The sequence below is a fragment of the Leuresthes tenuis genome, unplaced genomic scaffold, assembly GCF_036924035.1.
Source record: "Leuresthes tenuis unplaced genomic scaffold, fLeuTen1.0.hap1 SCAF_4, whole genome shotgun sequence".
NCBI lineage: Eukaryota > Metazoa > Chordata > Actinopteri > Atheriniformes > Atherinopsidae > Leuresthes > Leuresthes tenuis.
In genome coordinates, this window is record NW_027325358.1 from 7,241,207 (window position 1) to 7,362,710 (window position 121,504).

At 40.2% G+C, this 121,504-nt stretch overlaps 7 protein-coding genes and 1 long non-coding RNA gene across 10 annotated transcripts; 5 read left to right on the forward strand and 3 right to left on the reverse strand.

The window, feature by feature from the left end:
• The first annotated feature begins 1,549 nt into the window (after nt 1-1,549).
• LOC140304970 (A-type potassium channel modulatory protein KCNIP2-like) lies at nt 1,550-18,219 on the forward strand. The gene is made up of 9 exons (XM_072383759.1): nt 1,550-1,897; nt 14,685-14,783; nt 14,894-15,018; nt 15,159-15,228; nt 15,839-15,909; nt 16,152-16,259; nt 16,348-16,452; nt 17,313-17,375; nt 17,477-18,219. Exons 1-9 carry the CDS (start codon nt 1,825-1,827, stop codon nt 17,522-17,524), a joined length of 762 nt encoding a protein of 253 aa, XP_072239860.1. The 5' UTR covers nt 1,550-1,824; the 3' UTR covers nt 17,525-18,219.
• A 1,566-nt stretch (nt 18,220-19,785) lies between these two features.
• jupa (junction plakoglobin a) lies at nt 19,786-40,688 on the reverse strand. The gene is made up of 16 exons (XM_072384344.1): nt 40,546-40,688; nt 30,925-30,977; nt 29,605-29,772; nt 29,261-29,514; nt 28,000-28,238; nt 27,334-27,535; nt 26,857-27,001; nt 26,577-26,680; nt 26,142-26,480; nt 25,684-25,836; nt 25,473-25,592; nt 25,223-25,373; nt 22,704-22,825; nt 22,395-22,434; nt 21,561-21,684; nt 19,786-20,665 (listed from the first exon to the last, which is right to left on the reverse strand). Exons 2-15 carry the CDS (start codon nt 30,935-30,937, stop codon nt 21,563-21,565), a joined length of 2,172 nt encoding a protein of 723 aa, XP_072240445.1. The 5' UTR covers nt 30,938-30,977; nt 40,546-40,688; the 3' UTR covers nt 19,786-20,665; nt 21,561-21,562.
• A 5,283-nt stretch (nt 40,689-45,971) lies between these two features.
• On the forward strand, nt 45,972-56,119 carry LOC140305458 (uncharacterized). Its single transcript, XR_011915354.1, has 3 exons — nt 45,972-46,099; nt 48,687-48,827; nt 56,013-56,119. It is a non-coding gene; the product is annotated as an uncharacterized lncRNA (long non-coding RNA).
• A 4,009-nt stretch (nt 56,120-60,128) lies between these two features.
• Nucleotides 60,129-75,132, forward strand: hap1 (huntingtin associated protein 1). Of its 2 annotated transcripts, XM_072384345.1 has the most exons (14): nt 60,132-60,562; nt 64,706-64,782; nt 64,954-65,070; nt 65,145-65,239; nt 65,843-65,951; nt 66,071-66,149; nt 66,238-66,368; nt 66,949-67,023; nt 67,249-67,460; nt 70,589-70,807; nt 70,951-71,288; nt 71,572-71,760; nt 71,943-72,045; nt 73,605-75,132. In XM_072384345.1, the coding sequence occupies exons 1-14, from the start codon at nt 60,367-60,369 to the stop codon at nt 73,972-73,974; spliced, it is 2,310 nt and encodes a 769-aa protein (XP_072240446.1). In that variant the 5' UTR covers nt 60,132-60,366; the 3' UTR covers nt 73,975-75,132. The 2 variants fall into 2 exon arrangements, with proteins under 2 accessions (XP_072240447.1, XP_072240446.1); XM_072384346.1 differs by lacking the exon at nt 71,943-72,045 and having other exon boundaries at nt 60,129-60,562; nt 73,605-73,750.
• Nucleotides 75,133-75,223: 91 nt separating this feature from the next.
• On the reverse strand, nt 75,224-76,044 carry LOC140304972 (cholecystokinin). 2 transcript variants are annotated; one of them, XM_072383760.1, is made up of 3 exons: nt 75,871-76,044; nt 75,538-75,792; nt 75,224-75,408 (listed from the first exon to the last, which is right to left on the reverse strand). In XM_072383760.1, exons 1-3 carry the CDS (start codon nt 76,022-76,024, stop codon nt 75,332-75,334), a joined length of 486 nt encoding a protein of 161 aa, XP_072239861.1. In that variant the 5' UTR covers nt 76,025-76,044; the 3' UTR covers nt 75,224-75,331. The 2 variants fall into 2 exon arrangements, with proteins under 2 accessions (XP_072239861.1, XP_072239862.1); XM_072383761.1 differs by having other exon boundaries at nt 75,316-75,425.
• Nucleotides 76,045-89,719: 13,675 nt separating this feature from the next.
• On the forward strand, nt 89,720-91,867 carry krt15 (keratin 15). Its single transcript, XM_072384360.1, has 7 exons — nt 89,720-90,245; nt 90,399-90,481; nt 90,605-90,761; nt 90,845-91,006; nt 91,124-91,249; nt 91,353-91,570; nt 91,666-91,867. Exons 1-7 carry the CDS (start codon nt 89,787-89,789, stop codon nt 91,757-91,759), a joined length of 1,299 nt encoding a protein of 432 aa, XP_072240461.1. The 5' UTR covers nt 89,720-89,786; the 3' UTR covers nt 91,760-91,867.
• A 2,772-nt stretch (nt 91,868-94,639) lies between these two features.
• krt98 (keratin 98) lies at nt 94,640-98,502 on the reverse strand. The gene is made up of 6 exons (XM_072384347.1): nt 98,104-98,502; nt 97,537-97,619; nt 97,220-97,376; nt 96,557-96,718; nt 96,345-96,470; nt 94,640-95,234 (listed from the first exon to the last, which is right to left on the reverse strand). The coding sequence occupies exons 1-6, from the start codon at nt 98,440-98,442 to the stop codon at nt 95,010-95,012; spliced, it is 1,092 nt and encodes a 363-aa protein (XP_072240448.1). The 5' UTR covers nt 98,443-98,502; the 3' UTR covers nt 94,640-95,009.
• Nucleotides 98,503-112,970: 14,468 nt separating this feature from the next.
• On the forward strand, nt 112,971-116,264 carry krt94 (keratin 94). Its single transcript, XM_072384362.1, has 8 exons — nt 112,971-113,520; nt 113,938-114,020; nt 114,134-114,290; nt 114,415-114,576; nt 114,738-114,863; nt 115,526-115,746; nt 115,875-115,888; nt 115,996-116,264. The coding sequence occupies exons 1-8, from the start codon at nt 113,062-113,064 to the stop codon at nt 116,043-116,045; spliced, it is 1,272 nt and encodes a 423-aa protein (XP_072240463.1). The 5' UTR covers nt 112,971-113,061; the 3' UTR covers nt 116,046-116,264.
• Nucleotides 116,265-121,504: the final 5,240 nt, after the last annotated feature.

Sequence of the window (121,504 nt, forward strand, 5' to 3'; positions counted from 1 at the left end):
ACTGACTCGAGGAGTGAGTGTGCATGGTTGTTGGGGCCTTTGATGGAATGGCAACCCATCAAGGATTGGACCCTGCTTCTTACCCAATGGCAGCTTGGATAGGCTCCTCAACTCTGAACTGGATTAAGCGGCTATAGAAAATGGATGGGTATAAATTAGCATAATAGGGTCTCTTTGATACAACTGATGCTTTAATTACAGCCAGTGTTTTTGATAAACAGCATCAGCAGCTGGAATCTCTAATATCCCATAATATGTAGTCTTTTTTTTGGTATAAATCAACAGAGCACAGAAAAATCAGTGTATAATAAATCCAAGAGTCCATAACAATTAATGTGAACAACAACCTCATTTATATTTGCTTGAATTTTACAGTTTGTATTCTTTTAACCCCAAGATTATTGTTACCATTTACTTTTTACCTCAGTTTGGTAACTGTTTAAAACAAATTATGATACAATTAGACCGTAAAACTGCCAGGTTTGCATCATCTTGAGCATTTTCTTAGCGGGAACTTTAGAGAAAATTTATGCTTGAAACTGAAAACAAAAATTATACACTGAAAAGATAAATGTGAAGGATGAATAACTCTGATGAGCTCTCAGCTTATCTAGTGACTATTGGAAATGTTACACCTCTTAAACAACATCATGTTGGTCCATCACAATATTTGATTTACACCATGATTGTGGCCAAAAGCATTCATGATTACAACATTACTGCAAAATCAATAGAAATTAATCAATCAACCTGTTCAATCAATGACAGTTTGATATTATGAGCCGAGGTCACAATAATCTGCGTCTGTTGTTAAAACAATATCAAATTGTTCTTCTTTTAATAGGATTGTTCATATACACATAAGTGCAGTTCTGTATGGGTCTAACAGCTGGTGGCATTCTACTCTAATGCTCATCTGTCCAGATGATATGACATATATGATGATATGATATACCCATCACATAAAGAATTTATCCTAAATGTCTCCAGGTAAAGAAAAATACACCAAAAACCTGCTTTATTGCACCCCTAAGCCCTTAGACCTTGACAATGCCCGGAAAGGCTCACAGGCATCACATGTTAGAGTGTTCAATTAACACAGAAGTTTATGATGGGAACCTAAGTTGCTGAAACTTTGCAGTTTATCCCATAAACCACCCAAGGGCCTCCTCTAACTTCACCCAGCTTATGGCACCTATTTAAGGATGTTATTCAAATGATTTTCTTCTAATCTCGACCCTGATGCTGCCCTTAGAAAGTTGTTCATTAACTCAGCTCAAGGACATGGAGCTGGCTGCGTATCGATATGGTATCGACGGGTATTACGTCTCCCTATATCGCCTCAAATCCCGAGCCAAGGCGAGAACATCCATCAGTGAGGCACAGATGAGGAGATGCTCTCCCCTCCTCCGTCACTCCTCTCAGCTGTGACGGTTTGTGCTGCCTCCCCCCTTACAGTAAATGCGCGCTCCTGCTGTCACCTTCTCTTTAGAGTCATATTCTGACTTTGGATGCTGAAAAAAGAGAAATCAACATCCTCTAAATAAAATTAGAACTTTAACCCAAAACTGCGGATTACGACAGCGCGCTGCTGCTGCTGCAAAGCGGGAGGCGCTGAGCTTCCAGTTTGGAAAGAGGAGAGCAGCGACGCAGAGACGAGCTGTGTGCCCACTTTTCCCACCCTCGTTCATTTGTGTGCAGCGCGCACAGACTGGTGCTTGCAGGAAAGTGACATGCAAACGGGAATCGAGGCGCAGAAGAGGTCGTAGATGAACCGAGGCTCTGACGCACGCACAGATCCTGCAAGTTCCAAACGGTAAAAAAATGAAATCCAGGAGTCAGGATCAGAGTTTGTCGGACTCCAGAGAACTGGACAGATCTTACGATCCGCTCACAGGTAAGTTTTTCATCATGCCTCTGTATGTTAGCTTTGTTTGGTTTAATTATGTTTGCTGGACTTGGTTTAAAAAAACTCAAATCAAGAGTGCGCACTGATGAGAGTTCGGTTAGGTTGACAATTCAGGCTCAACACTGTCAATTAGGCGACGAGTGCGTGTTAAAGTGGTCTCTCGGTTGTTTTCTCAGACTGTCAGCATCATTTCAGAACAGTCTGACATAACAGACACTGTACCCCAACATGAACTTTACATAAGTCCCCTGCTGCTTAATCCAAATAAGATTATAGACAAATGCATCTAAAGGGATTGCATCATCACGTTTTCAGTCAAAAATGTGAACGAGTCATTGTGGAGGGCACTGAGAAGAGAGTATCTCACTCTGAATGTTTGATGCACACATATAGAGGTTGTAAGAGGGTGGCTAAATTATACAATGTGTTAATGAAACATTGTATAGTTGAGATGAATTATCTGAGACAGAAAAACAGGTTTAATCTTTCCAGATTATAATTTAGTGGAACAAAACAAGCACTCAGGTGATGTCATCAGTGATCATTAATTAATGACATATTATTTAGTTGACAGTTATATGCTGATGTTTGCCTTTCTCAGAATAGCTGCAAAAGTGACATTTTATTGAGTTTGCCAAAGATGCGAGAACACAAACGTCACAATAATAGTTATCTGCTGTTATCGGTGTGGATACTCAGCTCTGCCCAGACTTAACATTATAGCTCTGGGCTCTTTTTTCTGGAGCAGAATGGTTGAACAACTTAAATCTTTAAACAAAAAAATGTTGCTAACTCTGGCTCTACATGCATCCAAATTTATTGATGAACGTTTCAGCCTCTGGGCTTCTTCAAGATCAGAACTACTGTTTGTTGTACAGGCCACACCCTACTCACACATCTGATGGGGATTACACAATCACTCTCTAACACCAAGCTGTAGAAAATAAACAACCTTTAAAAAGAATCTAATCCGATAGAGAGGTACATTACAAAAAACATTTAACGCCAACGTCTACATTCAGACCATGTGGTGAAAGTTCTTAGACGATGAATCCAGCAGTATTCGCTCTTAGAAAGTAAAACATCCAAGTTACCTCCTGGAGGGAGAGGTGCTCTTTCAGTCCCAATTTATCTTAGAGAGTAAATATTATGGTTGAATTCAACAAAATGTGCTCCAACTGAATAATCATAATAATCCTATTTTTTTCATCTAATAGTATTTCTAAGTTCAGGAATTTGAGTCTTTAAGGCTCAAACACTTCTAATGTTTTGTTCCCAGCACTTCACTGCAATACCTGGCATGTTTCTACGTTTCTACTATACATCAAACATCCTTAACAGAGAAAATAAGTCTGAAAAATCTGGTGCACAGGTTTGGATTCATTGATTTTGTTTTTTTTTAACGCAGGGTGAAATGGATGTAAGGTCAAAATGTAAAAACACCCCCTTAGATTCACAATTCTGTAGTAATGAAAGCTTTAGAATGAGTGTTAACTTGCCCAGATTGCTGACCTTCCTGTTAGTGATTGCGATTGAAAGCAGCTGCTAGCTTCTCTTTCTTTGGACTGATCAGGACGCAGTACAATAGGAAAGTACAGAGCAGTGGATCGTAGATTTACACAAGTTAGGAATTTCTCTTGGAGCCATTTATAAACACCTCCAGATTTCAAGGTCCAACATATGTGGGCAAGATTTTGGGAGGTGCAACCACTTTGCCAAAAGTCTGGAAGAAGACCCAAACTGCCCCCCACAGCTGAGACGATATCGGTTTGAATGGGAATGAATAACTCAGAAAGCACCAAAGCACAGGCCTGCAATAAACAGGAATTTGCTGGAACCCAAGTGTGTAAAGTCAGGTGAGTTTTACATTATCACTGACATCCACGAAAGAAGCTGCTGCTCCAGAATCATGATCCTCCAGCTCGACTGGAGTTCAACAACAACAGATCAATAGAAAACAAGTTTTGTTTGGCCATTGGACTCCCTGGCATGAAAGGACAGGAGCTCCCTGGAGTCGAGACGTTGGTGATGGATGAGCGGAGATAGAAGGAGGCGGAAACTTCTGATGAGGCTCCTTTGGTCTCAGGAAGATGTGGAGATGAGGAGGCGGCAGGTTACATAAAAGTCAGCCTGAAGGGAGAACGAAAGAGCAAGAAGAAAGTTTTAAAACTGATTAACTGGGCATGTAACTGGCAAGAAGACCATTGGACCAGAGAAGCGATGACAGATTGAGGAAGACGGGTGTTTGACAGTGACATTGTGTGGTTTGATGAAAAGTCTGAAGATCAGTGAATGAGAGCAGGCGAGAGGGAACAGATCGTCATCGAACTCACTTTTCTGCCGAGCACACGGAGAGAAGAAGAGCAAAGAATTAAACATGAAGCTTTTAACTGTGAAACATGGGGATGGTAGCATCATGCTCGGGGGTTGTTTAGCAGCCAGTGGAACTGGTACATTGTAGAAAGTGGATGGAATGAAGGAGAAAGAGGTCTTCCTCAATTTGCCCCTAAACTGAAACCATAAGTAAGAAAGCTGAGACTCGGACGCAGCTGGATGTTCCAACAGGATAAACACCCCAAAGACACATAAAACTGGGTGTGGAATGACCTTTTCAAACTCCTTAAATACATGGGATGTTTTTAAAAGTCTGGCCTTTACCAGGAAGCTCTACAAATTGTACGACTGCTGTAGTCTACTGCAATCATTCTGACCCATACAAAAAATCCAAGACGTGCTGATCCACGATGAGTGTACGTAAAGTTGTAACTAAAAACATTTAGTTAACTCTGAAGTCATACCTGTCAGTGTGTGTCTTTGTAACCAGAGAACAGTGAGGCTCCTTCTTTTTGTCTGACTTTTCATTGTTTTATTTTCTTCTCTGTGGAGCTCAGAGACAGATGTCTCCCAGAAATAGTCCTTTCCTGTGAAATCAAACAAAGATACAGGTATAAATAACTCTCTTAATAAACCACAAAGGGTGTTGCTCCCACTAAGTTCAATCTTCTGTGTTTTAAATGTGGAAGGACAGAGAGGGTGCAGATGACTGCATATTTAAAGGCTGGTTGTTGTTTGCTGGCACAATAGCCTGTGTGAGATCCATTCAGCAGCTGGTTAACCAAACAGGTGAACAGGTGCACGAACACTGAGGCTTCAGGTGACATAAACAATCATTTTTTATTCACAAATGAAGCACAGCCTGAGGAACAAAACGGGTTAGTGTGGCCTTTAGTGTTCAACACCTGTCAAACATTCATGTTAACAGACATTCATGTAGAAACCAACAACCTGTGCTAATGGAAAAGTGCAGCTAAAAGATATATCAGCTATATCTGAAAAGCCCTCAGACTGAATATAGAGAAATGGTCCTCATGTTCAGTTGCACTAGTGTAACGCTGCAGAACTTCCTATTGTTTACATTGGCTTCATACATTATACATACACAGGATCTGTGTCAAGTCAACGCTTTCAGCGCCACTCTTCACATATTACAGCGACTGAACAATGACATCATAGATCATTGCTATAGATCACAACACCTAACTTTTTTTGGCAAGAGTAATGTTTCATAGCTGTATGGCAAGAACAGTTTGAATCTACTGTCTGCAACCAGTTAGTTGAACATTTAGACTGAAAACCGTCACCTGACTCGGTCCAAATCTCACAGAATTTGCCTGGAATCTGGAGTTCAATGTCATTTATTTCTCACCTTTTAGCACTTGTCATGTCCTTCTGCAACAATGCAGCGTGTCATTTTTACACAGATGTGTTTGAGATACGGGTTGGGAAACATCTTATTGATATAAACATACTTAAACTTAGTTCTAAGAACATTGATTATGTGATGGTGTGCTCATGATTGAGCACAAAAAGCCAAGAGCCCAGTTTGCAATGCTCTGTACAGTCCAGTATCTATAAATATTAAACCATCTTTAATTCACAGCAGCCACCTTTCTATTTCACAAATTTCACCTTCTTATGCTGTTCATAAAGCTCATGCACAGGCTTTATACCCAACAGGAAAATCACCGACATCAAGTCTAGACTTTACCTACAGATATTATTATTATCATACCAGAGCAAGTGTTTATGAAGACTACATGGACACTGTTTTCTCCTTAAATAGCAACGAACATCACAACTGATTTTACAGCATGATGCAGAAAAAACACTCAAGTTACTGTTTCCGAACACATTCAAACTTTACTCAGACACCAAAGAGGCAGTTTAATGTTCTGCTGTGCAGTCACACCTGCAACAGAACAATTGTTAAGCAACAAATATCACAAAAAAACCCAACTATTTCTGCATCATTACCAAAAAATTCAGCTTGACAGTGTCACAAATGAGCAATTAAACAACACGGATGAGGTTAGAATAGAACTTTATGGTTTGTCTGGTGACAAAAAACAGAATTTATGAGAGAACACCTCCCCAGCTCTTAATCATCAGGGTGCAATGATCATTTATTTGGTCTTGTGTTACAGCCAGTGGCAAGAGGAACATTTAATTGATAGAGAAAAAGAATACCAATAAAGCTTTAAAACAAACCATCTGTTAAAATGATTCAGACGATTGCCTTGGACAATCTAAACTGCCTCAAACTAAACTTTGTCTTGATCAAAATGTTTGTGATGCAAACTTGGACTTAAATGCAGACAATTTAAGGATTTATTGCTCTGCTTTTACACTTGATCAGGCTCTAAGTGAGATGCATGTTGCATTTAATACAGTTTGACGCTGTTTGTGTAATTTAAAACTTGTCTTAAAACACATGATATTCCCAAATATGATATCTAGGTTACCGAATCTTTCACCTATGACCACTTTTTAGGGCTCTGTTATTGAGTTGATATAAGACAACTAATAACAATTTGTGCTCAAATGAGGTTTTAATTTTAAAATCAAGTCATTCCTTTAATTTGAAGCCAAGAAGAGGAAATTCACTGGCACTTTTCTATCTGTTTTGGATTATGTTTACACGCACTGGATACAGTCCACGGTGGAGCTCTGAGTTTCATCCATAACTCCAAATCTCTTATCCAACACTGCTTGTTGGGCACTCATGTTCGTTGATCAGCTTTATAGTCTCTGTCATTGGTTTATATATTTTTTACAGGGCTATTTTCGCTCTGCTTCCTCCTTATTTTGCACCTACATTTTCAAAAAAACGCCTTGAGAAAATGATGTCTTCGTATCTATTCCAGCTATCTGTCCCCAGAACCTGGGTTAAAATGGGAAAAGGGGCATTCAAATACGCTGTTCCTTTTGCATGGGATCACAATGAAAATCACTTGAAAGTAGATAAGCTGATCTAGTTGAGTGAATTCACAGTAGATTTATGTGACTTAGAGGCAGATATTTTAAGATGTACATGTTCCAGCTGAATGTTTTTACCTTGGCATATTCTGACTTTGGAAATATATCTTGTGATTTTATGATTTATTAGTCCATTCTTGCTTCATGCTTTAATCTCTGGTGACCTTTTATGATTCATACATGTATGTGTGGTCTTTCTGTTGTCGTTTCACTTTGATCATTTAGGATTAAATATAAACTGAGTATTATGTAAACGACTCATGGTCAGAATGCAGTGTATTTTTGTGTTTGCATGAGAAATTTGACATGCACGTCTTCCTATTTTCGGTCTTAAACTTAATTAAAATCATACGATAAATGTAGCATTTATAGAATAAAGTAAACATAAATCCTCCCTCAGAGGAGAAGTCTGTCGTCTGGACTGATGAGGAGTTCCAGGAGGTCACCAGAGCCCAAAGAAACGTGTGTGGATTTTTGTGTTTGTGCAAATGTCTCTTTCATAATCTGAACCATGTCCCTCTCAGGGATTATTGAAAACTCAGAGTCTGTTGCCATGGCAACATTAGCTGTATGATCCTGAATTAAGCCGTTGTGACCTCCTAGAGTAATCACAAAATATAAGAGAATGTACGCGCACGGATGATGGAACAGAGTTGGGCTTCTATGGATAAGCATTTATTTATCCAAACTGGTTATTTTAAGTTTCACTTTAAAGATTATTGATGTTATTATTGATAATACTTCACTGATTTTGTTGTATAATCATTACACAAAGACAATAAAGGCTTTTTTTTTAGTCTAGTTCAGATCACAGTCCAAAGACATTGCACCGGTACAGGGTTGGATGTGTTGCTCTTAATATTTGTTCTCATTGTTTTCACTGGTTTTTGCATTTGCACTCTGAAGACGTGTGTATGAAAATGACGAGTTAACAAAATGATAAATAAAAACTAGACAAAAGCACATAATATGACATAGCAAATGCAACAACCACTCCTGGAAACACATTTCACTGATGGAGGTCATCAAAAGGTTACTGATAACACCCACATCGGAAGCTTAAAGGTCTGTCCATTATATATTATTAAACCTTTAGACTGCTCATAAGTAAAGCTTTTTGATATATTATACAAAAATGTGACATTTGTCTCGACCGTCACAAACTTTCTGCAACTTTCCACTTTCTTTTAGTATCTCACACATTTCCCCTCTGCACTTTAAGTACTTTCAGCTTCACTTGATGGCAGCAGTGAATAAAACAGCCTTTAAATGTGTTATTAACAAGGGGATAGAGTGTATTGATCTGACTAAGAGTGCTGCATTTCCTCAAATAGATTTATGCAATCAAAGTCTCCCGATCATTAACAACTGAGGCAACATCCTGCAGTTTTTATGTCATGATGCATGGAATGGACAGTTAAACTGTTGTTTAATGCTTAATGAGAGAATGCACTTCCTGCTAAAATGCAGTCTGAATGCTTAAAGTAGAAAGATTTTTCTTTGTTGTGTTGATATTTCAAGTTTGAAAGTTTGAAAAAGTTTTTTTAATGCATTCAAGTTAGTAAAAAAGCATAAGAGTAAAGTGCAAAATTTGAATAGTGTGGTTGACATGAAACTTTTAGACAAATCACAACTGAAAATGACTGAAGTGTAATTTAAAAGTTGGAAAGCTGCTAAAAGAATCTGGTTGCAGAAATATATATGATAGAATAACATAGCATGTCAGACATGTTGCATGCCATTACAACGTATTTTGTGAAGGGATGGCAACCTGTACACCAACTGGTTGTCACAACATTTAAACTGTGTAAAGTGACCAGAGAACAGCTTAAGATATGTAGATGTTTTGTGCAAAATGTGCCAGAAATAACAAGCTTTTTCTATGCAGTGCCATGAGAACATGTTGACCAATCTTAAACATGGACAGGCTGTGCTGCAGGTGTAATCAGCTGTTGGAAGTCTGCTGTGTGTTGCTGTGATTCATTTTCTGTACCAACTTAATCCAAGTCAAGGCTGTGGGGGAGCTGGAGCCTATCACAGCTACCATTTGACGAGAAGCAGGGTACACCCGGGATGGATTGCCACTCCATCACAGAGTCCCACAGAGACAAACAACCATTCACACTCACTCGTAGGGACAGTTTAGAGTCACCACGCAACCTAACATACATGTTTTTGGATGATGGGAGAAAGCTGGATGTGCAAACTCCACACAGAACGGCCCCGGCTGGGATTCACACCAGTGGTTGGACTAATAATCTGATTAAAAGTCAACAAAGTAAACAAAGTCTCTTTATACAAATGTATTAAACAATCTTCCTCATAACATTTAGCATTATTTGTGTTAAAAATAACAGACCTTTAACCTGTTAAACTATTACCCACTCAATGACTTTTCAGAACTTGTTTGGCCAAACAAAATGTTCTTGTGAAAAATAAATTGCCTGTCATGGATTTGGGCTGCCACCTATTGAATGTAATGTATTCTGAATATGCAGCAGCAGCGTAATCCTGAAGGCAAATCAATGCAACATCAGATAAACATCAGCCACGGCTGCTGGTTTATGTTATTCTTTTTGCCGATTGCAGTCAACCGCTGATTATTGGCCAATCTCTAGTTATTTTAAAGTAGAGAAATCAATAATGACAGCGATATAACTTTAAAACTGCTCTCAACTACAGTTTCGCTCAAGAGTTGAGGAGCGAGTTTAACAGGAGTTAACAGGAGGTGATGTTGTGAGGCTCAGAGTTCATTCTGCTGAAGCCATGCTGTGTGGAAGAGCACCAATCAGTCTACGCTTTTATCCATAAATTATAGTTAAAGAATGATAGTTGTGGAAGAAACACTTGGTGACATCACTGGTGATGTCATCTACACACACACCTACAGTGTTGTAAACTCAGACTCAGGTTAGATTTTAAACTGTCGTTATTCATAAAACATGAAAGAAATAAAAACATTTGAGCATCAGGTTGATAGTTCAAAGTCTTGTCATCAGTTTAAAGTTGAAAGTATGGAGACGTTGTGGAAGTTCAGATTTAAGCATGTTTAATTAATTTACTCTTTTTGGAAAAAGAGATTCCTAAAAACTGAAAATATTTATTGTAAACACACACACTTAGCTTATAGATAAGCATAGGTATAGAGACACTTACAGATAACTGTGAGTGATTAGATGAAAGCTGAAAAACATACAAGAGAAAATAGATTATGTGTTAAGGAAAATAACATTGTGATTGCTGATGTATCACAAAGTGCAATCAGATGCTTTTCCTCATTTTGTAACACGATTTTAATTAATAATGTGCAGTCATGTCTTATGACTGCAATTTATACAAGGAGCCTGAAGAAGGCCTCAGCTCAGCCTCACATTCAGAGGCTCGTTTTCTGTGTAAATCAGACGAAGGCTACGGAGAGAACAAATGCCCAGCTCTCTATCATCTAAAAATATCAGCTGCAAAGAAAAAGAACACAACAACCACTTACTTTCTCCCCTTTTTATCATCAAAACTTCAGGTGTATTTTGTTCAGGGCTGTATAAAGATTGTTTGTTTTTTCTATGATCAGGCAGCTGCTGTATTTGATAGATATTAATAGATATGATACAGTTGGCATATATGCTGCTCTCAGTATCTCTCAGATGTGCACGATAACCACCACCCTGGGTTTTAAAGGGTGAGAATGTTAAACTCACTATAGATAAAACCTGGAAGGATGCAGAAGATAACGAATGACACAGGATTTAAAGAAAGAGTGAAATCAGTTTGTTCGGAGTTATAAATGGATGTAGACTAATAAACGGACCATATTTTATCATATTTTTAACTGAGTGGTGCTGATATCTTTAATAGTTACTGTTTCCTGTGCGACTTGTCTTGTTCCAGACGTTAGAATCAGTCTGCTTCATGTTTGGATAATTCTGTCTGCCATCAGGTGTTTTTTTGGTCATGCTGGATGTTTTGACTACATTTTCCAACAATAGTTTGATTACCTGTTTGTTGTTTTTTCGGGAGAGTTTGGTGGAAAAATGGGCGCGTGCGGATGTGTTTTAATCTCTTATGATGCTGCCTGGCTGTGTGCTTTCTTTCTTTCCTCTCAATGCCGCTCTCCAGCGGCAGGAAACTATTCATTACACAGATTCATGCTTTCTCAGCTTCTGGAATTTCAGACTGAAAATCATCTTCATAATTATGAGCAAGAATAAAGAAACTATAGATATTAAATGAACCTAAGAGTGGAGGAGGACGTTGCTGATGAACAGTAGAAAGGTCATGATGTAGATGGGACGTAAATTAAATCAAAGAAGCAGGTAATTAGACAAAGTTTAAAGTTAAGAATGTTAAGAAAATATATGTATGTAAGAGGAGTGTGCATTCAAAAGAAATAAATATCTGCTTTTGTCCTTCAATTATCATCTGTAACCTGTTTCTTTTTGGATAATTTGGAGTCAATATGAAGTGTCTTTGTCTATATTTGGGTATAGATGGACCACCAAACAAGATAAAAAGCTCCTCAGCTGGTCTGGTTGGAAAACGTGAAGATGAAGATATTTGATCGGCGAATAAGCTGATGCTCTCTTTTCAGCACAGATCAGTAAGGACTGAGCTCAGATCCCTCCAGAAGAACAATCAATCAATCCTCACACTCATTCAGCATGAACCAGGGCAACATCTGTTGAAGATGGAGATACAGTTCTTTAAGCAATATTCTGTCAGATCAGAGGTTTTCACTCATAGACATAGAGGCAGGTGGTTGTTTGTGGAGCATTACAGAGAATCCTGCATGTTTTTCTGAGAGGTCGAGTATCAAAGTGTTTGTCAAGGTACTCTTTAGAGAGCCAGTACCTCCTCCTTACTTCATTTTGTACGTCTTTGTACAGATTTAGCACAGTGTATTTAGTATAGTGTATTTTTCTATATTAACAGACTGAACAGTTTTCTCCTGCAAAGACATCTGAGCGCTTATCACCAACATCCTTACCTGGGCAGGCCTGAACAGAAATAATCTTACCTGCTTTTACGGGTGTGTGGTGACACTGGACAGCACTCTGACCATTACTGTGAGGTATGCTAGCTGCACATTTCAATTGAAATTGAGAAATCAATTGAAAAGATAGAACAGAGCTTAATAATGCATAAGAGGTTAATTTAAAACAGGTTTTTCATCTCTAAAGAGCGGTGACATGAACAAAGGATCCTCTGAAGGTGGCAGAAACGTTTGATGAGCCTCTGCGTACATCCAGAAGAGATGGAGATGTGAAGTAGTCCAAAAGTGTGACAAATGGCAATGTGAGGGAACAGATTTCCTACAGAATCTACCTGCTGTTTGACTGGTGAACTGCTCCATGCTGCCTCTCACATACAGACTGCAGCTACCTTCAATGCTGCTGCTACCCTGAAACGACATCACCCAGTCAATGGTTTTATTGTCCCTGCTGATATTAATGGGTCTTTCTTCGATTATTATTTTATTCTTACATTTAGTTAGTGTGTGTCTTTTTTTCAAAAGTAGAGTTTTACCAGGTGAGGTGTATGTTTCCATTCCTTTTTAAGATGAATTTCATTCATTAGCAAGTCTTATTTTTCCCCTGTCTACCCTATGATAACCAGAGGGATATAAAACTCTCCTGCAGTGGCTTTTCTTTCATTTTTACTGAAAAATTGTCAAGAAACATATTCGAGTAACGACTAAAAATAAGACGAGCATATTTTGATCTGACTGCTACTAATGTGCAGGCTGCTCACGATAACCAAAGACAAACTGTGTCATGAGACACTGCTTTACCACAGATGCAACTTAAGAAGCAAATTCTGTGTCTCTGCGACAGAAAAAGTGACAAAGAGCTTAAAGATAAAGATAAAGATAAAAACTGAAATTGCTTCTTTTTTATGCTCAAATGAATCATAGGTCAGTGTTAAGTGGCTTAACCAACATAAACACAATGGTCAGGTACAAGGACTGGGCTGAAAATGAGTGAAAAAAGTAGCCAATGTCCAAAAATGAACCTATGAATGACTTTCAGAAAGCCTGGAGAACTATTGTCTAAGACCACGTTAATGGATTACATGAAAATGTGGCTCCTTGGACGCAAAATATAGAGAAATGAGGAGTAGTTCAGGACTTGCACAACATTGTACATGACTCAGGGAAAGCTGCAAATGATTTAATTACTATTATCGTTACTGTATGCTGCTTTATGATAAAATTGCTTTATTGGATAGTTATTGCACTAACTATGACCATCAAGACCTGAGAACTTTAATTTGTTCTCTGCATGTTTAACCTGCCAAAAATGACTAAAGATTCCTCGGAGTCAGTGTGTTCTGACACGCTGGAGAAATGGGTGTAAAATAATGCTCAGTACTTCTCATTAAGGTCTCTTGGGTCATCAGATGAGGGTCTTTTAGCTGTTTCCTGAAGGTGCTTTCAGAAGATTTGATGTGAGGTCCACTGCAACTGTGTTTACATTCAAAACTGAGCTCAAAACATTCCTGCCTATTCAAGCCCACCATTTATAACTGTGTGTGCTTTTGTCTGTGTCTGTATGTGTTGTTATTAGTGCTGTAAGTCATGTTTGATATACATAGGGTTCAAGCATCGTAACTAATTGCATAACACGCGTGCGTGTGTGTGTTACATGCATTAGTCTGTGTCTATATGCTTATGTCCATGAATATTATATGTTGCTGATTCTCTCATACTTCTTCTGTGTTCAGCCCATTGGGTTTACAAGTAATGAAATGTGCCACAATGAATAAAAGTGCCTTTTCCATTTAAAAGACTTTTAGGGAAAGCAAGTACAGCGAAGGACTGAAAAGAACTTATAAAGAAATTCTTGTAACGTAATCAAACTCCAGACTAAGCAGAAATTTAATAGCTGCTTGAATTTAATGTCTTTCAGCGGACATTCTGGGTAAATAGTTGTAAAACAGGATTTCTTAGTATATTTTAATCTAAATTAAACCATATTATGTTTGACATATAGCTCAGAATAGTTATGCTTCAGCTCTGGTCCAAAACATGCAAAACATGCCTGTTAGGTTAACTGGTGTCTCTAAATTATCCCCAGGACTGAGACTGTGAGCATGCATGGTTGTTTGTCTCGTTTGTCTCCATGCGGCCCTGTGATGGACTGGTGATCTGTCCAGTGACAGCTGCGACAGGCTCCAGCCCTTCCGAGATCCTGAATTTGATTAAGAGGGTATAGAAAATGGTTCTTTGGTTGGTTAGTTATGTGTCAGTACATGTCAGAACTCACATGCTGGATGCTCTCCAAACAGATATTGATATGCAGGATTCAGGAGTCAAAACAGTGAAACTAGTCTACTTGAGTAGCAAAGACAAGCGGTTCCAAGTATTTGAGTAAAGTTTGGCTAATGTTTTATCCATTTCACATGGTATGCAGTCTTGGGGCTACTCTGTCTGACTGTGATCTCTGCTTTAATTGGTTGTTTCCAGGTAATCCTCCTTCCAAACCCACTAAAAAGACTGTGAAGCAGCGCTTCCTCAAACTACTTCCCTGCTGTCGCTCTGACTCCAGTTCTTCAGTAAATCAAGGCAAGAGACTTCTTCTCCTTTATTTTTTCAGTTCTCTCCTCTTTGGACACAACAGTTCAAAGTGTATCTCAGGGGGAAACTTTCTCTTTTCTGTCCATTCCTCTGTGCAGGAAGTATAGCTGATGAGGGTGAACTGGCGACAGTGTGGTACAGACCTGAGGGACTCGACCGTCTCGTTCAGCAGACCAAATTCAGCAAGAAAGAGCTGCAGGTCCTCTACCGGGGATTCAAAAACGTCAGTCAAAGATTCCTGGGAATCATTCTCGTGCTCTCACACTGTAAACACAAGTGCAGTACTTTGAAACTGCAGATCTGTGCCTATGGCTCCCTGTTTATCATTTCTGTGTTATCTTCACATCCTGATGTTTTCTGCAGGAGTGTCCGAGCGGCGCAGTGAATGAGGAGACTTTTAAAGGCATCTACTCCCAGTTCTTCCCACACGGAGGTCAGTCACATCACTTCCTTTTACTCTAAGTTTTGGATTTTTTTTTTCCTAGTTTTTTTAAAATATTAGATCAAAACATTAGATAATTTTTACTAAAAGGAAGCTGCACAGTGGTGTGGTGGTTAGCACCATTTCCTCACAGAAAGAGGGTTACAGGTTTGAATCCCAGCTGGAACCTGCTTGTGTGGATGTTTTCATGTTCTGTCTGGATACTCAGGCTTCCTCCCACGGCCCAAAAACATGCATTTTGGTTAAATGGTGACTCCAAATGGTCCCCAGGAGAGAATGTGGATGGTAGTTTGTCTCTGTGTGGACTGGTGACCTGGCCAGGGTGTACCCTGCCTCTCACCCAATGACTTGGATTAAGCGGTTATAAAAAAGAAATGGATGGAACTCTGTGTTTTCATAGTATTTCAACTTGAAAGTGATTTTACTACTTTCAGTCAGTTTTATTTACTTTATTGATTTCAACCACTCTCTCAAATTGAGTTTGTATTGTTCAATTGATTAGTTGGAATTTTATGTTGGTTCAACTCGCGTTTTAATTGTGCTTTAAAAAAGATTTACATTGGGATCGATGAACAAGCTGGTTTATGATCCCTTATTCCAGATTCAAGCATGTACGCACATTTCCTGTTTGAGGCCTTCGACACCCACAACCACGGATCGGTCAGCTTTGAAGTGAGACACAAACCTTTCTCTTCTTTTAACTCTTCATCATTGCTTTTTAGTCCCTTTTCTATCGGACCTTTCTTTAATAGGCAGATTCTTCTACATCTTCCATGATATCATCATAGTGTGCACCTGTTTGCGTGGGTACCGAGTTATGTTGTATATACAAATGTACAAAAGACAGTTCCCTTTAAAGTTAATGTAAGATTCCTGATCTCAGTGAAATCTCAGTTTTCATCTCTCTGGTGTAGGACTTTGTTCTAAGTCTGTCCATCATCTTGAGAGGCTCCATCACTGACAAACTCAACTGGGCCTTTAATCTCTATGATCTCAACAAAGATGGCTGCATCACCAGAGAGGTACTTTAACCCCTCATATCTGTGTGAACTGACTTGTGTTATGTTTCCACCTCATGTTTTTGTCTTTCCTTCCCTTCTCTTTGCCCAGGAGATGACAGATATAATGCAATCTATCTATGACATGATGGGAAAGTATACCTACCCCAACATGAGGGATAGCGCTCCAAAGGAGCATGTTGACAGCTTCTTCCAGGTAAAATTCACAAATGATCAACCCAATACCCTCCACATCAAAATGTGCTGGAATTTTTTGCCTAAATCTGAAGGACAACACTTTCAGATACTGTTCATCTGCTGGAGATATATATACATTTTTTTTAGCTCTACCACTACATCATCTGTCCTTCACTTGACCAGTTTCCTCAATTTTTTAAAGGACACACTGCACACGATGCTGAGATATGAGAAAGCGTGGCTCGTTGGAAGCAAAATATAAAGAAATTAGGGGTGGTTCAAGACTTTTGTGGAGGACTTTACACCTAATGAAGGACATCCACGTTTTGGAAGCAAATCATAAAGAAACTGATTGTTCTCCACTAAAGTAACTAATAAGTAACATTTTTTTTGTCACATTTGCAATGAATTTGCGTATTCTGCTACAAAGAGATGCAAGCAGGGTAAAACTACACATTCCTGCTGCAAACTTCACCAATACTTATCAGTAACAGGGAAATAAATCAGTGTTTCAATGAAAAGGCAGGGAAGAAGGACACTGCCAGCTGTAAACTCGAATGCACAGAGTGTATGTTAATGAAACTGAAAATGCCCAGAACTTATTTTTCAAGTCTCTGGGATAAAAACACTGAATGTACACATACATTTCTTTGTTTATAGCAGTGTTTCTCAATCCTGGTCCTCAAGGCACCCAGCCCTGCATATTTTCCATGTTTCCCTGCTCCAGCACACCTGATTCAACAGAATGGGTCGTCCTCAGCCCGAATTCATTCAAATGAATGGGTCAGGTCTTTAAGCTCTACAGAAGGCTGAGGACGACCCATTCAGTTCTGTATCAGAGGTGGACTTTGAAACATTATGTGTTGATTTTTTTTCCAGAAAATGGACAAGAACAATGATGGAGTGGTCACCATAGATGAGTTCTTGGAGACCTGCCAGAAGGTAATTTGACTTTTAATCATCTCCCCTTTCAGTTCTGCATCAAATTCAACTTCACAGCTACTAAAATACTTTACATTTGACCTCTTTGCTCCTCCACTCAGGATGAGAATATCATGCAGTCCATGCACATGTTTGATAATGTGATCTGACCACTGGCAGACAGAAGATTAGAGGTATCGCACCTGACTGACGCTCTGCTGCAGTAGCAGAAGAAGATGGTCTTTCTGAGCCCGAACAGACAGGTGCAAAGGTTCCCACAATGATGATGATCTGAGAATATGTACCCTAAAGCCACCTTTTCTACAAATGTACTGAAAAGAATGAGCAGATAGAGTGAAATGTAAACCTTTTTTTACACTGAGGGTATTGGATAATGTTAAAAAGTCTGTTCTGGTGTCAGTAACAGGCTCTGATGGAGAGATGAAAGAAACAGCAGATACAAACAAAAATCTACTGTAGTTTTGCCATGCTCACTCATTCAGTGAATGACTTTTAACATTTATTTCTCTTTGCACAAATTACACACTTAAGAGAGGCTGAATGTACAGACACATGGAACAAATGAAATAATGCTCGAAGTGTATCAGTGACACACTTTCTTTACTCACACTTATCCAATGATAAGAGATGGCTCCAAGTTTAAAATGAAGCAATATTCTTACAGTAACACGTCTTTCTCCATCCTCGGTGTCCTTATGAAGCCCACCACTCACATTTATTGTAATACTGTATATTGCATTTGCATGGTGTATCTGTTTTGACTTGTGACTAAAACGTTTAAAGAAAATGTTCATATATTTTCTAAATGGAAACAAGAAACAGAGCTGATGAGGAAATTCAATAAAACCACAGAGAAGCTATGTAAAAGCATGAATTTCATTATTGACCTGCTTCAACGTGTTTGGGTTGAGCTGAAAGAGAATTTCTACTTTAACATCTCTGGATAGTGTGTCATTGTAGATGGAATATGTTTACAGAGAGTGACTCTAAACTGTATTTTACTTGACCAGTAAATGATCAAAGGCAGCACAGGCGTGACCTGTAGATGGACTCATCCTCACCTGTCTCATTTGTGGCAAGTGATGAGCTTTATAAGATGTACTATACCAGGTACACTTATGAATCACCTTATGTTCAAATAGGATGTTTGTGATGGACAATCCATGGCTAGCACAGTCCAAAACAAGTCACCACTCGGATTCAGATCAGGGGAGACCGTTCCTCTCAATCACGGTCACTCCATCGTTGCCAACATGGGCATTGAAGTCCCCCAGAAGAACAACAGAATCCCCAGGTGTCACATCAGAGATTCAGAGATTCCAAGAAGGCCAGGTAATCTGAATGGTTTAGTGCGTGTGCACAAACAACAGTCAGAACCTTCCCTTACGCCGAGGGGAACTTCAACAAGGAGGCACTCAGCCTGGGGCTTTGCGAGAATCCCCACTCCCGCCCAAAGCCTCTCTTCATGTGCAACTCCAGAGCATGAGAGAGTCCAGCTCCTCTCCAGGATATATTTTGGATATATTTGATAATCAGCAAGTTTAAGAACCTGCTGGTCTGCAGCAGTCAGGTGTGTGTTAACACAATGCCAAGGAGGAAAGACATCTGCAATGATCTTAGAAAAGCAATTGTTGCTGCCCATCAATCTGGGAAGGGTTATAAAGCCATTTCCAAACTGTTTGGAGTCCATCATTCTACAGACAGAAAGATTATTCACATGTGGAAAACATTCAAGACAGCTGTCAATCTTCCCAGAATTGGGCGTCCCAGCAAGTTCACCCCAAGGTCAAAACCCCAAGAGCTACATCTCAGACTCTACAGGCCTCAGTTAGTTCATGACAGTACAATTAGAAAAAGCCTGAACAAGTATGGCTTGTTAGGAAGGATTCCAGGAAAAAGAGACCTAGGTGGAGATGTTTGGTCATAATGCACAGCAGTGTGTTTGGAGAAAACCAAACACAGCATATCAGCACAAACACCTCATACCAGCTGTCAAGCATGGTGGTGGAGGGCTGATGATTTGGACAACAGGACCTGGACACCATGCAGTCCACCATGAACTCCTCTGTATACCAAAGTATTCCAATGTGAGGCCATCTATCAAACTTCTACATTTTTATTCATGATGCTGTGTAATAGATTGCTCTTCTGAGGTTTCATTTTCCTCATTTTAAGACATTGTTTAAACCAGACATTTAGATGGTAAGTTGCAATCATTTAGAATTTAAAAAGTGAGTGTACTTTTCTCCCTTGAAGGTAGAAGAATGGGGGAAAAAGAAAGAAATACAGGACATTTTCTTCAGTACGATGCTCCCGAATCATACGGATAAAAGTTACATTCATAACATTTGTTGCTAATGAAGATAAAGCAGAGCAGCTGTAATCCAAAACCAAACAAACACAGACACCCTTATGTGTTTAATATATCCTTTATTTTTCTTAAACAAAATTTCAGTAAAAACTTTTATGAAGTAGAAAGACAAATTTCCCTGTCAGTAGTTCTCTCCAGCCGTAGGGCCATCATACTATCATCTCATGTGTTGAATCAGACGACGTGTCCCTGCTGTCCTTTCACCAAAGCCACAAATTATCTTTTCTTTAAAATTCGCTTAAAAATCAAGAACATCTCTTAAAATGCTGGAAGGTACGGTAAGGTGAACTTTTCCATGAAAATAACTTATAAAAGATGAGAAGTCAGAAAACAAACAGCTGTCTTTGCTCTTTTGTTGCATCCAACTGAATTGGTGCCACAACAAAAAAAGTTAACCAATTGGATTGTTGGGTCACAGCAAGAAAAAGTTGACATCAAATTGTGCAGCAAAGACAGTGTAGTCGGTTAAAAAGGCATTAAGCGAAGCGGTGAGTAGGTGCACCGTGCAGGTTGAGCCACCTCTGGCAGTGTTTCCAACTATTATTCTCTTTTTGTTTCTTTTTCTTAAAAAAAAAAGAAAAAGAAAAAAGGAGGCTACATGATTATCATCATAAAATAAAATCTCTTTGGCATAGAACACCCACCCAGAAGCATAAACACACATACTCACATACACACTCTTCAAAGGTTCTCTAACAGAAACCTACAAGCTTCGTCACCGTCATTAATCATAATCAGCACAATTATTCTATAAAACAAATGTTGAGCCCTGTTAAGATTATGAGTCCCATACTCGTCGATAATTGCATATATTACATCGGGTGAAGGGCAGAGGGGATCTCTACTGGTGACTATAATCTCCTCTTCTTTGTCCCACTGAACTCTGCATCAGCTCCTCTTCTTCCTCCACATCTTTGTCCTTTGACCTTTGACAAAAGGAGAAAAATAACAAATGAGTCAATCAATAAAATGCTGGAGTCCTTTTCATAAAGTGGAACTCCATATTATTCACCAAATACCCAGTATGTGATTTATGTGTCATCACATGGCTTTATTATCACATGGGGAGCGTCACCATGGAAACCCACCAACTATGTGTCCACATTCACTAACAAATACCTTTTCACTGCAACAACCATAGTTTAAATTAATCAAACATGCATCAAGTTTCAGATACATGACAGAAGGATCAACGAACAAACTTCAAAACTGTAAAACAAGTCTAAAAGTGGTCTAAAAGTGAGTTATTAAACATAAGTTACATACAGACCTCAGGTGTTTAGACCACAATGTACTTTGAATTACTTAAACAGGTTAAAATATACACATTCACTGCTGTTTAACAGTGTTTGCTGTTGAGTTTGAATGTCACTTTACTTTAAATAAATATAATGCACAGCAGGAGTCAAATTCTAAATGATAAGTACTTATCAGGTCAATAATAAGTGAGTAAGCAATGCTCAATAAAATGTAGTAGAAATCCAACTCCTGTGCATTAGCAAGCAGCTGCATTTTATTTAAATAAAGGCTAAGCTGCTTTTTCCTGTCGTCTTATTTAAACCTTTATCTGTTGTGTAGTTTTTGTATCTATTCATCTTCTTAAACTATTAAAGTATTCATTTGATTACATCACTGAACACATAAGAGGCACTGTTGTATGTTGTGTCGGGTGTGATATGTAGACTTTAGAAATAAACATTTCCCACACCACACTGATGGAGATGGAGCAGAAAACTGTTTTGTTTCGGTGTTAAACTATAAATAAAAAAAACAAGGTGCAGTATGCAGTATGGGGAACATTAGCGTCTACTGACCATTAATATTGTTCAGAGTAATGTCTGTCGTAGGGCACGGGTGGATAATCCTCTTGCATCATACCGTCCATCTCCATGGGCATGTCTTGGTATGCTCCATAGCCTGTGTAGCCAGCATCTAGGTCTGCACAGAGTAACATTGGTTTCTGATTAGTTACACAAGCAGTCAACACATTACACAGAGTCTACAGACACTTACTTACTGCTGCTGTCACAAAAGAGGCAACATATATTCTGTAAATACAAATCTCGCTGTAAGAAATCTCTTTTGCCAGAGTCACTCTGCTGAGAACAGAACACAGACGAGTCTTACACCATAAAAGGAAAAAAAACGGGGGAAGTGAGGGAAAGGATGGGGATTAAGAGAAAAATGCTAACAGAGATAAGGAGGCTGGTGGAGGGAGAACATTTGGACACTGAATAAGTAATAATAAACATAAAGTAATTTGTTAGGTGGAAATCATAGCTTGGACGATTTGATATATATATATATATATATAAATATAAATATATAAATCACGCTGTGATTAGTTGGTGGGATGAATGAAAGAAATATCAGAAGTTAATACAAACAAGTTTAGTTTGCGGAGTTTAATTTTGCCATTTAAATCTATATGTATTCATTTAGATTTTCATAATAAGCAATGATGTGAAGCTAATTCCAATATCTGCCAAATGGTTGTAAATAAAGTCCACTAGCAGCTGCAGGGGGGGGGGGGAGTCAACCTGCTAACAGAGCATTTTACTGCTGTGGCTGCTCCCTGTGGTGCGGTGACCCGCTGCTGAGGAATGTGCTGCAAGTGCACATTTCACATTTCAGCCACAGTTACTCACCATCTGGGTAAGGTCCTTCCATTTGGACGCTGTTGTGGGCCTGCAAAAGGGTCACAAAAAGGCAAAGGTCAAATACAACAACGGTTTTACAAAGTAAGCTTATAAACAGCATCAGCAGTATCATTTAAACTTAAACTAAGTCCAATGAAGTTCACAGTTTCATAACAAAAGATATTGAACATGAAAACAGCATTCTGTAACAGTACTGGGAAGTTTATCCTATAAAACTCAAACGGATCAAGCAAATAAGATAATCTGCATCAGAGTAGAGTTGCTGCATCCTGGCAGCAGGGGGCGCCACATACTCACCATTTCCCAGGCAGCAGGGTCATGTTTGAACAGAGTGTGTGTGAGCTCCACGGACACTCGCTTCTTGTACTCCGAGGTCTTATCCTCAGAGATACGGAAGAGCACAGCTGCAGCGTAAGTAGCTGGAGGGAAAAAATAAAAAAAATCAGCAAACATTAAGCGATGCGCAAAAAATAAAAGCTCTCATTTTTAATGCAGAAAGACCTGCAGCAACATATTGTATGAGTGTGCTCGTGCCCATGTTTAGAGGGTGCCTCTGGTCTTAATAGGTTAATAATGAGTTATAGTGTGTGTGCGCTGAGCCTTAAAAGGTCGAGAAGAAAAAATGCAATGTCAGCACAAACTATAAAAGCCACTGGTATCTGTTATATATGTAAAAACATACAGTCCGGGCAATATGTATTTAGAGAGAGTCAAGCTTTTAATTTGTCCAATGTGTTTTTTTAAATAACAAGTCTACATTAGCATAGAAAGAACTGTGTGAGGGATTTTGATCTCTATACACACTGTCCACAGATTAGGGCTTCAAAGGCAAAAGGTTTAATGCTCACACAGGCCTTCACTGAAATTAGCTCTAGGCAGCTTCGCACCACAACTCTACCGCTTCATTTTTGTGGATTGTTAAATGTTTAAACTGCAGCTAGGCCTTTTGCTTTCCAAGTTTATCAGGGGTTTGTATCTTGTGGCAAATCCGCTAAAGATCAAGCACGACGTCCTGCTCATCGATGAGGAAAGATATGCGCCAAGATCCCAACAAAATAAAAAAATAAAATCACACTTGACTTGCTGTGCAGTCATTGCAAAGCTTTCCTGAGGAAGTAAACAATTCTCTGCTCATCTACAAGACTTCCTGATCATGCTTTCCTCCGAGCAATTGCTTTCTCAGAATGTTAATATCTCTGACATATAACATACAACTCTCTTCTATGCATGAACACTGACTGAAATATTTAGTTAATGTTCAAATCCGCATAGGCTGCGCATCTCTGTATCAGTTTACTGTGCTTTGTTTAAATAATGTGAATAAGTCAATTAAAGACAGACAGCAAAGACTGACAATACTAATACAAATTTGGGGAAAATAGACGAATTAACAGGCATAAAATCTGGTTTCCAAACGGTGCCAGACCAACTTCTTCCAACAGCAGTACTGGTGCTCCCGAAGGGGCCTCCACTTATTTACACTTTAACCCTTCACTTTCATATATATTTTTTCATCTTGACTGCATTACGATAAATAAATTATTTGGTTATAAAAAGACCATGTATAGAAATGTATCAAACTGTTAAATAGAACTTCATGATAAAATACAGAGGCTGAATAAATAATAAATCCCTTAATATTAATCCTTTTCTTGAAGACAAAAACACAAGTTTAGTGTTTCTGTGGGCTTAACTGTCTGTTCACTAACAAAGCATTGATCAAGAAGATGTTTGGATGGGCTAAATATCAAATTGACTCAAGCTAACCTCCAATGAGCTGCACATGTGCTGTGGTGTTGTTCCTGAGAGTCAGATTCACTCTGCTCTTCTAAATAATTAAATGTGATCCATAGATAACGTGAATGGCAGCTCTTCCTTTACAACATGGTTGGAAGTTCTGAGTTTTGTCATGTGACTGATTAGCTGATTTCTGCCTTTCAACGTTGCTACTAGCAGACCTGCAGCGGTTCATTAGCATATCCGATAGGCGTTTCATCTTAAAAGGTTGTAGTAACGAGTTATCCCCACACACAAAAAAAAAATTCTTTCTTTGCAGTATCCTTATTTTAAAACAGCTGTAGTGTTTTATGCCAGAAGAGGTCTGGATTTGTCTCCTTTAAAACAAAAAGTACCTGCTTATTGCCATATTTAACTACCTGTTCAGGTTTAAGCCAAGCCAGCCAGGTGCACTGACAATCCAAAGATTTATATAAATACTTATTTATTTTAAAACAGCATCGGCAGGTGATCTGATTAAAGCTATCCAACCCATAATGTACGGGCAAAGCAGCGCCCTCAAAAGACTGAGGCAACAACTGCTTCTTTCCCCACAGCTGTCCCACCAACTGGAAGTTCGATCAGATCTCGTCTAAAAATCTGCAATATTAGCAGCTGGTTCTGTCTTGGGTAAGGCAGCGCTTACCTCACCTCTCGGTTCTTCAATATAGTTTCAGAGTAAACAGACATTTATGTACAGGTATGTACACATGAGCATAAAAAGATGTATAAAAATAACTGTTTTAAGTGCAACAGAAACAATCTGTTAAGCTAAATAAATAATGTTTAAACTAAGTATTTTAATATCTTTGGGCATTACCCCATACAGGTAATTTACACTTTGATGCCACAGCCTATAATAAGATGACAAATATCCATCTAATATGAAATGTGCAGCAAAAGTACAGCTTGCACAATTAGCTGTAAAATGCACTTTCAGGAAGTATAGTACTTGAGTAAATTGGCTTTCTTGCTTTCTGTCTATGACTTAATGTTTTGTTACGATAAGCAGATCATTGTGCATTAACTGGGTGTCTTACCAATGCCCTCGTTGTTGGAGTGCAGCAGCTCCATCAGTGGAGATGATGCTCCCTCCTTGTCGATCCGCTCAGCAGACATTTTGTCCTGGGCCAGCTCGCACAGAACGCCCGCTGCCACACGTTTCACGTTGTCCACAGGAGAGTAGAGCAGCTGCAGAGGAGAGGATGAAAGTTTGTGTAAAAAGTAATCATAAAAGTCATTTGGTTAAGAAAAGGCAGTGTGCTGGTTTTAGTTTCTTCTCTTTGTTACCTGGACAAACAGAGGAATGGTCTCCAGGTTGCCGATCTGCATTCTGTTAACGTTATCTCTGGCCAGGATGTGCAGCGCTCCTGTGCAGCCCTCCACAATCTCCTCCATCCTCACTCCATCCTGTGATTAAAGGGAAGAGCATTATTCGACACTTCCACACTATGTCACGCTAACTCACAGTGAGACCCTTTGATGCAAGTTCATCTCACACCTGGTATGTCTGCTGGTTGGATGAGCCATGCTTCTGGGCATCCTGGTGGGCTTTGAGCAGCAGGTTGACCAGACGAGGGATGACTCCGGCATCTCTCAGTGGGGCCTGGTTTTCTTCGCACAGGGCCAGGTTACGAATCAGGCCAACCACAGCCTGCAAGCAGGGAAAAGAGACAAAACGTTAAGAATTCAAAGTTCTTAGTAAATTACAAAATTTAAATGACAAACAACCTCAAGCTTTTGTTTCATGTAATAAACTGCGCCTTCTGTCATGATTCTTCAAGCCCTCTGCCTCAACTGCTATCCGGTCCCTAGTAATTATCTTTATACACCTTCAACTTTTGTTCAACCAGTTTTCAGTCTTTCCCTGTTTTCCTGTCTAAAGGTCCTTGCCACCGTCTTCCCTAAATCACCACATTCCAGCAGAGGTAACTTTTCCCAATTCATCCCTCTTTCTACCTTGATGACTGGCCAGTAGTGAGGGACTTCGAGTAGCTTGACGATGGCAGGGATGCCGTAGTGCGTCCTCACTGCATGTTGCGCAATCTCAGCCTCCTGGTGACGTGATGTCAAATGCCGCAGAGCGCAAACAGCAGGCTCAGTCACATCCTGCTTCTCTCCGGCACGCAATATGGCGTGGATCAGTGCCTCGACGCCATTGCTCTGGGTGACCAGAGATTTATTGTGGGCATTGTTGCAAGTGAGGTTAGACAGGATGCCCGTGGCGCAGGTGAGCATGTGGAGGTCATCTGAACGGAGTAGTCCCACCAGCACCTGCAGCAGACTGTCCATTCCATCCTGGTAAAAAAGATAAATCCATTTGCAATGAGTTTATCAAATGTAGAAATACAGGAAATAAATAAATAAAGAGATGTTCAAGGAGCAAAACTGGACCTGCTTGGTGGCGGCATCGGACAGGTTTCTGAGAGTCCACAGGCAGTTCTGCATCAGACGCTGGCTGGAGCCAGTGAGGTGTTTACCCAGAGCCTGCATCCCACCTGAATGAACAGAGAAGATCAATCACTCACTTCTCAGCAACATCTCATAAACTGTGGGGCCATGTATGGCTGAAGTTGACAAGTGGCCACAGTTCAGGTATCAAAATGCTGGCACACCTGTAAGACTACCCTGTACACACAGGTGTGTGGTGCCACATAAAACATTTATTACATACCAGCCTCTACAATGGCCGGTTTGTTGCTGGGGCACACAGAAAGAACTTTGAGCACACGGCTTGTGGTCCACAGCAGCTTCTCGTAGTTGGCGTTTCTCATGATGTGGACAAGACCCTCAGGACCTCCGTTGGCGAGAATGATGAGCTATTAAACAGAGAGATAGTGTGAGTAGGTGCTGTTTTTAAAAGCACTTACTTTTTGTTTGAGGAAATGCCTTGAGCCAAGGTAGCTGAACACCTCTTTATCCCCACTTACTTTACTATTCTTAAAAAAATAACCACACCCATTCCCTCGCTGTGGCAGCTCCTGAACAACAATGTTCACATGCCACACCCAAAACAAAACACATGCACGCACAAGCAGATCAATTTCAACAGTCGCACGTTAGAAAATTTGGCTGCTAGGATGTGCAACTTTCTTTATCTTACATGCACAAGCACAACATGTAACTGACAATCCCGTGCACACATACAAACCTTGCTCTCCTGGTTGCCATATGACAGCAGCTGCAAACAGTCTGTGGTGATGGCCAGGAACTTGGGGTTGGTCTTCTTCAGCAGGGGAACCATCTTATGAAGCCCATCTGCCAGACGCACAGCCATCTTAGCTCCCTCCTGGTGCAGCAGCAGGTTGTGGAGTGTGGTGATGGCGTAGAAGAGCACAGACTCCATGGGGGAGCTGAAGAAGAGGAGCAGCTGTGTTTAATGTGTCCATCCTTACAGGGAAAACTCCACAGGGGTGTGCGCTCACTGTTAAATACTATCACTTATGACATTTAAAGTGATGTTTTATATTTACTGTGAATTAGATTTAGTCTTCTAATCTCATTTAGTTCCCTTTCCATCTATTTCCCAGACTCACAGTAAATCCACTTGTCATTTGAGGCCATGGCTAGTTGCTTTTTTCTGTTATATTCATTAAACACAAACCATTGTTTTGTGTTTTTTCAAATGAACCAAAAAGTAGCTGAATCTAAAGACCCATTCACAGTATATAGCTAATTTCAGCCAGGCTCTGATGCAACCTTCAGGTTTAAAGGCAAACATGTCCTTTCATGTGTATATCATAGGAGCAGCATGCTTTTCAATAATTTCCACCTACTAATGATCAAACTCATGAGTTTAAAATGCTAACTTCTGTACCTGAGCATACGGACAAGAGCGGGGATCCCTCCTGACTTGAAGATGGACATCAGACCCTCTCTCTGGTGGGACAGGTTGTGGAGGATGCTGGCTGTGGCCCGTGCCGTCTCCATGTCGCTTGTATTCTGCATGACCCGCACCACCGCTGCCACCATCTGAGGGGACTGCATCAGCGCATGACGGGACGCCTCCTTACGCGTGAGCTGGTTGACAATCTGCGCTGCCTTGCTGACCACCACCTGTCCAGGTATGTAGGAAAAATATTAATTTCTAGTTCTTCCCTTGGATTAGTCACATCTCTGCACGTCGAACAGCTATTTTCCTTTCATATTTGAGGAGTTCCAGATGATAAAACTTTAACATTTGTCTGGTTATCAGACTAAGTTGACTGAAATTCTCATGCACAGATGCATCCTGCCCCGTAAAAATGCTGGGGTCCTTCTCCATGCCTTTGTGACATTTCTACACACATGGCACTACTGTGATGGTGTAATGTCCAGACTGCCTCAGTAGAGCTTCAGAGGTTTGCAGATGGTTCAAAATGCAGCAGCATCACATTCTGTGTTGTTCTTCTAGATATGATCACATTACTTCCGAGCTTACTTCTCTTCATTGGCTTCCTGTTCACGTTAGAGCGGATTTCAAAGTGCTGCTTTTAAGTATGAAATATTAAATGGTAGAGCACTAAGATATTGAATTGGCCTTGTGGAGACATACATGCACACATGGTCATTGAAATCTCAGGGGATTGATGTTCTGAGGCCCAAAGGCTTAAGAAATAGATGGCTAGTGAGCTGGCATTTTCATGCTATGCACAAAATGATGGAGCAGCATTTTGCCGGAGGTTAGAATGGCAAGCTTGACATGAGATTTAAAAATCCTATTAAAGCCTATTTTCTACTGTCACTGGGTCTAAGAATGCTTCGTCTTTCTCTGATGTCTTGTGAAAGAGATTATATTAAATATTCTTTTTGTATATCATATATCACTGTGTTTTTACTCCTTGTTATCAGGGTGTTTGTTTTCACTTTAAAGAAAAGTGCAAATTTGCTCTTGATTAAAGGAACAGTTTCTGTAAAAAAGAATTAAAAAACAAACAAAAACAAGAGTAAGAATATGTTGGTTCTACTCGAATGTGCAGTAAGAATTAGGCATTTGGTTACATCGCATTGCATGGCTTAGCATAAGAATGGGTGGAGTCTTATCAGTTGACAAGCAACTTCATCAACTTATAGACTGTGTTGGTGTGTAAGGCCATCACCTGGTCCTCATCATTGAGCAGTTTAGTGAGCTCAGGCACGGCGCGTGTGGCCAGCTCGGCATCATCCTGGTAGTTTATCAGGTGGATGATGGCCGTCTTGAGCATCTGTGAGGGCTCGGCCAGCCGCTGGACGTTGGTCATCTGGGACTGCTCTGTCTGAGTTGAGAGGATGGTGGTACCTGCCTCCAGAGTCTCGGGGAACATAGCAGCTCGTACCCGCTGGGCCCTGGTCATTGCATACTGGGTTTCCAAGTCTATAGTGAGAAGAAGTGAGAAGATGATGATAGATGATGCAAGTCTCTAATTATAGTAGACTGGTTGATTTGAGCAATGCTGCGTCTTACTGGGCTCATCTGATGTGATGGTGGTGGTCATAGTGTAGTGCTTGGTGGTGCTGTAATCGCCATCATCCTCTCTGACCGTGTTGGCTCCGGACTGGATGCCCGAGTCAAGGCCATACATGGTCTGCTGCCACTCGGCCACCTTCACTGACCCACTGTCAAAATCACGCACTGCAAAGCATAAAGAGGAAGTCATTTAAAAAAAGATCTGGTCAACACTGAAAGAGCAGTTAAGGAGTTTTGCCCCCTATTTTTCCATCCTTTGAATGAATTCTCTATAGCAAATAAAAGGGCTTTTCTTTAATAGACTTTAGCGGTTTCACTTGTATTGAGGAAATGGCCTCAACATGAACGCATGAAAACAATAGTTGGAAGTTGGAAAGGTCACGATCAAAGTGCTCAACACCCTCTTTTGAAGCTATTTTTTGGTACAAGCTGAAACAAGCAGACACAAAATCAAGTACTTCAACTGTTTTTTTTTTCTTTAAATGTCTCCAGTTAGTATTTTTTAAATCCATTTTAGTTTGACATGTACTTAGCACTCAGAAGGGTTAACATGGCAGAAACTGGCCTGTAAAGTCCAGAATCAAAATCTAAAACCAATAAATAAACAGATAACTGAATAAATACCAAAACATTGCATACCAGATCCCAAATGGAACACAATGTAGTTGATAAATAATTTGAAAATATGTATGAAATTAATGTTTTTTTGTGTGATGTACTGAAACAAGTGGTAAAGTGTTACTTAATATTAATTAGAATTCTAATCGCATTCATCTTTGTATTTCCAATTGTCAGTTTTCCTCACATGTTTTCTAACACAGCAAACTTTATATATTTGCACTGAACTTTGATTTGAACAACATGTGATTTACTTTTGAAAATAAGCTAAATTTGAGATTTTCATACTGGAATTATTACAGGCCAGTTGTTTCCAAATCAAATCACGAATGACCTTCACAAATCCCCAGAAAAGTTTGTTATGAAGTCTGAGGAAAAATATTAGCTGGATGAAATAAATGTTGAGCAGTGGGTGGTCAAATTAAACATCTGTAGATTTCTTAAAGTGACACTTCTACGTTTTATTGACTCACTAAGCTTGCTTTTTATAGACTCGTTGAAGAAAAGTCCAAATATTCGAGATTTCTCTCCTATGTATTCAAGTTTACAGTAAAAAAAAAAAAAAAGTGAGATGGGAAATCTGCTTTGATTTGAAACCGAATGTCCAAAATTCAATGAACATAAAATCAAAACATTATTGAAACAGGATTTATAGGAATGGAGTAAAATGCACAGAAAAACATGAGCTGAATGACTTACTTTGCATTGCCATCCTTGTCTCCTGTTATTAAAGCAACAATGATGGAGCAAACCTAAAATATACAGAGAAAGACAAAGTCAGGTTTGCCAGATTCCCTCAAACAATGAACATACATTTGACAACACGTCCATCTTTTCATGAATTACTAAACACTCTGGCATGGTCTATGTCTTCTCACACAAGACTGTCAGCTTGTGTTTTCATCTGCCAGTAAGACAGCTCCCGAGCTGCCCCCCCCCTACCCTGCAGTCATGCACCCTGACCTGAGAATGACAACACCGAGCTGCAGCAACGGCAGCGGCAGGAGGGCGGATGCAGAGCGAAGCGGGTGGAGAGAAAGCTGCAAGTCAGAAATTCTAAGCAGTGACTTTTAACCCAAGGCCCCCACCCATACAGCCGTGGGAGTAGTCTGCTGCTGACGTTCAAATCAGGAACTCGCTTGTCAGGTTTGGATTCCAGTGGGTGAGAGCGTGTGTGTGTGTGTTAAAGCACAGAGGACAGCGAGTGCACTGCTTATCACACACAAGCCCAAAACAAACTCTAAAACAAAATATCTGACTTGGTCTTCTCTAAGACCCCTGCGACATTTGTCTTTTGAGCCTCATTAAATGGTAAAATGGTTAAATTGCTCTGGTTGTGTAGCTTTATACTGGCAGTACTCTTTGTTGTGTAACCACTGAGCTGCATGTTGGTGCAAGTTTGTTCTAATACAAATCATCACCGTTAGCACCTGTGTGTAATTCAGGACAAATTTGAATAAAGTACAAAAGATAAAGCAAAATCATGTTGACTCTACTCAAAACCACACTGGAATACATGTGAAAAGTATCGCTTGTGTAGCTATTAACATATCTATGTAACCCAAATGTATATATGTACGGAACCTGTTTTTTTTTGTTTTTTTTTTCCCCACTATGGTTTTATGTGTTATTTACCTAGTTTTTGTATGTATTGATGTCTGGATGTATTGAAATTTGTTTGGGGTCCAGCACATGTGGGTGGGGGTATTGGGGGGGTTTGTGTTTCCATCAGGTGTCTTATTTGTACTTGGATCTATGTGCGACGTCCTTATTTTCAGGCTTAAACACAGACCATCTGTGTCACGTATTCCATGCGTGGATATTTTTGCCACAATTCTGCAGCCTAAATGTCATTCACCACAGAAATGCTCTTAAATCACAAAAGAAATCTGTGTCTATAATAGCTGCCTGTCACTTCATGTGACATATGACTGATAGTACAATGCATCCACTGTGCTGCTCACAAGTGTTTTCAGATGTTCGGCTGTTACAGAATTCTTTGTTGAGCACATCGATGGGGCACATTGTGCGTGTGTAGATCATTTGTAGTCACCGACCACGCACCAGAGGTATGAAGCTTCAACAAAAGCTTCAGCAAACAAGAGAAAGAAAGACCTCCATCTGTGAAGCTCTTTTGTACGAGAGCTTCACATACGTTATAGATTCGATTTAATAAGCGTGTACTTTTATCTTCCATCTTTATTACCAATAAAACAGGTTGAGACAGAAAGGCACAATGTCAAGCTGCTGTGTTGGCACAAAATGAGCTATAAACACTCGTGTTACCACTTGTATCTGTGCTTACAGTCAGCCCAAAGGAGCAAACAAAGTGCTGTTATCAGGGCTGATCAATGGGGATAGAGATGCAGTTTGTATGAGCACATGCTGCCTCGTCTCTCTGCTTCACACAGATCATGCATGTGGAAATGATGTATTAATAAGCACCCTCTCATCTTTCTTGGGCTTGTAAAAAGGTTTCACTCTGACCGTCTCAGCCTAGTCTTCATCCTAAGGACATCATGTTTTTCCACTGGTTTGCGCGTGCATGTAACATCAACAAAGGGCTTTGTTTTTCATTACAATTTGCATGAAGTTGAAACGGACACCAGCAGAATGTGTTCATGGCACATTCCTCCTCGTGTCTTTCCTCAGTTTTCTATCTGTGGTACTTTGTTGGTCTAAAAACTCTCAAAGTTGCACATTTTTGTGGAGAAGCATGCGTTTTCTCCCCCTCCTGTCATTTGGAGAAAATACTTTCAACTAAACCTGATACTCCTGAAAGGTTTCAACATGCCCCTTTATCTCTGTTCACATTTACACAGAGCAGCAGCTCAGCGAGTTTCAGCTGTAGTGAATCTGGCATAAGATCCTGCGGGACCAGGCCCCGGAGGACTGTCTGTACTTGCAGCTACATGCTGCCTTGATGCACTGACTCACCAGGCCGCTGACAACTGCGCTTGCAGTCACTGTGCTCTCCCATGTTTCCATGTAAAGGTGTAGCTTCTTGTTAAATAAGACACACAAATGTATGACTAACCACCGCAGTCATCAACTGGGAAAGGGCACAGCTTTGCTTTATGTTTTCACAAGATTTTCTCTTTTAATTTCACTGTCAAAGAAAGTCTAGATTCAATTCAATTGAAGCAGACGGCTGGCAATGTTCTCACACAACTCTCTTTTTCTCTGTAAATCAGGGACAGTGTTTGTCAAGTATTTGTTTTGTTGGGCGAGGCAGCGGGTTCAGCGAACTGTTGCAATGCTGAGACACACCCTGCCCATTTCTAAGGTAGCTCGCAGACACTGTGGGCATTTTATCTCCTGAACAATCTGAGGTCTGAAGCAATGGTTGCTCGTTTGTAGATAAATGTTTTCTCCCTTTTGTAAATACACATCTCCCACAATACTTATTTAGAAGAACAAAAAGGCCATCAAAAATGAAAAGATCAGCTAAAATGTAAATTTGAAAGAATAGAGAAAAAAGTGAAAACGTAGGTGAGAATCAGCTCTTATCAGCCGATCCCTCCAGCTTTGTTCAAGTGAAAAAAAAAACGTTGGTTTTGTTGTGCACTTCAGACTAGACTTTGCTCTCTTCTAGTTAATGAGTGATGCCTGCTTTCACTCTCATTGTATCTTTGCTTTATCATCATCATTACCACCGCTATCCATCCCCCCACACAGATCAACACTAACATGGACGCCAAACTTCTGGGAGAAAAAAAAAATCCACACATTTCACTCTAGTCCCCTCCCTCCATCTTGTTAAGCAACAGTCTCTGTGCATGACTTTGAGAGGCTTCTTCCAAAAAAACAGCCAGCCCAGTAAAACCAGGAATGCGTATCAGCGAAAGCTGCCAGTGAGTGAGTTGCAACAGAAAAGCAGTCATGGATACTTTCCAGCGCCCAGTGCTGAAACACTGGTGTGACATTCCACGCTAAGGTTGTATATTCAAGATGCCCTGTGCCCAAGTTTAAAGCCTGTGCTGAAAAAAAAAAAAGTGCATAGTTACACGACTCTGAATCCAAACTTTTCTGAACTGGATTCTCTGGCTCACTCACGACTCTGAACGGCTGAAACAAACAGATACTATGACTACGCAGCGGCTGTAACAAAGCGTGAGTAACTGCTGGTGGTGATGAGAACACGCAGTTCTGACCACCTCCACAGGCATGTCAGACAGGGAGTGTCACCTCGACAGTGACAAGGGTGTGGCGGAAGATTGCGTGGGTGAGGGTGAACTCACCCTAAGGTGATGTATCACTTAGTGCTTGTCAGCGTTCTCCAAGTTATAAAAAGTTCTGCAGTTTTAAACTGAGCACAGTGATGTAAAACATTACAGCAGGCTGGAGTTTGACTTCGCAGGCCTAAGCTCTTTTTTTTTACATCACAGCAGGAAAGAATCAGGTCAGGGAAGAGGCACAGGGGGGCCGAGATGAACCCTGGTCATATTCAAGAGGCTCATAACATGCTCTGCAGAGTTTGTAGCAATTTGTTATTTGGGCTTACGCTTGTTTGGCCAGGATGGGTGTAAACAAAACATCTCTTGAGATTTAGATGTACGCCCCTCTGGGCTTCTACACGCCTGTTTGAGAACATCAAGCAAGCACAAGTAGAATAAAGGAATATTTTTGGGAAATATTTGTCTTTTTGCCAAACGTTATATGAGAAAACGGATCCAACGCTGGACTACGTGGCCAGCAGCCAGGTAGCAAAGCTTAGCATAAAGACTAGAAACAGGTGGAAGAGGTTTGCCTGGTTTGAAATTTAGCATCATCACGACCACATGTTAACATCCTCTTTCTTTGATACATGCAAATCTAAAAGGTAACAAAAGCAGGGAATAGATCTGCAAACAAAGTTTTCTGGCTAGGCTTCAGATAGATAATAATAAAACAAGAGTGATCCAAATCTTCTCATCCAGCTTGCAACAAGAAGCCAAATAAGCAAAAGAGAGCATTATGGCTTTATGTCGAAACTTAACTGCCTGTGCTAGAAATGTGTTTGTTTTTTTTAAAGACTTGGTAGTCTTATGTTTAGGCTGACAAACAAGTAAAGCAGATTATGCTAGCGCACATCTGTAAAGCTTCTTGCACCATCTGGACCGATAGACTATTTGACATATAGGTCAGCCTCCACACACACACACACACACACACTCCGTCACATATATGCCCCCTGACATGCAACCCACACTCCTCTCACTATTAACAGTTTCCCACAGGACTTAAACACACACCCTGCACTCACACTGCCCAATTCCCAGGACACAGTCCAGCCAGCTGAGTCTCAGCATAATTTATTCACAGATTTATTCCACTAACCCTCCTGGTCCATAAACAACAGGTCTGTCATCCACTGCTCATAGAACAATAGTTATTCTGGTACCGTGATGACAGCAGGAGTTAACAGCTATAAATCAATAAGGGAGGATGTGAAGCAGTGTACAGCTAATGGATTTATTTTGGTGGGTGACAGGAAGTGCTGGTCAACATTATCTGACTCACCGTTGCTGCTGGACCATCTGGTCAAAGAGGGGAAGTTTATTTGGGGAAGCTGCTCTCTCACAGCTGTTCCTAAATAAAGTAAAATACCGGTAAACTTCTGTCGGTGTCACGCAGTCAACAGCTCAGGAAGAATGCGGCTTCAAGGCCTGTTTTGTAAAAGAATAGAGCATTTTTCAACTGACCTTAACAGGCAGCTGATAAAAACCAGACTGTGGCAACGTCACCATAAAGGCTCACAGGGAGGAACAGTCAGCAGCATATGACTGGTGTTGCACTTGTACAACACATAAACTGAATTTGCCTAAATGTGGCAGATGCAGCACAGTGTGCTGCTCCTCCTTGCCTGATCTGGAAGCAATCCAAACAACACAGTCAACCACTGCCAATGAATAAAATAAGCAGCAGAATGGCTGAGGGCCTTGTTCTGTCAGTTGATTCACTGCCGCTACTTTAATGAGTCAAATTAGGCCAATGGATGCAGTGCGGTGGCTGTAAACTGGAGTGTAGCTGTGTGCTCCCTCTGCGATCTCTCAGTGAATCAAAGGAAATGTGAGCAGTCTCGGAGGAGGTGCTTGAGCGCAGACCAGAATCACATTACACAAAAATAAAGGAGGAGGGAATGAGTAAAGAATGAAGTACCAAAGTAGCAATAAACGTTTGGTTGCACAACCCACAGAAAGTTTTAAAAAATGCAATCCATCGTAAATCAGACAGTATAAGAGGAGAGGATAGATTGTCCTCTTTAATGGCTATAACAACATAACATAAACACATGTAAATCAGATGCTTAGACTCCATTATACTTTAATATCTGAACATTAAATACATAGTCACTCAATTTTTGGGTGTAGAAAGAGCCTTTAAGGCAATGGTTTTATTTTTACACACCAGTAATGACTTTTTATGCCCCCCTCCATGTTGTTTGGTTGATGGAAGGAAGGAAGAGGATGAACTAAGTCACTGATAGCACAGAGAGAGTCTGTCTTATTCTGTTTGGGGTAGAGAGGAAAATAGTAGCTGCATTGTCCCATTGACTGCTGTGACAGTGAAAAGGAAACCACTCTCAAGTGTCCCCACTGAAAGCCACCAAAAAGGACTGAAGCACATCAAGATGGTTCAGGGAATTCACAGGCAGAGTTTTTGGTGGCCAAAGCTGCATTCAAAGCCAGGTTTAAAGGCCTGATGGGGAGTTTCTTCAACAGCTGCGGCTATGCATCAGTGTGCGTCTGAGCATTGAGTCAATGTGACAGGTGATTAATTTTTCAGGGAGATTAGAAGCACGAGGGAGCAGGAGGGAGCTGCTTGGGCAAGCAGGGCAAATGGCTGAATTGACCCCAAAGAATACGGCAAGTTTGTCTGGCAAGTTTAAGTTCACAGTTTGTTCATTTGTATGCAACATGCAGGCAAAAAAGTGCTCCATGTTTGAAGCGTATGAACTAACATCAAAGAATCGAGTGACTCATTCTGACGTCAGACTTGTCATTTGTTTTATTACTGCTGCTGTCAGATAAAAACTACAAAATATCAACTTTGAATGAACAAAAAAAGAATAATGACAGTCTTCACTCACTGTAACACCCAGGCATTTTTGTGTCTTTTAGAGTGGAGCCAGTGTTTAGTAAAATACTCACAGGCGCCAGGATTGCACAACCTTCGAGAGCATGAACTCCTCAATGACAGTGAACAAAAAAAAAAAGAAGAATCAAAGACAAGTGAAAACTACCTTCTCTGGGAGACCAGGAAGTTCCATGATGCCTATCTACCAAGTCAAGCTTCCCAGTTAATTTGTTTTCTACTTCAACCACACCCTTGCTGTCCTCAATCTCTCATAGAAGTGTAATTAAAGGACGGGGAGGAGGAAAAGAAAAACAGACACCACAGGACTCAGAGCTGCTGTGCCGAGAAGCACGACTCTGCCAAATCATCCAACTGTGAAAACTTTCTCTTTTGAGTCAGTGCTGGAATCTAGTTCACTCCCTCCTCGCCTGGATAATGAAAAAAATATCAATGGTAATGTATTCATAAAGGAAACAGCAGGACTCAGCTATTTCTAGCAAGCTGTAATGTCATGTGTGGGAGTTTTTAGGCCGCTTTGATAAGAGCTGATTTGAAATGACCAACCTGGCTTTTTAAACGCCAGTGAGAAACAGCCATCAGGTTTGTGACATCGTGAGTTAGGGATGTTTTCTCGACCTTGTTTGATCCAACCAAAAGAGCTGCTGAAGGTAAATAATTAACTTTGGGGACTGTCATAGTTAGAGCTCAGCCGAGCAATGCCAGCTACACACTGCAAGAGGGACTCATGTTGTGTTTTGCTGTGAGAGCAGATATCTCTTACATGAACGTATGTTTTAGCCAATAATTCCAATTATCATATGAAAAAAGTAGCTAATATTGCTTTTGCTGGGTTAGCCGCCTCTCTGGAATCTGGAAACCTCCTCCTCCAGATGTTCTTTCATACTTTACCACAACAGGTTGCAGCTGATGTCTTCTATTTTAAACATTTCTTGCTGATCTATGATAAATAATGAAGACAGAGCAGGTTGCACAGGGGCTGGAGGTTGAATAAATCTGCTTTGGTCTCATGAATATTTTCTCTGGAATGTAACCCGATGAAGATTTTGATGTCGTCACACCACCTCACTCATACTTTCATCGCACGGACCCCATTGAAGCCGACGAGAAACTTTATCTTTCTGTGTTCCCTTCTCCATGGGAACAGTAAAACACAAAGGCAGGGTAATATGCTAAGACAGAGAAGGTCACACACTGTATGCGACGAGTGGCTGTAACCGAGCCCGTGGAAATGACTCTGTCAGGCACCACCAGACAGAGACAAGGCAAGACATGATGGGATAGATGTCATACAGTAATCCCCTCTGTAAACTGAAGGATCCCCTGGCCTCTTAGTCTGCTAATGTAGGACAGTATCGGAGAATTAGGCAGAGGAGGGGGGTGGGGATTAGCACAGTCCCACCACAGCTGTAGCTGCAAAATCTACTGCAAGTCACCCCTGCTGCCACCCCACCACCCTATTCCCTGAGGGCAGACAGGAACAGCTTTCCAAACCCACTGCTGTCTGATGCTGGACTATGAGCTAGATTGGCACAAAGCATGGGCACCGTGTCCTATTCAACCTGCTGCTTACTCAACAAGCTCAGCTGCAAGTATGGGTCTAGAAGCCAGCTGAATACTATCATCTCTTTTGACACTGGTCTGGGTGTTTTGTGATGGTAACCCTTAACTCAAACACAAGAACGACTGATAATAAGATAAGTGTTCGAGGGAGCGTTAGTTCAACCATTAATCCAAAGTCCACTGATGTCAAATAAAAGGAACTGAAGGTGGCAGAGGAAGTCACTCCAAATGATTTAAACAGATAAAAAAGGCAACTTTAACTGGATGCAGATTGCAGCTGATGCATTCATGAAATCAGATAAAAGAGTCGTGGGCTCTCGTGATCAATAAGCATTACTGGCTTTCTCGTCAAATCTGGGCTGCAAAGGTAATGATAATGGCAACTAACCTGTAACAATTAATAATAAATCATTTAAGATCACTGGCGTCACATAGAAAGTGACAATTTTCCCTGTTGTTTTTCACCATTTATCAAAGTTAAATGATTGACCAACAGTGTTGAGATCCTTTTTATATCATCTCCTTGTATGCATGTCATCTGCTGTGCACACGGCATAGTTTAGAAAGCATAATAGGCCATTTTTATTTATGTTCATGCATGTATTTCCAAAGAAATGGTGGTTACTTTTTATGAGGGTTACCTAGTTAAAACTAGTTAAGCATAGGTTTTTATTTCGTCAACTAATATTTCATAATGACAGCCAGATTGGCAACACCTGGAAACGTCACAGCTGGCATGAACAGCATGTGGGAGTGGATAGAAGCAAGAGAAACTCACCAGATTAGAACTTTACAGATGTGCAAGCACAAACTTGCCAGCCCCCAATTCAAAGTTAAATCGGATACTGTAGCTTTACATTTAAAGATGAGACAAAAGATCAGCTTCACTATGAGAACTGGCTGTTGGTCTGTAAGATGCCAGGAAACTAATAGTACAGTTTACAAACGTTTGGATGCGTTTGTAATTGCTTTCGTCTAACCAGCAGCTCAAAATCCAAATAAAAGTTTTACCATGAAAAGAACAAAGACAACTGAGGTCCTAAACAATCAGTTAGTTGTCAAAATATTGGCTGAATGATCCTCTCTTGATACACTGGTAGAAAATAAGCCATCACAGATCGAATAACACAATCGAAATTATGCAACATAGGCGTCCTTACATTTTCAAATTGTACAGCTCGGCACACTTTCTCTTCACCTGCCATTTTCGCCCCGCGGACAAACGAATAAAAACGTATAGAAAAAACCCCACCAACAACAATGTAAAGCTGTACCAATGGCCCCAGGACAGACATTCAATACTGGGTTTAAATGGTCATAATTCACCAGAGGCTGCTTCCTGAGACTTTGGACGGTGAAAAACTTCAGAGGTTTACCATAAGAGAGATAACCTGTGGTCGCCAGAGAGCTCGCGCTGAGCAGCAGGCTGAAGTGGCCATTAGTTTGAAGCATGCGGAAATGAAAACCACACATAAAGCTGAATTTGTACCCAGCAGACAGACACAAATGTAGACAAAGACTAGCCCACACAAAGGTGGACATATTTAACTGAAGTTACAGTTTAAACAACCTAAGTAAAAAAAAAAAATTAAAAAAGGAAAAGAGTCATTGACAAAAACATTAGGAGCCATTTAAGAGCAGTAAAAAACGGTCGGAAAAAGTACATTCAGTGAGTCTTACCTGTCGAAAACGCACGGAAGCGTTTTAGATAATTCCAAATCTGTGTTTTCTATTCGTTACGGGACCTTTCTCTGTATTTATCTCTCCACTCCACTCTCACTGCCACCGCAGCTGCTTGTCGACAGTCCTCTGAACAAAAAATTGAGTAAAACGAGCGTCACCTCAGCCCAGACTCCGCCCTCTTCACCCCGACCCCACCCGGCTGGCACTGCTCTCCCTGCCAGAGGCGTTGTGTTATTGTTATCTGGGAATATGTTAATTTCTTTTTACAGGCAGCATTTCTTACTTTAATGTTATTAGCCTTTATAAGACATTTTAAGAATAACTGCAGTGATCCACATTGATTTATCTGGCTTGCCTTTAATTTCAATTCGCTTTTGAATTGACTGAAACAGATGCAGAAAATATTTATTAGTTCAAATAAAAGTCAACATCAGGTGTGAAAAGACACTTCAGCTGAGTGATAGCTGGTAAACTCGTCTTTTTTCTTTTTATTTCACAGAGACGTCAATATCACCGTGTGCACCTGAACATCGACCACACCTTGATTACAACACGAAACCAGACGCTCAATGATTCATCGCAGCCAGGAACTGACAGTCATTTTAACAAATATCCTTCGATTACACATATTTGTGTTTGACATATAACTATGATTGAAATTCTTTTTAAGCGTTAGTCAGAATCGTGTGGGAATTAGAAAAAGGTGGGAAACACATTGATCATCGTGTTTCACCCTCAACATGTTGAAGCTTTGTTTTTTGGACAGTAATTCCAGCAGAACTGGTTTGTGAAATCAGCAAAAGGTTGTCTGTTAATACACTTCTTGGCAGTGATATAGTGTATGGCCTAATGTCATAAATTGCTGCTGAGAATGTCCATAACCCCATTTACAGTGATGATGGATACATTAACTCAAGTACTTCAATCTGTTACAGTTTCCCCGCTAATGGCCATTTTGTGTTTATTTTCCATATTTGCACTGGAATACCTCCACTACATTTCAGATGGATGTATTTTACTTTCTGCAGCACCACATGTATTTAGCAGTTTTTAATAACAATGAATACCCTTTGAAATGAGTGTTTACCCTATTTTTTTTCCTTCTAATTACCTACAAGGATCTGGGTTTAGTTTAAGAGCACATTTTAAATCTCAGTGAGTGGTTCAGTGATGTTTCCTTCTTAAACTTCTCGAAATGGTTTCAGTAAATCTTAAAGTCTTCCGGTATTTCACAAAACAACGAGGATCAAAAACTGAAAATAAGATTGTTGTTCTCTTGATGTTCTTTCATGAATCACGTCACAACCTTTCATATTCATGTGAAGTCCCTGTAACTGACTGTGTAGAGGTAGATTCACCTTAAGGAGCTACAGCAGTAAAGCACCACTGATGCTTAGGTTGTGATAACTGAACATCTTATACAGCTTAAGAATACATCTGTCAAAGGAACCAACACGTTTACATGGATACTTTAACTCAATTTCCTTTTAATAGCTATGTACTTTAACTTAAATTGGATTTTTCATTGAGGACTTAAATTTATAAAAGAGTATATTGTACTGCTGCACTTGTTTTCCTACTTTTGCTGTTTTGTTGTAAGTGGAATTATTCAGCTTAAATAATAATGAATGAAATTATTAATTTTATTACCCAAAAATGCTTTTATGACTACTGTGACTCTAGAGCATATATTTACATTTGAGGTGCTGGAATGTATTACTTTTGTTAATTTTAGCGTAAGAAGTCATATGTATTTCCTGTCTTTTGTCATGTTTGTTAATCACGCAGTCACTGACGTTTCCATTCAACTAGTTTTAAAGCATTTGAGAAGAAAGCCCTCACATTTTTATTGATACATTTATATATTGATACAAACTCTAGATGGAAAGAAGCCTAAACACATGGGGGTGAGATTTCTGTTGAAGGAACATAAAATAACCTGAATGGTCTCTCATTTAAGACAGAAATGACTACTGTCTGGCCCATTTATTGCTTGGACAAAGACTATGACAACAGCACACCATCCTGCTGAAAAACAGACAAAAGGAAACATCACAATGACAGAATAATTTAAATGCGCCACACATTGAAAATATATCAAAACAGTGTGCACAGAAGCTCCTCTAGCTGCGTGTATGACATGCTCAGACTGGATGATCGACGCAGATAGGTCAGGCTGTACTCTGTGTCCTGCCTCGGGCGGATCATCACTGCGCTCTCCTATGCAACCATTGTGACAGTCATCATCTGTGCTTCTCAGAATGAAAGAGACAGTGGCGGAGAGGAACAAGGCATGCTGGGTCACTCCTGGTTATATAGGCCATTATATTTGCCAGAAAGAATGTGTGGACTCTTTTGAAATAGCCTCAGGCCTAATTGACACTTTTGGGTTTAGTGTGTTGCTTGAGGGGTCTGATGATTATCAGACTGTTCACTGAACAGAACAGCATCTTCATGTTGCCAAACCGGACCATTAGAGTCTACAATTTACTATCAAAATGGTCTGGCTTTTGCTTCCTTAGATATCCCTGAATAGTGGACATGGGGGCTGCAGGGACATGAATAGTTCTATTGTTTGAATACAGCAGCCTCTTTTTTTGAAAATTAGCCAGAAAATAAATGAATGGGATCCAAGTGGGACTGCAGCTCATGCCTAACACTGCCAAAAGACATTTTTAAGTTTACTACTGATGCAATTTTTAGCGTTTGATGTCCATTTATAGAACATAGAGAGACATGGAGCTTTAAAGAGGCTGTGTATATCCATATAAATATATATTTTAGATATATTTTTAAAAAAAGGTTTTCTTCCCATCCTGTTGACAGCATTAAAAAAGACATCTATCTGCTTTTCTTGGCTCCGGTCTTGCCTTGGAACCTCCAAGCAAACAGACCATGAATCTCACTTCACAGCAAAGTCTGCCTTTCATTCCAAGGACAAGACACGGTGATATGATGTCTCCGCTTTACAATACTCGTCTGTGTCAGTCTCTGTGGTATTCAGCTTTGTGCCCCACAGGAAATGGCCCTATTGTCCCTGGGAGAGGAAGTGGCCTGGAGCAGACCACTGGCTCACTGGGTTGATGGAGACTGCGGTGAATTATTAACCATTAGCACCAAATGGGAAACACACGTGTGCTGCAGTGCTGGCTGTCCTCTCAGGAGGGTTGTGAACAATGACAGCAGAGCTGCAGATGAACACCTGTATCACTTGGGTTGTCTGAGTATAGAAACAGGTAATATGACCAGATCACATTGAATTAATTTCCTTTACTGTCACTGTACAAAATACAATGAGATTCTGTTCAACTTCTTCATATGAAATGCTAAAAAACACTAAAACAATTACTATAATGATAAGGGCTTTGTCTGTATATGTGTAGATAGTGCAAGTAGTTAATATAGAGTAATGTCTTAGGTTGTGCAATGTTACAGCTGTTTGCAAACATTTCCACCAAGTACACTTGATGGACTGATTGATTGTGTTTAAAGATCTTGAGATAAAAGTATCCTTAAACCTGGATATCCTTGCAAAAGGGCTCTGTAGCATTTATCAGACTATGGCATGGGTGTGGGAGGCCCATGCAAATGCTGCCGGCTTTCCCGAGGCAGCGAGTGCTGTAAATATTGTGCAGGGCTTGATGCCGTTGTAGAGCTTTCCATACAGGTGCTTCTGAGTTTAATCACTTATTTTTAGTCTTATTGTTCATGTTGGCTTTAAAATTGAGCCAAAAAACAAACCACATTCAATGTGACTCATACTTAGTTTAGTTTGTCTGGTGCATTTGAGCAAACATTTAATCAAGTTGGCAACCACAGCTTTAGTTGTGACCAGTGGTGGAGGAAATATTCCCATGTTTTACCTTTGTAAAAGTACTTATACCTCAGTTTAAAAGACCTGGATTTTATGCCCCTTTTCTGAGTCACTTGTTTTCATTAAAGTCCATTTTATGTGGCTTTACTTGCCTGTTTGCCTCTCATCCTCCATGACAATTACTAATAGAAATTCTGCTTTGAAATGGTTACTTAAGAAAACCTAAACACTGTGAGCAATATAAATAAGATTTGAAGTACTAAATGTGAAGTAACTTTTTGATGCAAAAAATCAACCAGTGTATCCACAATTAGTTTGGTACTGTATTGCTTAGCCTGTTATTTCATGTTGATATTTTATCCTTTCAGATAGTTTAAGTGTAGAAAAAAACTCTTTCTACCCAACGGCAAATAATATGCATTTCTACTAGTTGTTTTTTTTGGCCCAGTTTGTAAAAATCATGAAATCAATGAGAAATATGTACTCTTAAACACTTCTCACCATATCTGCTGATTTTCTGACCACTAACTAAATTATTGATCTACTTACAATTTCAACTCGTTCGTGTGTAAACTATTAAGTAGTTAATGTGAAAATAAAATATGTTTTCTATATGTTTTCAATTTATACAAATTTATAACATGAGTTTAAAGTACTTGGTTCTCTAGTTGACAACAACACCTCAGTTAGTGCATCTAGTTACTTTCAACAGTCAGTTGTTGCCTATATCAAATGCAGCAGCTAAATCATAAATGTCACTTTTGTGTCTCATTGTGAGATCTGTAATTAATTTGATAAAGATTTGGGAAAAAGTTAACACATAACTGACACAGAGTCTTTGTTTTCGAAGGTCATGCTGTCGAAACTCTTTCTGTTCATTTCGGTGATTCACCACTAGAGGTAGACAGACACTCACAAACTCTGACGATATCTTGAGTGTGGCTCTCAGGGTTAAAATAGCTCAGCATTTGCACCAGTCACATGTGGGAGCCCTTATTAGTTGGATGCTGATAAAGTTAGAGAGGCACCTAAAAGTAACATCTACTCCAGATGTTATTTTTGTAGACACATGTAAAAGTCAAAGAGAGGTCAGGTCTGAAGAGGTTGCAGTTGTGTAAGGAAAGTGGTCATACTTAGGATATGCGAAAACATCTAAAATCATCTACATACTGCAGTTATTTGTTTATCTATTAGCCTAACAATGTTACACATGTACATTGACTTGTAATGTTTATGTAATTTAGGGTTTAAAGTTTATCACTCGTCACAGGAGAGTAACTAAAAATGTCCACAAGGTGTGATGTGATTTCTCTAGCTTTAAATACTTCACATGTGACCAGTCATAAAGAGTCAGTTTACACAGTATATATTGCAAGCAACAGATTGAGGAGAGGTTAGTGACATGACATTCCTGAATGTGTAAATGAACAGTTCACATAAATTTTTGATAATTTGTTATACACCGCTATTAAAAATGAATAGAAAAGATAAATAAAAAATGAAAAAAAGAGATAAATCTTAGGTGGCCCTTAATTGCTTTATTTTATACAATCCTGACTGTTGTGTTTCAGCAGAGGAAAAACCTTTAGAAAAATACAATTCCCAGCATGCATCGCTTCGAAGATGACCAAATGGAACGTACGGCGGACCAGCCGTTGTGACAGCTGAGCTCCAAGTTAACTGAGTGAAACTTCAGAGCCGATAACGACCTTGAACAGAAGCGAACGAAATTAACATGTAAGTTTAACTAATTCCCCTTTTTACTGCGCGCTGCTGACAGTTCCCAGAGACTTCTGTTATTACTCAGTCGCTGTGGCAGTTGTTTCTGCACTGTCAAAACTTGGCGAGGGGAAATTTCCACAACACCGCCGCCGCTGCAGGAGGGCGGAGGTGTTGATGCTGCGATTCAAGTTGACGTGCCTGTAACATCTTTTTAGCAGTTTCAGTTACATCCTAACCACAGTCATTCGTTCATTAACACTTTTGTCAAATTTAAAACGAATAAAACATTCGATAACAAAAAACCCCGCTTTACATTATGTATTGATAGCTAGCTAGTTATCATATGGCTTGACCTTTCCGGTGTTTCGCAAGTTATGGTACCCAAAATAGTTTTGGCTAATGCGCTAAAAGATAAAATAAAAATCACTTCACTTTATAAAGTCCTCCACCTGCCCTTTTAGAGCCGTATAGCCTATAATAAAGTATGTATTCATTTGTTTCTAGTTTGTTGTTCACGTTGCAGGCTCAACCAGTTACAGCTAAAAAATTCAGTTTAAAATACTTTAATTTAGCTCTGGAGAGCTAATGTTGAGCAGCTGGTGGTCTTGAAGCAGCTTGGTTTTCTACTGTGAAGTCAAACAATAATGACTCACAGAAGGTGCACCCTCTGTACTGTACACAAACCGGTGGGAAATGAATGGCAGCTTTGTGTATAAGCCTCTTTTTATTCTGTGTATCCAGCAGTGTTGACTGAGATGTGAAGAACAGGCATGGAGGGAGGCACCAAGTCCAGCTGTGGTATATAAAGTAAAGCACAGGATTAGTCTTTACATAAGGCAGTGTGGAGAGAGTAATTAATCAGTTTCAGTCTCTTTCTTTAGGTTCTTTGTTTGTGTGCCATTATGTCTTTTCATACTGACATAGTTATGGTTTAGAAAAGGATGCTAACAAAGCTAATAGCTGACTCCCAACAGTTTTTGAAACCATGTTTGATATATGAAGAGTTTTGCTTTTTTTAGAAACCTGTGCAGTTATAATAGAATCAATGTTTATATTCCATATACATACATATATATATAATCTCCAAATAGTTTTAGGGGTTTTGCTGTTTGTGTTGCACACACAGACAGAGCTATACAGCATTATTCAAACGTTTGGATGTACCTTATCATTCAAAATAAATTGAGATGTGTCCAGTTTTTTGACTGGTACTGTATATGGTTTTTTTAAAAAAAAAAGGAGGGATCAGTTGAAAGTATGTAACAAAACTTATTGATGAACAGATAATTGAATTGCAGCTGTTTTGGAGATCAGACTCTGATGGAGGAAGGAGATAAGACAGGACCCAAAGAGTCTAGACGCTGGTGGTGGATGAACAGATTGAGGAGGTGGGAGACTTCTGATGAGGCCTGTTGGGCATCAGGAAGAGGTGGGGAGGTTAGAGTTTATCTGGAGGGAGAAAGATGTAACAGTAGTGACATTTAGTAGTGAAAAAAGAAGATTCTTGGACTGGTGCGGTGGCATCAGAAATAAAGTTGGAAAAGGAAGTGATGAAGAATAGCAGAGGGAAAGTCAGAAAGCCAAAGGATCAGAGCAGACACAAAGCTTTATATATATTTGTATATATATTGTACATGTGTTTTTTTGATAGATGCAAAGATGGCCTAAAGCATGTAGGAGGACAGACTACTGTGCAACAATCTTGATTAAACTAATGTCACAATTGTCAGTGTAGAATACTGATGGTTAATAAGTCTGACTTTAAACTGCACTTTGATATTGGAGGTCATACTTAGTTAAACTGCAAACATTTCTTCTTAGCAACCTTTTGTTTTGATTCGTTTTGTTATCATATACTCGTATAGTCCTGGCTTTTGTTGTTTTGGCTTGACCGATACAGTGCGATTTTTGTTCTCGGCATTAAGTTAAGCCAGATTTACCAAACAGTGGTGGCCTCTGTGAGCTGCATGTCGGAGTAGTTACTGTACATACCGGTGCTGTTGTCCTCGAAGTCGGCATCAGTGCTTTCATTGCAATGTCGTCCAAAAGCAGATTCAAGTCCGTATATGATCAAAAAGAAACATTTTGATGAGTTTTATTGTTATTTTCAAGCACAAAAAGTAACTAACAAGTCATTTATAAAGCAGAAAAAGGCAAAGTCACTCACAGGAAATATTTGTTAGCAAAATACTACGGGTCTGTTGTAGATAGCAAGTAAATAATCACTGATCACGTCTGTAAATCAGTGACCAGCATTGCTGGGAAACAGACTTGGCATTGTCACAGTGATAGAGCCTGAACTAGTGGATTGTATCTTATTTGAATAACACTGCTGAGACTAGAGCCTGGATCTTTGTGGCGTCTGACTGATGCAAATTACTGTGAGGATGAGGAAAGTCATGACTTGCTGCCTCGCAGTGTCTCAACATGCTTACTTACAAGCTTCAAAGTTTTATGTTGCTTCTGTCTGTCCACTGAGTCTCAAGCACACACCAAGATAAAGCAGCACGCCCTTTCTCAGGACATCCCTCCTCCTCCCCCTCGTTCCCACGTGAGCCCCACCTCCATCCTGCCTCACTGTTGCTTTCTCTCTTTCTGGCAGAACACAGTCAGGGCAGGACGGAAGCCGGCCGGTAAAGCAACACCAGCAGTGGAGAACCTGTGTTTTGATGGGAATTCACAGAAGGAAATAGTTCCGATCGTACACAACATCAAATTCACAGTTAACTACTTCAGCTGCACAGTAAGTCTCTTTCCTTCTTTCAAAATCAGCACTGTAGCACATGAGATAATCTAGTGTTATTAGCATAATGGCATGCAGTTTGTCTCCTGTGCTGCTGCTGGGGTCACTTTGTATAGATCAGATTCAGCACCAAAGGCGTTAACCAGTTGGTTTTTACCCCTCACTGCTGGGACTCACCATGTCAACATGACTAAACCAGGCAAGCCATTTTATTTATGACCAACATTTAGACACTGACCACAGGGCTAGCTTAAAATGAACTAAATAAAAGGATGTTTTGTGCTGCAAATTGAACAGTTGCTCCTTGTTGAATCTGTTTTGGTAATTCTTAAAATGCTGCCTCGGGTTTGTCTTCTTGTGCTTTTGAACCAACATTATATTAGATGTCCTGACGCCGTTTCGCTTTCTCTCAGATCTATAAGTTTTACTCCCTGCCTGTTTTCTGGCCTCGCAGATCATCCAGACAGTTGTATGATATGTGTCATGGGTTGTTATGCTGACCCAAATCTGACTGCAGACGACACCATCATTTAACTTTCAGGCTTTATGAACCTAAATATTAGAGTTATCTCGTGCAAATAGACACACAGATGTTCTTTAGGATGTTTAACAACCCTCCAAACATTGGTTTAAGTTACGAATCGCTCCAAAGTTGTCCAGAAGTTTTCTAAACTCCTACATCTAGCTTTAAAAGTAACCTGTAATACTGTGAATGCAAAACAGCAGAGCAGATTTAGCCTTGAGCTTTCTCCTCAGTGTGTGGCAGGCCTGTGACTGCTGTAATAACACTGAAGAACAGAACTTTTCACAAAGTCACAAAAAGTGTTTTTAAACATCCGATAATGCTTATCAAAGACATTAAGGTGTCATTTAAGCTTTTGAGCTGGACTCAGAAGAGGGTCTTTGAGTGTGCTGCACCTCTGAGGTATTGTGTTGTACTGCTTTTGCAACAGAATGGCATTTTTTAAAGCTTAAGTCCTCTTAACTATTTGAGTCAAGACTTTGGATAGTAGTAATCAGAATTTACAGTCCTAATTAGTTATTTCAGCCTTGCCTTTTGAGCTGGCTGTTACATTTGTGTTTTAAAGGTCAGAGCAGGTGGGAACTCCGTGTGCCAACTCTTTTGTGGACTAAACTTATGTTTTATTTCTAATTTTCCTGGTAAGTTGTTATTCTTTTTGTCTGCTGGTTCAAACCAAAAGTGTCTGGGTGTTCTTTAGCGATCTGGGGACAGAGTTAATGCACCACATGCTGGGTTTCCAGGGCAGATTTTTGCTTTAGAAGAGCAAGCGTTTGGTATTTGGGTTTTTGTGGCCACTTTCTTTTTTCGTGGAGTTGCTCTCCAGATTTAGCTCTCCAGCTGTCAGGGTGACATTCCTGCTCATGTTAAAGTCCTGTTGTTTCCCATGCCCCCTTTCTCACGTTGTGCCAGTTTAACTTCTGTTTCTTAGTCTGATGATCTGTTTGAACCATTTTAAACCGACATTATTTTTCCAAATGATTAGTTTTTTACAGTCCTCCCCAGCCCTTGCGGCTCTCCTTACTGGCTGTATTATTTTTGCGTGTTGCATCACAGCCTGTCTTTTGTTGCGCTGTTGGCTGTGTGTTTGCATTGTGCTGACATGTGTGTGACATCTTTAAACAAAGATGTTATGAATAATATAAAAGATCAGTGTGGATATTGTTTTACGACCCATCTATTCTGTATGAAACTGATCTGAGACCATGTGTTGAGATGACACCGTCCTCATGTGATGGAAAAACAGCCACTTCTCATGCTGTACTGCAGCTTCCTTTATGACCGATATCAGGACATGACTCATAAAAGTGTCCTGCTGGAAACCTGGAAAAGGGAGTATGAGTTGCTAAAGATTAACCCAACCGTTCTCCACACTTAAAACCTAGGATCAGGGAGCTGCCTTATAGTGAAACATGATGTCATTTACAGGATGACATCTGTCAGGGTAAACATCAGTTTCACTTTGGGTTCTTTTCGTGGCTGCAAGGAGTTGATGTGCTTCAGGTTAATATGAATGAATATGAAGTGATGATAACTAGTGAAGAAATGTAAGTGTTTTATTCACTCCCAAAGTTTTTAGGTCGTTTAAATGTTTTTGCTCTGCACTATTCGTTTTTCTCTACGGTTTTCCAGCTTTTTATGGCCTGAGATGGAGTTGAATCAGCGGGTTGCGTGTGAATGTCACATGTAATGTGACCTGAGCAGCAGAGTATTGTGCCGGCTGGCCACACAGATATCCATCCATCTCTTGTCAAACATAATTTTTGCTGTTTAATTGGGCCATAAATGTTTTGTGTGTGTGACCAGTGGTCTTTTTTTTGTTGACTTGATCAGACGCACGTCCTCTTATCTGCGCGCTACAACATATTGTATGTGCATTATTGGGTCATATTATCCTATTAGCTGATAAGGTTTAAATAATCAATCCAGCTTCATGTTTGGATTCGGGATCATTTTAACAAAGAGGTGTTAGGAGTCAGGTTGATATGTTCAGAGGCAGCTTTGGATGAAGCTCACTGATTAATTTGTTGATGTTACTTTTTTATTCTCTCCTACAGTTCATTAAGTATCAAATTTAAACTGTAGGACAGAAGATTTAATTTAGTCTAACGCATCGCCTCCTAGCCCAGTTTCCAGAGTGGATCATTAAATAGCTGAAATTATCCAGGGCTTGGATGAGGCTAACTGTATGAAGTGTGCATGATGGATTTAAGGGAGTGTTTTCTGTATTGTAAGGAATTTCAAGCATTTGAGATGCAGAACCTAGTTACTGTTACTGTTATTATAGAGCCTACAGATGTCTCTGTTTTTGATATCTGATATCGTTAACTGTCTTCTTCTACTAATAAACTTAGTCCAGAGAGGTAGACCACTCTGTGCATTGGAGTCTGAGTAAGAACATAATGTGTTTTTGCTTTTATTCCTATTCTTTTACACCAGATTTATTTATTGATTTAATCTCTAGTGCAGTAAACGGAAGAATCTAAATCAGAATGTATTTTCTTGGGACTATCTTTTGCCTTTTTAACAGTATCAGATTGTCAAAGGTTGCTCTCTAACAGATGGTTCAAACCTTAGCTTGGATCTTCCTTTGTGAAGTGTGCATGTTTCCCTGGTCCAACGGTTTCCTCCAACTGTCCAAACCAAGTCCATTTGGACTTAATAATCCAAAGAGTTGGCCCTCAGCTGGGACTAACTTCACTGTCCCTGTATGCGATACATCTACAAACTAAGATGACTTATCTATTTTGTTCATTTGTGCCGTGAATAAACTGACAAACTGCTCTCATCTTATTATTGTGGTAAAAACCCTTCTGTCCTTCCCTTTCCTCTGCTGATTTCTGCTTTTTTTGGCGGGGTTGGAGGTGTTGTCATGTTATTGAATAAATTTGGGTCTAATCAGGCGCTTCCTGATGGTATTACGTGATGAATAAGAATCTGACATGCCTAACACATTTACACAGTACTGCTTGCTGCCTTGTTAAAGATTAAATCAGTGACACTCAACCTGTTTGGCTTGTGACCCTTTGCAAACAGAGTAGCCATAGTCCCTAACCACAAAGCATCAAGTTATTTACACATCCTTTATATTCCTTCCAAATGCACATTATTCCATATTTAGTAGTGAAGTAGTGAAAGATTAGGAACATTTTCTAATGAGTATAAACAGCTGGAAAAAAGCTAAAATAAAATGGTATTCCAACTTGGATATGTAAGAGATAGAGATGCTAGAGAAGGAATAGTGGCTAATGTTTCTCAGACCTTTTTTCTTTTTTAAAAGCATGAAACTTTACCAAGCTTTGTACAACACTATACAAATACTTACATATCCAGTTTTTCTTCTGAAATTTGTCATCTGTCTCTTAACTATGTGGTGTTGGGGGAAAGGAAACATGCTTTAAAACAAACCTGCATGAAAAGCCAGTGCTAACAGCAAAGTCCGTTAAAGATTGCTGCTTTTAGCCTCATCTGTTCAAGCTCTATAGATTAAAACAAGCAGTACCCCCTTTTTTATGATCTATCTGCTGATAGATCTATCTATGTAATGTTGTGCAGTTTACAATAAATTCCACATTGAATAATGGAACAATGAAGATGCTCCTTCAAAGAAAATCCAGTTTTGAAACCTACGAAGCCAGGATTTCATACTAAAACACTGTAAGGAACCAACATTATCAGCTGTAGTCAAGCTGAGGGGTGAAGAGTGTTTGAGCTGGTGAGGGTGAGCAGCTTCAATCAGGCAAACTGTGTGTGTAGAGGGGGGTAAATCTGCATATTCATAGAAAATGAAAAGATTTCAGATATACTGTTGAAGTATTGCTGGTTATAATGTGTTAAAGATGACCAGCTCTCCTACTGGACTTTGCTGCATGAATAAATCACACAGTCTTACTTGTGTAATGATTAGACGCAAGTTCAGAGTTGTAGATCCTTTCTTGTACCAAGGAGAGATCAAAAGAAAAAGAAGCTTTTGTTTAGCATGCAAACTGTGGCTAAAATCTGCTGGTGATAAGGTGAAGAAAAAGTGTCTTTTTTACGTTCTCGCCTGACTCCCCACGTCTCAAATGAACCCGTCCTAAAAGCCCTTGAATGCAGGCGTGCTCTCTCCCTCCCCCTCTCGGCTCTGTCTCTTTGTGCCCTGTGTGCCTCAGCTCACGTACACACCCTCCTGGAAGGGCATTGTTTGCACAGAGTACCAACGCAGAGCCCTTTAAACACGCTTTACCTCGGTGGAGTTCAGCTCAGGTCCAGTCCATGCTCCAAGGTCAAATGCAGGCTTTTCTGCTTGTATTACACCGTTTCAGCTCTGATATGACTTAAAGGCAGTACCATGAAACACTAGCCTTTCTTACTATAGTTCATGTGATTCATTTCTGAGTATGCCATGACATTTAATGTCTCGCCTGTTTCTGTTGTGGATACACTTAGAAATGCCTGAAGGTGTTTTAAGGCTGTTTTTCTGTTGCTGTTTTTGAGGTTGCTGCACTAATCTCCTCTGCAGCTCCTTTATGTTCTGCTTGAAAGATGTCCTAGCTGATTACTCAGCTGACTTAAGGTTTTTTTTCTTTTGGCATCCCGCCGAGAACGGTAAAAAGAGAGAAATGCAAAGCAGAGGGAGATGGCTAATAACCCTGTCCCTTGGTGTCACTGCTAAGCGGATGGCAGGCCAGGGTCTTGCTTGGCTGCATGTTTAAGTAACCGCGGGTGTGTTTCAGTAACCGCTAAATTAGAACTGACGTGCTAATGTGAAAAGATTAGACATGCTGTTTTTGGTTTTATCCACGGGTACATACCTGTTTAGTGAATTTGTTTTGAAATGAAAATGTCTCGTACCCACTGTGTCTCTTTTAGGTGAGTGTTAATCCACTGTTGGTGTTGGAGTGGAGCTCTTTGCTGTGCTCAAACCACACGTAGATGAATTCCCAGAAACAGGCTGATGGGGGTGAATAGAAAAAGCTGGAGTCTATGAGTGTGTCGTGACTCATCTGACATCTCCAGAGAGACAGGATTGATGGTGAAGTGTTGGCCACAAACCAAACCACTGAGCTGATTGGATGGATGGTGCAGTGGAGACCAACGGGGGTAAAGGGCCTCAGCTGGAGGTGGATATGGTGATACTTGCTTTGGGGGGTTAATTCCTGTCTAATCGGTTAGGTTTATATTCTGGCAAATGTGCACACAGCTGCATTTCAGCTGTCATGTGCGTTATGCCCAAGTGCCTGTGTTGTACTTGCTGTGACAGCCTGGTAACTGTTGCTCTAATTGGACCTTTGCCCCCTGTCCAGCTTGTTTTATTGACTGCAATAAGTGGGCTGTGGTGTCCTTTTGTTACCAGTCAGGGCAAAGCATCAATTAATGAGACAGGAATAATAAGTGATTTACAGCTGAATGCTCAGCTATTTAAACTGTGCAGGAAATACAGCCTTCTGTGTTCGCACAGTTTACAAAGCATCAGTCAGCAAAGGCTTAAACTAGAAGAGACGGAAGGAGAGAGGCAGCGTTGAGACACATGATGTGATCTCAAACTCATCCTTTGGATGTTGTGCTGCAAGTACAACATCAGATGTTCATCAGAATAAACCCTGAGCTCTTCATAAATTATTTTAAGACTTATAGCTTTATATTAAAATGCTCATTCCACACTCCAGATCTATTCTTTCCAGATTCAGTTGAAAAGCTTTAAAACATCGACGTTTATTGCGGTGTTTTATCACAATTAACATGAAAACAACAGCTCAAGTGTGTGAATAATCTGTCTACACTTGTATTATCTTTCAGATGACTCACAGAACAGAGATGCAGATCTTGACTGGCATTATGTAGCAGTGACTGTCACTTTTTAGGAAGTAATTGCTCTGAGTATTGATTCATGTAACTTCCTCCAGCTCTTGCTTTGCAGGGTGTTTATAGGAGTGTAATGTTTTGTTGAAGAACCTGATCCGCGGATGGCTCCGGGCAGTGGTAACACTATCTTTGTGACCCATAAACAGGGTGGAGGCCAGCTGCGGCTTTGTTAACAGTTTAAGACTCTTTAATCCAGCAGAAGTTTTGATGTAGGCAGAGTTTATATGTTTTAACAGACAAACCAGAATCGTTTTACATCATTAGATGAATCAGAAACCTCAGTCTAGCATTTAAAAATAAACAGTTAAAGCATGTAATCACAATCATTTTAGTTAATCGTGATCACTGATGATTGATCCTCTTAATACTTGATACTGAATTATAAATTCCTAAACTTTTTGTGACGGCTTTAACCTTGATGAAAAGTTCACTGTTGACCAACTTGTTTTGATCATTACCTTTATTCAAGTTTACTTTTTAAGACCGTTTTTAATGTGCTCCAGTGGCCTTTATTATTTTATTGTGTTGAGATGGGAAAGCAGGCAGAGACAGCGGCATGACACGTAGCAAATGGTCCCAAGTTGGGATTCAGACCTGGGCCGGCTGTGGTGAGGAACCTCTGTACATCAAGCTGAGCCCCCAGTTTGTGCTTTTTGCTTGCTTACTGTAAGGGTTTAATATGTAACTTCTTACCGTGAAGTTTAACATGGAGACAAAATATATATTGAAAACTGTGTCAGTCTTACAGTTCAAATCGATTAAGATGCAGCAGATGTAGTCCCAGGTGCAGTGATGTGATATTCTTTGTTTTTTCTCTCCAGTCTTCAGCTGCAGGTTCAGTGAGAATCCGATGCCCGGGACCATTTCTCCCTGAGCAACGAGAGGTCACGCAGCTCTGAGCTTGTCTTCACCCTGAACCCTCCGCTCCCAGACAAGCTGTCCCACACTTCTTCCTCTTCAGCCTCGTCTTCTCCTCTTGCTTGTCTTTCTCCTCCCTCCTGGCACCCACAGGCCCATCTGGACGCCCAGTCAGCCCTCTCCCTCCATGAGGGGCAGGGGGAGGCGGCGGGGGCCCTGGATGTGGACCCCCAGCCTCTTCAGCATGCTTCATTGGGGAACCTCAGCGTCCCAGGGGAACAATCCCACCATGATGTGTCCACTCTAACTGGTAAGACATCTATTTAATGGGTACTTATTGGAAACAATGACTGTTACACACCTTCGACGAGGAGGTATTGCAAATTCATACATTTATCAGTAGAGGGCAGTGTGGCATTGAAGGTGACATTTCACCCTGGTTGAGTTTGTTAAGTCCTGTTTTCTTTTTCTCTCTTATATCACACAAACACTCCCTGTGCTCAGACCTTTGCTCAAACCTGCCAGAGCTGGAGATAGTGAGTCTCCTGTCTGAAGGTCAACCCAACTACACTCTCCGAGCAGACAGTGTATTTGGATATGACAATGACGACTGGCTGCACACCCCTCTGCTGCCACCAGAAGTCGTTCTGGGACTCACTCACGAACAGATCGAGGAGACACTCAAGTACTTCTGTGAGTACAGTTTGATTTAGATTTACAATGTATTGCAGAGGTGTTACCAATGGCCGGATCTGTGGAATATATTAAATTCAATTATTTTAACCTAACTAGGACTGTAAGAATCATCTTGTCTTGGTCTTTTATTCCCTTTTGTTGCCTTTTGGCTTCATGTTCTAAATCATTTATCTCTAGCATGCATAACTTTTTAAAAAACTAGCTAAATGATTGTAGAATATAACAGGTTGTGGTCCTGCTTTTCTGTGAAATCTGCAGGGTGTAAAGACTAAAGTAATGTATTCCTGAACAGAAATCAATAACAGTGTAGCTGTTCATCCCAAAAACAATGACAAGCAGCCTTTTTGTCCATTCTTAGCCTTTCAAAGTTCAGACTTATGCACTGGTAAAGATGTAAGATCTGTTAAAAGCTGTTACTTAGGATGGTGTGTGGAGCTCTCAGTACATTCAGGCAGTCCACTCTCTGCTTTGCAGAGATTCTCTTTGGCCTCTTTACCTCTCTGATTAACACACTGCTTGGCTGGTTCATGAGTCTTGGTTTGCTGCTTTTTCTTGGCAGGTTTGTTGTGCCTCCATATTCTTTTCATTTTCTGATAATGAATTTATTGGTTCTCCGATACTACTCTTTTGTCCAACCCAACCCTGATGTGTATTTCTCCAGAACTTTGTCCCTGAATTTGGACTACTTTGTTCTCTAAAATGCGCCACACCACCGATGCATTAAATTGCACCAGATCTGATATAATACTGTATATTTTGTATTTGTTGAGGTTTTCCACCGAAGAAAACATCTTAACATCTGTTACGATGAGTTTCCAGCCTGTGGAAGAGTTTATTTATAGAGTTAACTAATGCCTGGGAAAACACCCCAAATTCCACAAGAGTTAAATCATTCCAAATCATTTTCAGTCAGTCAGAAAATGGAAAGGAGCTTTTGTTCATGTGTTGTTTGTGTTTTCAAAGAGGAAACCTTGCCCTGACTCTTTCCGTACGCTTCCAGGTTAAGTGCCTCATTTCTGAGTTACAGACGTCAAATGTCATCAAGCCAATTACCCTTTTGTGGTTGGCGTCTTAAGCAGTTTATGCTGAAGGTCTGCAGCCCGTACATCTTAGAGCCATTGTGACATCATGATGACATTACAAACAGCTTATAATTAGATGTTTTGGTTGTCTAGACTTTGTTGGGTGATACAAGGTTGTGAGTTGATGAGTGACTGAAGAGACTCTACTCTGTAGTAGTTTGAACTATTCAATACTGAGCCAGCTTTTTAATAACTTTTAATATCTTCTTAACTTTGTTAATAATCTTATTGACTTTGTAGTTACATTCAGAAAAGATTGAGAACAACTTTGCTTCCGCTTCCTCCTGACTGCCTCCCAGAATCTATCATTTTCTGTGCATGTGTGTCCAAGATTACAGTTTAACCTGCTTCTGCTAACCTGAACTGTCCAGGATTCATTTAGATTGAGCTGCGCCGTGCCAAAAAGCCTTTCTGGCAGGTGGCATATGGTGTTGTTTATCAGTCTTTGTTACTTTAGCTCTCCGCTTCCATCCGCTGTCCCATCTTTCTTTGCTTTAATCCAGATCTGGCTCTTCTACATGTGTATAGCTCGATATTGAAATACTTTATCCCAGCTCTTAGCATGATGGAGGTTTCTTTATACTTGAATATAACTCAGTGTTATGTTACAGTCGTGCATATTTCAGAGCTGTACAAAAACTGTGGTACACCACCAGCTCTTAAAGCTGAAGAGAACAGAAGCTTTTCTTACAGCTACAATGATGTATATGTTTATAATAACAATGTATTAAATGGTTCTATGTGATGTGTTGGATGAATTTTCTGGCACAGTTAGTTCTAATAAGCGCTTCATCATGTTTCAGTTTGTCACAGCCTGTGACTTGGCTGATTTTTTTTCTTTCGCTGTTGTCATATTAATCAAAGAGAAATGCTAAATCTGGGATTTATTAACTAAATAATAATTACATTTGTGTAGTGAATAAATACCAAACACACCCGTGTTCAGGAAGCATTTAACCACATTTTAGACCCACAAAAGAGTACGTGGCACAGACTTTTCAGTTTAAACCACAAACGTTGTGCTGCAGGACTTCTTAAATGAGCATTGATTAGTAATGTATTAAACAGATAAAAGGACCATGTGGTGTTTTTTCTGGGTGATATTTCTGTAGATGCCTTTAATGAGGTGCCATGGAGGGTTTTCCCCCTCACAAATCTTAATCTGTAACAGAAGGTCTGTTTCCTGACTGGGATCAGTGATGCAGTGCTTTGTAAAGATGTATATATGATCATATAATTCTCTGTGCTTTTAATGAATGTGTTTGATATTTTTAAAGAACACTGTAAGTAGATATGCGTTTTTGTGTTTTAAGTGACATGATTTCCAGAGAATGTTGAACTGAAAGCAATAAGCTGTAGATCTGATTTTGTTGCTGGCAGGTCACTTATGGAGGTTGCACGTAGCACTTGTTGTTTTTTATTGTGGGCAGAGTCCTCAAAGCATTCCTTATAACCATCTATTTCACTGCAGCCTTTAGGATATGTTGCTGTAATGATCACTTGTTAACTACCAGTTACCACGTGGAGTCCTACAGAAACGTTTTATCCTGCCGGGACGAACAAGTGCCTTTAAAGACGAGACATGGGTTACCATGATGACAAATGTTGTGTCTGAGCTGTCTCTTGCGTGCAATGTTTGACCTGCAAAAAGACACGTCGCTGTTGAAAAATTAAAGAGGGGTTAATATTTGATAGTAAGAAACTCCTGTGTCTGGTGGGCAGACTGGAGAGTGAATGTGGTGACAGGGTGCGGTGTGTTTGTGGATCATTATAGCACTTAATTGAAATTCAACAGAAGTTTCCTTATCTTGATTGTGGCTAAATAGTTGGGGGCGGGGGAAGCGACTGCATAGATAAACCAAATAATAGAATCTTGAAATTGCCCCAAATAAAGTAATATTTTTGGATTATCTAAGTATTGACTTTATCTGCATATTTCTACACAGAACACAACCTCTGTCAGACTCCTGTGGGTGTGGGTCTGTCTGCACCAGTATTACGCAGAGCCTTCTCTATCTGCTATTACGTATGTGTGGAGAAAAGAGCAGCCACTGGTTGGGCGGAACATACCATCTCCCTTAATCCACAGGGGTGGGTGGGCTTTGCGCAGCATCCTTTTGAACTGCATCCCACTCTAAATGATATTCTCAGTTATATGCACGTCTTACTCATCTTTCAATGATCAGACAAAGTCAGTAATATAAAAATCAGCTGTTGCAGCTCCTGGTTTAGACTTTGTTTCCTCCCATCCCCCTCCTCCTCCTCTTCCTCTGTTTTCTCACCCGGTAGTCCAACGTGGCCAGGTGAACGGAGGCAGGCATGACGACAGATGGGCCGTACACTGAGGGATTATATATTAACTCCAAGCAGCTCAGATTCTCCTGCACACACAAACACTGATGTATATACACCCTCGCATAGACTAGCAGATGCAGTTCTCCTCGCTCAGACAAGCCAGCAGAATCATGCCAGAGACACAGCTGGTGGTTCACAGCACAGGCAGGACACAGTAAAATCAGAAGAGTGAGGGATTTGACTCATGGACGGAGAGGCGGAGGGCAGTTTTTCTCCGGTCACCATGGAGGTGTGGAGCTCCTCAGCATCTGAGGTGGAGGAAGATGAGAAAAGCGCTTTCAGCCTTGTGGATGAAATAGTGGAGGAGACGAAATGCCACAATAACAATAACAACAACAACAACAACAACAACGACAGTCTCTGCAGGGAGGTGACACAAGGTGAGATAATGCAATGCGAGATGTTACAGTGAATAGGAGAAGATGGGTAGCGTGCAGGGGAGGCCGACCAGTGACCAGCAGAGCCCACACTGCCTCGAGAAAAGGGAGATAAAAATGATATAGAAGTACAGCAGCTGTCCAAAGGGTTGTTGGTGTGTGTTTTCTGCCCCGGCAAGTCAGAGTGCGCTGTCTGAAGTGCACTGTGGTACACTGCATTGTCAAGGTCTGTTATCTAAGCACTTCAGTGCTTAATGGTCCTCTGGATATGGTTCAGGGTGCGATGATGTCATTGAGAATGCATTGTGAAGATAAAAAATAAGATTAAAAAAGCATGTTTTGCTGCTCCTGTGGGATTTAATGAAATCTGTAAGTGCCCCTAGATATTTCGAGTTTTGCTCGAATCTTTTCTCTTATTGCGGTGAAGGTCACTGAGACACGGTGTGTGTGTTCACACACTCTCCAGCCACAGTGTAAGCAGCAGCGTTTTGAATCTATAGTTTGTGCTGTACAGCCACTTTATGGTGATCAAATTCTATTTTAATGCTACAAATGTGTCTGTTGAGGTTAGATTGGTCAAATGAAAATGGAAATGCAAACAGATGGTGCTTAATGATTGTGGTTTTGAGGAAGTAAAAATACAATTAAATTGAGTTTACTGCTGCTTTTGTTGCAGTCCAGAGATTCCAGGCCTGTTTGATTTGAAAGATTATTGGAGTTTCTACTTTGTTCTCTCTACTGGCTGCTTTTAGTGTTGTATGTTTAAGAATCACAGGATGTGTTTAGATTATAAAGCTGCTTTTACACTAAAATTGTGCTTGAACAGTGGTTATTGTGAGCAGAGAATCTCTTATAGTCCCTCTCTGTATGAGGCAGTCTTTGTCTGAATGGGCACGTGGCTGGCACCTACACAAATACTGCGACATGGCACCCCTCCTGCAAGCGAGATACAATGAACATATTTCTTTCTTGTCATTTTTGTGTGGTCATAACAACACCAAGTCTCAACAAATGTCATCTCAAGGTACTTGAAAGATAAAGTCAAATTTGAACCAATTATTATAAATTTATCACAATTCAAGCAGATGTGGATATTTCAGTTGAGCTTGTTTTCTAAGCAAAACAGGCTACAATCAATTCTCATTTGTAAGTCAACATATTTCATGCACAGTAACTATTCCAGACAGATTTACAACCAGGACGCTCTGGGAGGCGAATTCTACCTCCTGCCATTCTTCTCAGTCGAGCGAGCGCCTTTAGAACGAGTGATCAAAATGGCCTTAGTATGATTCTTTTTCTTAGAGCTGAGCTCATCCTTGACTGTCTGATCCTCACAATGAAACAGACGTCATAAGTAGGCCTAAGTCAATGAGGTTTATCCACAGGAACTGTATTAGGGTAGCAGTTCATGGTGCCTGCCAGGATTTAGCTTCACCCAGACCCTAAAACTTCCAGCTGGTACAGTAGAACCCTCACCTTGATCTGATCTGTGCTGTGGGATCATCAGGTCAGGTATTCACCCTGCTGAGACCCTGTCAAGTTTATGTGATTGCTGAGGGATGCATTTATTCAAAGAAAATAGAACATTTTAAGATATTATGGCATATAAAACGAAAACAACAATCCCTAAATGACAGCATAAGCTTTGTGAATAACCCAGAGCTGCTGTACTATCTGCACCAAGCTGACAGGAAATAATGAAATGTAATGCACGGTAGATGGAAATGATATTCATAACGCATTCATCCTTTTGTTGTTTGAATGACTTTTCCATGAACTGGAACTTAGATTGTGTGTGCGTGAGATTATTTGTTACCCTGCCAGCTGTCCCGGTGCAGACTCTGTTTGTAGCACAGATAATGCTGCAATCCACTTCCAGTACAATAGGATTTGAGGAACAATCGACTAATTAGCCTTTGTTAAGTCATTGATTGCATCTTGATGATTACATAAGTGTCAGTTTAGAGCTCAAGTTGACTTAATGCTTAATTTAAGCTCTAGTTTATCATTTATTTGGAGGAAAAAAGAACTAAAACAAAATGGAACATGTTTTTCTTGAGCTGGTTGGGATGTTTTGGGGTTTTTAATACCTTTCTTTTTGTTCTTAGCCGTATAAAGAACGAATTGGCATTAAACTCGGTTATTGTGTGTTGATGATTAATCTTCATCAGCACCGGGTGTTTTGTCCAGTTTTGATAGAATTGTTTTTAATGAATCCGACAGTGTCTGCGGCCTTACTGTTAGAGGACGGGCTTATCCTGTTCATCCTTATGACAGAGACTGACCAGGTTCATCCGCCCTGCTGCAGTGTCCTTGAAAGAAACATGAGCTCCTGCAGGCTGACCTGTTTTACTGTAGAAAGTGAGAGCGAAAAATACATTTCTATGGTTCCCAACATCACTTTTCATTTATAAAAGTCATTTTGACACATTGCATTCACTTCTTTTTGCTCTCCTCCTGACAAAAGCTGTCAGCCAAAACCTTATTTTATGATTCTGTCATATTTGATAATTCATGCTTCATATGTTTTGTCACTGTATTTGTCTTGATTTTTACCTTGCAAAGATGGAAACATGACTCCCAGCCTGCTACAGGCTTGATTTATTTTACATAAGTGCTGACCAGTGTGTTGTGTATGATACTGTTCACCCCAAGCTCAGGTTGTTTCCATTAGGCTGATTGGATACAGATACAGCAATGCAGTCCCTGAGTTTCCAGGCCAAAGCGGTCTACTTACTCTGCTGAATAGGAGCCTCTTCACTTGATGTAACACAACTGATTTTAGTACAGAGGTAGCCTATGTACACTGGCAGGCTACCACACTGTAGAGTTGTGCACTAGTCAACACAAATTCTGTACATCGTGTCCAACTTGGTGTTACGATTGTCTGAGTTTTGTGACTAAACAGCACCAACATGATGTGTTACACTCCCATACAAGTAAAATGCAAACAAAACATTTGGGGAAAAAAATACTCACCAAATAGAAATTTCTGTTGGGAAAATAAAGGCAAATTTAAAAAAAAAATGAGTTATTGAACCATTATTAATAATTTCAAACAACTTTTCTATAGGGTAGGTCAGATTAACTAAATTATAAAGATGGTTCAAGGGTTCAAAAAGGCTTTTACAAATGAATTTTGATCCTATTAAGGGTTAAAATTCTTTATCTTTCCATTTAATACTGTCTGCACTGTCTATGCTCTTTATGAGTTCATTTGGTATATTTTACTAAACTACCTGTTAAAAGGTTAAAGGTTTGTTAAAAAGTAAGCAAACGAATATTAGCTGAATATCTTTGACACTTTTTAAGAAATGTATTTCTAAAGTTCGTCAGAATTAACTCTGTTTTAGGAGGCTCGATTTGACCAAGCACATAGTTAAACTCTCTCTGTAATTTAGTTTAATATCTGATTTATTTTAAGTTGTATGTCACCAGAGGGAAAACACTTTGAGGCTGGAAAATTTGAGAGAATTGGTTTAATTGAGATAGAACAGCTCAGTAGGGCTCTAATTGGAAAACGTGTTGAACATGATGCACATGTCTCGACAAAGTACATGCAGATTTTGTGCATGTCAGTGATAAATCCCTCTGAAGGGACTGGTTAACCCTTTCAGGCTTATTGAGTGTGAGGTTAACACAAACAAACAAACCAGCCTTCAGGATGTAAACAAAGTTTCAGGTCAGCAGCAGCCACTGTTATCCCCTCCATGCTGAAAGTGTCCTGCCAATGTGAATTTAACCCTCAGTCCCTCATGTTGGGCTATATTTATATCCACCAGAACAAGGTCTTTATCAGTGTCTTATCTGGGCTAAAAGAGATCAAGCTAAGAGGATCGGTATCTGGTGGATCACATGGAAATGTTGTGGTCTGTAGCTCCTAAAACTTCAGTCTGGTTTTGTTGTTATAGGTTGAAGATATCTATGTGACAATGAGTCTTTTTTTTTATTATGTGAATCAGAGGAAGAGAAAATCAAGAGATGCAATAAAATAAAAAACAAGGTTTTATAGATTTGATCAGTTTGTTCTCTTGTAATTAAAAGGTGACTCTTGTTATTTCATGTATGAGTACTTTATTTAAAACTTGTAACAGCATTCTCTCTGTTCTCTCAGCCTTCCATTCATGAAATCCTTCTCTCCCTCAGTGTTGTGCTCAGACAGAGTGGGCCAGGTCACTAAGACGTATCATGACATCAAGGCAGTTACCCACCTGCTGGAAGAGGTAAGACGGAGACAAACAGCAGATGAGCCAGAGTAAAGAGGATTAAACTTGTGTGCCTCACTGACCATCACTGTTGTCAACTTTTTCTGCACACGTTTTTCTAAGTAAATTAGCTTTGGCCGAAAGCTGTGATTTTCTCATTGAAACTGTGATTTCTGTGTGACTTTGCAGAAAGAGCGGGATCTGGAGTTGGCAGCGCGAATTGGTCAGTCCCTCCTGAAGCAAAACCAGGATCTAACGGCACGCAATGTAATGCTGGATGAACAGCTTGAAATCACAAAGGAAGAGGTATAAACAGTCCTCATGATGCATACAGAAACATTTAGTCCGCTGAGCTCGAGTGATCATGACTTATTTTCTAGATCGCTCAACTTCGCCATGAGCTCTCGATGCGAGATGACCTCCTTCAGTTCTACGCCAGCACTGAGGAGATTGAAAACGCTCAGGCGCAATCACCGTGAGTAAACGCACAAAATCACACTCGTATGTGTGTTTATACTGCAGTGCCCAAAAGCTGATAGTAAGATTTGGTGTTTCATAATAAAAGACAGTTGTGATCGGGTCATTTTAGAGTGTTATTCAGTTAAATTCAGCACAAGAACAGAACATACTGGTCCTCTTTACTGTTTACATTAAGAATGGATTTCAGCTGAGTGGTACTTCAGAGATTCCTCAATGTTCATGATCCACAGTATCCTCTGTGGGGGATTTTGCCGCTCAGTACATTGAGCATGTGTGTGAGTAAACACACGTCAGAGCATCTCCACTGATCCTCTCAATGTTTCCAGCTAAGCCTGCTAGAAAACTCCGCCCCATCAGCACTTAATCATATTTACTGCTCATTGATGTTCTCGTGTTACTCAGCTTAGAAACAACTATGTGCTGCAGCATCTGCTCAGTTAAGAGTCGCGCTCGGGTAAAAACAGAACAGACAAAAGCATTTGTTTTGAAGTTGAGTTTCATTGTTTCATTCTACATAACATGTATTTATAATAATGCATTCTTTTAATTGGAAATAAGTGGTTCTGCTTAATGAAAATACACTTTTTTCTTTGTGCAGAATTAAAAGGAATGAATCATCCACTTCTCTGAGCAGCTTTGTCCACTATGACTTCCTGCAGCAGAAACTTAAGAGTTTAGAGGAGGAGAACCGCAATCTGAGATTAGAGGTATGAAACGATTGCCACAAAGGCTAAAGATAAGGAAATATTACTCATCTGTAAAACGTTTGTGCCTTTATTTGTAAGCCGATGGTCAATATAAACAGTTAACGCTGTTGTTCCTGCAGGCCAATGAGCTCTCAACAGAGACGACTAACTATGAGGAGCAGGAACAGGAGCTGATGATGGTGTGTGTGGAGGAGCTCTGTAAGTGTTGCAAGCTTGCTCCAGGAAATGAAAATGTTTTAAAATGTAACTCGGGCACAGTCGCATTTATGGAACCTGTGTGTTTCAGCCTCTGCCAATAAGCAGGTGGTGGACCTCTCAGAGGAGTTGGCACGTAAAGTAGAGGATACTCTCCGACAGCAGGAAGAGATCAGCTCCCTACTCGCACAGATTGTTGATCTGCAGGCCCGCTGCAAAGGGGTGAGACAGCAACTTGGCAAATATCAAAATGGTGTTCCTCACCAGCTGTTTTCAGTCTGAGCCGCCAAATGATGAACTCACCTGACTGACCAGCATCATTTAGAATATTATGCAATATCCCACATTTAGTCTTGTGGGTGCACAAGGTATTTGTTTTTTTCCTTGAAGTTTGTTTCCAGTTGGCGCTACTTCTAAGTAATTACAGTCTCTAACAACACAGCCTATTGCGCCACCCTCTGGCAACACTGCCCAGCCTAGCTCATTCGCCTGAAAGCAGTCATTGGAAACGTGTCTGATTCCCATTGAATCTTTCTGGCTTTTCAGAAGAGTTTATCTTCACGAGTGACTGGAAATCCATCCTGTGACACACAAACAAGTGGCATTGATTTTTAATTTTAGAGGAAATAACCTGAACATTCCCGGTAGCTACAGAGCCCTCTCACATCCTCTATTAGATTTATTAGACTATTATTCTGCTTTAATGTTTTTTTGGGGGGGGTCTAGAACAACTACAACTTGCAGTTTGTCTAGTTTTAGATAAGCTGAAACTTGACATTTCAAAACCTTTTTGTCCCTGTAGCTCACCCATGAGAATGAGGAGCTGAACCAACACCTCGGAGCATCTCGTGAGAGCGAGCAGCAACTTAAATCCGAGGCAAGTTACTTCAGCAGCATATTTGAAGTTTGGTCGATTCAACTATTTGGTATTTTTTATTCTATTTTTTATATTTTGATCATAAGAAGAAGGGATTTGTGTATGACAGAAACCTGTTTTTGGGGTGTACATTTGAGATTTTGAGAACCTTTATATCACCTCTTCTTAGCACTCAGAGTTGGAACTGCTCTACATTTTGACACTTTTGTCCTCCCTCATTTGCAGCTTAAGGACTTGCAGGACAAGTACTCAGAGTGTGAGGACATGCTTCACGAAGCACGAAAGGACATTAAAAATCTTAGAAACAAGAGTCTGCCAAACAGCACGGTGCAGCGGTACACTGCACTGGCCTCTGTCCTCCCAATGGACTCACTGGCGGCAGAGATAGAGGGCACCTTTCGTAAAGGCCTTGACACCCCGGCTCCCTCAGAGTACAAGTGAGTCTGTCTCTAGTAACACTGTGTAGCTAAACGCTATAGTTTCCATGCAGGTTTCAGTCAGTGTGGGCTGTGAATGCATCGGGATTGGTTTGTTTTCTGATATGTAGAAGGATTTACTGATATTTCTACAGTATATGAAGAATTCAGATTAGCAAGATGATATGAGTAGATGAGTTCAGCAGAAGGACATTAACTTCCCTACTTTCATGATGTAAACTGTGACACAGTCCTCCAGAGTCGCTTTGATTCTAATAGTAACTGAAAGGCTACTTATCCCAAGCATGAAGCATTTTCATACTCAGACTTCTTCTTCTCCTCACTTCAGCCGGATGATTTCAGCAACTTCACTTCAGCAACATGACTTATGAAAACAAGCTCAAAACAAGCAATGGTGCTCTTAGAAAAATTAGACTCCAAATTCTCTGATATTAACTTGGCAACCAAAGCATATGTTACTACAATGTGCTCCACAAAGCCTAATTCAATTATCACTTACCCTTAGTATGAACTTATTCGGTTTAAGCTACTGGTTATTTACTGGTAAGGTCTGGTTAATATCACTGTGTTTCTGTCATTTAGCTGGTTTAAAGAACAGGTATAAGTGAGGGACGTGGGCTGCTTTCAAACAGTAACTCGATGCTTAACACTTACAAATGAATCAGAGAATATAAGAAACCAAACAGATTAGTTCAGGAGATGGATATCCACAGTGTGGCGACGGGGTGGATGACATCACAAACAACTGTCCAGTTAGTGGAGGGAGGGAGAACTGATCCTCTAGATTTAATGTGGTTTAAACTGTGCACCTGTTTTATGTGACTGTTATGAGCTGGAATTTGAACATTGTGGCAATGTGAACTGCTGTCATGTGGCTTTTTTCTGTTGAAGTGCTGTGTGCCTGTGGCCATTCTTAGTTGTTTCTGATAAAGGGTTAAGTTGTGTGAAGACAAAGTATTGGTTCACGAAGTGGAAGATTTTCATCTGTTTTGAAGATGCAGTTTTAATCTTCGTAAAAAGCGGAGATGAAGGTGGTCAGACAGCGGCGCCGTTGTCTGCGCTGTCATCTTGTCGTCTTCCTTTAAAGATGAATGTCGCTCTCTCCTTTTGTGGGGAGAGTTCCTGAAAAAAGAAAATCAGAGGATGTTTTAATCAGATATTCTGAACAAGCTCTTGAAAGCTGAGGTTTTGTTATTTCTCTCCCTGGTGTGTTGAAAACCTGAAAATAAGAAGGCGTACCTTCTCTCTTGCCTCCCTTTCAGCCCTCTCCTCTCTGAGCCTGACCTCCAGGGCCTCACATTTCATTTTCCACTGTCTCTCCTTCTCATGATGCTCATCTTCTTTCTGGTTCATCTTAATCATTGTTTGTATGTGCTCCTTTGTAAGCGCGAGCATTTCGCTCTTGAAGCTGGTCATCCGTTTGTCCTTTCTCATCATCTCCGCTCTCTGCTCATTGTAGTTCTGCTGCGTTTCTCTAAGCCTGCTCACTAGTTTTGCCCTGACGATTCTGCCCTCTTTTTCTCTGGCCGTGACTTTATGCAACATCGCCTGGAGCCGTTCGTTCTCGTTCTTCGCTCTGTTGCTTTGAGCAGCTTTCAAATCTTCCTCCACCTTTCTAATCTCGTTTATGACGTAGGTGTACTTACTATCATATTCCTTCAGCGTTTGCCTGATGTTCTGCTCAAATTGGAGTTTTTCCTTCATCAGATTTGTGTTGTTTGAGGCCAGTTCATGGATGTTTTTTCTGGCTGCCTGAAGCGCTTGTTTGAGTGCAGAAACGTCTTCTTCTTCTGCATCTGCATCTGCAGCTGGACTGCTGGCAGGTGGCGTGGGTGGCTGAGCGGCATTACTCTGCTGCTGCGTCTTTCAAAACAGAAATGTATAAGAACCCTTTTAGCTACGATCAAAGTATCACAATTACAGCTGAAGTGTTACAGGTGAATGAGAAACGTTGCTGTTTTTAAACCTCAATGCAAAATTTGTTTTATCGTGTATTCTTAATATTGTTGTTTCAGTTATTGTCGAACATGTTCGTCCACATTCTGTTCAAAGTTGTAAATGTTATTGATAAGGAAGTCTTTTAAACAAGCTACATTAAATATCCTAAAAGTAAAAATCCACCTGGAGACATTGAAACATTAACAAAAACGAGAAGAAAAAACCATCAAATCTAAAGATCCTGAGAGAAAGTTTAGTTCTACGTTTGCATTCAGTTTTTCAATCGGTTTCCAATCGGTGTGAGCTGGTTTTGAACTTATTTTAAGTAGCAACACAGTGATTTATTAGTGCTCTCTATGAAAAAAACGTCATGTTGGAATCTTACTCTGCAAATAAAACAGGGTGTGCAGCTTTTCCTACCACTTTATTTTAGTCAGATGAGGAAATCTTACCGCGTCTCTGTGTCTGCGCCCCATGGTGGCCATTTGGAAAAGTGGAGAAGAAAACTGAAGGTGTCAAAGCTGCTTTGTTGATGTTTGAATTTTATACTCGGGAGCAGCTAAATCTAGAACTGCACTTCAAAGTTGATCTTTGAGCTGTTCTGCAGCTTAAGAAAAACAAATGAACATTTTTATCTAAATCTATTGCTCTTTTCAGACTGTTTCTGTGGCGTTTAAAGATCACAACAGTGTCTTTGAAGGCCTTGAAATGCGTTTTCTTAATCTACTTATTTCTGAACATCAGTGGGAACTCACCTTTTTCAATGTAGATGTCTGAATTTTACAACGTTTGAAACAAAACCTGGCAACAGTCATGTGGTTGTTTATGTTGCCAGGCAACTGTCAATCAATCTTTGATTATTCCACAACTAAGATGTGTTAAAACCATCGTGACCATTCAGAGAGTGTGTGACTCACCAAACTGTCAATGTACTCCTACATATAAGAAAAATGACTCTTTTTGGAGTCTCTTTTACTATGTACTCAATATTGTAGCGTCTCAGAAGTTTTTTTTTAGCAGTTGGATGGTTTCATGCCGTCTGCTTTTGATCGTAGAATTCACTTAATGCAGCCTGTGTAAAACAGCATGAGCTAAAAGTTTACAGAGTAGTTAATATTTTAGGGCTGGGGGCTTTAAATGGTCTGTGACTGGGTTTATTATGATGTTTAAACTGTGTTTTCTTTTGGTAGGAACCACCCGTGGCGTGTGTTTGAAACCGTGAAGGTGGTTAACAAGGTTGGGCGTATGCGGTCCCAGTGCCACTCACCAGGGCTGCCAGGCTCCAGCCCGGTGTCTGTGCAGTCCAGTTGTACCAGCACCCCCCGAACCAGCTGGTATGGCTCTGATAATGCCAGCCTTACCCTGGAGGACAAGCCCAGCTCCATTCAAGTTCAGAAAGAAGACAACAGGTGAGCTTGTGCAGTTGCATGAAAGGGCAAATTCTTGAGTTGTTTCAGATCATTTTATACACATTAGTCTGCACCGTGTCTGGAAAAGCTGACCTCAGGGTCTTCACCTTGTAAAAACACAGTGTTGCATCTCCTCCTGGCAGTGCTATTGGTCCAAAACGTCTGGGTCAGCCAGGCACCCCCGGAGGCCAGGATCTCGAAGCTGCCTTGCGCAACCTCTCTGCCCGCCAGCAGAACCACTCCTCTGACCGGCCTTTCTTCGACGTAGAGCGGGAGCGGAAACTCCGTGCCTTGGCGGTAAACTGCGAGGAAGGCGAGGGCTCCAGTGGCTTCCTGACACCAAATGACAGCCTTGTCTCCAGTCCAGCAGCATCAACAGGCACCAACTACTCCAACGGAAGCTCGCGGCACTCCTGTGGCTCCTCGGGAGGATCAAGGTCCTACCTGCCTGACCGTCTGCAGATTGTTAAACCTCTGGAAGGTAAAATGAACCGTGGCAGAGTCAGGGGGCAGCATGAGCATTCACAATGGACAAGTAATGCATATTATTAACATTACTTTGTGGTTCTAAGAAAATACCGTCGATTAAAAACTGCTTTTATGTCTGTATTAACAAATTATTGTGACAAGACCCTCAAACCCTCGCTCTGATAATTAAACACCCCTCAAATGACATGTTTCTCTATTGTCAAGAGAAAAACGTGAGTAAATCACAGTTATTTCTAATGTACTACATTGTATCTTCTGTCTGCGTTCATTATCAGGCTCGGTGACGCTGCACCACTGGCAGCAGCTGGCCAAACCAAACCTCGGGGGCATCCTCCACCCACGTCCAGGCGTCCTGACTAAAGATTTCAAGGAGCTTGAGGTGGACATACAGCACGTCTACAGCCTGAACGACCTGGAGGAGGATGAACCTGACCTGTCACAGCTCTCTGGGGCTCATGGCTTAGGTAGGACACATGTTGATACGCACAGTTCCTCCATCTTTGTTGTTCATGTGTTCCTCATTGTTCATGACGACTGTGTCGTTCATGGTGCATGATAATCATCAGCTCCTTTAGTGCCTCATAAGATGGCTTTGTTTTCCTCCGTGTGACATTTAATGTGTGTCTCTCCCTCCACGACCTCACAGTCTCTTCATCGGGCCCCAACCTCCCTCAGACCCCTCCCACCCATACCATTACTACCTGCAAAGTTCTCCAACCCTCCCCTCTCATCCCCTCCTTCTCCACTAGGTAAGAACTGTCATGCCATTACATCCTGATGCTGTCTGTTGTTTTTCACAGCCCTGACCATGAAAATGAATGTCCATCCATGAATTTACACTTGAGTGACTTACAAAAGGCCTTTGGCGTTTATTAACCCTTTATTTGCAGCTTCACATGTGTTAAGTGACTGGATAGTCCATATTTCCTCCTTCTGCCGTGCTGTTTGTCTCGCTTGACCTTTGCTCTTTACCCCTTCGTTGGCAGAAAACGTCTGTCGAGGCTCTTTCTCCAACTCTAGAAGGAGCCGTCAGGGAAAAGTAAGAGCGCGGCGTTATGGATGCCCTCTGAATGCCTGATTGAATTCTTCATTATGAAAAACAAAGGCACAGTAACATGTTTGTTTAGGGAGATTTTTTTACCTTTAATATGTGGCTTGACCATCACCAAAGTCACAGCTGAACACAAACAGTTGTACTTCTCATGACTTTTTTGAAAACATTCAGTCATGATTATTAATGAAAAAAGTAAATGAACAACATCTGTTTGATGAAGACATTGCAGATACAGTCTTGTTGTGTTATTAAAGATGATTTAAACTTGAATCATCAGGCCCTGATGTAGCAAACCTTGATGATCCCTCCACCGTGCCTCGCAGTTTAACCATGTGGCAGTGAACACCCGGATAGTCTCCTGGAAATTTGAGGAAATTCTCCAAATTTATTTTACTGGAGTAGAGCTTTCCTGCGTGGTTCCTTTATTTAGTTGTAGAGATCTTTGGAGTCTTTCGTTTAACTTTATTTAGCTTTTTTTTTTTTGTTAAACCTCATTCAGGATTACGTCCTCTGTTGGTGTGATCTTTTCAAGTTTCCCACTTTAAAGGAGAGAAGCAGCAGGGCTAAATCTTCTTGATTTGTAAATGTTTAGTCTTCTTATCATTTGATCAAATGAATAGCCTGTTTTTGTAGTCTCTTCTACCTCTTTGAAACTCCGTTTACATCCTCTGAAGACTATTGTGATGCAGATGTTCTTCACACACTGTTCTTTCTCATGAGAAACATGGGCATCTCTGACTGCTCCAGAGTACAAAGGTTCACTTACTTACTCCGGCCTGGACTCTGAGGGTTTATACCAAAGAAAGTACACCTGTTTGTTTGTTTACTGGTTTATGAAAGATGAAAAGAAAAACAGAAAAATCAAAAAAATCTTTATTGTAAATGCCGTTACGTTATGACATCATAAAGAAACTTGTGCCTCTGTTTTACTCAGCATAGCTGTTCACGTCCCACTAACTCTTAACTTAGTGCGGTTGAGATCTCACTTCATTGTGCTCTCCTCATTCTTTGTTTGTCACTTCATGTTTTAATGACTCTTGGCCTTTTTCTTAGGTTTCATTTCAACAAAACCGCAGATCCTGTTACATCCCAGCTGGCTCTCTAACATGCTTCTCCATCTTTTAGAGATGACACTCAGAACTAACTGAAACTGTTGGCGTGGGCTTGTTTTGTTTAGTAGTTTTGTATGAACATATATGTGCATGCAAAAGAGCTGCGGTCCGTGAATGAGCTTTGTTTTGTTTTGTTTGGCAGCCTTCACTCTTACGGCTTGCCATCTTGTCGGAACTGTGAGCACGTGAGCACTTCATCTTCCTCCCACCTGCAGCACTTTGGCCGGGGAGGCCACACGACCACCACCACCACCACAAATGTAACCACGTCATCACTGGGACTCCTGCAGCTGCTGCAACAGCGCGGCATCTCAGCCTCTCCTAATCCATACAATAACCTGCACTACAGCCCACAACCTTCATGTTCCACAGTGAAAGACAAAGGCGGAGGGACGAGCATTTTTAGCCTGAACTTAGTGGAGAAGCTTCAGAGCCTCGGGCTGCACAGAGTGGCAGCCTGGGGGATGATGGGCCGCAGTGGAGAGGAGAGAATCGGTCCAACATCCTCATAAAGTGCGATGTGTTCACCGCTGACTCCTCTCATGTTCACCGCAGTGACTTTGATAAGCTATACGATTCCCACTGCGCAGTTCAGGACCCACCACAGCACCCGTGTCTTGAAAACAAAAGCCACAGAATGTGTTAGAGCCATACTTGAGTGGTTAGAAGTGTGTCATTGTAACCTTTTCTATGAACTCGTGCACAGTAGAGTTGCTTGTTTGTGAGATGTCTTCATCTCAGGACAGCTGCCTGAGTACCAGTCACATTTCTGCTTTTTACACAAAAAAAGAAAGCTCATGAAAAGAAATCTTTTTATACTGTGTTTTGTGAATGTCATTTTACACTTCTCCCCATGGCTGGTTCTAAACACCTCATCGCTTGTTATTTTGTTTTAGTTTCCTGTGTGTAAATAGTAGCATTGTTGTTTAATATTTAAAGAAAAGACTACATGCAGTAAATTACTGTTGGTTGAAACCACAAATCAAACTGATGGTGTCACACTGAAGAACATTCAAATGCACTCAAATGAAACACTGGTCTTCCTGCTTATACGCTGCTATGTTTAGAAAAGCATGTCATGTAGACCATTGTCAAATATGCGGATCGAGGACACATCTGCACCAGATGATGAAGAAAAAAAGCCGCTGTCTGCTCTTTCACACAGCTCTCCTCTGATTTTGTGGACTTTGTTTGGAGCCAAACCTCACTGAAACCAAATCGGGTTTGCTGTGTTGCCTCAAAGGCAGCGAATAGCATTAGAAGCAACACGTTTACTCGCTGTTAACGCTGACTGAAAATCATGCTTGTACAAATCTGCTGTGTTGTCAGGAATATTTAAACTGCTGGGATTTGATCAAAACTCACTGCTGGGCATTCAAAGTGATCTCTTGATCACGTTCATAGTATTTAATAAATGATAATAAAGACATTGTCACGATCATTTAAACAGCATGTTTCTGTCTGAACAATCAGCTCTAGCAAAAGAAAGGCATAGGATACTGTGGATTTAAAAGGGAAGAAATCATAAACACAGGTTCTGATACTTTGTGTTCTGACTTAAATCAGCCAAACCACTGTTTTTCTGCACTACTATTCTCTGTAGTCTGTCAGATGTCTGTCAGTGTGTATACATTGTACCGCCTGTGAATAAAACTTTGCATTTCCATCCAGCGGAGCTTCGAGTGTCTCTCAGTCCACTCGTCACCACACAGAAATCAACACATATGGAATCAAGACTGTTGTGATAAGTCTGCAAAAAATGTTTATTTATAAACTTTCAGGGGGAGTAAAACCTTGACTTTCTGTACAATCTTAAGAAAAAGCAGAAATGATGCGATCTCCAGCTGGTGTTTCGTTAATGCTGCGCCCTCATTCTGCGTCCCGACGTCCGAAGTCCACCCAGCCCTGGTAGTCCCGATCTGACATGCAGTCAGAGGTCATCACCTCTGTGAACAAACCATGCCTACATGAACCACACACAACACTTCAGTGCACAGATCTGAGGGTTTTCAGAAATTTCTGCCCGTTCCCTCCTCTGATTGTTCGACAAACCAACAAAAGAATATTCAGCATACCTGAAAGAGCTTGCATGATCTGTTTGGTCATTATCTCCCGATCATCCTCAGATAGGTGTGCACGTCTCTGTGCCCGAGATGCCGGCATCAGTCTGCCAGCCGAGTCTCGCGCTTTCTCCCTCTTGGCCAGAAGCTGCTGTAGGACATTCGTCTCTTTGTCTCCTCCGGCTGCAGACGTCTCAGGTGAGGAGGCTGCATCTGATACAAGCAGCGCCGCCAACAGTGCAAATACCACAATGATGTTCCCGGACATGTCTGTGCACAAGAAGAGAGAACAACTTCTGTCAGAGGCACATGTAAAATGACTTGAAAAAAAAGACAAACTGACTGTACCTGTGAGGACAGGATGAGATGTGAACACACCAAAGAAGGGTGGTGCCTCTGTGCAAATCTGTGGACTCTGTGTGCCGGACAGCTCTTTCGTGTCACATATATAAGCAGCGCAGCCTAAAATCAAAGACTGATAACAGCGTTCGCTGCAGAACATTAGATTGATTGAGAGACGGATACTTTAGAAGGAAGTGCGTAAAGGAACCACTCAGAGAAACCCATAATTATGCTTTTCACCAACCTGGAAAGGCCTCTTTGCACAGCAATAACAATAAAACAACTCAATGTGTTTACATAAGAAATCCAATACTCCTATAGAGCCTGTTGTCACCAACACAAAGAAACAAATGTAACTATGGAGCCGCTTTGGAAGATTTGCCTTAAAAGGTTGAAAGCCAGAAAGAATATGGCTATTTTTCAGTACATATTTCTAGATTTTTAACCCTTCTTGAGGGTTACATTTCATGTGAAAAATAAACTCTTTATTTTCATTCCTGAGGCACAAAAGCATGAAGTAAAACAAAACATTTTTCATATGTCTCCTGTGTTCTTATTTTTCTCTAAAGTGTTGCTGTGTTTCTCCTTTTATGAAACATGTTACAACTAAATGAGTTTCAGAAAACCAGCGCATTGTGTTTTCAATCCAGTTCTGTTTAGTTTTATTCATATATATGTATATAGCACCAAATTACAGCAAGATACAGTCCAATTCAAGCCAATTATTATCCATTTAATTGTAATACAATGATAATCCAATCAAATCAAATGAATTTAAAACCAAATCAGTCTAAAATACACATTGATGGTTTAGCTGAGGCTGTTTTATTGGTGAAGAATGAATACACGGCTCAACAGAGCGAGGACTGTCAGGCAGCCAGCTGAAAACAAACCTGGGGTTGTTCTTATTCTCTTCTATCAATGATGAATAATAAGCAGTTCTTAGAAGTTATTGAACAATCATGTGATCAGCTGCCGTCCCGTCATCGCTCTAAACGTTAAAATCTAACAGTTAAAACCTGCTTTTCTTTCTTTCTAGAAACAGATGTGCTTAAATTTAAGTTAACGTTAACTTTGAATCTCGTTTCTGGGTGGAGGTGATCATCTGTGGTCTGTACTTTCCAGATTTTATATTGTCACCCCAGATTACTTAAGCGCTGTTTACATACAGTATAGATTTTTTTGTCAAGTGGTCCAGTTCCTCTGTTTCCAGTTTGCAGTGACAACCTGTGCTGTTTACCAGCCTGTAAAGCAGAAATAACTCAAACACAGCCTTAAAACTAGATATGCCTTTTTTAACTCACATAAAGGAAGTCTCCAGGACTACTCTCTTAAACTTTTGTGCATTTAAGGCTATCAGGAACAACCTGTCTCAAGGTAATGCGGGATAATGAAGGCTGGACTGTGTGTTATGGTCGTAGCTTTCTCTCTCTTCTTATCCCCTTATCGTCTTGTTCCAGTTATACAACATCACTTGCTCCCCCACCAACTCTAAAAAATTTATTTGGTTTCTCTCCACTTTCAAGCATATCGAGATAAAAAACAGTTTCTCTGAATGAATAAAACTGAACTGAAGTCTTTTCTACCAGGCAGTAAAACCACCATAGTGCAAGATATTGCGACTAGTAAGTAAATCAAAGCAGCGATATAGCAAATTAGGAATAATCCTACAGGTTTTAATGATGTTACAGGCGGACTTTGGTCCTATAATGCTGTGCTGGAAAGGTAATCACAAATATCTGACATGTGTGTGACACATACCACCCAGTTAAATAAGATAAATGCCCTCATTCTGGAGATTCTTTCTCGCTTGACTAGGTGTCCCAATCAGTTTATTGCACACACACGCCCAGTTTATCAGGAAAGACTGGATCAGATGATCTTTGCTGCTTTAGTATTATCTTTAAAATTGTTCACTTGCATCTTCTCAGCTACATCCCTTTGGATAAGGACCCAAAGGGAACATTGGCTGCAGAAAAAAGCAAGTAAAATAATGTAAATATGGTTCTGCCATTTTAATTCATTATCAGAACTAAAGTTATGTTAAGATGCATCAGATTGACATTGAAGCCTGGCTTTTGAACTAAACTTAGTGACCCTTGGCATCCCCTGGACTGTGATAATATTGTAAATATACTTTTTGAACTATGGCTATCAACATGAATTAACAACTTGAATTAAAACCCAAAATCATTCATACTAACAAAATTTGATTCATAGTGAATTTCCTTTTGGTTCGTTATGGTGCCTAACAATGGTTTCAACGTCTACTCAGAGATAATTTTATGTTTTTTAGTAAAACTGTCGTGCCAGACGGGGCTGTGGTTGTGTACCAAGAGATCAGGAACCACCAGTCCTCAACAAATGGGCATAATTTGATGCCATTTATTATTATAAGAGCCTCAAAGAAGTAATGCAAAGAAACATTTTTCTCTTGCTGATATTGAGGTGTGGAGATTAAGAGGTTACATTTCTAATACTGTTGAAAGTGACAGAAGTGATTAAATAAAAGTGAGCGCATGACCATTCAGATACTTCCACATATGAGACAATGTGTGAATGACCCTCTTCCTCTTAAGATCCGCTTCAAACACAGTCAAACATGTACGGCTGAATTAACCAGGGTTGGTGTCATCTGTTGGTGGGCAGAGATGGGAGCAGGGCCAGATTAACATATTCCCCATTCACTGAATAAGGAAAACATGGAGATTCATAACTCTGCCATTTTAAGCTGTACGTTTGTGTGTGTGAGGCAAAAACTTATAAAAAATACAATTTTAAGGAAAACATTTCAAGGAGTTTTATAGGGTATTAAAAACTCCTGGAGTGGGATTTTAGTATAACTAGGTTTTTTGCCCCATTGGCTGAAAAACAACCCCAAAGCACTGCTTAATCATGGATATGGTGTTCTTATGGTTTAGGCCTTTTCTTTCATTCACCAACTGAAAATCATGTATAAAACTCATTTGATTTAACTCAAACACAGAATAGATGACCAAGAGCATGTGTCTTTGTCCAGATGAACTTTTTCAGAGGCGAGTCAAGCTTTTGTGTGCCTGAGTTGGTAAAGTGCTCCTCCATGCTGGAGCCATAAGACTTTGTCAGTGGAGTTTCTTCATGTTTCTCACTGTTGGATTTGGCTTCATAGTCCGACCTCGTTTTATGGGCAGAAACAACATACAACAAGAGATTGGCTCAGTTCGTGCTGGAGAGGAGAGGGGTTATTAAGGGGAAATTTGGCTCTGGGTTTACCAGTAAAAAGAAGCGGGAGGCATGGGAAGAAATATACCTCAGCATGAATGCATATTGTTCCCAGCAGTGTGTCGCTCTACTGAGGATTGCGAGAAGCGATGGTATGCCCTGCAATCACAGTAGGCTCGAGATTGCAGATTTTAAAAGAACCGTCGTGGCGACAGGTATGTCCATAATTAACATTGCTTGTAATTATTTGCATGCCTTGAATGTACATTTAGTAAAGGCTACAGTGACATGACACGTTGTGAATGAAATTGAAATGTAATTTGTTGTAGGAGGATCTGCACCAAAGCCATTTGCATCACGCCATAGATTTAGCCTATATCTCTTCATCAATTCGCAGTCCTCCATTGTCTCCAAAACATTTCGTATCGCTGCAGCCATTTTCTGATTCATTGTGAATAAGTCTTACTGAGTTAGGAGTCCTCTCGAGGGCTTTTAAGCTCTCCTAGAGTTAGGTGCTACTTTTAGGCCTAAAATCCTTTATGAATTGCTCTTGGTGAAAAAAACCCTAAATTTACAACTGACACGCCCATTATTTTTAGTTTCTCCTAAATTCGCCAGTTAGGAGCTACTTTTATCCCTAAAATCCTTTGTAATTTCAATGGATATATTTGTCATTGACAGATGTAGTCGTTCAATGTCTACCAAGCAGATTACTGGAAAAGATTCAGGGAGTTCTACTGTGTAAAGGCCAAGGATGCAAACCACTGTTGGATGTGTTTAACCTTTTTCAGACAGCACTGGATAATAAGTTACCAAAACACCTTGATCAGCATTGCCACAAGGGTTCAAGAGTACCTTTTAAAATCATTTACACTTCACTGCTGCTGCTGAGGTCAGATGAATCCACTTTTCAGCTACTTTTGGGAAAACAATGACATTCTGCCTCTCCATACCAAAGTTGAGATATACCATCAAGATTGTTATCAGAGAAAGCTGCTAAAGCCAAGGTCTGTGATATGGGAGTTCACTCCGGACGCTTCTGCACACACCCATTAGGTTTTCAAAACCTGCTAAAGCATACCACTCCTGTTAAGCTTGATGCTATCTCCATCCTTTGTGGACTTATAAAGCACCGAGCTGTCTCAGACGAAATCACCCCACAGGTCAGCGCCCCAGCCTCTCGCCATGTCTTCATCAACCATCCAGCACAGCAACATCTACAACACCGGGACCATCACCCGAGGAGGATGGATGCAGGGACGCATCTCCCACGCACCCAGCGTGTACGGCGGAGCGGGAGGCTTCGGGACCCGCTTCTCGCAGTCCCAGTCCAGCTACTTCTGCTCCTCAGGGTCACTGACTTCCTACGGCCAGACCATGGTGATCAAGGATGGGAAGCTGACGATGCAGAACCTTAACGACCGTCTGGCCTCCTACCTGGAGACGGTGAGACATGGTGGCATAGCTCCAGATGGCAACTTTAAACTCAGACAAGCTAAATGCATGCTATTTAATTTCTGCACCACCGCAACAACAACATAAACGACCACCAATTTGAACTCATTTAGTTGAAATATTACTAAATGTTCCTCTTCTGAATATGATCCAGCTTGTAACTTTACAGTAGCTACTATCTTACTTTCACATGCAGTTTGCAGAGCTTTGCAACTCCAATCTGTTTTTCCAGCCTAATTTAATCTCATTGCACAACAGAGGCATCAATAACTGAGTGTGGTTTGTAATTAACATATGGATGCTACAGGAGATTAATTTATATATATTTAAGCAAAGATCCACATAGGATAAATAGTAAATGTAGTCATTCACAAGAATATTTATGACAAAATATCCATATTCATATCTATAGGAACAAGAAGTTCAACCTGAGAGGTAATTTAATGAGAACCCTAAAGTTGATTTTCATGCTTTTGCAGGTTGCAGTTGAACTAGAAGTGAAAAAACAGCCAGTTTTTAAAAAAAACAAAAAAAACATAGAGCACTATATTATTAATTAAACAATTATAGGTACTAATGAATTGGTTTGTGACTTAAAAACAAACACAATGTGGTAATATCACCAAAATATAATTTAAAACTTATAGTACATTTTACTTTATTAAAGTTTGAGTCGAGCTCTAAAATAATTAGGTTGTTTTGACATGTTATCACACTTTTATTTAATTAAAGTATCTGATTCAACACTGACAGGGACATGACCTTTATGAAAGAATATCATGTTAAATAAATAGAAAAATCTAACAAGTTTAAATGTAACAGTTAAAAAGCTGATTGAACAGATAGTAACTAATGTTGTTTCTATAAAGCTACACAAAGAAAGCCTCAGAAACTGACAGATTGTGTGTGTGTGTGTGTGTGTGTGTGTGTGTGCAGGTGCGTTCTCTGGAGGCGAAAAACAGGGAGCTGAAGCTGAACATCTCAGAGTTCTGTGTGAAGAAAATTGATGTTTCCAAAGACCTCGGCCGCTACTTTTCCAGCATCTCTGACCTGCGAGCAGAGGTACCGCTCGTATTTTACCCCCCAGTGACCAGGAACCAGACGTCCATTCGTGCTGTGGGCACGTGTGCAAATATTTAACTACAGACAAATCTGACAATGAAGAGCAGGTTCACTGTAGCTTTTTCCATCGTTAAGCTTTCAGTGATGTTTAATCTGAGTCAAATTTTTCAGTTTTTGATACAAAAGCTGAGTTTGTTGGACTCATGTAACATGACAACAATAACTATTATAAATCCAGATTTTATTTCCAAAACCAATCTTTTCTCAAATAAAAGATCCATGAGAGGATTCTTAAAAGAACATGTTGGTTTGAACTCTTTAAATCCAGTACTGATGTCACCGAACATCCCGACAACAACATCCAAATAAAACTGAATTCCTGCAGTTCAAAAGGTGAAGAATAACAAGTAGATATTCATCAAATAAACATACATTGTTGATACAGTGATATTCATCTGTGTTCAGGTTAATTAGTATAGCTTATTTGAGCTTAATCAACTTCAACTATTCATAGCTGATCCTGTTTGCTGTCTTATTAGTGACTGAGGTACAGTATCCTCTGTGATTACTCACTTTCTTATGGCTCCACTGTGCACATATTCCAGTTGGGTGCTGATCTGTTTCATTATAGCTTACAGCTGAGACACCTACACTCATAACAATCAACAAACCTGAAATTTTTATTGACTAAATACAAATATGATTGCATAACATAAATGCGTTTAGGTCTGTTGAATGATTCATTCTTGTTGGTCACGCATAAAACCAAACACTTAAAATGATAACTTGTTGAATGAACATGATAAAATCTTCAGAAGAAATTTGGACGCAGTTATGTTGCTATATTTAAACATCAAAGTAACACAAAAGAAGTTTGTGAACCTTAAAACTATGTGCTTCTGACTTGTTTTGAAGTATGCTGACATTTCTTGCCCTGAGACCGTCCTTGAGCTCCTCGGGGCTGAGATATCAAACTCTAAGGCTTTAGTTTCCAGTCCTGCACCACACAGTTTTGCTTTATGATCACTGGATGTTTTTGTGAGATTTTGATGCCGTCTTTGTGGCCTTTTCATCAATGTGTATGACTCGCAAGGAGATTTGTTTTATGACAGCAGTGTCACATTGCTCAGCTGTAGGGGGAGCCAAATAGCAAAAATCTAGCCAATGCCACTTTAAGCAGTTCTGATTTTATTAAATAATATGTTTGGGTTGGGTCAACATAATTTACAAGATCGATGAAACTTATCAACTACGACTGGGACTCAATTTTAAGTGCATGGCTCGAACTAATTTTACATGAGTTGTAATACTTATTCACGTAACATTGACAAAATATTTGTTCATAAAACAAGATTCAGTTTGATTTTAGTGGAGATTATGTTAAACCAACTGATATGTGTTAAGTGGACAAAGCGGATGTACTTGATGTTAAAAGAAATCAAACTGATTGTGTGGAAATTTGTTCTGTTTTTTTGTTGCTAATTCAACATGTCTTTGGATGTATTCTCCAACATTTTCACCCCTCGTTTTCCAGCCCAACCCCTTCTCAGCTCATGGATGTGTTTCAGTTTCATTCTGTACATTTTGGTTATGCAATAATACGTATTGGTTTAATGACAGCAGTAATGTTGTGTCTAACCCTGTATGTTGACACTTTTATTTCTTGATATCTACTTAGATTCTTAAACAGAATTTCCACTTGCTCAATTCCCTCCAAAATGACGTGTAGATATACTCTTATTTCCATTGTTTACATCAAGGAAAATGTCATTGTTGTTTTCTAATTGATCATTTTCCACATCTTCTAAAATCTTGTACTTGTGAGAGCTGAAAATCTACTGGATGCGATAACAGTGTTTTTTTTATTGACCTCTCCTCTATCCACTGAAAGATAGCCTGTGGAGAGTATCGAATAAGTCTTTTATTTTCTTTCCATTTAGATTGCAAGAGGATGTTCAAACAATGAAAGATTCCTCCTGCAGATCGACAATAACAAAATGGCAGCAGATGAATTCAAAATGAGGTAGGTTGATGTTTCTGTGTTGCTTCATGCTGTTCTTCATATCCATTGTGCAATTAAATCATCTTGATAAAAAAGGTCTTAAAATTAGACATGTACAACCTCAGATGAATAATGAATCATGACATATTACACAGCTCTCTAAAGGTCCCACCACAGCATTTCAGTCGGTTGAGGTCTGGACTTTGACTGGACCTTTGCAACACGTTGATTCTTTTCTTTTTCAGACATTCTGTTGTAGATTTGCTGCTGTGTTTGGGATCTTTGTCCTGTTGATGAGCCAGTTTCAGCCAAGCTTTATCTGTCAGACAGATGGCCTCACATTTGACTCTAGAATGCTTTGGTATCCAGAGGAGTTCATGGTGGACTCAATGACTGCAAGGTGCCCAGGTCCTGTGGCTGCAGAACAAGCCCAGATCATCAGTCATTGTGTTAAAACACCCCTGAATGCTGCAGACTGACAAACGTCTGCTGAGCATGATCACTTTTGCAACAACACATAATCAGTCGGTCTAATCCCAAAAATCACTGAATCAACTTGCCAGCAGTAAGGGTGGGCTTTTTATAGACTGCTTCTGAATTTTGGCTTAGTTTTAGTTAGATTTATAATGACAGCTTGTTATGTGTGGTGTTGTTTTTCATCTGATATTTTCCTATTTTCAAGACATGGTAAGGAGCAGAATATTTTCAAGTCATTATGATATTTATTATGATCAAAACCTTGATGGAGGGAATTGATGCAAAGGGTGCTTTCTTTTTCAGATGACCGCATACAAATAATAGAAGACAAATCCAGTATTCATTTAAGAATGTAATTTAACTCATAACCACCAGGTGTCACTTTTACCTTTCCCTCTGAACACTCTGACTCCTCCTGGCAAAACTTGAGCTTGTGTAACCTTATTTTCCTTAAGTGGAAACAGATTGTTGCTGCACAAGAGACCTTTGGTGGGGTGATTAGTTTAGTTTACTCAGAAAATAAGCAATAATCTGGTTATAGCCCAAAATCAAGGTACATGATAAGATGCCATTTATAAAAAATGAGTTGGGAAAATGGAAACATTGGATGTGACAGAAGCAAGAAGAGAAAAGCTTTGTGAATATACACACAAAGTGAATATGCATCATACATAGTTTCTTTATGCTCTAAAAAGTGAAAATGTGGTTCACTGGAGAAGCTGGAACCTTCAACGACAAGAGACCTCCAAAAATCTGTGTTCATTTGCTGTAGGTGTGACTCAGTGTTTAACTCGGCCCTCCTTTCACTGCTTCTGTGCTTTTTTCCTTTAACACACTGACTGTGCTTGTCATCAGTGGTATTAAATGTTAATCCGCCTTGAACACACATCCACAACTATGTGCAGGAGAGCAATATCATGTTTGGGCAGCAAAGACAGGAGTTTTTCACCTTCTACACAGTTTCTGTTACTCTGCATGACAAACACACACACACACACACACAAAAACTAATTTACACAACATATATTGAGAAAATGTCATATTTGCCTTCCAAGTGCCAGGCTAACTTGAGGATATTTGTGCTTTTGCAGTTCTTTGTGAAAGTTTGATTACCAGAGAAAGCAGTGTGGGTAATTTACCTCATGTTTGTCTGCACATCATGAGGAAGTGAATATTTTCCTTCAGCTGACTACAATTATCTCTATTATTACCACAGTATGAACAGTTAAGGCTTTCACTGTGAGCACACGGGCTCTTCATCACACATGGGCTACTTCATATTCTATCAATGGAAGACAAAGTGAGTGCATAACTTCCTAGTTCTTGCATACCATCTCAGCAGTAAATTTCCAGACCTCTCAGAGAATCAAGACATTGCATGAATGTTTTCTCTTTCTAAAAGGTGTGGTCGATACCTTCGGGGTATTGCATCAGAGTAGCAGTATGGGCTTGCAGGAGCACACACAAACACACCAGCGCTGTCCAGTGACACCTGATTCAGATGCAGCAGTGAGTCATCTTGACTGTCACTGCTCCAACAAGCGATAGAAAGGGAGATATTGCCTTAGGTTGGCTCATACATGAATGATCCACACCCACACAAAAGCTCACCGGGTTATTTCTCACGAATGAGCACATTTCTAACATAATATTCCTGTTATCACAAGCTGCGGTTGTTTCTGTCACCAGGACACTTTGTACCCTGACTTAAATGGTCATTTTACCTTCCCATTCAGATGAAAAGTGTGTGACACAGTGAATACTGTGTGTTAAATAAATTTATGACTGTGGTTTTGGCTAACGACACGCCTCACACTTATGTGACAAAGTAGTCCTTTGTATGGACCAAAGATCAATTAGTGATGTTTGGTTACTTACTATGTTCAATAGTCCGTTGAATGAAAAAAGTGATAAGATTCAACTTGCGTAAACTCCCTTCATACTCCACACATACTCCAACCACAGCCACGCCTTGCTTTATCATCACACATACCAGCACCTTTAATCATTCATTTCACATGAAAGAATAACAGTATCTTTACTACCAAGATGAGTAAATGTGTGCGCCGCTTGTTGGCGTAAAACCAATTCACAAGGTGTGTAACACAAGAAAATCAGAACACGAATGCAAAGTGGGTACATTCAGACATTTGCAAAGGTTTTAGCTTTTATTTGCAGATTTGCTAATGTTCTTTTCACTTGCAACTTCTTGTTTCACAATCAGTACACAAACACTTTCTTATCTGTCAACTAGTGTGCAGCTCCACAGAGACTCTGCTTAGTGACTAGCAAACGCACAATAACCAGACTTCTGGTCACAAACCTCAATCGGACTTTTATGTGATTCCCTGTTGTGGGTTTTGTTTCCCACAAAGAAATCCATTTCACTTCCTATGCATGCACAAACAGCTGAAAAATAAGTTTCCTACATTCCAGGAAACTTGTCCAAGCGGCCGATATTTGAACATTTGATCCTCTTTGTGCCTCTGTGCCCGTGACAACAACAAAGTAAGATACAATCAACAAAGGATACAATCATTCGGGGAAGCAAAGGTTTCAAAATACTTTTTCGTTCTGTGGGAGAAGTGTGAAATTGTTGTGTTCATACTTTTAGCAGAAAGTCACCTCATTTGAAAGGATTTGCTTATCAATTAGTGACATTTTTTTACTATTTTTCCAAGCAAATTCCTTCAGTTGAATCATGTTTCGGGTCTTTTTTGTGCGTGCACTTCATGTTTTGTAGCTCCCCACAATATGTCAATGGCATTCAAGTCATGTATTTGACTTGATTCTTCCAAAACCCTCCATTTCTTGGTTGATTTGATTGTGTGCTGAAGACACTTATCTTATTTAAAAGTCCACCACCTGAACTCTCACAAAGATGACCTCACATTATCCTCAAAGGCACTTTAATATGATGCTGAATATGATGATAGATTTGTAAGCTTTCCAGGCCCGGAGGCAGCAAAACAAGTCCAGACCAAAAGATTTCCACCGATATGCTTCATAGCTAAGGCCAAATAACTTTGATTCGTCTGTGTAGAGCACATTATTCTCAGTAAACCGCATACACACGTCTTACCACACAATATACACAAGTAATAAAATGGGCAATTATGTGCAATTATGTTACAACAGGCCCATATTTTACATGCTGAACCTAGAATTGAATCTTTTATGTTCTCAGACATTCATTTCTCTTCAGATGTTCTGCTATTGTGCTGAGTTTGCTGACTGTCAATTCTAGACAAACAGCAGTCATTTGAGATCCACACTTGCAGATCATTTTCAGTGAAAAACGTATGGATAATTAATTTAATTAGATGTTTTTTTAATCCCTTGCCAGACTCACAGGCATCCACAGCTTTTTTTCTCAAAGAGAGCAGTTCAGATCTTGGCATTATGACACAAGAGTTCCCACAGCAAAGAGAATATCTAACTTTACGATAGAGGGTTACTTCACGATGGTGGTGCTTTTCTATTGGGTGAACAGTAGGGAGGACTCTCATAGACCATCTCTGAACCACCGCTTTCACACAATGAACAGTTAAAAGTGTCACACTGTTTGCATATACACTGATGGTGCACAAAACCACTCTTATATGTTTTATAAAGGAACAGACTGTGAAATGTGACAAACAAAATAACGAATAGTAACTGAAATGCACTGACTTAATGCGTTTTGCCAGTCTGTTCAGAAAGGGATTATTCACATTTATTGTGTTTCAGTTCTATTAGCAGCTATTCATTGCAGTGTCCAGAGTACTGTATGGATGTACTCTATGGGGATCTATTGTATTGTACAGATTTTTAGTAATTTCATTAATTTACGGTACACAAAAAATGTTTTACACATTAAACAGTGAAGTAACTGAAACTAGCTGAGAGTGAATTTAAAGCAAAAGAGCTAAAAAGCAATGATGCAGAGATGCTAAATGTCCTATAAAACATCTGATAAGGTTTAGTTTAATCTTATTTATATCATATTCTTCATCTTTCCATATCTTTTTTCTTTGATGTGCAAAGCAGAGAGAGACTTCTGATGTAACTGTTGCCTTTACTGCCTGGAGGAAAGTAGCTCTGTGTTGACTTAAGTCATTTCTGATAACCATTGATTTGTTTGTTTAAGTGTCTTCAAACTGTCAAATTAAAACTTTCTTTCATACCTATACTATTCTCACTGTTGCAATGGTATATTTTATTTAGTAAGTTGGTGTTAGTCTTTAAGTTCCTTGGATGTGAGTTAGTCTCACAGCTTGTCACCCAGCATAAAACATAACCATTGAACTGTTTCACAGTGTATTGGTGATCTATCTCACGTTAACGTGTCTCTGACAGTATATTTGTCTCTACTGGAAGTGCAAAGGACACTCATTTCGGAAGCAAGCCAGGGCATGATGAAGTGCAACTTGGCTGAACAGATGTGTGAAAGATTGTCGTGATGATGTGCAATGGGGTCTGAAATTAGTCAGCATTGTGGACATAATCTGTTGATGAATAGCACACACTTATGATGAGTTTGTAACCTAAAAATGATAAGAAGCAGCAAAAATGAGCATCTGGTTTGCATTCGCCTAAATTGTACACATGCACACTTTGCCACAGCCATTTGACTGTTTGAGGTAATAAAAAAACTAACCAAAAGCACATGGCCAGAGATACAATACACGCTTTGTTGCTACACTTGCCAGTATTAGCATAATGAATCCAGAACTGGATGGAAATGTCTAAATCCCTCAGTTTTTAGAAAATCAAAGCTACCCTTCCTCCAGTTTGATGCAAAACAGTTCCTCAAGGCATTGTAAAAGTACTTTGTGATAGAAAGAAGCGAACAGGCAAGAGCTTGTTCTTTTTTGGGCATGACTAATGTGCCAGAGCACAATTCCAAGACCATTGCATGCAGTCAAATCCATGGTGAGCTTTCAAGTTGTTCTGTGCCCAGTCTTGAGTGAGGCTAAGACTCATCACAAACTGCTGTAAATCCCCTCTCAAACTTCCAACCCTGCAAGCTATTACACAACAAAAAGAGAAATGAGTTCAAGATGTAAAAGCTGATTTATATAGAATGCTATCCTGAGAAAAAAAGCATAGCTTTTGTGGAAATGTGTATGTTGGATGAGGTCCAGGTGAAAACTGTCAATACTGACTCATTTTACTGAGTATGCAAAACAGGTTGGGTTTCACAGCATGGTTGTTTTGCAGAAGAATTATGCTACAGATTTAGTAAAGTTGCACCATCTGTGAATGTGTGAACGTTAACCTGACAGATTTGAGTGAATAATGAGGCAGACAGTAACGGGTGGGGCTGTTACTATTTACTGAATATCTTTCAGAAACAAAAGAAAAGGATTCACAAAGAAGCTCTGTCTTTATGCACATTGTTTAGAGCATGGAATAAATGTTTTGTAATCTAATAGAGCCATTTTGTCTTTCATGAGGTGTCAGTGAAGTGTTGTGTGTTAGTTTCAGGGTTTGATTTGAATTCAGGAAAACTTATAAAGAATAAAGTTTCTTGTTTTAATGGTTCCACAGGAAGAATCGGGAGGATATGTGTGAGAGGTGGGGCATATCACTTTGGTTGGGCTCGCCCCATCAGGCCTAGATGGCTCCACCCACACTAGAGGCATCAGTGGTGTGCAGGATAAAAAGGGGACAGCAGCAGAACTTTGCATCTCAGCCACCTCCTTCTCTCCCAGGCAATTAGACCTCCTGAGCAGTCTTCACAATGAACACCATGTCAAGATCCGGCGGCCTGTCAAGTGCTTATTCTGGGCGCTCCTTTGGTGCGCGAAGCATGGGTGGAGGCTCAGTTCAGAGATCATATGCCTCAAGTGTGTATGGTGGTGCAGGAGGAACTGGAGCAAGAATCTCTGTTTCCTCAAGTAATTTTGGATCTGCAGGTGGTGCAGGTGGTGGTTATAGTTTTGGAATGGGGGGGGGTTCAGCCTTCGGTGCAGGCTACGGTGTAGATGGCGGCGTTGACCTCCATGTCGGAGCAAACGAGAAGGCCACCATGCAAAATCTGAACGACCGGCTGGCCTCTTACCTGGACAAGGTGCGCAGCCTTGAGAAGGCCAACGCTGAGCTTGAGCTTAAGATCAAACAGTTTTTGGAGAGTAAAGCTGGCCCTTCTGCCCGTGACTACTCAGCTTATGAAGCCACCATTGCTGACCTGCAGGGAAAGGTATGTTTCATGGTTTGTGAATGACATATCAAAGAATGTTACTCTGTAATTTCTCATGCAATGCATTCATGAATGACATTACTGTTTATAGGATCTATTTACAGTTGGTGACAATTTGATGAGAGTAATGTTGTACATTTCTTCATTACACAGATCCAGGATGCCGTTCGTGTCAATGGAGGCATCTTCCTGGCCCAGGAAAATGCAAAGCTGGCAGCAGATGACTTTAGAACCAAGTGAGTATCAAGAACAGAGACAACATGTGTTTAAGATTTGGTGCACCTGGAAAACTGTAAAGCTATACTGATAATAAATGGAAGATGTTGTAATGAAATGTCTGACCTCTTGGTACCTCACAGGTACGAGAATGAGCTTGGCATGCGCACATCAGTGGAGGCAGATATCGCTGACCTAAAGAGACTGCTTGATCAGCTGACATTAGCCAGATCGGACCTAGAAATGCAAATAGAAGGCCTCAGGGAGGAGCTGATCTTCCTGAAGAAGAACCACGAGGAGGTGAGTACAAAACCCATCGGCTCGGTCAAATGTGGCATAAAATCTCCTCAGACAACAACAAAGTGTACCTGTTTGTTCAACAGGAAATGGCATCTATCAGGAGCCAGATGACTGGTCAGATCAATGTGGAGGTGGACGCAAAACCACAGGTAGACCTGACCAGCATTATGGCTGAGATCCGTGAGCAGTATGAGGCTGTGGCTGCAAAGAACCAGAGAGAACTCCAGTCCTGGTTTGATTCAAAGGTGAGACTGGAGAAAAAACTTGGCTGTCTGAACTGAGTAATTTAACCTTGTCTGCATAGATTTGTTTAAAAGTATGTGGTGATTCATAACTCTGATATTCTGCCATGTCTACTGCAGTCAGAGACTCTGACCAAGGAGGTGACACAGAGCACAGAAATTCTGCAAACATCGAAGTCAGAAATCTCTGAACTCCGTCGCACGTTGCAAGGCCTGGAGATCGAGCTACAGTCACAACTAAGCATGGTAAATGATAAAGATCTGGCTTTACTCTTCACTCCTTTGCATCATTTATCAACCTCACCTTCAGTTTATTAATTATTTCTTCTCTCTTGCCCCTTCTCCTCAGAAATCAGCGCTGGAAGCCACTTTGGCTGAAACAGAGTCACGATATTCTATGACGCTCCAAGGTCTCCAGATGCAGGTGACAAGTCTCGAGGAGCAGTTGATGCAGCTGCGTACTGACATGGAACGGCAGAGCCAAGAGTACAAGATGCTGCTCGACATCAAGACGAGACTGGAGATGGAGATCGCAGAATACAGAAGGCTTCTGGATGGAGAGGGCAGGTAAGGAAAAAGGAGAACAGAAAGTAACAGCAAGCTTTGTAAATTGATACTTTGTCATGATTTTAATGAGCACAATATATTGTTTGTCTCTACAGTGTTGGCACTAAAGAGATCTCTTCAACAAGAAAGGTTATAGTTGTCACAGAGGAGATTAAAGACGGCAAGGTGGTCTCCTCAACTACCTCTTAACCTGTCTCACAGAAAACAGGGGCAACACCCTAAGGCTACAAGTCACCACCTGAACTATTGCTTCTTCATTCAAATACAAGTGTGAATGCAATAAAAGCCTCTCAGTTGACCTCTATCGTGTCTCATTTGTGTGTAAATAATTCCTAATACTGTCATAACTACTATGTTCTGGGTTCATAAATCGATATCAGTGTGCATCTTTATCCTAGATCTAGTCTAAACTCTTACCTGAATTAAATCATAATAGCTTGAGGCTGATTTAATGTTTTTGAAATGCAACGATGGACAGACAAAGAAAACTGAGGCTGTGAATACAAGGCTGCTGACAGGAACACACTCTAAAACAGCTCAGCAGAAAAAAAACCTTACAAAACCACCATTTAATCTGAGTTACAATATGTGCTCAGACTCTCAGGCAGTCCAGAGATTGCATCACCAGGTGGCAGAAGTAGGCTGCAAGTCGTGTCTAACATCCTGCAGTCAGACAGCCGTGTCAGTTTTCAAGTTTCATGCTCAGTTCACCATCCAGTCCACACCCCGAACCAGCTTGAAGATGCAATGTCATGATACATTTTTCACATTTATCTATTTTTTCCAGCTGTAATATGAAGCTTCTGGCCCATTGTTTCCACCCCCTAATGCTGTATTTACTTTTACGTGGGAGCACAAAACTTTTTCCCTGTACGTACATGCTGGGATCCAATAGGTTCCAGCCCCTCTTTAGACGGAAGTTGCATCAATCAAATTAAGATAACATAACATAACATAAGAACACAAGAACACATGTTGATAAGATTTCATTCAACCCGACAGGGGAGATTAATATGTTACAGGTGAGTCAAGAGTAACATCAGTAAAAAAATACACACAAAGATAATACTGATAAATTACCAATGATATATTTAGAATTAACTGAAGACAAAAGGACACTATATAGAAACTTGAGTGTCATGATTGGGTGTCAAAAATTGTATTTGAGGCTTAATATCAATGGCCTACAGGGCTGCCAATTTTTGAGTTGAGCTTGAAGTGAGAAAGCTTAGGTATGCAGGTAATCATTTGTCCTTTCTATAGAATTAGTTCTTATTCACATTCAGGGGCCGGAGACTAAGCAAGGCCTCAACCCTGGCCATCTAGTGAGGTTAGCAGCTACTCTATCTGGGCTCCTATATCCTCTGAGGCTGGTGCAGAAGTAAGGTGCATGTTCCTCAGTACAGCTGACAACAAGGCATTAAGAAGCTGGCTTCATTGGTCTAGTAAATTGGATACAAGTGGGTTAAATGAGGAGAATGCACAGTGTTGTGGTGGCTAGTATTGTCACCACACAGCAATAAGGTTCTTGGCACAAATCTCATGTTCTCCCTGTGTATGCGTGGGTTCTCTCTGTTGTTTGTCTCTGTGTTGACCCTGTGATGGACAGGTGACCCGTCCAGGGTGTACCCTGCCTCTCGCCCAAAGCCAGCTGGAATAGGCTCCAGCTCCCTGTGACCCTGTACTGGATTAAGTGGGTATAGAAAATGGATGGATGGATAGTTAGTTAAATGAGGAACTTTCAAACAAAGGGGCTCTAAAATAATTGCCAGGGTTGTGCTTTTGGGTAATTTTTCACTTGCTGGTGACTTCAGATACCCTAACATGAAATTAGAGGTGAATCACTGGCCTCTTGGCCTTCCAAATGGCTGCACAGTTCTGTGGCACACATTGCCCATAATTGGTATCACAATAATCCAGAAGATGTTTCTCACTTTCTTTATGATTGTTCTAAAAACTTTGTTTGTGCTCCCTATGCTGCTCTGTCCTGCCTGTACATGCTCAGTCAATTTTTTGCCATGTCTTCAGTTATCGGTTATCAGTCATCGGTTTTTCACAGCATTAGTAAATCAATTTGTTGTTTGAGAGCATGAGAAAAGAGGGAATTGCATGAGTCTCACTCAGCTAGTTGGCAGACCTGTTCACTTCTGGTTTCAAAATGGTAGTTAGCAAATGGATGACGCCATTGTCTGTCCACAACATACAGTTTATGGCTCCATAGGCTCCCATTAAAAATGGTCATTTTTTCCCCCTCAAGATATAATAGTGGGTTTTACCACTTTTATGGATCCAGTTCAGAGGAGCTTGTGAAAATAACCACATAATCAAGTAGGCTTTATGCTTAGGTATGTTGGCTGGCCTGATAGATAAACTTGGGAACAAGTGATAGAGACTAAGAAGGCAAGATAAGCCAGGAGAAAGGGGAGTCTCATGTTTGTGCTTATAGTCATCACGTCTTATCTGTTGTCGGCATAGCTGGTTATACATTTTACAGAAAGAGAGGTGCTTTTTTTTTTTAAATTAATTTATCTATTCATTGTAAGTAATTAGGTAAATTTGCACATGACGAAGCAAGTTAGTGCTGGCTTTATCCACTCTTTTATCCAAACCTGGTCTCTCCTGGCATTAAAAAATGACTTTATGTAGCTCAGACTTGGTTGAAAATAGCTGGAAACATACAGGAAAATATTCTCCTGATCGTTTCAAGACATTTTCATGTGGAAATGTTCCACATTCTCGATTTAAGTTAACAGATGAGATTGTCACATCCACTTAAACCTGCTTTCTGTACCAACTCCCTGGAGAGATACCATGGTTTTACTGGCTGAGTTATTGACATTCCTATCAGATTAGATGCTAAATTCAAAGTAAATACACCATAAATCTGATTTCTCCAAATGACTAAACCTTTGACCTTTTTAACAACATGTATGTAAATGTGCTAAATACTGACTGAAGCAGTAGTAGGAAAACTCGTGAATATGTTTGTCCTGATACAATGTGGATAGTGTAAAAAGAAGGTGAAAAGGGGGACTAATCTGTTCATTACAAACACACATGAAACTTCAGTTCAACTGCATGATCTTTATTGGTTTTTGCTGATATTCCCAATTTTTCACTCAATTTCATCTACATCCACGTCAACAGTCCTGCTGCTTCCAACCACCTTTCCGTCCACAACTGTCTCCACCACTGTGATGACCTTTGTGACCACTGAGGAAAAGGCAAGAAATAACATTGATGAGCACATTTCATGGCATATCTCAAAGACATGACATCATGTTAATGATAAAGTTATAAAGAACTCTTGCTTACCTTGTTTTGTGCTGGTAATAGAGGGAAAAAGAAAGAAAAATCATTAGTTTTCACCACTATTGTCCTTCCTCATTTCACTTGTTAATTTTAAAGCGTATGTGTTTTTCTTTGTCTTCTTCAGTTCTCACCTCTCATCTTCCCCATCCAGCAGCCTCCTGTACTCTGCAATCTCCATCTCCAGACGGGTCTTGAGATCCAGCAGCATGTCATACTCCTGCTTGGTACTGGTGATGTTGGCGTGTATCTGGGACAACTGAACCTCCAGACTCGTGACTGTGCTCTGGAGGTTTGCTAGCTGTGCAGCGTAGCGTGCCTGAGTCTCTTCCAGGGTTCCCTCCAGAGATGCTTTCTGTTGTGGAAGCAGAGAGAAGTTGTGTGATTGAAATTTTGGAGCTTTATAGTTGTGAGTGAAAAGCTCAGTCAAAGGCCTGTTGAAGTGAGTGCATAACAAGGAAACGTAACTAATTGGCTTTACATGCAAATTAATTTTAGCCATGTTTTCGTCAAAGGGTTGGTTTATTAGCATAACCAGTCAGTGGTGCAAAATCTCCAGAGAAAGAAGAGAGCTCAACAAGATGACAAATTTAAAAGTGCCTGTCAAAGCTTTGAAGAAGTTGTGGGCATTGGAGACTTTTTAACACCTTCTATTGTAGCTTGTGGTCTTGGAAGAGCTCTGCTGAACAGCCCTGTGTGTCACAGCTCATGTTTTGTTTTCAGATCATTTGTTATGTTTTCAGGTTTTCTGTTCTGTTCTTAGATTCAGTTCTTGTCATGTTTCTCCCCTGCCATCAGCTTCACTCACGGAACCTGTTTCATTGTCATCAGCTGCACGTCATCACTAATCACTCCTGCCACAGCATTTAGTCTCCTGGTTTCCTTTCATTCATTGCAGAATCCTCACTACCCTTCATGCCACTGCCACTGCCACTGAAAGATAAGTTTGGGTTCCTGCCTCATAGTCTTGCCACAGTTAAAATTATTGTCTTGTTATACATAGCGTCATTTTGCCAGAGTCTTTGTTCCAAGTATTTATCTATAGCCTTGTTTTCACAGTTTTTGTTTTTTATTTAATTCACAGTTTAAGCATTTTTGAATCCGGCTCTGCCGCGCCCTCTGTTTTGCCGAAAAACTGAACTCGAAGATATTTATCTGGCTGAGACTAATAGAAAAAGTCTACAGAAAACCCCCACAAAGCTACCAAATTCACACTCTTCTTAATTCAAACAAAAACTAAAATAAGTAAGTCATTGCAGCATTCCAGGGTTTATGCACCAATCAGTTTGTTCAGCCAGTGGCTGGCTCTTACCTCACCTTTAATGGCCAGATATGACAGTAAAATGGCCGTAAACGTTTTGTTACAACCAGTGTTAAATCTGCATTGCTGTTAACATATGCAGCCTTGAAAATAAGGCATCACAGTTGAAATTCAAGTATATCTTGATGGTAAATGGGAACATACCATGCTCAAAGTGGACTGCAGTTCAATCTGAAGCCTTTGAAGGGTGGCCTTCAGCTCTTTCATCTCTGTGCGGGATGTCACCAGAATTTCTGTGTGTGTGACCACATCCTTCTCCACTGCTGTGATCTGAGCAGAAATACATCCCGTGTTACATTTCTAAGTAACTCATTAAAAGTCACTTAAATGGGGAGAGTTCTAACCTCTTTTCTCACCTTGTTCGTATACCACGACTCCAGTTCCTTACGGTTCTTGGCGATTACACCCTCGTAGTGTTCCCTGATCTCTGTCATGACCTGGTTCAGGTCTGTGGAGGGACCAGCGTCCACAGCCACATTGACCTGGCCGCCCATCCGACTCCTCAGTATAGCCAATTCCTGCAGGGTAGTAGGGTAACAATTGAATGCACCAGAGCAAACAATCAAAGTCATTTATCATTTTTGTTATAACGATGAAGTGAGGGGTTGGTATACAGTAAGCCCGTATGTTTTTGGATCTGTGTATGTGAAGTAGTGGTGCTGGAAGCAGCGATGAGCTAATGGAGGAAGAGAAGAATACATGGAAGTGTGCAGAGAGAAAAGGGGCAGCACTGGGAAAAGCAGAAGGCAGCAGAACTGTTTATAAAAACAGTGTGTAACATAGTATTTCCTCAGTTTTATCAGGGGTAAGTGAGAGGTCAAGTGTGTGAACTTAATCGCACAGAAAACAGCTGCTGAAAAGGTGGATGATGTTGAACTTTCAGGTTCTGTGCATACTCCTAGTAGGTGTTGGCCTGTGTTGTAGGAATATGATATATGTTGACATGTGTAAACTGCCATCAATAAGTGGTTTAAAATTGGTCCACCACTGCATTTGCTCCATTTTATCTGCACTCTCACCTCTTCGTGGTTTCTCTTCAGCATGATGAGCTCGTCCTTCAGGGACTCATACTGGCTCTCCAGATCCATCCTGTTCAGGTTCAAGTCATCCAACGCCCTCTTCATTGACGCAGTGTCAGCCTCCACAGCCAACCTCATGGTCAGCTCGTTTTCATACCTGAAAGGATTTCACACAGGAGGGCAGAAGAACAGGTCAGTGAGGTTTCTGTGTCTTATTAAGAGCAGAAGTTGTCAGGTAGGCTTGAGTTCACGCTCCGATGCACGTGTGAAGTATTACTTAAGTGACAAGGACGTAAACCCGCAGAGACCACACTCACTTCACTTTGAAATCCTCAGCAGCCAGTTTTGCATTGTCAATGTCCAACAAAATCCTAGCATTCAGCCTGGAGGCAACTCGAATCTGAGACAGAATAAACAATTAAACTAGTCATGGAAAATGCATTTAAGTTCACATTTGATACAGTTTTATGGGCTGATACAGGTGCCAGGGTTTGAGACCAAAAAAAATGCTGTCGCAAAAGATCATTTAATAATTTTGATCCCAAATGGCTGCAGATAGTTGCACTACAGGTCGACAAATAAATTGCATGGGTGAACTGTAAGATTCTTGTGATTATCAACGTGACACTGAACACTGTCAGCAGGATGTGACTTATGGTTGGAATGTGTCTGATATGACAGTTATGAAAATTATAACTGTGCCTTCTTAACTGTCGACTTGCAGACAGGTTTCTGGTTTACTGACTCTGAAGCTGTGTTACTCTCACATTCCGTTCAGACACATTTTCTTCCTCAAAAGACGCCCAGTGAAACAATCTGACAAATGACAAGAGGAAGATAACAAAACCACTGAGATACAACCATATGCGTCGTACTTGTCTTACCTTATCCTTCAAGTCCTCAATGGTGGCAAAGTAGCTGGAGTAGTCATTGCAGACCACAGTTCTGCTCTGGTACCACTCTCTGATCTGCTTTTCCAGGCCTTCGTTCTCCTTCTCAAGGCTGCGCACCTTCTCCAGGTAGGAGGCCAGACGGTCGTTCAGGTTCTGCATGGTGGCCTTCTCGTTGGCACCAACATGGAGGTCAAGCCCATCAGTGTGGTTGAGGTATCCTGACATTGGTGCATAGCCCCCCTGGGAAGAGGAGATGCGGGTGCCGTGACCTCCTGCTCCACCGTAGACACTCATGGTCTTCTGGTTGTAGGATTTCATGCTGAAAGACATGTTGGAGAGTCTGGATCTGAACCAGGTAGGATTACTGGAGTTAATCTGCAGTTGAAAGCATCAGTTTGGTCTCCTTGGTTATATAGCTGCTACACAGCAAAAAGTGGGAGGAGCTTCAAGTATCAACTTAAAAGGAGGAATGCAGCTAACACGGTACCCACCCACTCCTCTACTATATCTTTTCATCACCATAGGTGTGGCGACTGATGAGAAGGGGTTCCACCACCTTTTTTTTCAGGTCAAACTTGTGATGCCACATTTTCTTCTTGCTCACTCAAACTCAGACATTGCCCTCTCTCTTGTTTAATTACTTCAAAGCAGCTTTAAAGACAGAAACATACTATTTAAATGTATGTGTTTCTGAAGAAACTGCAGTGCACGACCTTTGCTTTTAACATTCACACCTCCTTAGAGCTCACAGCAGTGACAGAAATGACACATACCAGTGACAGTTTCACCTCTATGAAACTTGGGGCTAAAGGTTGGGGGCAGTTATGGTTGTCTTTGTTTCATTAGCTTCCAGGAAAAATGTTTAACTTCATGCTCTTTGATATTCACACAATACAAACCTGAAAATTAAGAAATAAAAATACCTATTTGACTAATTAGCTCAGCAACAGTTATTAAGATTAAGATCAGATTTATTTATTGTCATGTAGATCCAGGGAAATACACGAAATGCCATTCAAATCAGCCACTGCTACAGTTTGTCCTCGGTGATTATTAGCTGAAGCTAACGTAAATAACTACAATGGTGAGTGAGCAAGTTATAACAGCTGAACATGAATTTGTACGGGATTGTTAGCATTTAACTCAAACAGCGTGCAGCCTTACAGAAAAAGCTGTGTAGAAACATGCACCTCTCTACACTGTCAGTGCTCGCTGCTTATAGTTGCTGTCAGCGGTGCATTTTTACAATGGTTTATCAGTAGATACCTGCAAAGTGTTATCCTTTCACAGTACCTTCATTATTTCTTTATTAAAGATGCATTATGTTATAATTGCCTTTGTTCTTAGACATTACGTATTCATATTCTATATTTTACTAAATATACCAGCTGGTACTTTTCCACTCGGATGACAAAGCAAGACAAAAGAACTGGGTCAGACAAAACATCTTTATTGGGTTAGATAGGTCTGGTACATTAGATACACGCCTAAAACAGCACTCACACACACACACACACGCACACACTGTTTATCACATCCAAAGAACACGACGAGGACAGTGGTTGGCCTGTTCAGGCCACTAAAAACTGGCCAATTATACTCTGACAAGTGTGAGTACAACCTCTGTGAGATACAGCTGAATATAAATATGGAATGTTTCCAGATATCAGGGCTTGGCCTGACGGATTTCCGCTCTGTCACTCTGAGTCCAGCGCTGCAATATACTTTACATGTGTTCACTAATAAATACTTTGTTTAATAAAGGATTTCTCCAGCTTGTTCTTTGGCTTCCAGTGAAAGAATCAGGCTAACAATTATTCAATATTGAGGCAAAAATCAAGTTTTAAACAGATGTTTTAACTTGTTTTTATTATGACTCAGCACTTTTCTCTAAAACCTATTTACCTTCATGTCAGTAGCACATGTTGGTAAAAAAAAAATCACCTTCTTGTTTTGTCTTTCAAACAACATTGTTAGGATGTCTAAGTGTTGGTTGCTCTGTAATTGTTTCACAACTTCTTCATTCAGCAGTCACACTGTCATGGGTGCTACCTGAAACAGCAGTGACTGATGGTTTGATATGCACCTGAGGAATGTCTGTCAGTTGGTGGGAAAACTAATGTTAAAGGCACACTACGTAATTCTTTCCACTAGCAAAATGACTCATATACATTACACCTTTTTGAGGTGCTTACACAAATTTTCTGATTTCTGATTGTTTTGCACTTTGAAATCGAGGACATAAATACACTTAAGTTTTCACATTTTCCACAGTAAGCACTTTGACCAGTCATAGCTGCGAGTTCAAAGAGGAAACTAATCACATTAACTACGGCTTCATTCTGTTGAAGTGGAGCGGATTGATGGTATTAGTTACACCTGTGGTTCCCCTGCTGTGACATGTCTAAATGTCTCCTGTGAAAAAGATTAGATGCATGCTTTGCTAACGATTAATGCAATATTTTTCTTTCCAGGGACTGAATATTGCAGCATTTCAGCATTGCTTATTAGCTGCAAAACTTGGTATTCATTGCATTATTTAGATTTAAATAAGCTTTTCTCTTCACAAACCCTATGGGTCCCTGAGCCCTCCAGTGATGCAGTAACCTGATTATAATGAGAGGCCTGTGACACAGTCTTAGCTCTTTTACCTTAATCCTTTTAGATATATTTCTCAGCGCATAGTTGACAAGATCTTTTGTTCTTTAAAACAGTGAAAGATAAAGATGTTGCCCTATCTGCCTCCCCTATACCCCTATGTAGGCAGGCAGGGGAGTTACTGCAGGTTCCCTCCCTGATAAGCGATCTTGAATACGTGTTTGCATACAGAGAGATCTCAGGTGTGGCCTTTCTAATTATTTATTTAAGAATAAATATTTTATATGAGAGTAAATGTATGTGGTGCTCTGTACTGTGGGCAGCACTGGAGTCTGAAAAGGTTATAGGACAGTGTGTCTTATGAATTTTCAGTGGAGCACAAACACAAACCGACACATTACAGTACCGGAATAGTTGAGTAGATACCACGTTTAGCATGAAGGAACATTCTGTGCAGTGAAAGTATTTACTCCAGTTTTAATTTTGCTTTCCTTTTGATCAACCGTTCTGGATAGAATTTAAAGTTTGTTTTTTTTTTGTTGTTTTTTTTTTTTACAGGTAAATAGGACATTGATGTTTGGAAACCAGCTTTCAGGAATTTCCTTAATTGAATATTACTTCAGTCAGTTTAAAGCTTAAATAACTACAAAGTCACTTTTTGGACTAATTAATGAGACGAGACTGCACTCAGCACCTGCCGCTGTTTACAAAATTTTGACATATCAGACAGTTTAATGAATAAAAGTAATTGTAAATGATCTATTTACCCATTGTTATTTGTTCTTATCTAAAATAATACAGATAAATCTTGCAAAACCCGAGGTTATAGTGGAATGCATTGCATTATAGGATCCAACCTATATGTTTTTATAATCAACAGCTTCAAACTTCATTGTCACGTCATGTATCATAATTCCCAAAAGGTTGGGAAGCTGCATAAAATGTCAATAACAGAGCAAAATGATTTGAAAATCTCACAAACTGATATTCTATAAATGTTGAAAGTGAGACATTTTAGTGTTTCGTGAAAAATATCAGCTCATCTTGAATATGATGGCAGCTAAACAGCTCAAAAAAGTTGTAACAATGATTGGGCATAAAAAGAGCACCTTAGAGAAGCAGAGTCTCTCAGAAATAAAGATGGGCTGAGGTTTGACACAAAGAACACTGTCTGTAGATTGTGGAGTAATTTTAGAAAATTGTTCCTCAATGTACAAAACATGGAGATTTAGATTTTCCCAACAGCTACAGCACATAATACAACCAAAGAGACTCAGAGAATCTGTCATGTTTTGCTGGTGGAGATGAGGAAGGACGACTCAAGTGCAGACACGGAGGGAGAGCCAGGAGGCAAAAATGAACAAGGGTGCGGCAAAGCCGGATACAATTACCAAAAGAACAAAAACAAAATTCAGGAACTGACAAAAAATGCGAGGAACTGGAATGAGCTGAGGAAACCACAAGCAAGCAGTATTATCAGTGAACAATCTGAGGTTCTGGCAAATGATGAGAACATACTGGGAGAGTAATTAGTCAGAAGGTGCAGCTGAGGATAAATGAACACAGGTGAAGGGAGTGGAGCTGATGACTGGCAGGAGGGAACTGAGGAAAAAAGTGAGGAAATGACAAACTGAGACCAGACAGAGAGAAAACACAAAATACACAGATTGTGATAAAATCTGGAGACATCTCTGTGTACAAGGGACACAGCTAACAATCAATACTCTATGCCCCTGATCTTCAGGCCCTCAGGCAGCTCTACATTAAAAACAGACCTGATTCTGTCCTGGAAATCACTGCATGGGCTCGGGAATACTTCCAGAAATCATTGTCTGTGAACACAGCTCACCGTGCCATCCACAGATGAAGGTTAAAGCTGATTTGTCAAATAAAGTTAACGCATCAAACATCTCAAAGACAGTATTTCATAAGTTATGAATATTGGATTGCTAAAATATTTGTCTGAAGTGACTTTCTGTCTTTGTCCAGATACAAAATCGGACTAAAAAAGGGTTAAAAAGTTTCTGTAGTGATTAATCACATTTCATTCAGCCACGTTTCCGAGGTCTTCAACACAGTTTGTGTTGTTTTGCTTTATTCTGTTTTTCTAAAATTTGTGAGTATGATTTTATTTTTATTTCTTGTGGTTAGGTTGTAAGATTAGCCCATAGTGGGTTTCTACCTCACCCACAAAAGTAATTTATCTTCATTTTCCCTGTCTGGTTTTATGAATGTTCAGCTAAAATTGAACTAATTCATCATCATTCCCCGTTCAGTGGTGAACATCCATTGCTCAGAGGGGAAACCAAGGAAAATAGTCGTAAGGTTCAAATTTGAACCAATCTGGATTAAGCATCGGTACTCCACCTTCCACCAGCTCTCCACACCCACTTCATTTTACAGCTGAAACACGATCAGCAGGCAGGCAGAGCAGGAAAGACACAAGTTATCTGCCAACAAGAGCAGGAACAAAAAGTCTCTTCATACCTGCTCTTTCCATTTGTTCAGATCTAATCAGTATTTAACTCTCACATGCGTCTGCAAGCTGCCATTATCTGTCAGCAACTAGAATGGTAGCAGCTTGATTATGTGCTTAAGTGTCACAGGGACAAGAATAACAAGAAGATTTGCTTGCCCTTGTATGGAGCATTTTACCTGTGGCAATGTTTAAGCAGCCATATATTTGTTAACTTTAATGCTTCACCAAGTCAAAAGTTTTGACAATTAAAATGGGACTGTGAAAGCCTAAAGTCTGCAGCTTCTGCCTCGTAAGGCTGTGGATTTTGAGCTGTGTTTATGATCACTTTAATGTGCTCTCACTGCCATGTTATGTTATTTAATTCACTGTTCAATCTTTCTGTGAAATGCTACTGCCTGCAACATGTTCTTTGCATGTAATTGTGTCCTACATTGCCTCAAACACATGTTTGCTCATTGTGCATAAAAGGTTCTTGCATTTATTTGCAAGACTTTATAAAAAATGCATCAGGCTTTTTCATTAAAGGCTTTGATTTTCATTTCTAGCAAGTCAACTAACAGGTCTTTCTGAATGTTTCCTTGGTCTCTCAGAGCTCAACTTCACCTCTATGATTCCCCTGAACTGACATTTTAATTATATGAGATATGCAGAAAGGACCTCTTGAAAACATTCTTCTCACAGCTTTGTGGGAATCGTTTTTTTCTATTTTTGGAGTCCCAACCCGCTCTGAAGTTCATGAGGATCTCAGGGCTACAAAATAGCTAGGCTTGAGGTTTCTTTTAAAGGTTTTAAAGGTTTTGAAATTTTAGCCACTTGGCCTTTCTTAACAAGTCTGTAAACAAGACAAAGTGCTAATCAGCTGATTGTCAGTGTTATATAGATATTAAAAACCCTTAGGGATGCTTTAACTTACAGTTTACAGTTTTTATTCCTAAAAATTGCTGCATATGATGTTTTAATCTATTGGAATTTTTGACCAAACGGATGCAGACTGCTCTACACGATCGGCTAAAAACAGCAGTTATTCCCTATCTTCTGATCAGAAAAATTAATGCAAAGAAATGACTAAATTCATCTCTCAGGAAAAGAAAGTGTGGTACACCAGCAGCTTTTGCTCCTAAAAACCTAAACAGCTTACTCGGGTGTGGCTTGGTGATTCAGCTGCTGAGAAAACATGCTGATCAACATGCAAAGCAGTTTCTGCAGTGATTATATCACTTACCACTAGATGGTACACTTCAGCTGTAAATCTCAATTGCATGGTCCACAAATTTTTTTTTAGAGAAGGGTGTGACCATGTGACATTCTGTTATATTCGTATATCAGCCCCTTATAAAGCATCTACAAGCATTTAGCATTTCTTGTTGTTTCTATCTTTAAAACCATCTTTTTGTAACATGCGAAGGGCTTGAATAAACATAGTTCCACAGCAGGTGTGATGATTAGTTTTTCTCACCAAGGTCTGAGGAAAGAGTATTACTCCAGCAGGCATGAGACCCTTAAAGATAACAACAGCTCTATTGTAATGTATTTTGATCAACTGCACTATAGGAACAGACTAACATTGGCTGACAGCCTTTTGTTTGCACAGATATAAACAAGTCAATATGCACAGTCGGTAATTCACTGAGGGTGAATGTTTAACTTTGTCTGTAGAACCTGGCCCTACAGGGAACGGCCACACAAATACACACATAAAAGGCAGGATTATACTCTACTACTTGGGTGTAATTGCTGCACATTTTAGAGTTCAGTCAATGATTGAATCCATGTTACACACAGTGCAGAGTGAATAGTTGAGCAGGATGTGATAATGTCCGTGGAGGGGTGTGGCATATTTACAGGAGGCTCTCAGGACCGTGTTGCTCCACATCTGTGAGTCAGAGTTTCTCTGCACAGAGCTGCTCTCTCTTCTGCTTGTGCATTCATATATCTGCCCCTGGGTAGGGCAAGGGCACCGAACATGTAAAAAAAACTGTTAAACTTTTCACCCAGAGTGGATATGGAACACCACCAAAAGTCATAACTTTGAAACTGATTGACAGAATACTTACGAAGGAAAACTCTTCTTTCCAGGCCCAGAAAAAAAATGTACGTAGCGGTCAGAGGTCAGCCCAGGTTAACTGCTGTGCCAGTTTTTACAGAATGTGGTGCAACACGGCTGTGAAGTTTACTGCACATAGTCAGTGCAGTTTGTATTTCCTATAACCAGTTCAGGAATACACGTTATAAGCATGCAGATTTTTGTCTGTTTAACTATGTATTTGTGACATTTCTTGACCTCACCATGTACATTATTGCTAACCCTAACTATGTACTTTGAACTCCAGCCTCTAACTTTTCATGGGTGAGAAAGCAGTAGAGTTAAAAGGAACTGTAAGTGGTAGAAAAGTAGAAAAGTGCATGACTGTAAACATGCAGGATGAGTTTTGACCCATTAATCTGTTGCATGAAGGTCTGTTGAGAAGCATCTTCCTTTATTAATTGATGATGACACTGAAGATGGACCTTATTGGGAGTAGTTGAATCGCACAACTGAATACCAGATCTGCTAATTAACAAGCCGGCATTGTTCCAAAATCTGTCCCCTGTTTTTTGGTTAACTTATCAAAGCAACCAAATTATCCAACTGCCAAATTATCCATCCATAATTCAAAGCTGGAACCCTCTTACTGGTAGGCGATGGGGCTAAACACCATACCATGTGCAGCCCTAACCAAATCGTAATTCTTCCAAATAGATTTAGTGACGAGTTTATATGTTCATATGTTGTGGATTTCATGAGTCATTATATAGAAACTAATCATAATATAACTAAATATATTGAAAATAATTGATTTAGTTGCAGTGGACAGACATGTTACTGTCTGATTATGATTTTAGAGGCTCATCCTACAGTTTGAACGGAGAAATACTGAAAGTTCGAATTCTGGGTCCGTACATACAAAGACTATTTGAGAGCAAGAGAGAATACAATATGGCATCTAAACAATGTCAACTTCTCATTCTCTATATTGTGAAACTGTAATTTTTAGAGCTGTGGGCCAACATTTATGTACTTTCCTTAGAACTAAATGCTAACATCAGAGAAGTTCCATGATCATCAAAAGGCAATTATCCTTTTCCACGTTACATTAGCTTGTTAGCATCTTTCACTATTAGTAAAACTTATTTGGTACTATCGAGGGCGACAACAATGTTATTAGTTCTGCTTATAAATAATGATTTCAGACAAGCTGATGGTCTACATGATAATCAAATTACTTGAACAGTTACAAAGTTGCAAAGCTGTGTGTCACTTTTGAAGTGATCAAAACTTGAGATGAAAAGAACAAAAGCACTGCAGCTCCTTTTAAAACAAAGTATCAAACTCTCCTGAGTGCAGGAGAGGAAGCCAGAGCTGAAATGATCTAAGTTGGCTAAAATGCTCTGGTAAATCAGGCCTTTTGATCAAATAGAAATAAAATTAATAGTATAGATGATTAAACGACTGTAATCTAAAGGTAAGGAGGCCAAAATGAAACCCACAGATGCATTTTGTTGTTTACATTTTGCGGTTGCAGTGATAACCTCCAAAGCTACGAACAAAGGTGCAGTGATGTGCCACTGAGATATCTCTTGCCATGATGTGCCAGGTTTCTGTAAGGGGGAAATTAAAACATTACCACAGACATCCTGGACGCACTCATCTGAGCTAGAATCCAGATTGTCAAGAACTCAAGACAATAGATGAGATTCAAGCATGAGTGGTGACACATAAACTAGTCACGGTTGCTATGCTGCAAACAAACACTGGATTATTTTGATGCTTCCACGGTAACTGTTTACACACCATGTAACAGCTCAGGTTAATGCTCAAACATAATATTTCAAGGCTTAATAAGCATGGCACAGTTACTGCTGGAGGTGAACAATGTAAATGTTGTGCTGCTCTGATTTATGGACTTTCTAATCAATAACTCTCTATGCTGCAGTTTCGATCAGTTGAAATGCCAATATTTTGCTGAAAATTTTCATCTCTTACTTTGGCCTGTTGATAAGAAGGAAATTCCCTTTATTTCAGGATATCTTATCAACGGAGTCCAAGGTTGTTGAGTTTGGCCTCACACCTGTCCTTGACTGGATTTAAAGGTGTTGTTCACTTAAGGTTTAAATAAAACACGAAGGGATTAATTGAAGAAACAGAACAGCGACTTCCCTTCAAGCCGCTGCCCTTCTCCTCCTCTCTTTGTTTTTACACTCAATAGAAGCCGCAGTTTTATTCTTCACAGCTGAGAAAAGGAAATTCAGAACTGGGTTTTCATTGTCAGAGATAATCTTCCTGTTAGAGTTGAGTCTGCTTCACGGTAACACCTTGCTACAATCAATCGTTAGTCACATTTATGATGCCTAAAAGTTTAATCACTGTTTTAAAAGTTTTTTTTGATACATGCGGTGTTCCTTGATAATTACAGTCCTGTGCACTGTAATCATGGCTGAATTACAGCATGAAAGATGCATATAACAACAGTTGCTTTGTGACTTCCTGTATCATTTGCACATATTGAAATAAACATGTTTATCTGAAAACTCACAAACCAAAGTCCCTGAAGCAGGAATTTTATCTTCATTAAAACTTCAGAGGATCAGAAGTGGGGAGCTGGTGGAGTATTTCTGAGTCATACAGTTAAACCCTCGTAATGAATATATTTAAAAAAAACTTCCACAATAGGCAAGCAAAGACACTTTGATTTTTTCTTATTAAGGTCAAAGAAAAGCTTTTAAAGACTTTTTAGAATTCATTGAGCTGTGGCGACTGAGTAACGTGTGTCTGAAAGGTTTACTGAATATTTTGCATCCTCAGTTTGCTTTAAGTAAATATTCAATGTTATAGATGTCTATCCTGCTGAGGGAGATGAAAAGATCTTGATCTGGGTGTGAAGCAGATGCAGTCATTATATCTATCATTCACTGACAACAGTAATTACACTTAAACTGAAAAGGGCTGCATTGATATGTGATGCAGAGCAGATGAGAGAGGAAAGTACTGTGTGAGTTTTCTGAGTCATTCAGCAAAAACGCCCTTCTACACTGACCAGCCCAAGTAGACATGAGCTCATCTGCTTTACTTTTGCACTCAGCTATTGTCAGTCATCTGTCTCCACCTGGTCTTCTCAAGGAGTTTGGCAATACCTGTCTGCCTCTCAGTGTTTGTGCCAACGCTGATCCGCTCTGACTCATCGACAGTGCAGTGGAAGAAAGTCTTGATAAAATGAAACGGGAGAAATTTGTTTACACAGAATTTAGCGATCCCAGAATAAAAAACCTTCTGTACTGGACCCGACAGATCACTTCAGCCACACACTCTCTGCGCACTCCTTCACCCACGAGACAAAAAAACCTTTTTTTCCTTTTACCTCTAAGATCCGAGTGGGAGTTTTTAATCTCACTGAGGATCTTTGAGGAGTCATTGCTTTTATAAAATGAGTTCTGACAGGCCAACTGAGATTATACATATCGAGGGTGATTAAGGGATACACAAATAAACTTTTTCTTCTCTCCAGTCAAGTCAAGACCAACCTGGGACACTCAAACTGAACACTGAGGTCTTTAACTACAAATACTTTCAAATGGTTTCAACTCCTCAAACCACCAAAGACTTCACCTTTTTAAAAAAGTATCCTTTGACTGATTAAAGCTGAAAAAGTAATATATACAGGGGGCTCGCAGGCCACATAGTTTGATTTTGATGTGCAGTCTGGCTCAAAATTATTAGCATGAGTGTTTCAAGTGCAGAATTTAGAAAACCTTCAGAAAAAAATACAAAAGCTACAAATAACAAAGGGACATTTGCATCTGATTGCAATCTAAATAATATGTACAGTTTCCAATGTCCAGAATTTCCAGTGTTTTGATTAGTTAAAGAAATATATTATGGTGTTGCTGCATAAAAAGGATTGAACTCAGTTTTATTTTACAGCATTGAAGAGAAGAGAGCTGTCTGAGAGCATCGCAAATGCTATCATCATTAAACACTATTCCAACTGTTTCACAGACACGCTTCCACCACATGGTGTTAAGAGGATAGTATGAGGAGGTTGGTGCAGATTATGGTAAAAACATCAAAACTCTAAGTGGACACAACTACTGACTGAGAGGTTCAAAAAGGTAAAACTATGTTTCAAAATCAGCTACAATCTCTTCAGAGACTTTACCGAAACTAAGGAACAAAATGCATTTGCATCATTTGTTGCTGTTAAAAATGTGAAGGTCTCTTTCCGAAGAGTATTCTGTCTTTATATGAAACAGCCATACTATAGATGGGTAAAGAGGGATGATGTTGATGCAGGTGTTAAACAATAGCCATTTCTTTCGTTGACAAATCATTTATGGTGTTTTGTTCTGACTAACAAGTAAAAATGTTATTTCTTCATCTTTAATGGTTTTATCTTGATGGTTCAATGGGTTTTTTTGTAACATTTACTCTTCCAACAAACTTGCAATGGTTGCTTTCATATAGAAACTTTGTTGAGAAGAAAATCCCAGCTTGGTGCATAGATAGTATGAGTCTAAGGCAGTCATCTTTTCCCAGCTGAATGATTGAGGTTGCTGCAAATGTGACCGTCAGCTTCACAATATTGACAAAAGATTTGAAGGGATCATGTGATGCTTTGGGGTGTCCCCCTCACCTTTCATGTGTTGTATAGCCTTTTGTGTATGATTTATGTTTATGGGATCACCATATATTTTTTTAAAACTTTGCTTTTGGGGTGCCTGAAAGGCCTCTTTAATTAGGGTTTTCATTTATTTCACCAGAAGCACTTTACGTATAATTATATGCACTTTAAAACCACGACATGAAGCATAAAAGCATTGCACACACAAAGGTTGGAGGCATTTTATTTTTTATGATCTGAAATTGAATTGAGATTGTTTGGATGTGCCTCTCAGCTGGTATTAGGATGGAAGGTTTGGCAATTTGAAAAAGAATTACAGTCTCTGAAAATATTGATTGAAATACTGACATTGGAATACATGTGCAAGTTTCTTACCTCTTCTGTTGTCTCCTTTTCCAGGGTGTTCAGGTTAAAAGACTCCTCGGGGGCCTGAACACCATTAGAAGGTTCTGGAAGATACCACGTTTTAATTAAAAGAGGGGGATAACAAGTATTGGAGTGCTGAACTGAGACACTGGATTTAAGTGGACTGGATGAAATGGTTCTCAGTTGTCCTGTTTGTATAAAACACATTACCCTGTCATGTGGTTGAGCTTCGGGAGGAGGTAGCGATGGTCTTTAAAAGGCGGACAGTTGATATCAGAGGCTGCTGCTGCTGCTGCTATGAACTCAGGGACAGGGGTCTGTGAGCATGTTGTGATGACATTTGTTCGTTTTGAGTGAATAAACATGTCTGCCTCAAGCCTCCTGTTTAAACCAGCCAATAAGGGCCACCCCAACAGCCTCATTTGTAATTTTTGCCTCTTTTTTTGTTCTCACTTAACAATATCCCCATGAAATATGTTTTGACAACATAGTAGGTAGCATCATGCATGACATCTAAAGACTGGGTAGTGGTATGATTGCTACCTTCCGTGTAGGAGAACTGGGTTCAAATCCCCTGCATGAAAGGTACTACCTCCAGTAGGGGTCCACAGGCAAGACCCCCTTACCCTATCTGCCTACCTGTAAGTTGCTTTGGATAAATTTGTCTGCCAAATGCATAAACATAAACAAAGAGCATCTGATGTAGCTGTCAGCCAAGTGGTTAGGTTGCCACGCATTTAAGAAATAATAAAATCCTTTCTTGGAGACAGCAAGAATCGGAGAAGAAAGTGGTTTTCTGGAGTGTCATGACAAGACAGGAGCTGAAATAAAGCATCTCAGACTGAAGGTGAAAAGTGGTGCTGCAGCCATGCACAGTAAAGGAAGTAGACTATGTATTTTTGTTAAAGTAAATAAACCTATTTCAATAGACTGGTAGTATTTATGAAACAATAAATAAGCCTAAAATGAGCTCTTTATTCACCATACACAGCACAGTTCCCTCCTGACATGCACAGTCAGTGTTTAATGCAAGAGATGATACTAGCTTAGTTAGTCTGATACTAGCTCATGTGACCCTCACATGCAGCCTTGCAGCCTTACCAGTCTTAGAGTTTCATATCTCAGAGAACCAACTTGAAAGTTGTTTTCATTTCTTCATCGAACAACAATACAACACATACTCTGAGATTTTCCCTTTTGAAGTGCACACGTGAAAGTTGAGTAACAACTGTGGTATGGGGTGGTCGGTGGCGTGGTGGGTTAAGCAGGCACCCCATATACAGAGGCTATAGTCCTCACTGCAGTTGGCCCTGATTTGAGTCTTGAGCCAGACAACCTCCCTCTACTGCATGTCATTCCCATTCTCTCTGCCATGTTTCCTGTCTCCCTCTCTCCACTATCCTGTCAACAAAGTCATTTAAAAAAAAAAAAAGCCCAAAAAACTGCAGTGCAGCCATCTAAGGATCAGTCGTGTAGTTTATGATAATTAAAGGAACAGTAAAGTTGATAAAGGTTGGTCAAATGAACCTGCAGTTACTTGGGGACAAGTATATCCAAGGGATAAATAAAGTTGAGTCTAAGTCTAAGTCTAGATGGATTAGGAAATGCATGTAAGTGTGTGGTACTGAGCAACCAAACTTTGCTCACATTGTAAAAAGAATGATCACCTCTCCCCGTGGATGTGGAGTGACCTACATGTGCCTGACTCCCCCGCCTGACACCAGATGTTTCTCAGCAACAGCAAAGAAACTGGCCAGAGTCCAGCACCAAGATAATGACCACACACACACACACACACACACACACAGAAACAGTATCACTTGAGGAGCTGTGTCTCGACTGAGGACACAAGCCAAAATCAACTAAATGAACAGTGCACACACATACACACAATAATACTAGACTGAGCGGCAAGAGGGAAGTTATGTGTCAGATGGTGAACAATAGGGACCTGAAGAATTCCCTTGACTCTAGATATGTAAAAACAATGTTGGTGTGGGGCTCAAGGCTGCATAACTTTCATGCTGCAAGCAATCTGTCAAAAGTTCATCAGTTTCCTGCTGCTTTTACAAGGCAGACAACAATAACTCCAGATAAGACTATCGTTAAGAAAATAAGGTGGTCTACACTTACTTATCGCTCTCTTGCTCCAAAAGAATAGCTGACAAAAACCTTTAACTGCTCAAAGTATCCGAACACAAACAATTACTTTGCTATGAATATTTTTTTCTGCAACAAGATTTGTCAAAACAGCATTTCTGGAAAAGAAATTCTCATATTTAATGGTTGGTTTAATTTGACTGAGCAGTCCCTGGATTTTATCACTGTGCATCTTTTCTACCAAATGAATTCTTTGCAAAATACTTAGAGTGAATATTGACTAACGGCGGGACTCTATAACAATAAATCAACACCTCCTCTATTTGCACTGGCATGCCAAATGACTAGTGTGATCACGGCAATACCTGCAGGTATTTACAAAAACACACAACAGTCCTGCATACACAGGGGCACAAATATATTTACACATAAACTCAGTGATCCAGACTGACAGCACCCTCTCAAAAACACACATTCCACAACACTATCCTCACAGGAGTGGAAAGAAACCAAACCCTGGTCCTTCAAAGAAAACAAATGGTGGTTCTGCCAAGCCCATGGCTGAGCTGCAGAGGAAAACTCCCTCATTCCCTCTCCACCTCCCTCCTCCTAGTCAGTCCCGCCCCAGATCCTGCACTATATCAACAGCTTGCCTCTCTCTATCAAACTCCACAGTCCTGTCACGGTCCACAGCTGTGTAACAGTCCTCTTTCCTCGTGTTCTCTCTTGACCAGCAGATAGTCAGCCATCATGTATTACAGCCAGAGCATCGCCAGTGGTCCTGGAGTCATCACCAGACAGAGCCGCAGCTACACATCAAGTGCTGCTCCTCACAAAGCTCACAGTGTGTCAGGTCTCAGCTTTAGGAGTGGCCCCCGCATCTCCTCATCCACAAGTCGCGTTGTCTCCTCAGGTTATGGAGGTGGCTATGGAGGCGGCTTTGGAGGCGGCTATGGAGGCGGCATGGGGGGCGGCGGGGGATTCGAGCTCTCCAGCGCCTTGGACCAGAGCACCGTGCACCTGAATGAGAAGGCCACCATGCAGAACTTGAATGACCGTCTGGCTTCCTACCTGGAGAAGGTCCGCAGTCTGGAGGCAGCCAATTCCAAGCTGGAGATTCAGATCAGAGAATACTACGAGAAGAAAGGGCCGGCAGCTGAGAGGGACTACAGCCACTTCTGGGCCATCATCAATGACCTGAAGGACAAGGTAGAGTGTGTGAAAGCCTCCACAGATTAAACAGTAGGCTAAACAAATATTTGAAGTGCTGTTAATGATTGTCAGGGGAGCTCTTTAAAAAGGTTCAAGACATAATGAGAACCTGTATAACTTGTAGTGTTTGGTATTTTAACAGGCAGTTAACATTGATGTGTGATTTGAAGAAGCTTGAAACAAAAGAAAAGTGTTTTTTTTAAGTGTGCATTATAATATGACCTGAAGTCATTTATAATGTCTGATCAAATGTACCTGTGGGACTGAAAAGGTTAATGCAGAAGAGAAGCCCTCAGTGTTAGGTAAACAGGTAGTTGGCAAAAGAATAAAATCAAAAGCTTTAGAAGCTACTCTTTGTAACCACAAATCAACTGTGTAACTGAGGCCAACTCCCACTATTGTTGCTCTTTTCAGATCAATGGTGCCACCATTGATAATGCCAACATCCTGCTCCAGATTGACAACTCCAAACTGGCTGCTGATGACTTCAGAACCAAGTAAGCACAAATTGTCATACGACTGCTGACCGTCATCCCAATAAGGATGAAGAATCAGGCTTTAAAGTGATGGTCATCTGATATTAGTGTTCTCTGCTCTCTCAACTAATTAGATTTGAGCATGAGCTGATGATGCGCCAGTCAGTTGAGGCTGATATTGCCAACCTCCGCCGCTTGCTGGACCAGACCACCCTGACAAAGGCCGACCTGGAGATGCAGATTGAAGGCCTGCAGGATGAGCTGGCGTACCTCAAGAAGAACCACGCAGAGGTGACTGACACACATTGACAGCTATCAGTTATATCAGCGAAGGCCTCTTATTTTTCACACCTGTAGAGCCACTCTGCAAAAAGACGTTAACACTGAATTTTTATTTCTCCTACGCTTTGTTCAGGAGCTGGCAGCCATGCGCTCTCAGCTTTCTGGCACAATCAACGTGGAGGTGGACGCTGCACCTCAGCAAGACCTCAACAGAGTCCTTGAGGAGATTCGCGCCCAGTACGAAGCCATCACTGACAAACATCGCCGGGACCAAGAGGCCTGGTTCAGTGAGAAGGTAAAAAGATTTTCCTATAAACAAAGGAATCTCATCCCACACATTGCAAATGACTGGGTTCACTCCCTCAGAAGTCTAGGCTGTGATTAAACATAATCTTCTGTAAAACTAAAACAGGTCATCAGCAAGATGTCTGACTGTGTCTTTATTTTTCTATGTAGTCATCAACTCTGACCAAGGAGGTGGCTATCAGCACAGAATCAATCCAGACCTCCAAGACAGAGATCAATGACCTACGGCGCACACTCCAGGGCCTGGAAATTGAGCTGCAGTCTCAGCTTAGCATGGTAAGGAAAAAAAAACAAACCCTGAAGGCTAAAACCGTCTGTTCACATTTCACTGATGTTGCCTTATATGAGCAAAATTTCCAGATCTCTTTCTTGTCAGGACAAAATAAAGAAACACATAAGGGTTAAAGAGTAAAGGGGAGGCTGAGAGGGGGAGTCTGTACTGAAAGAATGAAGGGAGCAAGAGTGATGAGAGCAGTAGAAAAGGGAGGGAGGGGCTCCTGTTCAGGAAAACATTTCACAGACATCTGTTCAAATTCTGGAAGTCATAAAAGAGCTTGAAGAAAGCTGAAGGAATGCTGAAGTGCATGGCCAAAAGTTTCACTCCTATGGTTTATCTGTGCCCAGCTGGACTTAGTCATTCAGCACTCCCTGCAACAACCACTTACTGCTGCTGTGTAGCAGTGGAGGAAAGTCAAAAGATACACAAATCTCTCTTTATCTGCCTTTTATTCTTTAATAAAAGGTCGGTAATGCAAAGCAAACAAACCTGCTTCTGTTGTCTGGCTTATTGCAACCTGGGTGTGTCTAGTAGGCATAGATTCGGTCTTTAAACATACAGAGCAAAAGCACTTAGCTGGTGGCAAGAACAAACAATAAACTATGTGTGTCATAATGATTGTTCCTGAATTCAGCTACTTTATCCTCTTATCTTCTAACAGAAAGGCGCTCTGGAAAACACGTTAGGAGAGACAGAGGCTCGCTACAGCGCCATGCTCGCCGGCTACCAGAACACAATCAACATGCTTGAAAGTGAGCTAGCCAATGTGCGCGCCAGCATCGAGCAACAGGGCCAGGACTACAGGATGCTGCTGGACATCAAGACAAGGCTGGAGCAGGAGATTGCAACCTACAGATCCCTGCTGGAGACAGAAGAGTCCAGGTAAATGCAGGAGCATTGACTTAAAAGACAATTTATACCAACATGCATCATTCATGAAGAACATAAAGCAAAAGGCCTCCTTACTCACTGTTTTTCCCTATGTCTTCCTCTCCCTTCCTTCATTTTAGACCAATTACCACCGGTGAGTGACCTATTTTGATAAACAAAATTCATGATAAAGCGCAAATAATGTCAAGAAAAAAAGTTTTAAACAATGACCTCATGATCTCTTTTTTTGTCCTTTAACAGGCGGCAATAAGACCACAATCACAACCACCACTGTGCGCTCTTCCAGCTAGGAGGTCTGACTGGCAGGACAAGCTGTCCTCAGACACAAACACACACACACACTCCAATTAATAAAAGCTGTTACACGAGATGAGTGAAACTGTACTAAAAAATGTTAACAATGAAACCTGTGTTAAAGTTTATGATCCAACAGAAGAAAACTTGATGTACAATACTGTGTGTGTGTTTGGGATCTGTCTAAAAAATAAATTTGCTGGTGAAGATAAGAACTGTGTTGTTTTGGGATTTCTACGGTCACAAGAACCACTTCTTTTTCCATGACATCGCTATGTTTATGCAGTCTCCATGGTAACTGCATTACATTTTGGGAGGTGGGATGAGGGGTTGCGGAAATCTATCTTACGTAACCGGGCTGCTGTCAGGAAAAGGGTGAACAATGGTTAAAAGCCCCAGTGTGGAAAGCATCAGGATCTGGAGGAAAGGCCGGTCAGAGAACTGGGCTGAACGACCCCCTTGAAAATCAAAAGAAAAAAGAAAAAGTGCAAGTTATGTGACCACATTAAGAAAATGACCCCAGGGTTTGCTAAAAGAGGTTTCACAAATAAGACACACCCAAATGGTTGACCAACTTTGCCCTAAAAGCTTTTCAACTGTGTAACATTAAGTCTGTGTAACTCCAGTCACCTAGAAACAGGACAGAAACACTGAGTGGGAATGCAAACAGTGACTAACAGAACAAAGAGACTCATTGTGGAAACAGGTACTATCAGCACTGGACTCTGGCCTCTTTTATGAACTCTGATCAATGCCAAATGGCCAATGAGCTGTTATGATAGTGTTGTCAGGGTGGGGCACCTCGTCTCCTTGCCTGGTGACGTTTATGTTTGGATTGTGTGAAAAAGGTTGTTATGTTCATGTGCAGTGCTAAAATCCAGTGAAATCCTTTGGGATATTCATCATTCTTTAATGATGGTGTAATGCTGGCAAGAGCAGAGTGTTTATAGGGAGGGTTAAATTGCAATTTCCAACTCTCTCTGAGGAGCTTGTTTTCATAGAGACTTGAAAATTGCAATTTCCAACTCTCTCTGAGGAGCTTCAGTTACCCATATTAGGAGCCATTTTGCTATCAGCGTCCATTCACTCCAATTATGCTTGTAATTTGATAGGAAAATCCAAAGTGGAGGTCATACAAAGACGTTGCACTTGGTCCATTTTGCCTAGATTAGTGTTTGACCAAGCTGGTTTATGTCAAACCAAGTCAGTAATGTCTATATGTTAGAATATTAAAGCCTCTGTACAATGTGTTGCTAAAATCTGCCACTACTGTTAGTTTCAGAGAAACAAACAGTCCAAATCTTCATTTATAGAAGTATCAGAACATCAAATTATTATTATTTACTGCTTATGATTATGCAAACTGCAAATGTCAAAATAAGTGCTCTGAGTATTTGAAATGTTCTCTTGTTTCAATGTTATCTTTTCTGATTTGTTGTATGAAAAGTGTTTAAAAAAATTCTATCAGGTGACTATCTTAGCGCTAAGCTTTGGATACAGGGGGAAACAGCTAGCCTAATCATGTCTAAACATAAATAAAGCAAAAAACAGTAACGACATGTGAAAATAATTAGTGGTCAGTACTCTTGGGCAATAATAAATCCCCTCTAAAACCAAACAACATTGTGTTTTTGTGCTATTTAAATGAACAAGAAATAAGTCATTCCTAGGTAATGAGGTAATTCCTCATCTCCAGAGGTGCTGGTAGAAGCACGAGGAGTTTACATCTGCTCATTACTAACCACACTAAAGTACCTGGCATGGAAATACCCAAAATGACATCAAAGTGTTATTAAGATGGGTGTGGTCTGACTATCAATACTGAGCAGTGGTGCAGTGCAGACTACACACTTTTACTCAGCATTGAGCATATATCCTTCTAAACCCTCTATGATGTCTGTTACATTCAATATCGTGCTGCAAGCTTATTTTTGTGAGGGCGTGACCCATGCTTCTCTGCCTCTGACTGGTGAGTACTTGTTGCTTTCACTGGATTAAGGTGGTTTAGACATGATGATCCAGTAAAGTACAGGCAGAGTTGGGCGGGTCATGGTTTACTGAAGTTACCCCACATGTCTGTTGGTTTGCTTCATATAATAATGTACCAAAATATGGCCTCTGAAATATTTAATGAATTAGAATTAATAGGAAAGATTGAACCACCCAAACAAAAGGCAGTTTTCTAAAGAAGATTCAGTATAGGAGGAAGGTTAGAGAATATCTGTAAATTTCCATTTTGTGTAAATATTTTCTCTCTGAATTCACTTGGCAGAATAAAAGTGACAATGTGAAATGCTTAATATCCACGTTTGGCCAGCTGTATTCAAATATACTTCCAGCTGTATATCAGAATTATTGGAAAGTACTGGGAACTCAACTCACTAGCTTCACCAGAAATTACTTCACAGACAAAACCAATCAATTCATTGTGCTTAATTTGGATTCAAGCAAATGGACTGTGATGGACTGGCGACCTGTCCAGGGTGTACTCCGCCTCTTGCCCGATGACTGCTGGGATAGGCTCCAGCCCCCCGCGACCCGACCGATGGATTAAGCAGGTATAGAAAATGGAAGGATGGATGGCTGCTATTATTTGGGAAAGACAGCTTCACCTGCTAAGGACAACATAAGCTTTAACTTCACAGCTGGTAATAATGGAGTAATAGCTGGTAAGTACTCATTGATCACAAGGAATTGCCTTAATTACTGACTAAACACAGATAAGACCGCTCTAGCTCAGCTCTATATAAACTCTGAGAGCAATGATGAAAATCATGCAGGTCTACTTTGCGGAAATACTTTTATCTGTCAATAAACTCGAAAGCCAAAGATGATGAGTGGTGCTGTAGCTTAAGCAACAACGTGTAGTGGCTTTTATAATCAGCAGGACTGACCAGTCAATTGCTCTTATGGGACTAACTTGATGGTGGTCTAATTTGCTATCATTCTGTAACTTCAAGCATAAAGCATCATGTTGCCACCATAACTTGATGTCAAAGCAATTGGATAATTCACTTTGATTTGTGATGCATTTGATCATAATTATGTGCTGTCAAGTCAACTGATTGATGAATAGGGTGTGCACGTGGCCACATTTAGAAGGACAATAAAAAGCAATGCGAAGCTGCCAACAGTCATGTCTGTATCGTGTCCCTGCCGTGGCTTCCTGACATTTGCAGCTTGCCTGAGGCTCACAGAGAGTGAGATCATGGGAGAGGAAGAGAAGATGCCATTTGATGTCATGAAATACTTGGCAATTAATAAAAGTTCAATTGGAGTACATGAAAGACAGTGACATTTATATACTTTTATGTTTTCTGTCTTACTTGAGAGAACATTTCCCACATTATGTCCTGCAGCAGTATCTTAGGCTTGTAGCTGCCAGTCACCAAGCGTTTCATTAACTTATCAAGTGTAGTAAGCTCATTTTATTTGTCAAAGCTCAACAAACAATGCTTTTAAAACAGATATGTTTTTTCTTGTGTGTGTGCTAGCAAAGAACACGTTTAGTTTTTTTTAGTTTTTTTGCATGATGTAGGTGCAGCAAGCAAAAGTTAACTTAGCAGACTTAAACAGCTGACCCTCACTGTGACAATAAAGCTTGTATGAGAGACTTGAGACATGCTACATCAAGCTAGCAACCAGTTAGCTTGATTTAAATTCTGAAACAAGGAAGAGCTCAAGTGTTGATTAACAACAACTGGTAGCACTAGTTAGTGGGCTGTTTGCATCTGAGAATCTCAGAAAATTACTAAAATGTTCAAAATTCCCTAATTTTTAAAAATTACATTATCATTTTATAGTTGGTCTAGATTGCTATCATATGCAGCTAAAGAAGTTAGCAATGTAGCCCTAAAAAATGGGTAGGCCTACTTCAAAACAGAAGATCAACACATATTTTTTAATAGACTATTTAAATGGAAGCATTAAAAACAATGGCTACATGGACATGGAAAGTTTCTTGACCTAAATATATTGTTTTCTTGTGCTGCTATAGCCTATTAGATGACAGTTTGCCGTGATAAATAAAAACACATGTTCAAAAACTATATCCTGTCCGTCACACTTACAGAAACACTAAGAGACCTTTTTTGCATTTATCTATTTTATTGTGGTTATCTCAAGCTCATGAGTTGATATATTATCTTGAGATAACAAGCTGTGATAAATTCATATGATAAAGAGTTAATTTATCTTGTTTTCTCCATATCATAATCCTGTGTTAACAACTAATTTCTTCACAATTCAGTAACACTATCAGACAGTGGTGTATGTGAGCAAAGATGAGAGCCATCTCCGCTTTGCGTCAGTCAGGGCTGCTCTTCAGGCAATTGAACTGTTTGCGGTGACAGGAAAACAGACTTTCCTGAGCCGGACTAATAAAACATATTATTATTATTTTTTCCATAAAGCAACAATACGTTACAAAAGTCATGAAGATGAAGATGCAACTGAATTGAATCTAATTACGATCCAATTCAATATAATCTAATTATATAATGATCTGTTAGATGAGTCCAGTTTCTATAATCCCAATTAAAAAAGTTTCTTTGTTAAGGAAACCAACGACTTCCGTCAAATCTGCTCTTTCGATTTCACAAAAAACACAAGTAAACCTGCTGTCTGAGAGCTATAATATACATGTGAGTCAAAGAACAGACCCTGGTCAAAAATAACTCTAAGGTTCCTCACTGCAGTACTAGAAGCCAAGGAAATGCCATCTAGGGTAACAGCATAGCTGGATAGTGTCTTTCTGAGGCGCATCTGGGCCTTTATGTTTTTAAGAGATGCTTGTAACCAACTGAGTGTGTTCACCTGCCCTCATGAATAAGTATAGCTGACTATATCAGCAAAGCAGTGGAAATTTATGGCATGCTGTCTTATAATACTACCTAATGGAAGCATGTACAAAATGAAAAGTATTGGTCCTAGCACAGAACCCTTCAGAACTCAATGACTTACTCAATTATCATTAACTCTAACTTTAATTCCAATAACGTGTTCCTGTCCGTGCAATAAAATCTTGTTATTGATCGTATCAAATGTAGAACACAGATCAAGACAGTAATGGGTGTAGCAAAAGCTGCTTAGGAACATCACAAACATCTGCAAGCTCACCCCAAAGTCCAAAAGATCTGTTGCTAACGTCCCAGAACTAAATGCTCCAGGACACCCGCAGATGTTCTTTGACCATGCCCCAACTGGTCAGAGCTCTTTTAATGGCATGAAGAGGACTTACTTAATATTAGGTGGATGGTCATAATGTTATGGCTAACCCTAACCTGTATTTTTTTCAAGTCTTGTTAACTAGACCAGAAACAGGAGAGGGACAAACTATCAGCATTCATGTCCAAAACTACTCCCACTGAAAGTTGTGACATGTTGACTGAAAGACTGTATGGAGTCTTGTCCTAAATCTTTTCTTTGTCTGCTCTATTTCAATGTGGAATTTAGT

Coding starts and splice junctions, on each gene's coding strand:
- LOC140304970 (XM_072383759.1), top strand. CDS start 1,825: ATGAAATCCAGGAGTCAGGATCAGAGTTTGTCGGACTCCAGAGAACTG. Junction 15,910..16,151: donor ACGGATCGGTCAGCTTTGAA/GTGAGACACAAA, acceptor TCTCTGGTGTAG/GACTTTGTTCTAAGTCTGTC. Junction 16,260..16,347: donor ATGGCTGCATCACCAGAGAG/GTACTTTAACCC, acceptor CTCTTTGCCCAG/GAGATGACAGATATAATGCA.
- jupa (XM_072384344.1), bottom strand. Junction 27,536..27,999: donor GCTCTTGTCCGTATGCTCAG/GTACAGAAGTTA, acceptor CCTCTTCTTCAG/CTCCCCCATGGAGTCTGTGC. Junction 22,826..25,222: donor CTCCAACAACGAGGGCATTG/GTAAGACACCCA, acceptor TTTTCCCTCCAG/CTACTTACGCTGCAGCTGTG.
- krt98 (XM_072384347.1), bottom strand. CDS start 98,442: ATGTCTTTCAGCATGAAATCCTACAACCAGAAGACCATGAGTGTCTAC. Junction 96,719..97,219: donor TGAAGAGAAACCACGAAGAG/GTGAGAGTGCAG, acceptor ACTACCCTGCAG/GAATTGGCTATACTGAGGAG. Junction 95,235..96,344: donor TGCAGTCCACTTTGAGCATG/GTATGTTCCCAT, acceptor CTTCCACAACAG/AAAGCATCTCTGGAGGGAAC.
- krt15 (XM_072384360.1), top strand. CDS start 89,787: ATGAACACCATGTCAAGATCCGGCGGCCTGTCAAGTGCTTATTCTGGG. Junction 90,482..90,604: donor GCAGATGACTTTAGAACCAA/GTGAGTATCAAG, acceptor GGTACCTCACAG/GTACGAGAATGAGCTTGGCA. Junction 91,007..91,123: donor AGTCCTGGTTTGATTCAAAG/GTGAGACTGGAG, acceptor TGTCTACTGCAG/TCAGAGACTCTGACCAAGGA.
- krt94 (XM_072384362.1), top strand. CDS start 113,062: ATGTATTACAGCCAGAGCATCGCCAGTGGTCCTGGAGTCATCACCAGA. Junction 113,521..113,937: donor TCAATGACCTGAAGGACAAG/GTAGAGTGTGTG, acceptor TGCTCTTTTCAG/ATCAATGGTGCCACCATTGA. Junction 114,291..114,414: donor TCAAGAAGAACCACGCAGAG/GTGACTGACACA, acceptor CGCTTTGTTCAG/GAGCTGGCAGCCATGCGCTC.
- LOC140304972 (XM_072383760.1), bottom strand. CDS start 76,024: ATGTTCTGCAGCGAACGCTGTTATCAGTCTTTGATTTTAGGCTGCGCT. Junction 75,793..75,870: donor ATCTCATCCTGTCCTCACAG/GTACAGTCAGTT, acceptor TCTTGTGCACAG/ACATGTCCGGGAACATCATT. Junction 75,409..75,537: donor GATCATGCAAGCTCTTTCAG/GTATGCTGAATA, acceptor GTTTGTTCACAG/AGGTGATGACCTCTGACTGC.
- hap1 (XM_072384345.1), top strand. CDS start 60,367: ATGGACGGAGAGGCGGAGGGCAGTTTTTCTCCGGTCACCATGGAGGTG. Junction 66,150..66,237: donor GGTGTGTGTGGAGGAGCTCT/GTAAGTGTTGCA, acceptor TGTGTGTTTCAG/CCTCTGCCAATAAGCAGGTG. Junction 71,761..71,942: donor CTCTGGGGCTCATGGCTTAG/GTAGGACACATG, acceptor ACGACCTCACAG/TCTCTTCATCGGGCCCCAAC.